This window comes from Calypte anna, chromosome 15 (genome assembly GCF_003957555.1).
Source record: "Calypte anna isolate BGI_N300 chromosome 15, bCalAnn1_v1.p, whole genome shotgun sequence".
In the NCBI taxonomy this organism is placed as follows: Eukaryota; Metazoa; Chordata; class Aves; order Apodiformes; family Trochilidae; genus Calypte; species Calypte anna.
Window position 1 is genome coordinate 1861529 of NC_044261.1, and position 104342 is coordinate 1965870.

At 51.7% G+C, this 104342-nt stretch overlaps 3 protein-coding genes across 7 annotated transcripts; 2 read left to right on the forward strand and 1 right to left on the reverse strand.

The window, feature by feature from the left end:
• Window positions 1–4600: 4600 nt before the first annotated feature.
• PHETA1 (PH domain containing endocytic trafficking adaptor 1) lies at window positions 4601–7441 on the forward strand. 3 transcript variants are annotated; one of them, XM_030460601.1, is made up of 3 exons: window positions 4601–4655; window positions 4958–5118; window positions 5580–7441. In XM_030460601.1, the coding sequence occupies exon 3, from the start codon at window positions 5611–5613 to the stop codon at window positions 6388–6390; it is 780 nt and encodes a 259-aa protein (XP_030316461.1). In that variant the 5' UTR covers window positions 4601–4655; window positions 4958–5118; window positions 5580–5610; the 3' UTR covers window positions 6391–7441. The 3 variants fall into 3 exon arrangements, with proteins under 3 accessions (XP_030316461.1, XP_030316463.1, XP_030316462.1); XM_030460603.1 differs by lacking the exon at window positions 4958–5118 and having other exon boundaries at window positions 4609–4655; XM_030460602.1 differs by lacking the exon at window positions 4601–4655 and having other exon boundaries at window positions 4843–5118; window positions 5600–7441.
• Window positions 7442–10324: 2883 nt separating this feature from the next.
• On the reverse strand, window positions 10325–75603 carry CUX2 (cut like homeobox 2). Of its 3 annotated transcripts, XM_030460599.1 has the most exons (19): window positions 75512–75603; window positions 27698–27776; window positions 22569–22691; window positions 22265–22385; window positions 21389–21465; window positions 21234–21300; window positions 20957–21005; window positions 20184–20288; window positions 19449–19640; window positions 19292–19350; window positions 18932–19188; window positions 17672–18283; window positions 16107–16208; window positions 14396–15171; window positions 13825–13984; window positions 13078–13347; window positions 12473–12661; window positions 12092–12365; window positions 10326–11144 (listed from the first exon to the last, which is right to left on the reverse strand). In XM_030460599.1, the coding sequence occupies exons 1-19, from the start codon at window positions 75572–75574 to the stop codon at window positions 10481–10483; spliced, it is 4239 nt and encodes a 1412-aa protein (XP_030316459.1). In that variant the 5' UTR covers window positions 75575–75603; the 3' UTR covers window positions 10326–10480. The 3 variants fall into 3 exon arrangements, with proteins under 3 accessions (XP_030316458.1, XP_030316459.1, XP_030316460.1); XM_030460598.1 differs by having other exon boundaries at window positions 10325–11144; window positions 22265–22691; XM_030460600.1 differs by lacking the exon at window positions 75512–75603 and adding an exon at window positions 74681–74750 and having other exon boundaries at window positions 22265–22691.
• A 7996-nt stretch (window positions 75604–83599) lies between these two features.
• Window positions 83600–87282, forward strand: MYL2 (myosin light chain 2). Its single transcript, XM_008493689.2, has 7 exons — window positions 83600–83652; window positions 84567–84656; window positions 85203–85278; window positions 85721–85825; window positions 86765–86840; window positions 86921–86969; window positions 87064–87282. The coding sequence occupies exons 1-7, from the start codon at window positions 83650–83652 to the stop codon at window positions 87160–87162; spliced, it is 498 nt and encodes a 165-aa protein (XP_008491911.1). The 5' UTR covers window positions 83600–83649; the 3' UTR covers window positions 87163–87282.
• The last annotated feature ends 17060 nt before the right edge of the window (window positions 87283–104342 follow it).

Genomic DNA, 104342 nt, shown 5'->3' on the forward strand with positions numbered 1-104342 from the left:
TCCCCTACACACACACCCCGGCCCCAGCGGGGTCCCTGCCCCTCGGGGGTCGGGGTCTTTTGGGGGCTCGGGAAGGGTGTGTGCAGGAAAACACTTTCCTGTTCTTGCCCAGCCATGTCCTCCCACGGCTTCATGGGCAGGGACCCAAGGGACCTCTGCAGTGTCAGCAGCGGGTGAGACTCTCAAACCCCAATTCTCATCATTTTCCTCTGCCTTTCAGTCAAGAAAATGAGCTCAGTGTGAAAGGCACCTTGGGTTCTGCCCACGCCCAGAAGGAGCAGGTCAGGCCACAGGGCTCACAGTTGTCCCACACCACGGGCCATCCCAAGGGAACAGGAGTGGGTGGCATGGTGGAGTTGTGGCCACTCACTCTGAGCCATGGGAAAGGGGAGGACAATAAACTTTCACTGCACCTGTTGCCAGGAAAGGGATGGTTTGTGGTCTGCACTGTCACATCTGGCCCATTGACATCACCAGCCCGTGTCACCAGCTGTTCCCAGAGCTCCTCTGGGGCCTCGTCCTTCCCAGGTGGCAGTAGTGGGGGGCAGAGGGAGTCTACCTGCTCAGGAGACCTTCAGGGAGGTGCTACTCATGCCAGGCATGCAAGGGGAATGGCAGAGCAGCCCTGCTTGGGGTCTGGCACTTGCCATGCCAGGCAAGCACAGGGAAGTGACAGCTGGGATTTACTGACACCACACGATCAGTTTGTGGGTGTTGGGAAGGTTGAAGCTGCGGGATTTTGCCCTTGGAGAGGGGGGGTTGAAGCACACGAGCTGTTTGTGACCAGGCATCTGTGCCACTACCATCATCCGGGGTGTATTTTAACACCCCAGTTGCTCACTCCATCTATTCCCAATCCATCCATTCCCCTGATGGGGAAAAGACTGAAACAGGAGCCCTCAGCTGGTGCTGTGTCCCAAGGCTGGCCACCCCCAGACCATGTCCCTGGGCTGCCACCAGTGTGGCTGCAGCCCCACAGCCTCACCAATCCCCACAGACCAAATCTGAGCTTTCCTGCAGGGTTTAACCCCACATTCTCCTGTGCCATTGCCTGCTCCAGGGATCCAGGTGGCTCTGACCCCAACCAGCCCTCCCCAAACCCCATAGGGAAGTGGCTGGGAGCCATTGATTTAATAAAATTTTACCTTAAAAGCTGCTTTTTAATTCCTCCCCCCGTTGCTTCATGCATAATTGCACCTTTGATTGTTTTGTGTTTTGTTTTTTTTTTTCTGTGGGTGGCTGTCCCAGCTCTCAGCTATTCACACTTCGCTTTAGGAGTTTCATTTACGTCAAAAGCACCTTCCCTGCACCCTCATCCCCCCCGCGGTCTGAAATTCCTCTTCTGTTTTGCTTCCTGTATGGATTTTCTACAGTCCCCAACTGCTAATTCACTACTCCCAACTTCTGCTTTTTCTGTTTGTGCAGAGCTGCGCAGATGCCCTTGTACAGACACACACAGACACACAGACACAGACACACAGACAGACACAGACACACAGAGACACACAGACAGACACGGACACACAGACAGACACAGACACACACACAGACACAGACAGACAGACACAGACACACAGACACACGGACACACAGGCACACGGACACACAGGCACACGGACACACAGACACAGACACACACACAGGCACACGGACACACAGACACACGCACACAGACACAGACACAGACACACACACACACACACACACTCCCCGCTTCCCTTCCGCTCTGCACCAGGCTCAGTTTTAACCATTGCTGCTTTCTTCCCCCTGTGAAAACCTTTGACCAGCTTCCAACCATCCTTCCCACTTCTCTCTTTGAGTCCCACCCTCTGACCAGCTTCGTTTTCAGGCTGCGTGGGGTGTTTTGGAAGCTGCACGGGGGGATTTCCCTGGGTGGGATGCGATGGGCTGCAGGGGATCCCTGCCATCCCCCAGGGAGGTGAGGGTCTCATCTCTCTGCCAAGAGGGGATCTGCTGGGGGCGAAGGGGGGTGGGAAACATCTGGAAGTGCTTGGTTGTGGGGGTCTGAGCTGGCAACGCTCCTTCCTTAAAAAAATCTCAGCCTGGATTTTGTGCACACCTCCAGTGGGCAGGGTGGTGATGGGTAAAGAGGTGATGGAGGGGTCCCTGATAGACCGGGGGGTGCTGGAGGGATGGCGGTGGACCCGGTGGTGCTGGGCAGGATGGTACCGGGCAGGCCGGTGCTGGAAGGGGTGTCCCAGGGACTGGCTGCCCCCGCAGAGCCCGCAGCTCCCGCGGCTCTCCCCGCAGCCGTGTCCGGGCTCCCGCTGCCCCCTCCCGGGCACCCCCTGCACTGCACCCGCAACCTTACGTCCCGCTGGAGCTGGGGGGGGACCCCAGGGAAAGCGGAGAGTGACCGACCCCCGGGCTGCCAGGCTGGAGACATGCGTGGGACAGTGATGCTCGCTTGGGGATGGAGCAGGAGTGGGGGGGTGTCCGTACCCCAAAATGCACTGTGGGGGTCGTGCCAGTCCCACACGGGGTCTTCTGTGACTGTCACAATTTGTTCCCCTTGGCACAGCTTTGGGATCCAGCTGGGATCCCTGGGGACCGTTTGATGCTGGTCATGATGAGACCCTCATCCTCTGGGTGCCAGCTGGGGATCCAGACAGCACCAGGCATTGAGCAGCCTCTCCTTGCTCCCCAGAACCCTCAGATTTCCAGGGTGGGCCCCAATGAGCCAGCACCCGGGGTGACTCAGAGCTCCCTGTGTCACCCCACTGAGCCCTCGAGCACCCACCGCTGCGTAACCAGGCACCCAGTCATCAGTCATGGGAGCAGCAGGAAGCAGAGGCCAAGGGCAGCCCACATCCAAAAAAGACATCCAGTAGCTCCTTGCCTCCTTCCAGAATTTTTCTTCTCCCTTTTCCCTGCTGTCAGGAAATCTCAGCGTAGGAATTCCATTTCCCCATCTTTTTCAGCAAGACCTGGCCGGGGAAACTGAGGCACATGGCTCTGTGCTCCTCACCAGCAGGGACGAGAGGGGAAAAAAATACCTTGGGGCCACCCAGAAGAGGAAGTGCTGGAGCCTGTGTAGAGACATGTGACTGTCCCAAGGGAGACCCGACGGGAAGCAAAAACCAGAGGGGAATTTTGCTGGTGTGTTTTGAGGAATTGGCTCAGTGCTCCAAAGCAGCTTCCAAAGGGCTCCCTGGGAAGTGGCCGTGGTGGAGGAAAAAACCCCTGCGAAAGCAGCTGGTGAGGCTGCAAGAAGCAACCAAAGTTTTGGAGTCCCTGGAAAGAAGGCAGAGCTGGGGCTGTGGCTGTCTATTTTTAATAATCCCAGATGGTCTGATAAAGATATTGCTTCTCCCCACAGTCCTTCCCTCTCCTAATCTTGCCTTGGGAAAGGACTCCTCTCAGCAGAGCAGGGAGATAAGCACTGCCAAGAGACCTGAGACTTCCCACCAGCGGCCTTGAGCAGAGCTGCTCTGCTCAGGAGGGAAGATAAAGCCCCAATGGTTTTAGTGCTGATTTAAATCCTTTTTTATAGTCTGAAAGTGAAAGCCTGAAGGCGAAAGGCCCCAGTGAAATGAAAACCACTGACACCAGCAGCAGGTTGTAAGGCTCCCAGTAGCCATGTAGAGTGTTGAGAGCATCTACAGAGGGGGGGAATGGTGAGGACCACGACCTGCTGGCAGTGTCAGTCACAGAGGGATCACCAGCTGCAGTATTTCTTAGTTGAGGGCCTGTAAAATGAGCATATACTGTGTGTTTGCTAGAATATATCCACTGCTGTGCAGCCAAGCAGGGGAACAAAGAAACTGGAGGAAAGGCACAGTGATAAGAACAAATCCCTGACACTGGTATTTATTGGGATGTGGTGAAGCCCTGCCAAGGTGGTCCTTGGACTTGTGACACTTTCAGGCCATCGAGGACCAGAGGTCAGACTGGAGCCTTCTCCCAGCCAGAAGGTTTATGGTTACCCTGGGACATGGATACCAGCTGTGGGAAGTCTTTCCTTCCTTCCCCCAGCCCTTGGAACCTCTGGACCTGCTCACCCCTGGCCTGGATGGGGCAAGAGAGATGGGGCCACCGAGTGAGAGCATGGCAGTGGCCCAAGTGCCACATGGCTGCTGTGGTCAGGAAGGAGCAAGGGGGCTGCCATCTCTGCCACACGGCTGCCCAACACCCAGCAGCCCCAGCTCACAGATTATCAGCCCCTGCTCCCTGTCTCACTCATCACCTTCTCCCAACACTCAACCAGCCACTCAGCTCCTTTTATCATCCACCCCATCCATCAACCTCTGCCTGATGCTCCTGGGCATCCACTCTCTGCGCCAAAAAAAACTGATTCAGTGTTGTGCTGCCACTTGCAACACTAAACTCCCAGATTTCCACCCATGGATCCATCCACTGAACATCCACATCCACGTCCCCCTGCACTCCTGGGGCCGTGCTCCCACCGCTCCCGGACACCACTGCAGCTCGGTCTCGGTTGCTGGGTCCAAGCCGGGATCTCCCAACTCCAGGGCCGAGCCCTGGAGCCGTTCCTAAACCAGTCAAAGAATCCCTTTCCATCCCGCCGGGCCGCCCAGAGCAGCGGTGAGGGGCGGAGGAGGGGGAGGAGGCGGTGGCTCCGCCCGCAGGGGCCGGGCCGAGTCCAGCCGGGGCGGCGGGAGCCGAGGACAAAGGTGGCCGTGAGGGGTCGGGTGCGGGGCTGGGGGGGTTCCAGGGGCAGTGGGGGGGCTGTGCGCGGGGAGCCAAGCCGGAGCGCTGCCGGAGAGGGCTGCCCTCTCGCTCCCAAATGTCCCCAATACTTTGGGGACCCCAAAGAAGTCCCCGAGCTGCCTGGGGGGTGGCAGTCCTCGCTGCCCCACCCCTTCTTTCCCTCTCGGTGCCCCGAGAGCCCCCGTTTCGTCTCACAGATCCCCGCGATCTGGCTTCATAGGAGAATAATAATTATCCCGGCACGTGTCCGCCCTCTGCCCCGCAGGCTGGGCTGACCTGACCAACCAGCACAGCGGGGACACTGGGGTGGTGGCCCCTTCACAGCACCCAACCCGGATTCAACTGTCCCTTGGCCACCACAGCCACCACTGCTGTCACCACCGATGCTGGTGTGTGCCGGAGACGGGAGCTAGAGGCAGAGTCCAGGTAGGTGGGAAGCCTGGCGTGGCGAGGCCACCAGTGACTGAGGGGACAAGGGGAGAGGTGGCCTTGCCCGGGTGACGGGGTTGATGGCCATGGCTTCCTGGAGCAGCAGCTGGATCTGCAGCACAAAGCCATAAACCCTCCCCAGGAGGTGCGGGGAGGAGCACTGCCACACACAGGGCCAAGAGTGGTAAGGTCACCTGTGGCAGGTGACATGGGGCACTGGGACATGGGGCTCCTCATTGGGAAAATACCAGGAGGGGTAAACCCCCTCCCTAGGGAGCCCCGAACCAGCCAGCACCCTCCAGCCACAGCACCTTAGCCAGGAGCAGGGTTATCCTGGCTGCCATCACGGGGCTGGTTATTCACCATCTCCATTTCCTGGGTGCCAGGGCCGGGAAAACAAAGCCGAGGGCTTATTACAGCGCTATTAAAGGCACACCCACTCCTCCGGGTGCTGTCAGAGCACCCTCTGTCCCTACAGGGCACCGAGCCATGAAGCTGAACGAGCGGAGCCTGGCGTTTTATGCCACCTGCGACTCCCCGGCCGACAACGCCGGGTTCCTCTACAAGCGCGGCGAGCGGCACACGGCTTACCACCGCCGCTGGTTCGTGCTGAAGGGCAACATGCTCTTCTACTTCGAGGAGAGGGAGAGCCGGGAGCCGGTGGGAGTCATCGTGCTGGAAGGTTGCACCGTGGAGCTCTGTGAGTCGGCTGAGGAATTCGCCTTCGCCATCCGTTTCGGCGGCGCCAAATCCCGCACCTACGTGCTGGCGGCCGAGAGCCAGGCGGCCATGGAGTCGTGGGTGAAGTCGCTGTCACGGGCCAGCTTCGACTACCTGCGCCTGGTGGTGAGGGAGCTGGAGAAGCAACTGGAGGAGATGCGCTTGGGGGTGGCCGGTGGATGCGGGGGTTGCCGGGGGCCACCTGGATCCTGGAAACAGGAGCCCTCGGGGACGGAGCTGTGTGTGGAGAGGCTGTCAGCTTTGCCCACTGTCCTGCCCAAGGAGAATGGCTGCGCCGTGTGGAACAACGCACCGGGAGCAGATCGGCCGCCCAACGTCTCTGGCTTTGGTGGGCACGATGGAGATGGGAACCCACGGCCACCGCCGCTGCCACCGCGCCAGCGGGCATCGAGCAGCGAGGCAGGAGGTGTCAGGGTGGCCGTGGTAGAGAGCCCGTCCTCATTTTGTCAGCTTCATGAGCAGTACGGGCAGGAGGTGGCCAAGCTGAGGCAGGACTGGCTGGAGAGGCAGCGTGGCCCCCGGCTCTGAGAGGTGACACAGCCCTGCAGACCACACGAGGACCTGAGGTGGAGAGGAGGAGATTGTCCTCGGCATCACCTCGATCCCCTTCTCACTCTGGGATGTGCTCTCCTGTCCCTGGTGGTGATGGACACCTGCTGATGGTGGCACTAAGGCTGAGGGACACTGGTGTTGCTCTGTGATGGTGAAATGCCAGCCTGACACTGATGGCCCAGTGTGCTGCTCACCAGGCATGAACCCCCAGGCTCTTGGTGCTGCCAGGCTGTTGGACACCTCATGCCAGGCAGTGGGTACTCCCTGATGGGATGAATCCCTCTGCCTATGGGTGCAGGGTGCAAGCAAGATACAAACCACCCATTGGCTGATGCCTCCTGGGAACTGACAACTTCACTGGGTCTGGTGAGGCCCCACGATGCTGTTTGCAGTGGGGTCAGGCACCAGCAATGCCTTCAGAGGAGAATTTGGATGGCGTGTTACTAGGAGATACCGCAGGGAGCCTGCTTCCCCTCCCAGCCTGGAATGAGAGACTGACTGAGGTCAGCTGAGCTCCACCGGATCCCTCTGCTCCAGCAGGATGTGGTTTGAAAATTAAAATATCACCCAGCACAGCCCTTCCTTAACGGCAGCAGCACTGCCTGCCCCGGGAAGCGGGTGACACCCGGCCCCGGGCATTTGGCACAGGGCGATGGCTTCCTGCAGCCTGGCAGGGACAGACCCTGAGGGGACACGGTGGCTGCCACAACCACCTAGCCAGGAGGATATTTCAGGGCAGGGCATCATCCCGGGACAGCTCGCTAAGGGGAAGCTCAGGGCAGCCCACAGGAACGTCTGTGTCAGCAGCACAGGGTGTTAAATGATTCATGTGCCGAACTGGAGCGATGCTGGTGTCTCGTGACACCCGTGCTGCTTTTGGGTCCCCAGTGGTTCATCCCGATGGGTGGGAGGTGGGTTGATGCACCTCAAGGCTGGGGGGAGCAGTTGGGGTGGCCCAGGTTTGGGCTGGGTGGGTCTGACGCCATTTGAGGACTGGCATGAGGTTTGGCTACAATAAAAGTTGAGGAATTCCCTTCTGGTCCTGGTTCTTGTCTGAGCCTTTAAACCCCTGGGGGAGGAGGCCCCAGATGGGAATGAATCCCCTATGTCAATCCCCTTTCTGTGCCCACATCTATGGAGCTGGAGAGGGGCTATGTCACCTGAGTGGGACACGACTGGTGGTAGGGTCTTGTAGTGCCCCACATCTGCCCACTGGGGTGGATGGGGTGGAATGGGTGGGATGATGCCATTCTGAGGACACTGGGACACACAGTGCCAGGGTGGTCCCTCAGCACAGACAGCACGGTTTTGCCCTCCATGATGGCTCAAACAACAGGGCACAAGTGACCAACATGGGAGTTTGGGCATTGGGAAACCCACCCTGAGACTGATGTGAATCACAGCCCTCCCACCCTTTCACCAGTGGAATCAGCACTGGGTGCCCCAGCACAAGTTGCTGATGTGTTACAGCTCAGTTGGGGTATTACATCCCTCCAAACACCCCCAGCCCTCTGCCAGGGGGTATTATCCAGGCACAAAGCCTCTGTCCTCTCACCAGGGCAGGCGGCAGTGCTCCAGAGGCAGCATCCAGATGGTTAACCCAGGCCCATCAGTCACCTTCAGAGGAAGACTCCAGTTTCCATGGCAGCTGGCCCAGCTTCTCCAGACGTTGAGATATTCATTAAAAAGAAATCCTTCCCATCATGTTAGCCGACAAACAAGCTTAAACAGATATGCAACATATGGATTTATTAATTCATCAAAGGCAAACACCCCAGCCTCGTGTCAGAAGCTGCAGCGATTGCTGGCTCTGCAGAAGAGCTGTGCTGGGCCATGGTGCTGAACCTCACACTGGAGGGTGCTGAGCTACCCCCAGGGACAGGAGCAAACCTGCACAGCACCTTTGTGGGATCCCACCCTGAGCTGGACTAAGTGCAGTTAACACCTTTTTACCCCAAAGCACCAGGAGATGTTGATGGCAGCGAGAGCTCCTGCCCATAAACTCCAAGCAAAGCTGTGAAAGGATCAACACAGGCACCCATCCCAGCCACCTCTGGACAAAACACACCCCAAAGCCAAAGTCATATCCAACTTCTGTATTTAGTGGCTCTTTTACAGAACTTGTTCCTTCCAAAATCGTTAAAACAAAAGTTCATTGATCTCATATAGAAACTTTTTGAAGTACAGTACATGAGCCTAACAAAAAGGTGACCGGGCTGTCCCGCTAGCTTTAATACAACAGGATTGCCATGTTCAAGACTGTCTTAAGTGCTTCCTCCAATCCCGTTCCACTAAAGCTGCTGCTTACACGTGACAGAGAAGAGCAGTCAGTCCACGGTCACACCTCGACCTTCTGCAGGGTGGTGGCAGGGAAAAGAGTGGCCGGGGGCAAGCTGGGGCTGGCTGGGGCAGGGCAGGTGGGCAAGGAGAGCCTTGCCTTTGCAGAGCATCGCTTTGAGCATCGCTCCTCGAGTATAAAAATACCTTCTATTTTGATAAAAATGTAGACAGTGGAAAATTTAAGTCAATGCATAGCCTCAGAGGCTGGCAGGGGACCTCCCGACAGCGGTGGCCTTGGTGGGTGATAGCTGATGCCAGGCAGGCAGGGGACAGGGCAAGACAGCCCAGCAGAGGCTTCCCTGGGGTGGTTTAAAGGCCTTTAGTTGGCAGAGGTGGTCGGTGGCAGTGGGGTTGTGGAGGGAGCACCCTGGGGTGGTGACACCACAGAGTTCCTGCACCTTTGCCTGAGGTCAGCCCCAGCAAGCCAAAGCCAAAGCTTTGCCCAATTCAGGCAAGAGCCCAAGGTCACACCTCAGGGCTCCTCCCAGCACCAACCACAGCACTCCAACCCTCACTGGGAAAGCCACCACCTGGGGACACAGCCACAGCCAGGGGACACCCCTCCTGCCCAAGTGCTCTCCCTAAAAAAAAAAAAGTGCTTCAGCCACAGGAGTGGGCTGGGATGCTGGGAGCAGCCCCAAGCAGGGCTCAGCCCCCTGGCGCAGGTGGTTTATCATTTTTGGGTGCTGGTCCCCAACAACAACGTGCACTTCAGGTGCAAAGCTCAGAGGCTCCTTCTTTCCCCCTCCCCCCAACCAGGCAAGGGTAGAGGGTGGGGAACCAGGATCCCACAGATGCCCATCCCCAGTGAGCCAGAGCCATCCCCGAGCATCACCCCCGGGTACCTCTTCCCAAACTGGCAGATACCGGTTGCTTCCTTTGCTTTTGCATGATATTGTTGGGTTTTTCTTCCTCTTCCATTGGGAGCCACACTGGGGCTGCCAGAAGCACGAGGGACGGCGCTGGGACCATGCTACATCTTGTTCCAGAAGGCTATTGCAGACATTTCTACAACATATACAACCGCACGGGACATTCTGTGTTACAAGGGTTCCAAAATTTAAAAAAAAAACCAAACAAACCCAAAAAAATCAAAACATAAAACCACCAGAACTAAAGACATCCTCGATGGCATCAAGGGTTTTTGCTTTAGAGTCTTCAGGGACTATGAGGCAGTCTGGGGCAGGGGCAGAAGCGATGCAGTGTCTTACAGACAGAGGTGGAAACTGTTGGGCAAAAGTTTCTTCCATTTGGTCAGTCTCATAGTGCTTCTCGATGGCTTGGCTCAGGAAGTCCTTTCCATGGGGTTTCTTCTGTTTCTTTCGTTTTTAATCTCATCCAGTGGCAAACTACAAGACTTCAGTGTACATTTAATGACACAACTGCTACATCATCTTGATTTTATAGCTATCTTTAATATCAAAGCAGCTTGAGCTGTTAATAAATTCCAAAGTATCCCTTTATTAAAATATCTAAAAGAGGTCTATAAATATTTCTCGGGTTTATTTGTTTGTTTTTCTTTTCTAAAATCGTTCCCAGTTTTTCACATTTAAAAGAAAGCTGGGGAGGGGCTTCATAGCAGGGGACCCTCCCCCCCTTTTCCACCAACATGGTGCTGGCCGCCTGTGGCCTCTCGGTGCGTGCTGCATTTAACAAAATATATATATATATATTTATATATATACGGATGTGTGGATATATACTGAGGGCAGCGGGGTGGAGGAGGTCAGAACTCCCACTCCAGGGCCTCCTCCCTGTTGGCAGCCCGCTCCAGGCGGTGGATGATGTTGTTGAGGTTGGCCATCTTCTCATGGCGCCGCTGGACGCTGGTGCTGAGCCGGGGGCCGGGAGCCGGTGGCAGAGCCGGTGAAACCGGCCCGGCAGAGGATGGGCCCGGTGAGGCCGAGCCGGCAAGGCCGGGAGAGGAGGCCGCTGAAGGTGACGTTGGGGAAACCTCCAAACTGCAATGGGATGAGCCGGCGGAGGACTGGGAGCTGTCGGGGTGTGGTGGCGGTGGGGGTCCCCCCGTGTTGGCACCGGCACGACCCCCCCGCCGCGGCAGGCTGCCGGCGTTGGGGGCGGCGGCGTGAGGGGCTGCCCCCCGCTCCTCCTGAGGGGGTCCGGTCCCCTCAGCCGCCCCGGCTGGGCTGCGCGAGTCCCGCCAGCGGCTCCAACCGCCCGCGTCCCCCTGCTCTTCCTCCTTCACCTTGACTGGCGTGGTGGTGGCACAAGGGTGTTCGGTCACCCCAAACGTGGGTTTATGGTCCTCAGCATCCGAATCGGGGCTGTGGGGTGGCCGGTGCCCAGGGATGGCCGTCCCACTGCTCTGCTCTGGGTCCGTGTCGTTGTCCTGAGTGCCCTCCACCAGCATCTCCCGGCGCATCCGTGACCTGCAGGGACACAACAGCTGAGGGTGGGAGACTGCCAACCCATCACGTCTGGAGAAGCGTTTCCAACCGGGACAATGCAACAACTTGGAGATGTAAAACCTCGCCTTGTCAGCCTTTCACATTTTTGGGGGGGAGGAAAATACCCTGACTTGAACCCAGGGACCAGATTTTGCAGCACTCTTGGCTGCTTCCAGCCAAACTGACCCAGTTTTGAAGAGGTTTCCATGATGGTTTTTTTACTGTTGTTGTTTAATACATAATATTATTCACAGGATTATTTTTCTGGTGGTTGGTTACCAAGAGTGGGAGGGACTTTCCCGGAACCACACCAGAGGAAAGGTCCTGGGTTTAAAAACCCTACTAGTCAACATTTCAACCAAATGCCTGATTTTTCAAGCTCTTCCTGCACTGCCCATGCAATGGCTTCACGAGACAAACCTCAACTGGCTTCCAGAAATATCCACCATCTACTTTACCCTGCCTGGGGGGAGCTGGAGGATCCATTGACTTATGACACAGGGAGAGGGTGGCTCTTGATGTGCCTTTCAGGAGAAGCCACATGTCCACCTGCAATACTGCTTGAGGATGAAGTCTGTGCTCCTCCCAGTGCCAGGCTGTTCTGGGGATGGATGCTGGGCTCCAAGAGCCCCTATAAGACTCTCCCCCACCCACTATGGAGCTTCTGCTTGGTGGTTGGTGGACATGAGCACAGTAACCTCTTTAGATGCTCAGCATGACTTGGTCAAGGTACCTCATGACCAGATGCCAGCCAGGGCACCTGCAGCATTTCAGCTACAATTCTGCACCTGGGGACCTCCAGCAAACCCACGTGGCTCTTCAACTCCCCATCTAGTCAAAAGAGACTTGAGAGGGCTGGAAGAGCAGCTGTGACACCACACTGGGGACATAGCACCATGAGACATCCAAACCCTGGGGAGCACCCGTACCTGTAGTTGTGAAACCAGTTGATGACGGTGTTGGTCTTGAGGTTGAGCTGGAAGGAGAGCAACTCAATGGTCTGCTGGGAGGGGTAGGGCTCCAGCTGGTAGGCTTTCTTCAGGGCTTCCTTCTCCTCTGGGGCCAGCACCACCCGTGGCTTCTTGATCTGGAGGAGGCTGAGGTCCTGTGGCTGCAGGCCGGGGCTGGCGCACTCGGAGCGGGCGCTGGGGGACTCGCTGTCCGAGCCGGTGCCCATCAGCCCGTAGCGACGTTTCAGGTAGGCTGCAGGAGAGGACACCCAGCTGTGCACTGCTCACCCCCCAGCCCGGAGAGCCCCCAGCTCGGCCAACACCCCAGCCCCAACCAGCTTCCATCACCTTGACCCTCACCTTTCTTCTCCAGCTTCTTCATGTCACGCAGCTTCTCCACGTTGTGGGGGTCGTTGAGCCAGAGCTGCATGCGGACGAAGGGCTCCCTCCCCTTCAGGCTCAGCTTGTGCCACGGCTTGGGTCTGGAGAGGAGATCGGACACCGAGCCCTGCGTCAGGCCCAGGATGCTCTCCCCAAACAGCCGCTGGCCTGGCGGAGGAGAAGCAGAGGTGGTTAGAGCTGGGGCAGAGCAATGGGACAGCTGCTACAGTCCCCCCCCAGGTGGTGCACCCCACTTCTCAGCCCACATCATAGAATCATCGAATCAGCTGGGTTGGAAGGGAGCTCTGAGGTCATCAAGTCCAACCCTTGCTCCACTACCGCTGCAGTTACTAGAACATGGCACGAAGAGCCACATCCAGTCTCTTTTTAAATATCTCCAGGGATGGAGAATCCACTACTTCTCTGGGCAGCCCATTCCAATGTCTGAATGATCCTCCCAGGATCCCCCTGAGAACCCACAGCAAACTGGGGGGTGTGTGGGTGTGTCTGCAGCTACTGGGGTGATTCATCCACATGTCCTCACTGGCAGCTCCCGAAAACCAGGGTGGGGAGAAGCTCCGCACCTAAATTGTTGTCTGTCAAGACCTCCTTGACCTTCTTGGTGATGGAGTAGGTGTCCAACTCGGGGGACATGGCCACGATCTCCTGGATGCCCACAGGTCCCTGGCTGTTGGGGTAGCTCTTCCCACCCAATGCAGGTGTGGACCGGCTCTCAGGCTGCTGGTTCTCCTTGCTGCTCTCCAAGGCCAGGGTGAGGGGCTCCTGGCAGCCCTTCTCCTGCTCAGCAGGGCTGGGGGGCGGCGAGGGGGACAGCTGGGGCTCCACGGGGCTGGCTGCAGGGGGACAGGGGTCAGTGGGGACAGCACTGGGGACTGAGAGGGAGCATGAAGGGCATTTTAGGGGTACCTGGGCCACTGGCCTCCAAAGAGGAGGGACACCAGCCATGGCTTTCCAGCACTTATGGCAAAGAAGGAGGAGCCAGCGGAATAATTGGAGAAAACACCACTAATATAAAACCCCAGTTATTTCTTTATGCCAGGCACAAAGCCAAGGAGTGGTTCCTTTTTTTTATTTAACTAGATGGCTTTCAAACCCCAAAATAACCTTTGAGGATCTATACAACAGCCCTAAATTGTCTAAGTGACAAAGTAAAGGGGTTCAAATGAGCTGTATGCAACAGAGGAGAGGGGAGCGAAGGGGACCTCCCAGGATGGGGGTGCTGGGATAAGGGGAGGATGCATGGGGCAGATGCAGAAGTGCTGGGGACATCAATGGCACATGGGGACAGCAGGGATGGTGGTGGCACTTACCCTGAGAGGGGGTTGGCTGCTGGCTGATGCCTTGGCCCAACTGGTCGGTCAACCAGAGCTGCATGCGGATGAAGGGCTCTCGTCCCTTCTGTGTCAGCTTGCTCCATGGTTTGGGACGTGACAACATGTCACTGACGCTGCCCTGGGACAGTCCCAGCACCTAGGTACCATGCAGGTGTCACTGGGCTGCTGCCTGCCCTCCCTCCCCAGGCTGAGGGAGGAGAAGCAGGCTGCTGCCACGCTCACAGCCCCACAGCATGGCCAAACCCCTTGGCCTCAGCCATGGGTGTTGGGATGGTGATTGGGTCCCCCTGAGGTTCCCTAATAGATTGGGAGAATGGTCCCCAGAGTGCTCTGCAGAGGGCACAGGGTGTTCCTAGTGGGAAGTGCCACTAACCAGTTGGTGTTGGCCGTTGGGAGACTGCTCGGGGTTGGGACAGACCCTGAGGACTTGGCATCCTCCAAGGGAGAGCAGGGACCCTGGCAGGAGCTGGCAGAGGCCACTGATGAGCCCTGAGCTCTGCGTCATGGAGCAGAGGAGACACCAGACCCCCCTTGTACAGGCTGGTACCTTCTCTCCAAAGATCCTTTGGCAGATGCCATTCTTGGCCAACTTCTCCTTGACCTGACGGGTCAGTTCCAGCGTGTCCACCTCCCTGTACATGTACATCTCGTACTGCTCTGGTGTCAGTGGTGGCACAGTGGGCTTCAGGGTCCGTGGCACATAGGCAGGGTAGTAGGAGAGGCGACCACCCGGCCCGGGCTCTGCGCCCGCTCCCTCCGCCTTCATCTCCGTCACCCGCTGGGGCTCATCGTCCACTGGTGCCAACTCATCCTCGTTAGCACCACTTTCACCAGGCTCACCCCGTGGCCAGCCCCGGCCGTTGGCCATGCTGGAGTAGCTCGAGGAGGAGGAGGAGAGGGAAGGGGAGACGGAGGTGTAGGGCCGGCTGAGCAGGCTCCGCTCCGATGCCCAGTGCTGGTCAAAGTAGGAGCCGGCGTCCCCGATCTCCGACTTCACCTTCCGGATGATGCTCTGGACAAAGGCAGCGGGAGAGAGGACAGCCAGGGGCGTCTGGGGGGGTCCAGGGCTGGACCCACTTCCCTCCTCCTGCTTGACGTAGGTGGGGACGATGTTCTGGCTGACGGTGGCCAACGTGGAGCGCTCAGCAGGGGGGGTGTCCCCGGGGCGCCCGCTGCCTCCCGACTCCATCTCCAGCAGCGCCTGCTGCTGCGCCTGCATCTCTCGCCGTGCCTGCTCCAGGATGCTTTTGATGGCCTCCTCTGAGCTGCTGCCACCTGCCCCGTTGGCCACTGCCTGTGATGCTGAAGGTGTTTTGGGTTCCCCTGCAAAAAAAAAAAAAAAAGGGGGGGGGTGGGGAGCCTGAAGGAGCAGCACACACAGTTTTACCATGTGGCCATAGCTCAAAATGACAGAGAAAATGACAGAGGGATTTTGGCCCAATATGGTTTGAAGTGCTCTTCACCAAGTGGGTGCAGATCAGAAGGACCTGCAGCACCCATGAAGCAAAAGCTGCAACACCCTCAGCTCCAAGCGAGCTTCTTTTTTTGATGATGGCTAAATAAATCCCATTACCAACGATGCCAATAGACAAACATGTTTGTTTTCCCTGTCTGTTTTTCCACTGTTCCTGTCTAATTTAATTCTCTGGGATTCTGCTTTCTCAGCAGACTACCTGCTTTAATGTATTTCATTTCTTGTAATTGACTGTGAGCGCAGCTGCTTTAATGATTCCTCCTGCCAGATGGATCATGCATCCTCATTTAATCATCTGGTTTGGGGCAGGGGGAGGAAAGGCTACATCCAAAGTTTCTAAAAGCCCAGGTACAAATACTGCTGCGTGGAGAGTCTCCCATCCCTACCAGCATTTAGCAGCACTTCCTCCAACTGTACCCCAAATCTCAACAGGAGCAATGCCAAATAAATCCCTCTTTGGCCCAGCCATGGGGTTAACATGGTGTTGGGCACCCAACGCCACCCTGTACAGAGGTGGCTCCTCACCAGTGCACAGGGAGATGTGGGCACGGGGACCACAGCCCCCATCCCTGGCACCATTCCCTCCTCAAGGCTTAATGCTGGATGAGATCCAGAGGATAAATCAGTCTAGAGGGTGGCTAATGTTTCCTAGGGGACACAGAGACCCCTGTGGGGAACACCATCAATTTTGTGGGTGTTTAAGCGTGCCCTGAGACCCAAACCCAGCCACTCAGCTCCCACGGGGGCACAGCTGAGGCTTGGTCACTCCCGTGCCAGCACCTACCTCCCTTCTGTGACTCAATCTCCTTCTTTGCCTGCTCCAGGATGCTTTTGATGGCGTCGTCAGAGCCGGTCTCCGGTGTCCTGATCCGTGGTGTGATGCTACCTGATCAAAGGGGCAGGATAAGAGCTCTGTCACCGGCGCTGGTTTTACAAGCTCCGTTTGTATGTCAGGAAGTATTTGCTGCTCTTCGTGTTCAGCTGTTTTTAGGGATGCTGGGTTTAAGACAAATGTCACTCCCCATTAGTCACTAGAACGGCGAGCCCTGGTAGCTCGTGCTGCCAGCTCTTGTCTCTGGCATGGCATCTCCTGGCCACCTTGCTCGTCCCATCCAAGGGCACCTGCTCCTCACCAGTGCACAAGGAGACGTGGGCCCGGGGACCACCATGACCCACATCCCTGGCATCATGGCCTCCTAAAGAGTTAATGCTGGATCAGATCCAGAGCCCTTTGGGCTGATGTACCAGCAGATGTATGGACCAGCATCACTACGTCCCCCCCGTGCCACTGTGGGGAACCAAGTGACCACCTGCCACCACCAAGACAGGGCCAGAAGCTACCATCCCTGTTACCATTTCAGGGCATCACCATCACTGTACTGGGGTCCTGAAGCATTAAGACTTCATTATTGTACAGAAATATTCCCCAGCACATTGATTCATACGCCATGGAACAGCCTGATGAATAATTAAATGGCACTTGTCAGAATAAATGAGCGAAGTACACCTGGGGATGAGGCTTCCATGAGGGGTTGTTGTTAATTGATACCGTTTCATAGAATCCCAATCTGGTTTGGGTTGGAAGGGACCTTCAAGATCATTTAGTTCCAAATCCCTGACATGGGCAGGGACACCTCCCACCAGCCCAGGTTGCTCCAAGCCCCATCCAACCTGGCCTGGGACACTGCCAGGGATGGGGCAGCCACAGCTTCCCTGGGCAACCTGGGCCAGGGGCTCACCACCTTCATACCAAAGAATTTCCTCCTAATATCTCACCTAAATCTCTCCTCTTCCAGAGGAGAGCCATTCCCCTTTGTCCCATCCCTCTAGGCCTTTGTCCAAAATCCCTTCCTAGCTTTCCTGGAGCCCCTTCAGGCACTGGAAGGTGCTCTAAGTTCTCCCTACAGTCTTCTCTTCTCCAGGCTTGTTCAGAACCCCAACTCAGCCTGGCTCCAAAGCAGAGGTGCTCCAGCCCTCTGACCATCTCTGTGGCCACCTTTGGACTCATTCCAACAGCTCTCTGTCCTTTTGGTGTTGGGAACCCCAGAACTGGACACAGCAGTTTGGGGTGGGGATGGGGGTGTGTGTCTCACCAGAGAGGAGTAGAGGGGCAGAATCACCTCCCTCGTCCTGCTGGTCATGTTTCTTTTGACACAGCCCAGGACACAGTTGTGTTTCTGGGCTGCAGAAAGCCAGGCTCCATCTGAGGAGGGGAACCACGAGGCTTCAATCCCCGAGTGCCCCCGGTGACTCCGCCTGGCACTGCTGCCCACCTTGCCAAGGCACCAGGGGCATCCCCGCTGGGGCTCAGGCCAGGATTTGGCAACCAAGACCACCCCGACCACTCACCTCTCTGGCGCACCTGGATAGTCCTCAGGGCCAGCACATTCTGCTCGTCAGAGAGGAACTGCTTCATCTTGATGAACGGCTCCTTCCCCTTCACCGTCAACTTGCGCCAGGGTTTGGGCCGGGCCAGGATCTCGCTGACAGAGCCCTGGGACAGCCCCAGCACGTAGTGCCCAAACACCCTCTGCCCGATGTTGTGCTTCAGCAGCTGCTCCTTCACCTGGAAGGCGATTTCGGCCGTGTCCAGCTGCTCCTCCTCAGCACTGCTGCCCTCAGAGGGCTCGCTGGGCGGGCTGGGGGCCGGCACGGTGGCCGGGGTTCCGGTGCTGCTTTTGGCCCCGAAGAAGGTGGAGGGCAAGGATGGGCCCCCCCCACCAGAGGGCTCACTCTTGTAGGCAGGTGGATGGAGGTGGGGGGGCTTGGGGTCCCCCGAAAGCCGTTCACCCCCTGGGAAGGGGGATAGTGAGAAAGGGCGGGGGGTATCAGGGGCCATCCCGGGGCCAGGCAGGGGTGCAGGGGAGGTGGGTTCATCCGCTGGGGCGTGCTGGGGGGATGGGTATGGCTGCTCCATGGCCAGTGAATCCTTCCCCGCCTCGTCTTCAGAGTGATCCTCCTCTAGAGATGAACGAGAAAGAGGGAGACGCACTGGAGTCCCCCTGGCCAGCAGCCTTCATAGAACCATAGAATCCCAGACTGGTTTGGGTGTGAAGAGACCTAAAGACCACCTCATTCCACTCCCCCGCCATGGGCAGGGACACCTCTCACCAGCCCAGGTTGCTCCAAGCCCCATCCAACCTGGCCTGAGACACTGCCAGGGATGGGGCAGCCACAACCTTTCTAGGAAACCTGGGCCAGGGGCTCAGCACCCTCACAGGGAAGAATTTCCTCCAAATGTCTGACCTAAATCTTCCCTCTTCCAGTTTAAAGCCATTCCCTTGTCCAAAGTCCCTCCCCAGCTTTCCTGGAGCCCCCTCAGGGACTGAAAGGTGCTCTAAGGTCCAGAGCTTTCTCCAAGCTTAAGAACACAAACTCCCTCATCATGTCTCCAGACTAGAGATGCTGCAGCTCTCTGACCATCTTTGTGGCCTCCTCCTTCAGTGAAGCATCTCCTTCCTCAGTTTCCCCAGCTGCTTTCCAGCATCTCCCCAACCCCCCACCAATTGCTGGCCCCTGGCTCCTTCCCACAGCCATCACACAACCCAGGGATGTTCCCAGGGATCCTCCTGGTGGGATCAAGGATGTTACACGACACGAGGACCCTACCTGCACTGGCCAGGAGGTTGGGCTTCTCCAGTAGGTACTTCTGCGAGGGGTAGAAAGCTTCCTTCCCCAGCAGCAGGGCCTCCTCTGCCTTCGATATGCTCTGCAAGGAGCCAAGCCCAGATGGGAAATGGCGGCGGAGGCGCCGGTGGCCGGACCGGCACACACAGCCCAGCCTGGCCAGCGTGTCGGTGGGTGCCATGGCACTTGCCTGGGGAAGGCTGCAGCCTGTGGAGGCCACCTTCATCGCCTTCAGGATGCTGGGGGGGAAAAAAGGGGGGTGACTCGGAGGCCATGGCTTTCCATCGAACCACCCAGTGTGACACCTGAAGTCACTGGCACAGCCGCCGGCCCAGCTCGTACCTCAGCTCGGTTTTGATCTCCTCATAGTCCGCCTGTGCCTGCAGCTTCTCCTCCAGCTTCTGTGGAGCAGAGGAGGGGAATCCATGAAACGAGCTCCTGGCATGGCCAGACCCATGTCCCCCCCTCCCTGTCACGCCTCAGGTCCCCCCTGGCACACCTCGATGGCTTCATTCTTGGCAGCGAGCTGCCCCTCCAGCTCGGCGATCTGGTGGGCAGAGGATTCCTCCAGCTCCTGCAGTGAGCTCTGGAGGTGCTGCACATCCTTCAGGAGCCTCAGGATCTCCCGGTCCTTGGCAGCCAGAGCTGCCTCTAGCCTCGACCCTGAGCACATGGAATAGTTCACTTTGTCCTGCCGGGAGAGGGGACACCATCAGCTCCCAGACACCTGGCAGGTAGACACAGACCACCCTCCTTGTCAAACACGTCCCCATGGGGAGCAGGTGAGCCCTGGGGAATGGGGACCTGGGGTGACACTGCTGTGGGCAGGGACAGACCTCTCCTCTGCCCTTGAAGGTCTCCTGAGTGTATCTGCTGGGTGCCCCTCCTCACAAGAGCTTGGGGTTGCAGGTAGGGCATGGCCAACCCTACCACCCCCATGCCTCGGTCATGAGCATTTTGTTGCCAAACATATGGGATGCTCCTAAACACAAAAAGGTGCTTCTGAATGCAACAGGGTGCTCCTAAGTGCAGTGGGACACTCCTGAAGATGGTGCTCCTGGATCCAATGGCTGGGATGGGGTGCTCCCAAAGGACAACAGGGTGCTCCTGCCTGCTACGGGTTGCTCCTAGCTATGATGTGGTGCTCGTGGATGCTATGGGGTGCTCCCAAAGGCAATGGGATGCTCCTGGCTGTGACAGATGAGGTTCTGGTGTCCCTGAGGGGTGTCCTCACCCCGGCAGTGCCTGGGGGGGAGCAGCAGGCCAGGCGGAGGGAGCTGTTGACTGCTGCCAGCTGCTCCCGCAGGCTCTCCACTTCCCTCTGCGCCGCCTCCGCTCGCTGCAAGAGAGCAGAAAGGACATTAGGCTGGGGCACCTCTGCCTCATCCCACCCCACCCTGGGCAGAGATGGACCCTGGGATCCACGCTGACCCACACTTCTCTGAGCATCCTGCTCCCACCACCATCACTCTCCACCTATTTTGGCTCCTGACACTGCTCCTGGTCCTGATCCCCAGGCACCAGCCGCAGCTCAGCTCCAGGACACTGCTTTTCTTCCACCCAAAAGGCTGTATTTACATATAAATTGCTCTTTAAGCCTCTTTTAATATCCATTTATTTGTACCTATATTTGCAGAATTAAATGTAACTAATGAACAGGAATTAGAACCAGACCTAATTACATCAGAAACCAACACCAGGCTGCTGTGGGTCGTGCCCTAAAACACCCAGGAGAGGCTGGAGGTGACAAACGCTTGCTCCAACAGCCCAAACAGAGCCTGGTAGAAGCCCAAACACACCAGAGGCCCCCAGAAATGGGGCTGGGTATCCCACAGAGTGAAGGAAACAAAAGCCCCCCCTGTGTAGGGCTTCCCTGTCCTGAAGCTGGGTCATCCTGTACTATTTTTGGGGACAGACATTCAGGCCACGGGGATGCTCATGGTGCTGTGGTGGAAGGGGAGCAGGGTCTGTGCCCTGTGCTGGCTGGAAAGTCACCTTGTGGCTCACCTGGTTGGCTTTTTCGAGGTTTGTCATGATCATGGCTACTTCATCTGCCCTGTGATGAGAAAGCAAGAGGTGTCAGCCAGTGTGGGGACAGGGACACAACCCTCCACTGCCAGCCAGGGATCCTGACTTGGGACCACCCGTGACTTGGGATGTATCTCAGCTCCTCAAGCCACTCTGCAGCCCCATGGGGATGTCCTGGTGTTGCAGTAGGTGGCTTGGCTCAGCCTCAGGCATGCCAAAAACCTCTGGCCACCACCAGGCATCCCCGGGGACTTACTTGGATGCTGCTTCCTCGTCGTATTTACACCGCAGCTCCAGCAGCTCTGTCTGGGTGGCTTTCAGTGCTGGAAGAGGCAGAGGAGGATGAGCCATGGGTGTCAAGCCCCCACCCCATCCTCCCGTGGCTGATGTCCCCTCTCCTGGCTCTCCTACCTGTGTGGAGCACTTTGATCTTCTCCTCTGCCTCTCCCAGCCGTGCAGCCAAAGTGACCTGTGCTTCCTGCAGCCCCCTGCCAGAGATGGGCATCACCCATGGGTGCTGGTGACCCTGTGGCCATGCCCACCCACTCCCAGCCTTCACTGCACTCCCTCCTGGACCCCATCACTTGGTGACATCAGAGAAAGACACAGTGGGATGTGTTCAAGCCACGTCACCCCTGATTTTAAAGGGTTTATCACCCCGGGTGTATAAAAATTCATTTTGGGTGGAAAACGGTCCCAATCCCCATAGCTGAAACCTCTCCAGGGGGCGGGGGGTGGCAGCCCACCCCTGCCTGTCATTAATTAGAGGGAGGGGAAGCAATCAGGGCAAAGTTATTCTGCATTATTTATAGCCTGCACTTGCCAGGAACTTACTCCCAGAGATCTGCAATTTAGGGTTTAAAGATTCCTCATTTGTTTCCCAGTGCAGAGTGTTAAGGAATAACAATGAAGGCACCGGGCGAGGCGGGAGCCTCCAAATTAAAAAGCAATTTAATGAGGTTCATCCCCCTCACCTGGATTTAATCCAGTTGTCCAAGCAAAGCCATGTGCCAGGGAGATGGCACGAGGGAATGGCGGGAGGGACCTCCCCAAAAACCATGGGATTTTAGGGAACATGTGGACAGATGGGTGCTGGCAGCACCCAAACCCACGTATGAGGTTTTTGGGCAGGACGTGGCTGCTCAGCAAGAAGGGAAGGAGGAGAGGGAAGGACAGACAAGACACCCAGGTGGCAAAAGCAGGGAGAGAGTCATGGGTCCCCCCGAAAACCACCCAAAACCCACCCCAGAGGTGGAGGGTGAAGCCCCCTCCCCGTCACTCACGTACTTTTGCTTTTCAGCCTCATTTCTCTGCAGCAAGGTTTCAGCACACGGTGCTTTGCCCTCGGTGCCGGGGAGCTCGGCCGCTGCCACGAGCCCGACCGCCGGCGAGGTCCCCTCTCTGCGCTCTGCGGGGGGACACGTCCCACACGGCCACGCTGGGGACAGCGGCGGTGGCAGCAGGGGACCGCAGGCCAGGGGACAGGTCCTGGCCCTGAGATCCGTAGTATTCCAGGGATGCTCAGAGGTGCCCCGGCTGGGGACGGTCACTGCCACCCTCATCCGACGGGGTGGGCAGTGCCGGGGGGTACCTTTGGGGAGGAAAAGCTCAGGGTGCTTCTTCCAAGGGCGGCCCAGGTCCTTCAGGGGGGTGGGTTCGGGCTCAAGGCGCTGGAGCTGCTGCAGACGGTCCTCCAGGCTCCGGGTAGCAGGGTCTGTGGGATATGGAGGGGGTGGTGAGGGCCAGAGACACCCATCATGGCCCCTTGTACCTCCTCCCTGGGGGATTTGCCGCCACCTTGCTCACCACCACCCCAGGGCAACCACCCAGGGCATCCTGCTTAAAAGCAGAGCTGGATGGGGTGCTGGGTGCCATTGGGTGGTGTGTGCCATGGGGTGGTGTGTGCTATGGGGTGGCGGATGCAATGGGGTGCTGGGTGCCATGGGATGGTGGGTGCCATGGAGTGGTGGATGCCATGGGGTGGTGGATGCCATGAGGTGGTGGATGCCATGAGGTGGTGGGTGCCATGGGGTGGTGGATGCCATGGAATAGTGGATGCCATGGGGTACTGGGTACCATGGGGTACTGGGTGCCATGGGGTCCAGCAACCACGGGGACACCGCTTGGTCCCACCATCCCCAAAGGTGTTGGCGTGCCGGGGGGACAGAACATCCGCTCCACGCTCAGCCCCAGCAGTTTGTCCTGTCACCTCACTGAGCAAGCTGGTGGCCCCCCCCAGCCCTGGTGTGTCCCCCAGCCCTGGTGGCCCCGTTTGGGAGCAGACAATGGCCCTGGGTTTGTGCCGAGGTAAGCAGGTGTGCTCCGAGCCGTCCGTCTTCCCTCTGTCAGCATTACACCATCATTAGCTGGTGTCTGCTCAGCAGGGTGTGCCATTATGTCTCCCAGGGCTGATGTAATTATACATTGACATAATTAACCCAGCAAGCCCATTAAGCAGGCCAGCTAAAAATTCATCTATAATTATTTGTTGTGTGCATGCTAATGAGTCCATCTGCACTGCCATTGTACAACACGAACAAATTAATTTACAAGTCTGGATTTTTTAATAAGTTCAAGGAAATGCCTCCTATTGAGGCAGGTTAATGTAGGTTTGAGGTTGATTTTTTTTTTTTTTTTTTAAAGAAAAGGAAAAAAAATAGATATGAATTCTCCAGGGTCAAAAAGTTAGACAAACAGGGAAGTGGGGTGGAGCTGGGTGTGCTACTGTACAGCTGGGCCACGTGGCAGGCATCCAGGGGGGGAAAAATAATAACAGGGATGGAAAAAATTTGAAAATAAGTGTCTGTCCCTGCTTGGAATGGGACACAGAGCAGGGCTCCTGCTCAGCAAGTCCCTGCTGAGATGGCAAAGGTGCAGGGTGAAGGCACGTGGCTGTTCTGGGGGATTCCAGGTGGTCTGCACAGCCCAACCAGAGCTCTGGGTGCCTTGGGGGTGAACCTGCCCAAAGGGCACAGGGTTTGTGCTGTGAGCCTCACTGTGTGTGCCCAGAATGGATGTTCCAGGCAAGAGCCACATCCCATGAGGTGGGGCCCGGGCATCCCCCTGACCCTCCCATCCCACAGCATCACTGCCAGGGGGTGCAGGACCCCACCACAGCACCCACAGAATGGACAAAAGCACCTGGTGTGTGGTTCTCCAGAGGGAACAACCCCTCTTCCTGATGCTGGACATCACAGAGACCCCACAAACAGGCTGGGAGAAGAGGTTTGTGCCCAGAGTTTGGCTTTTGGGACCCAGCTGGAGGTGGGTGCTGAGCCTTGGTGGCACCATTGCCACCTTTGGCACCAACTCGGTGACACAGCTCCAGCTGGGGTCCCTCAGGGCTGCTCACAGCATCCTTCAGCTCGTGACATGTCAGGGCTTGGCATCCTTCAGGCCAATTCCCCACCCAAGGGTGCAGGAAGGGTGTCACGGTCCCAAACCAAACTGGATGCTCTCACAGCCATTAATTACACCCATAACTGAGCTGAGATAACGACATGGTTAATTAAACCCCACGCTCCAGGCCTCCCAGCTCAGGGCCTAGGGGAGCCAGGCATCTCCCCACGCTCCCCCAGCCCCCAGGGGTGTTGGTGGGAGGCTCCGTGCCAGCCATCTCCTCAGGGATAAACACCAGGACAGGTCCTGTCTGATCCCTGCCAGCAGCTCCTCTCCCCTCCACCACCAGGAATAACACAGGAGGAACCGGCCCGACGGATAAAACTCCAGGAATCTTCCTGGGGTCAATGTTTTCCCTCCTAGGAGCTCCAGCCCTGTTGCTGGGGTGATCCCCCCAGCTCCCTTCTCCCTGTTCAGAGCTGACATCCCAGGATAAAGTGATCAGAGTGAAGCTCACCAAAAAAGAGCCAGGAGTGCTCCAGCTCCACATCCCAGGGTGGCACTGATGCCAAACACCCCAGCTGGATAAATCCATCATGCCAGTTACGTGCTGGGAAAGCAGCATCCTCAGCTCCACCACCATGCACCAGGGCTTTGGATGCACCACGGGGCTGGGCACCAACCTCACATCATGGTTGTCCCTTTCTCACTCCAAGCTCACCCAAAACTTGCACCGACCTCGTGCCAGCTTCTCAGCATGTGGGCACCAAGCTTGCCCAAGCTCAGCCCATGCTTGCCCCAAACTTACCCCCAGCTTGCCCAAGATCACTCCAAGCTCACCCCAAGCTCAACCAAGCTCATGCCACGCTGGCACCACCATGAACACACTCTCGTGGTGCAGGGCTGGAGAGAGGAGATGTTGGAAACCAAGCACCCACACCATTGTCACACTCAGAGCCACATGGGAGGGCTTGGGGACACTGCTCATGATGCAGGGGACAGTCCCCAGGGGCAGGGGAGAGGAGATGGTGCTGACACCACCAGGGTGGCTCATGGCTGGGTGATGGGTGACACAAGAGAGGCATGTGGCAAAACAGGACCTTGGGGCACTACATCTGCCTGTGGCACCCCTGGCATTGCCCACCCATCGATGGCACAGCAGGGTCACAGTGACACACATGCCACCAAGGCCCTACTGCAGAGAAGCCCAGGCCTGCTTATCCATCACTCCATACACTCCCCCACTATGGCTGAGCATATGTTTTATACATACACACCCAATAATTTTATATATACAAAACCAATAGAAGATATCACAGGATCATGGAATGCTTTGGGTTGGAAGGAATATCTCAGATGCTTATTAAACATCAGAAGATAATATATAAATATAAAAATAAATAGATATAACCAGTGCTGCCACTAGCTGGCGTTATTGCCTGTCCTTTAGTAGCACCAGCAATGCTGCAGCAGGGACAGGGATGTGGGCAGGGGTCCCTCCTGATCTCCCCCCCCAAGCCCCAGCAGGACCAGGGGCTTTTCTCTGTGCTGGAAGGGGTCTGTGCTGCTGGTGGACCCTTTCCCAGACATCCCCCCACAAGACTACTTGACCAGCAGAGCAGCTCGAGGCACCCATGTGCTGGTGGGATAGGGCAGGAGTGGTCCTGGGTGCTCAGCCCCTTCTCCTGAGCACACAGAGCTCCAGGGAGCACCCGTGTCCTTGGGGAGTCATCCCTCACCCTTTGCTGGAGGTCTTTGTGGTGGGGGGCTGAAGGGTTACAATTGCTCCATGCTGCTGCCCATCTCCAAGAGGAGCTCAGGGCACCCACCGGGAATCTGTGGTGCACCTCTGGTGCAGCCATGCACATCCACATAGATCCATGCACATCCACATGGATCCATGCACACCCCACGTGCAACCACGCTGCATCCACGTACATCCAACGGGCATCCATGTACATCCATGGTGCATCCAAGTACATCCATCTGCATCCAGGTACATCTATCTGCATCCATGTACATCCACCTGCATCCATGTGCACCCACAGCACCTCCAGGGCCCACCCATGGTACCATCTCCTCTCCCACCAGGGCAGGACCCCCTCTCACCCCCCATCCCAACCTGCTCAGAGGCAGCCACCGGCGCCCCACGATTCCCTCCACCAGTCAGAGTCAGCCTTAAATCAAATCATCCCCACCAACAATGACATTAATTATGCTTTTAACACATTTTACTGCTTCCCCCCTTCCCTTCCCGCCACATCTGTGTGAACAATATCCCAAAGATTTACGGTTTTCTCCCGTAATTACAGACACACACCAGCTCACTTATCAAAATACTTGCTGAGCAATCAGGCTCTGTTACAGTCTCTGCCAGAGATTTGTGTTGACAGCAGCCATTCAAAGCAAAAAAAAAAATAAAAAATTTGTTGAATCAGGACTTATGTGCTGCTTGTAAAAGTGTCACACAAAGAGTTTGCCTGTCAAGGGACACACGGACACGTAACCCATGGGGACAAACCCAGGAGGATTTGGGGACAGGGGAGTGAGGGATGGATGCTGCAGGAGGGCTGGGAGGGGAGGAGGAGGAGGAGGTGGAAGGCCCAATTTTGGGGTGTGCATCTGTGTAGATGGGTGTGAGGAGGAGCACAAGGGGGGAAGATAACTCTGGAAACAGAGCTGATGTTTGGCTCTTGTGGCACGGGAGAAAATTTAATGAGGACAAAAATATGTCTCCCCATTTCCCCTAAGAAATCATTAAAACATTTTGTTATTCCTAAATGTCTGGAAAATGAATTAGTGGCCCTGCAGGAGCCCTTCTGAGCAGCTTCAGCCCAACACAGCTCCCCGGCCTCGTTGTGCTGTGGGATGCTCCAGCCCTGGCACAGCCAAAACCCCACTCAGAGCATGGCAGAGCCCAGGGTGGGAGCTGGGGGGGCAGCAGAAGGGGGTTCCTGGCCCCTCACCCAGCCCAAGCACCCACTCTGCAAACAGGAGCTCAGGGCTGCCCCGTGCCTCAGTTTCCCCCTCCTAAGATGTTCAGTAGCAAGAGGGAGTGGGGCACATGGGGGGTCAGGAGCTGGCAGCTCTGACTTTTTGGTGAATTTCCCATCCAAAAGACACCTGGGGACAGCCAGGGTGTGGGGACAGCCAGGGTGTGGGGACAGGGCCTGAGCAAAACCCATCCCTTTCCTACTGTCAAGATGCATTTGGCTCAGGGGCTGAAACCCAGAGATAGCAAAAGCTGATTCTGCTCCTCTCCCCAGCGAGTATTTCCAGACCACCAGGGAATGCCAAGGGATGCCAGGGGATGCCAGAGGTCCTCTTGGCACTGCCATGCCACCCATTAGGCAGCCAGGTCACCACTGCTGTCTTGCTTACCTGGAGCTTCAATCAATTGCTTGTAAACGCTGAGGAACGCCGTCTCTGCCTCTTTGCTTCTCTTACTAAGTGCAATCACCTGCAGGGAAATGGAAAAAAAGGGGTGAGAGATGGTCCTGGGAGGATGGTGGGGAAGGAACCGGGTCTGCTGGGCCACCAGAACCGGTGCCACCCATGCCAGGCACTTGGGTGTCCCCACCCCACCCCAGGAAGGCTCTGCTGCCCGTGGCTAAACCTGCTGCTGTGGCACAGCACCCTAAATCATTGATGTGCTCTGAGTAAATGAAAATTATCATTTAATGTCAGCGTTTAAATAAGAAATCAAGCAACCTGCCTGTTGTTCTGCTTGCTGGGCCCAGCTCCCAGCTGTGTGGCGATGCTGGTGCTGAGATGTGGTGTCCCTGTCACCCCTGGGGGGGTTGGTGGCCCTCGGGCTGGCTGGGTGGCAGGGAGAGGACACACTGCATTGCTAATAACCCAGTCCCACATTAATCTGTCACCCAGCATTGATGAGGAGCAAGCATTTACCCCTGGAAGTTTTCCAGACTGCTGCCCACCGGGCTCCAGAGGGTTCTGTTTGCTGAGGATCCCCTTGCTAACCCCTGCAAGGGATGGGATGGGGTGTCCATGGGACACATGGATTTCTGTGTCTCTGCCACAGGAACCAGGGATGGAGGTGACCCATTCCCAGCCAGAAAATGCCCAGTTTGATCTAAACTGGGCACCTGTGCCAACTGGTGATAGAGAGAGAGATGGTCACCCAGCATTCAGGGTCGGCAGATGTGTCACAGGATGCTTTGGGTTGGAAGGGACCTTCAAGATCATTTAGTTCCAAATCCCTGCCATGGGCAGGGACACCTCCCACCAGCCCAGGGTGCTCCAAGCCCCATCCAGCCTGGAATTCAACACTGCCAGGGATGGGGCAGCCACAGCTTCTCTGGGCATCCTGGGGCAGGGGCTCAGCACCTTCAAACCAAACCATTGCTTCCAAATGTCTGACCTGAATCACTCCTCTTTCAGCTTAAAACCATTTCCCCTCATCCCATCCCCCAGACCCTTGTCCCAAGTCCCTCCCCAGCTTTCCTGCAGCCCCTTCAAGCACTGGAAGGTGCTCTGAGATCTTCCCATTGAAACCTTCTCTTCTCCAGGCTGAACACCCCCAACTCTCTCAGCCTGGCTCTTGATGCTGTTCCCAACAACAGCTTAGTTAATTAAACCACTCTTAAGACACCAACGGGCTAATTACCAAACGAAACCCAAACTTCAGCTCCCACACCAGAACATCTTCCACCCTTTTTGGTGCCAGCCAAGCCCTGGCTTGGCCCCGCCAACCTGGGTTATCAGTCAAACCCAAAGCAAACCCCCTCATTTGTAATCCAGCAGCTACCTGAGCAAAATGCCTTCCCCTTTGCAAGCTGGCAGGCACTGGAGCACAAAGATCATTTTTCTATTGTTCAGAATTGTATAAGCCAGGCTTTTTATAGCCCCTGGTACACAAACCCGCTTCCTCGGCACCGTGCTGCCAGCAGAGGAGGAATTTGGGGGCTTTTCTTCAGCCTTCTGCAAAAAAAAAAAAAAGCTTGGCTTCAGGGGGCTTTAAAAGCAGAAGAGTAAAGTGGAGGAAGGAGGGGGGAGGCAGCTGGGGAGTGGTGGCACGAGGAGCCCTGCTGAGGGGTCCCTGAGGACACAGAGACGTGGTGGTGTTGGGGTGGTCCGTGGTGTCCACCCGGAGTGACCCCCACCCTGCTTCCCACACCCTTTGGATTTTGGAGCCCTGCTGGAGCTCTGAAGAGTTTCACCTGCCCTGAGGTGGTGTCAACCAAAGGGTGCAGTGCAAAGAGCCAGCCCTGAGATGTTCTCCATCACCTCCCCATCACTCAGACCTCCATATCGAGCTGTTCCTGATGGATTTCATTCCTGAAGTCACATCATAGAGACAAAAGGCTTTTCAAGGGGAAGATTTGACACCTTTTCCTCTCTTCATCAATCCTGATGGAGATCTGAACATCCCCCCAGCAGGAACATCATGGCTCTGGGGTGGGAAGGAGCCCACAGCATTTCCACACCATGGTCCCATGGACCTCTCCTCTCCAGGGCCACCAGCCATGGTCTCACCAGGGATGGATGCAGGTTCCCTCATGGCTCATGAAGGGGTCCAGGTGTTCCCCCACCTCTAGCCCCATCCCAGGGGATGCACATGAAGCATCTTCACACTCATTAACTATCACCAGCATCTTAACTGGAGGCACAGGAGCAGCAGTTTGTTGTTGAGGAGGCATCTGGAGACCTTTTTCTCCAAGAAGGCATTTGGGGAGCATTTCATCAGCCCTGGCTCCTGCCCTGGCTCCCAGGTTCTGGCTCAGGGCTGGCATGTTTCAGCCCATTTTGGTGCCAGAGCATCACCAGCACAGCCAATGGGCAGGATGGTGAGCAAGCATCAGCTCTGCTCTTCCCCAGTGCCACTAAACTTCAAGGAAATGTCAGGAAAAAAAAAAAAAAAAAAAGAAAAAAAAAGAAAAAAGAAGATATTTAAAATTTTCAGCGACCTTTTCCAGATGGGGATAATTCACCCAAATGCCAGGGGTGATTCCTGCTGGATCAGCACAGGGTACAGCTCACCCCAGCTCCCCAAACCGCTGTTGTTCCTCACGTCAAGCTTAACTAACACTCATCAAACACCCTCACCAGCCCTGAAACTCAGACTTTTGTTGGAAAAACCCCCTGAAAACAGGGGAGATGAATGTCCCCACAAACAACCCAAGCTCAGTGGGGTGGGGATGGGAGCATCCTCACTCCCCCTGTCCCTACAGAGCCCATCGGCCACAGCCAACCCCCCAACGCCCGTGCCGAGCTCTGCCTCTGGGTTATGTGTTATTAATTATTTATTATTAATTTCTCTCCCACCCCTCCCTGGCAGCATTGTTGGGCTCAAGGTGAGGCCCAGCAGCAGCACGGGCTCTCTGCTGTTGGGTGATGAATTACATTTACACGCCGGGTCCCTTTCATGGCTGGTGACTTTCCAGCAAAGCAATTATCACCGTAGAATGCGTAATAGCCTAATTAATTACTATTGTCAGCTTGGCCTCTCTGCCATGATTATACCTTCCGAAGCCAACTTTTTAAAACATTTGGAAGCAGAAATATTATTATAATTGACTGGCAAAATGGCAAAACTCCCCCAGCACACTCAGTCCCTCCTCCCGGCACAGCGGTGAGGACCGAGAGACCCGTCTGAGCATCCCCTCTCCAAAGGCACAGGATTTGCATCCCACTGGTGGGGAGTTTATTCTTACAGCCATGAGATCAAGTGCAGGATAAGTAGTGGGTTATTTCCATCTAAATACTGGTGGCACTAAACCACAAATGAGCTCTTTTTCAGCGGAGAGGAACAGCTGTCAGGGGAGAAAGCGGCAGCAGAGACCCCAAATGTTGAAGAAAACTGATGGAAAAAAAAAAAGAAATTCATTCAAGCCTTTGCTATTTTCCTCAGGTTTTTGTTGTTGTTGTGGGGTTTGGTTTTTGCTGATGTGTAAAGAAGTCGGGGAGAGCAGGGAGGGCTGCAAGGGGGGAGAGCCTGGGAGGGAGCTGCTGCTCCCAGGGGTGGGAGCTGGTCCCCTATGTGTTGGGGAGCCCCTGTGTGACCCCAGGGTCTTTTGCTGCCTTTTTGGAGCCCCACGTTCAACCAGCTCCTTAAACCCATCAGACATGTGCAGAGATCTATCACACACCCACAGACACACTGCATGTGGATAAGCCCCTAGCACCCACCCCCAGACCCAGCACCCACCCCCAGACCCATCTCAGATGAACAAACCCATCACACACATGCACAGACCCATCCCACGTGTGCAGACTCATCAAATACATGCACAACACCATCCTACATGTGCACAAACCCATCACTCGTGTGCACAAACCCACCCAACGTGTGCCCAGACCCACTGCACACATGCACAACCCCATCACACCCATACAGAAACCCATCACATGTGCACAGACCCATCCCACATGCACCAACACATCCCACGTGTGCACAAACCCATCATTTGTGTGCCCAGACACGTGCACAACTCCATCCCATGTGCACAACCCCATCCCACGTGCACAGACCCATCTCACAACTGCACAACCCCATCATCTGCGTGCCCAGACACATGCACAACCCCATCCCACGTGCACAGACCCATCATACGTGTGCACAACCCCATCATCTGTGTGCCCAGACGTGCACAACCCCATCCCACATGCACAGACCCATCATACGTGTGCACAACTCCATCCCACGTGCACAGACCCATCTCACACCTGCACAAACCCATCATCTGTGTGCCCAGACATGCACAACCCCATCCCATGTGCACAGACCCACCATACATGTGCACAACCCCATCCCACATGCACAGACCCACAATACATGTGCACAACCCCATCCCACATGCACAGACCCACAATACATGTGCACAACGCCATCCCATGTGCACAGACCCATCTCACAACTGCAAACCCATCATCTGTGTGCCTAGACACGTGCACAACCCCATCCCACATACACAGACCCATCATACGTGTGCACAACCCCATCCCACGTGCACAGACCCATCATACATGTGCACAACCCCATCCCATGGGCACAGACCCATCTCACAACTGCACAAACCCATCATCTATGTGCCCAGACACGTGCACAACCCCATCCCACATGCACAGACCCATCATACATGTGCACAACCCCATCCCATGTCCACAGGCCCATCTCACATGTGCACAGACCCATCATACGTGTGCACAACCCCATCATCTGGGTGCCCAGACATGTGCACAACCCCATCCCATGTGCACAGACCCATCTCACACGTGCACAGACCCATCATACGTGTGCACAACCCCATCCTGTGGGCACAGACCCATCTCACAACTGCACAAACCCATCATAGGTGTGCACAGCCCCACCACACCCATGCACAACCTCCTCCCCCAGGGGCACAGCCCCATCCCACCTCCTTTCCTGCTTCCCCAAGTCCCTTCCTCCTAAGGCAGAAGCAGCTCCCACTGTTCTCCCGAGGCCAAAAAGCAATTCACGTCAAAAAGATCAATAATATAAAAATAAAGCCTGAGAATTCTAGTTAAAGGGAACGTCATAGAAATATGTTGTTCATGTTCATGATTCGGAGATTAAAAAAAAAAAAAAGAAATCAATAGAAGTTCTTCAGATGATGTTATTTCTAATGAGAAATATACCCAGACTGCTGCAAATAACTGCTTAACGGAGAAAAAAAAAATGCATTAATAATTTACTTCATAAAGCACAGGATCCCGAACACAAGAAAATTGCTGCTGGTTCTTAATTTTGTTGTAATACTTCTTGACAAGTTTAATGATGCTTTGGCAAAGTTCCTGAGAGCAGAAAACATTCAGCTCATTAGGTTGGGGTTTTTTTTCCCACCCTCTCTTTTTCCGCCTCATCCCGGCCCGGCTGGGGCTGGGAGAAGCTGCTGGAGCCCTTCCTTTGCTCCAGACCCTCTGGATTTCTTGGGATGAGCCCTCAAATCAGCACCAGTGCCTCCAGCCCCTGTGGGATCAACCTCCTGCCTCCTCCTCCCATCCCCAGGTGAGCTACAGCCTCCAGCCACCACCCAGGGCATATTTTTCAGGTTTATTTTACCAACTGAACATCCCATTTTCTTTTATTTTCCACTGGCTGCTTTAGTTGATTTTTTTTCCTTATTTTTTTCCCATTTTCTTTATTCCTTTCTCCTTTTCCTTTTTGGTTTTTTTTTCCTTTTTATTTAATTTCCTTTTTTTTTCTTTTCTTCATTTATTATTTTAGTGCATTTGCTGACACTTGGCAACTCCAAACCATCTGCTCCCCAAACCAAAGGCTTCAGCATCCAACCCAAGGCAGCTCCCATGTTTCTGGTCAGCAATTCCTAACCAGCAGCATGAGAAGGTGGGTTCATTCCCACCAGAACCCAACTCAAGACCTCAGAAAATTCTTTAGCTGCAAAATTCCTTGCCTGGAAAATTATTTCCCTGCAAAATGATGCCAACTTCCCACTGGCAGCAGTGGTCTAGGTCCTTGGAAGAGAGGAGCAGGGATGTGCAGGGTCTGCATCAGTGGTCTGGATAATCTTGGGGGGTTGGGAGGGGTCTTACTGGTTCCCAGGTTAGGGATGGAGCTGGGATGGAGCCAGGATGGATCCAGGGTGGCCCTGGCACACAAACGAACCCAGAAATTTCACCTCCCATTTAGCAGAACAAAACTTTTAATTTAGATGTTTTCATCTATCTATCAGAGGGTTTTTTTTAAAAAAAATAAGTTTAAAATAATGACTGTAATAAATGAAGGTAATTAATTGTAGTTTGTTCCTTTACTGTCTAGTCAGCTTAATTTTACCTTTTCATCTAATAATGAGAAAATAATTTTTGTGCTCTGAGGGTTAATGATATGTAACTGCAAGAGCTGCTAATTGCATGTTGCAAACTATTCATCAAAATCCCCATCTGCGCTACTTGATTATGTTTGCTAAATTATTGCTTTGAATTATCTTTCATAAAGCAACTTTTGTAATTAGCAGGGCTTTTGCTTTGCTCTTTTCTCCAGCACAAGGATATTCAAACTTTGGCCAACTCAAGCTGCTGTCATTGAGCTGCTGGCACGGGTGGGTTCTGGGGGACACACACACACACACACAGAAACTGCCCTGGGGATAATCTGGGGAGGGAAAGAAAAGTCAGGTTTATTATTTGTAGGGCCAGTTTATCCTCCTGGCTTTGCTTCTCCTTCCTTGAGGGAAAGGGAAGGAAGAGGGAAAAGTGGGTTGGGGGGGAAGAGGGGAAGGGGAATGAGGGGGAAAATGAGAGGGGGGAAAAAAGGCAAGAAATATTTAAAAAGAGGAAAAAGAAAAAGCAGGAAAAGAGTGGGAAAAATGGATAAATGAGGGAAAATGAAGAGAAAGGGGAAGAAGGGGAGGGAGAGGATAAAGGATTAAGAAAGAAGAAAAAGAGATAAATATATACTAAAAAGACAGGGAAAAGATAAGAAAGGGAATGGGGAAAAAAAAAAGAGGAGGAGGGGAAAAAGAGAAAAAAAGATAAAAGAGAGGGGGGGAAAAAAAAGAAGGTTAAAAAAAAGAAGGTAAAAAGCACACCCAGGGCCCCTGCACTCCTCGCCCCAGGAGCAGCAGCACCTCCCGGGTGTTCACTCCCCACCTCCTGGCCCTGAAGCATCCCAGAAACCTGACCTCAAGGGAGCAGAATCCTTCTGGAATAAAATCCCTCAAAACCTCCTGTGGAATAAACCCCCTGGGGATGAGAAGCAGGGGGCAGAGCCTGAGCCTGGGGAGCCGGGAATCGCATCCTGCTCTCTCTGACCCCCCTAAATCCTGAGCTCCTTGGGCTGGGGCTCCATGAAGGCCACGGCTCAGCTTCTTGTGGTGGATCTAATGAAGACTACCAGGGGGAAAAAATGCAGTATTTAAAAGAGAGAAAATGTATTCCTATTGTTATCGCTCTCTTTTATGTGTTTATGCCCAGCGCATCGGAATGAATCAATACTGGATTGCCCTATAAATAAATGAGCCTAGCAGGGAAGTCAGTAATAAAATGAAGTGATAAAAAATATGGAAATCAGTCGCATTTGTGTAAATCCACTTATTGTTTACTTTAATATTTCCTCATGCAGTTCCCCAGCTCCGAAGAGACAGATTTAAAATCAGGTAATGCTCAGCAGATGACAGATCCTAACGTGGCACTGCCGGGGGCTCTCGGGGGATTTCCAGCACTGCATGTTAGAGGAGCAGAGGCTGCAGCCCCCCAAGGGCTGCCACTAAAAAGTTGGGGAGAAGAAGAGGTATCCTGAGGTGGAATGGATCTCTTGGTGGCATAGCAGACCAAAAGTGAGGCAATGGTAGAGCTGGTGGGGATGTGGAAGGGGCATGGGGATAGGGAGCACTTGTGTCAGGCTGGAAGAGATGCCTTCTGCAGGAATGTGGTGGGCTGGGAACATGTTGTCCCATCCCAGTGCTTGGCTTCTCCTCAGATTACCCACTGCAACCTCATCTGGTGCATCCTGACCATGTCCTGATATCTCCTGGCCAGGCCATGGCACCTCCTGGCTATGCCATTGTTTCTGGCATCTCCTGACCTCCTGGCATCATGGCATCTCCTGACCACACCATGACACTTCCTGGGCACATCAGGATATCTCCTGGACACACCATGGCACCTCCTAATGGTGATGGCTCTTATCCTGCCTGGAAGCTCTTGTCAACAGCTCTTTCCCACACGTGGCACAAGAACCACCCTGTGTCATCCAGGCAAGCAAACCAGACAGATTTTATCATCTGTAGAACCCCCACAGAGGTCAGGGATGGTGACCTCAGGCCTTGACCCCACCAAACACGGTCCAGTGTGTCCCTCCTGGGGCTCTGTCCTCCCTCTTCCAACCCTGCAAGAGCCAGTAGGGTGGGAAGGGGCTGGGATGGTGCCCAACAGGGCACAAGGGCAGGTCCTTCCCACTCCCCTACAAGCATCCCCCTGTAAGGCTGCCAGCTTTTCCTCCCACCAGGCAGGCAGAAAACCCTCCCAGCAAAGCTATTTTAGAGTTGCTCTTTTTTTTTTTTCTTTTTTCTCCCCCTCTTCTAATTTTTTTTTCATTTTATATTCTTAATTTTTTCAGATTTTTTTTTTTTTTAAACCCACCACATCTCCCCCCATCTGGGCTGCGAGCCGGGTGCCAGCATCTCAGCGCCGACTGCTCAACGTTTGCTTTTTATAAACATCTCCAAATCCAAAGTTTCCTCCCCCGCTGCTGGGATGCATCCAAGTGGATGCTGTGTCTCCTCAGAAGTCCCCTCTGTGTCCCCCTGCCACCAGCTCTGCCCATCCAAAGCAACCAAGACACCAAGAGCCAAACTCAAGGTCAGGGGCTAGAATATTTTTTGTGGCTAATTAGCTTCCCTTCTTGGTAGCCCTTTTTTAGCTCCCAAAAATCTACTTGTCATGGAAGGAAATCCACCACCCTGCTGAGTTAATTCTCTGCCAGCAAATCTCCCCTTCCTCAGGTGCATTTTTCTTAAAATTCCTCTCTGAGTCCAATTAAATGTTTATGAGGCCACGCGATTTCCCCCCACTGTGCTGCCAAGCGACAGAACTAAGCTGCTTCTGGAACAAAACAAAAACAAAAGGGGGGAAAAAGAAAAAAAAAAACAACGATGAAAAGCCACAAAATAAAGGATTATTTTTTTCTAAGAGCTTTGAGATTGCAGGGATATAATCCACCCCCCAAGACTGATGCACGGAGCCACGGCGCACTGGCGATATTGACGAAGGGGTTTGTATGAATAATTGAAGAAATTCTGTATTCCCCACCAATAAAAAAAAAAAAAATAGGCAAGCCGAGAGGGTTGTTGAGATAATCAGGAGCTGGCTAATCAATATTCTCAGCCCCAGCCTCCTCCTCGCTTCTCCAAAAGGAGCAGTGCCATAAGCTCATCAGTAACTGTAAAAAAAACATCGCACTCCGAGTGTCAAAATAGTCAAGCACAGCATATTGTATTGCCAGATTTCCCTCCTGGTCCACCCTGGTGCCAGATTCCATCCATCAGCAAGGAGGGAAGCTGGCCAACAAGGACTTACTTACACTTAAATGTTCATAAATAAGGTTTTTAAGCTATAGATGGCTTTTTAATTTTGGTGGAAATGTGGGGGGAATTTGCAAAATAATAATAAAAAAATATATATATATAAAAACGATGGGGTTGAGGTGATGCAAAGCTGCCTGGGTGTACCAGGGGATGTCCTGGTCCCTGTCTGGTTTGTTTTAGGGTTAAAACAGATGGAAAAAAATGTACACTGGTACCATAAAGTGTGGCAAAGCCTTTGTCTGATGGGGAGCTACAGCGAGAGAACGTAGCCCCGCCATGAAAACCTCATTAGACAGCCTCTAATTACTGCCCTGCAGACAGTGGGAGGAGACAGAAACCATAAAACCTGAGCTGGGGGTGGGGTATTAATTGCTTTTTGATAAATTGGGGGCCAAGGAAAGAGGGGAGATTCAGGTTGGCTATTAGGAGGAAATTCTTCCCTGTGAGGGTGCTGAGCCCCTGCCCCAGGTTGCCCAGAGAAGCTGTGGCTGCCCCATCCCTGGAAGTGTTGAATTCCAGGTTGGATGGGGCTTGGAGCAACCTGGAATGGTGGGAGGTGTCCCTGCCAATGGCAGGGGGGTCAGACTGGATGATCTTGAAGGTTCCCTTCCAAGCCAAACTATTCCACAGTTCTGTGATCCCACGGGATCACATCATCATTCCATCCATCACCCCCGATGTAAATCCCTGATGCTCAAGATGTATGGAGCCAATTACCAGGGTCACTCTTGGGTGTGAAATTCCACCAATGAAGCTCCTGGTCTCAAATGAATTTGGGCAAGATTGTGAGCTGCCTGCCTTTTATTGGACAGTATAAATATTTCACTGTTATATATAAAAAATATTGGTGAGAAAGCAGATAAACCCGGGTCCTGTGTGGACACAGAGAAGCAGGGAGTGAGAAACAGCCATCAGCATCTTTTTAATGGCCTTTGGTGGGGTAAAGGAACACGGGCTGAGAGGGGAATTTGGGGCAGCAAGAGGGGGAGACCCTAAGGGGGTGGAATCCCAGACCCAATGGGGCTACGCTGGGAATGGGAGCAATGCCATCAGTACAGCCCAGACAGTGGTGTGGCCCAAGGGGTTGTGTCTTGATCCACCCACCAGGGAGATCAACATGTGGGACATGGAAAGCCTGGAGGCTCAGCATCATTCCCAAAACACAGATGCTTCCTCCCCAAGCACAAGGCTGAGCCCATGCCCACTGCAGAGGATGCCCAGGAGGGACAGGTTGGGAATCACCTCAAAAGGGGGGAATCAATCCCAAATGTGTTTTCCCCACCCTGTCATTCTCAGATCAGATCTATCCTCACCTGCAAACCCCATGCCAGCACAGGGCACCCTTACACTTCAGGCTCACCAACACATCAACCCTTCCCTGGGACAACAAAAGCAGGAGAGAAGAAAAAAAAAAAAAGCCTGTAGGAATCGATGATACTTTCTCTCTCTTTCTCTCTACCTATATTTTATTAAAAACTTTAGCATCAATATTAATGTTTAAATCTTCAACAAGCTGAGTTTAATTACCTGTAAACTGCATCCTCAGCTACATGGACTTTGATCCTCACTGCGGTAAATACAACTGAGGAGGAGTAGGGCCACTGTCCCCAAGTGTCACCCTCCTGTCCCCACATATCCAGCCTCCTCCCAGCTCTCAGCAGCAGAGCTGGAGAAGGGGACAGTGGGTGACAGGGACAGAGCCACAGCATGACCCAGCCAGGGTCACAGCCAAAGGAACAAGTGGGAGAGAGGAGAAAATCTGGATTTTGGAAGTCCATTCCCTGCTGTGCCAGAAAGGGGAAGCACAAGTTTGTCCCACACGTGTGGCTGTGTCCCTTCCCCACTAGCAAAAGTGGTACCAAGTGGGCAGGAAGGAGCTGGGGTCACCCCTGCCAGTGCCACCCAGGGCCACTTGTGCTCCACAGTCCCACAGCCCAGGTCTCAGCATCTCTGCCAGAACTGGGGTTCCCAGCACGTTCTCCAAAGAGCAGTAACGGGATGTAGAGGGCAGAGATTTGAGATGCATGTCACATTTCCATCCCTGGGAGGCAAGAAAACACTTTTTAAAAAAAAAAAAATCAAAAATATCTATCAAGGGATGCTCTCTAACACGTTGTACTGGTGGCTCCACCACTTTGCAGTTCTACCATCCTGCTCCTCACCAGAGGCTCAGGAGAGCCTGGTTGGAGGGAACCAACCTGGTCCTGCCCCCATAACCCTGCAAAAGCTCCTGGCAAACCCCCTCCTGCACCTTGTCTCCTCCTGCTGGGGGGCTCCTCCAGGCCCTGTCCCTATTCTTGAGGCCAGGGCTGGGATGGTAGTGTTGGAGGGTTCCACTTCCAGAATAATATTCATTACCATATTCATTCAGTGTTTATCTCGCAGATGTACGGATCTGTTACAATGGAGAAAAAAGAGAACTCAGAATTTGTTCTCAAAAGATATTCAAATTAGTTAATCAAGAGCCCTTTTATTACATGTCTCACGTACCAGCAGCAACTATCCACCGAGATAAATGATCAGCTGCTAATAACTGATTACACTGCAGCAAGTGTTTTCTTATCCCTATTACCACCATGTTTAAAGACATTTTATAAATTTCTAATTATTGTAAATTGTTTCTCCTTTTGAAAACATCTTCCCATAGTCATCAGCTGTCAATTTGCCCTGAAAAAATCTTTCTCTGCAATGAGCTCATAGCAAGATGCTCTGGGAAGCAGAGAATACCCTTCCTGGCTCCCAGCTGGGGGGATGCAGCTCCAGCCACATCCAGCCCTGAGCAGTGGGGGACCAGGATGCACCTCTAGCCCAATGAACCAGAAAAGAAAGATGAAAAATAAAAAAAGAAAAGCAGGCTGAATCCTGAATGGTGCTGCCTTCACCCACCACACCGTGCCAAGGTGGAATGGACCATCCCCCTGGATGGATTCACTCTCCAGCAAACCATAAAGAAATAAATGAGCCAGCAGTATATAATACAGGTCTTGACAAGCATGAGGCACCCGCTGAGACCCACACTGGCACTTGGGAGAGCCCTAAATAAGGTTCTGTGTATCTTACAGATGAAAGCTGAAATAGTCGAGAGGGTTCGAAGCCAACCAGGACTTGGAACCCTGTGGTCAGCCTTGAGCCACCACTCCAGCCCATTTCTGGGCTCCATTCATTACTGAGATCAATCAGCTTTAAAAAAAAATAAAATAAAAAAGAAACAACCACAAGAACAACAATAAACCATCCTCTAACTCTCTTAGAGGCTTTAATGGAAAAGGTGTCTCCTTCCACCTTCCCTGCAGGGCTGAAGCTGTGACCCATGGACAGGGAAGGTCTGGAGAGCAGCCAGGGGCTCCTGGAAAGGGACCCAAGGGCTGGAGCAGCTCTGCCATGGAGCCAGGATGAGAGAGTTGGAGTTGTTCAGCCTGGAGAAGAGAAGGCTGCAATGGGGAGACCTTAGAGCACCTTCCAGTGCCTGATGGGGCTCTAGAAAAGCTGGGAAGGGATTTTGGACAAGGGTCTGGGGGATGGGAAGAGGGGGAATGGCTTTAAATTGAAAGAGGGGAGATGCAGATGAGATAATAGGAAGAAATTCGGTGTGAGGGTGCTGAGCCCTTGGCCCAGGTTGCCCAGAGAAGCTGTGGCTGCCCCATCCCTGGCAGTGCTGAATTCCAGGCTGGATGGGACTTGGAGCACCCTGGGCTGGTGGGAGGTGTCCCTGCCCACAGCAGGACGTTGGGACTGGATATCTCGAAAGTCCTTTCCAACCCAAACCAGTCTGGGATTCTCTGAAGGCTGCCTGGGACCATCCCCCAGCAGAGGACCGGGGTGTCTGGCCAAGGCCTCTCCGGGCAGCGCAGACCCCGCGGCTGCCAGGAAAGGGAGGAGCAGGGGCGGGCGCGGAGCCTGGCACGGAGCAGCCGAAGCCCTTCCCGGCTCCAAGGGGGGCTCAGACCAGGGAAGGAGACGCCGCAGGCACCAGCCAGGCCATTATCCGCTTTATTGATGCTGTTCTGAAGAAAGCTAATCAATATATTAGATTTCCCAAAGAAAGAAAACACCAGCTGCCAGCAGCACATAACTCCTCCGCCTCGGCGCATTTTTCCATCAAGCCCTGGAGCCGCACGTGTCCGTGCAAGATGGGGTCACGTTCAAGAGGTGACCCCACGCTCCCCCGGCGGCCAGGTCAGGGCCAGGGCCACGGCCACTGCTTTGCTACACAGCAAAGCCCATGTCCCCCCCTGCCCGGGATTGAAATGAGAAGGAGAAACCTCCCCAGTCCTTTGCCTCACGGTGGGATGCGCAGTGACAAACCCAGCCGTGCTGTGCTCCCCGTGGAGTCACTTCCCTGCGTGGGCTCACGGTCCCCAGTATGGATTTGGGCTCCCAGGAGGGGTCCCATTGGGAGAACCATTCCAGAAAACACCCCACCAGCAAAGCCATTCCCACAAGAGCCATTCCCACAGCACCCACCCATCCCAAACTGGCTCAGCCACACGTTGGCCCCAGAGATCAACTGGGAAGCATCGGTCCCATGGATGCACTTGGCACAACAGCACAGGGAACCCCAGCAAACCAAATGGCTCCTGGATATTAATTCCTTAAACCATTCAAGCCGGTGCTGTGGCAGCTCCAAAAGCCATTAAAAAAAGGACAGGATAAATCCACACTGGACCCACTGCTCGGCAGCAGCAGGGAAGCGACTGACGTCACGGGGAATTGATTAGTGTTTTAATAGAATCAGATGATGGGGAGGGTTGCAGACCTGTTTCAGAAACCCAAATGTTAGGCAGATTCACGTTCAAAACCCTAAAGCAGGGCGCGTTTAACCAAGGCAGAGTAAATGTCCCACATTTCCCCAGGATTATCTGAACCATATCAGATATAATCCAATGATCTGTAAAGTGATTATACCCAGCTGAATATAAGAGATCTCTTCTGGTAATGCAATATTTCATCCAGCTGCAGACATTAGGAGGAGGCAAACAAAGGAGGAGATTTAATAAGTGGAAATAAAAAACCATGGGCAAGAGATAGTTGAAAAAAAAAATTTTTTTTTTTTTTTTGTATCGCATCTAATTGCAATCAACAACAGACATCTGACACAGTGACAGCATCAGCAAAATTGCTGCTGAGAGCACAGAATCTTTGTCTAAAAATAATCAGACATTCAGCGTGCCACTGTTTGTTATAATGGTAATCGATGCTGGAGGCTTTGAATTCCATCAATTTATAGATCTGCTCTGTTCTGCCTGCTGATTGTGTTCTGCACACATCCACTCCCGCTCGGCGCAGGCAGCGCCGGGGCACTGTGTGATTAAGATAAGCTCAGATTCCTTTCATACATTCCTTATCAGCTCTAATTCTCCACCAGGCAGAGATGTTCACAGCAGTTAAAGATTAGTTCAGCTTCTCAGACGCCAAATTTGAGGGTATTGATCAATAAATCAAATCAGGGGCAATCAATCGCCCGATCCGAGCAGTCTAGCCGATGCATTATTACTGGCGCCTGCGAAAGCTGAAGCTTTTTTTTTTTTTTTTTTTTTTTTGCTTTTTTTTTTTTTTTTTTTCATGAGTTTCATCAAAACGCAGCTTCCCTGGCTCCCTGCCAGCTCCCGGGCTGCCTAATAGACTCCACGGCAGAGGAGCTCCAGCCCAGCAGAAGAGCAATAAATTTCTCATCAAACAGCCGATAGAGAAACAAGATGAACATCTGTTTTGCTGCAATGAAACTCCTGTGTTCTTCAGAAGCTGCAAACCAGCTCTGACAGACCACCCCAAAGGCAGCTTTTGCCTTCAACAAAGCAGCAAAGCAGAATATTTGTCGGTTATTTCAATCAGGTAATTTAAGAAGACTTTGCATTCTCCTCTCTGCAGCTGCTGGAGCTTTACAGACAGGATTCCTGCTCAGTCAATAATAAAAGCCATCCTGGGACCCTGTACTATGAAGGCAATTTTATGATACCCATTATGTGGCAATGTAACTTCATTAAAAGCTGTTTATTCCCTCTAAGCATTTTAAGCACTTTCCCTCACCCATAAAGAGAAGCCTCCTGGTGCACTGCAAAGGTTATTTGTGCCCAGAGCTGCTTTTGGGGATTTCTTGCTGGGGATGAGGGTCATGTGGGCACCAGAACCTCCCCCCAGCCATGATTTATTTTTATTCTGCACTCATGATGAGCTCTGTTTGCTGGGGCTCTGGTAGGTGCCATTTATTACAACACCTCCTTTGGTGAATTAACACAGACAAGCAACCCCAAAATTGGCTTCTATTGCAGAAAGATGGGCTGGCTCCCTGGCACACCCAGCTGCTCTTCCATTTGGGAGAATTTCTTCGAATCCCAGACTGGTTCAGGTTGCAAGGGACCTTAAAGATCTTCTAGTTCCAAACCCCTGCCATGGCCAGGGACAATTCCCACAAACCAGGTTGCTCCAAGCCCCATCCAACCTGGCATCCTCCGTTAGACTGGGAGAAACTATCCCTACAGTAAGACAAGCTGGCTGAAGGCTGTAAATTCTCCTTAAAATAATGGGAATTCAAGAGAAGAAAAGGGAGGAAGGCTGGAGATCTACACGATGGCTTGCAGAAAGGCTGTGAATCCCTAATTTTTTTCACTTTTGGCACCTTTTCTCTGGCTGCTGAGGTATTTCCCACTGCACAGAGGCTCTGATATCTTCAGAGAATGGACCTAAAGGTCCTTTAACTGCTGGACCACGGGGCACAGTCACACATGGCTCTCACATCCTCTTAATTTAATACTCCCCCAAAAGCACCTCTGGGAACACGCCTGAAGGACACAGCTACCTCTTCAGCAATTAATAAACCAGGACAACCATTGGCATGAATATCCACGTTTCAAGGAAAAGAAAATTCTCTCCTTATTACCTTCCAAAAAACTCCCTTTGCTCCTTTCTCCAAATAAACAAACTCACAAGAGTGTGGGGAGAACGCAGGGCATGGCACCCATCACCAACCTCACAAAGGTTGGATATTATCCCATAAAGGTACCCACAAACACAGCCAAAATATTGTTAATGGCTCAATATTTCTTTAAACAGAGTCACCGAGGAAAAACAGAATTACTAGAATACATTTTAATTGATTTACAACAGCACTTAGTAACAGTGATAAAAGCAAAACTTGTTTTATTGGGCCTCCTAATTAGCTCCACTGACTCCAGGCTGGAAAAGCACAAAAACCCCAACCAGCACCCTCCACAGAACAGCTTTTAGGCATGGAAAATCCTTTCCAATGATCCAAGATAAAACCCTGCCAAGAGATGGCAGAGGAAAGGGGCTGCTCCAAGGACGGAGCCACCACCAGGCTAAACCAGCCCTTCTGGTGGATTCCAGCATCCCCTTCCCACCCATAAACAAATCTTTATTGCAACTTTGATATCTCCATCCCTTAATGACTTTTAAGGGCAGCAGATAAAGTCGAAAGAAGCACCCAAGCAACCAGCAAATGTTTAATATTCAATAAACGTGTCAATTTTACATAGAGAGGCAAATGGGGCTTTATTGAAGAATTGGTAAACTTCCTCGGAGGGAACTAAGTACGTTTTAGCCTTCAAGGGGTCCCCGATGAATAGAAATGGAATGTGATTTGTGATAAAACTCAGCTGCTCTATAAAAGACGTTAAATAAATGTTGCTGTTTCACTAGGGATATACAGAATTGATTGCATTATAGACTGATTCCAAGATGCACACTCCCCACAAGCTATCTGCTCGCTCCTGCTCGTCACCCAGCTCCACGTTGGCCTCAAAACCTGCTCAGAATTTTCTGGAAATGCTTTAAAAAAAACTCCTGTCCTGTGGTTTTGCCTGCTCCGGCTTCCCAAGCATCATCTGCACCCTCAATGGATCCATCCCAACCTCAGGGAACCACCTCTGGCACAGGGTGATGCCACCCCAGGCAGCTCCATGCCTCCCAAACCCCAATATTCCCTTACTATTTGCAGTGCAGAATCTGGAATTCTCCTTCCTTCCAGTGCATGAAGGGAAAACTACAGGAAAGCTGGGATGGGGCAGGGAAGATAGTGCCAGGACAAGGGGTTTAAACTGAAAGAAGGTTGATTTAGGTTAAATATTAGGAAAAAACCCTTCACCTTGAGGGTAGCAAGACACTGGGAGAGGTTGCCCAGGGAGGTTGTTGATGCCCCAGCCCTGGCAGTGCTGAAGGTGAGGTTGGATGAAGCCTTGTGGGAGGTGGGAGGAGTCCCTGCCCATGCAAGAGTTGGATCCTAATGATCTCTAAGGTCCCTTCCAACCCAAACCATGATTCTATGCAACACAAATAAAACAACACGGGACCAGAAGCAATTAAAAATATCCTTGCTGCCAAGCCAAGTCCCCAGCCACCCCGAGCATTCCCCAGCTGGTGCTGAGGGACCTGACCCACTGGAGCAGGGAGTGACACTCAGGGCAGGGCAAGGCAAACAAACCCCATCTCCAGCAGACAAATGAGAAGCCAATGGTACCACCACAGTGAGCACAAACTGGGATATAATTGTGCTGTTGCTACATCATCTTTAATCAATAACATCCAGGGCACAGCCCAAATCCCAGCCTCCGCCAAGAAACAGCAGGTTGTTAAAAAGCCCAATAGCTTTTTTTTGCTTTTTTTTTCCCTTTTTTTCTCTCCCTGCTAATAGGTGGCTTGTTCTCTCAACCCTGCTGATTTTTCAAATAAATCTAAATTCCAATAATTGTTTAATGTTTATTTTTCTTTAGCTCTGGTTCACCTACCCTAGCTCACCATGTCAGAAATTGATATTTTTGCTCCAGTGGCTAGGAAAAAAAAATAAAATAAAATTAGGAAGCTGTTGGTTACGTCTCCACATAGTTAGATTGTGTTGTAACCCCAGCTTGAGGTGGCCTCCAGCCAACTGAAGGAATGGCTCCACTTCCCCTAAATTCAGATTTGCTCCAATTTTCCAGGTACCAGCTTCCTCAGGACCCTTCGGAAGGGCTCCTGGCACAGAAGCACCAGCATCACAGGCTTTTCCACAAACAGGGGATTTTTTTTTCCTAACAAAACCCTGGATTTAATCCTCAAAGAGCTGCAGATTCATCCCTTTAAAACTCACAGACACCACACATCAGTGCTGTTACCTTCTTGTTCTCTCCCTGAGAAGGTTGAAGGTGGTTCTGGAAAAGTACTGAAAAGCTACAACCAATTCCTTTAGGAGATCCATCACGTCAGATTAGCAACTTAGTTTCTTATTAGCTATTTTCCATCCTATCATATTAATATTTGTTTTCACTAATACAATGCAGGAGTCTTATCATATTAGCAACTTTCACATCACATTAGGGAAAACAAATACTAATACAATACAATACTAATATGACATGATCTGATGGGAAATTGCTAATACAATAAGACTCTCCTACCATATTAGTACAGAAACAGTGTGTGTCCCACTTAGGGTTCTCTTTGAACCTGGTAAATTCCTGGTTTTTCCAAAACAAGCCCCATTTGGTGCATCCAAAGCTGGAAGCATGGGATGGGACTATGTGCAGGGTCAAGCTTAAAGGACCCCACTCTGCCACTGACCTGCAGTAAATATATTAAATTGCAATGCAAATTCCTTATTCAAGAAATTATTCATGAAATGTGGCTCCTCAAAGTGCAACCAGCTCCCTGGCCATGCCAAGGGATGGATGCTGAGGGAGTCACCATGTCCTGGGACACGGTGCAGCTCCAGGAAACATTGTGGCTTGACAACTTGGACAAGCAATAATGATTTGAGAAAGAAACCCAATGAATTTGGCAATAATTTTTGGCACTAGAAGGTGCTTCTCACCTCAGTGGTGCTGGTCAGAGCAGACACAGTGCCAGGGACCATCCTGAGGAGCAGTCACTTTGTGACCACTGCCACAAGGGCCACATCAGAGATGCCAAGGGGAAAATATCCACAGAAGTGCCACGAGGAGGAGGAAATCCAGAGCTTGTGCTGAGGAGGAAGGCTGGACCATAGGAGATGCCAACCAGTGCCATGGTCCCTGGGCCAGGGATGGTCTCCTGGTCCTCAGGGAGCTCAAGCAAACCCAGCAGTGAGATCTGATGGGTGAATTTGGAAAAACAAACACCTCAAAGTGAGACCCGATGGGTGTGCTAGGAAAACCAAACCTCTTCAACTCCTGGCTCCACCAGGCAGCTCCTGCATCCAGGGCAGACAGTCCCAGCAGGGATGCTCACCCTCTCACACTTTTATTCCTTTTATTCCACTTCTCCAGCACCCAGAGCCATTTTCCACTTTTTCTGCTCCAGTTCTCCCACAGATCCCACCCAACACCTTGGCATCAGCTGTGTCACCAGGCCCAGGAGATCCATGGGCAGCCAGCAGACCTCCTGCCAGCCATGCCCAGCTCCAGCATGCTCAGCAGTTCTCTCAGCAATTTTCTGTTCTACTGAATTAGTAGTTTGTATTGAATTAGTATTCATTTTCCCTAATATGATAGAGAAGCACAATCATGTTAGTGACTCTGATATCCCATTAGCTCCCCTGCCAGCACACAGCCCGGCCCCACCAGCACCCAGCAGGAGCCTCCAGAGGGAACACCACAAATGTGGGCACTCATCCTGCTCTCTTCAGCCTTCCCCAGCCCCACTGAGGGCAGGATTTCTCCCTTCACCCCATGGCAAGATGAGAACCAAGACCAAAACTGTGCTGCCTCCTGAAAGTGGAACTTTTTTATCTAAAATAAAAGATTCCCAACGATGAAAGGTGCAGCCACGGCACTGGGTGCTCCCCTCCTCCCAAAGCCATGGAGATTTGGGAATGAAAAGCCAAGCAGACAGCTTGGGGTTACAGCAGGGAGGTGGGGGGATGCTCCTCTGCAGGAACACCTCAGCCTGTACCAAGCCTGCCTCAGTTTCCCCACCAGGATGCTCTGCAGGGCGCCCACAGAGCCCGGTACTGATCCGAAGGCAGCTGATGGAGCTGCAGGGAGCACAAGCAGCAAGAGGGATGGGAAAGGTCCCTGTTCCACGAGGCACACAAGGATTTGGGAAGGAGGGAAGAGGCCCAGGGCTGATCCCACACAGCTCAGCAGGTTGTGCAGCAGGACAGGAACGGCCTCTCCCTCCGGATGAGCATCGAGTGACTGCAGCACTGATGAGCTCTTCTGCAGGCTCCAGTAAATTGGCTTTCAGTTAACACAGAATCTCCTTTCTTTTAATCCTCCATCCCCAAAGCTCTGATAGCACTGTGCCTGAGCCTCTGGGTGAGGTGCCAGCACCCACCATGGAGTGAGCATCAAGGGGAAGGACCAAAACCATGATGGGAAGGACCAAAGCCACACCAAGGCTGGAGCAGAGCTGCCCACAGAGCATCAGTGAAGATCAGAGCAGTCACAGTGTAAGATCAGCACATTTTATTCCTATTTTTTTATTTTTTAACCCTACATTTACACATCCCCTACCTGCTGAAGCCCGTGCCAATGCTTTGGGTGGGCCAGCAGCTCTCAGCACCAAACCCCCAACCCAGAGGATGCCCCAAGCCAGGAGCTCAGAGCCAGGCACAGCTGGCTCCCTGTGCATGAAACACACCCTCAGACCCAGATTTTCAAATCCTAAGAAAATCCTGAGTCCTCCCTGTCAGTGCTGTATATCACTTTGAGATATATACCATATTAGCAAAAAGAACTGAATTATATTGCATTCATGATGCAATTAAACACTTCACTAGGAATCAATGTAAAACTGATGAGGCCTGAAAGTAGTGCATATGGCTTAGAACATTATAAAACATTACCTTCACTCAAATCCTTTTCAGTAGCAATTTAAATCTTCTTACAGTTACTGCTGCCAATGGTAAACCATCTACTGATTCATAACAGTGCATGGGAACGAAGGAATTTTTTTTTTTAAAATTTATTCAACTACTAAATTACCCATGAAACCGGAATAGCTGACAGGAGTAATCTGAATTATTATTAGCTCTGCAAGTATTCTGCATTAGCCAATTTAAAACCACGGCTCACAGGCAGAAACCAGTTAGTACAGGCAGGGTGTTAAATGACTGCCATAGTTCTTCATTTTACTGCTGCTTACGTTTAAAGGTCAAGAGATAAAAATTACATATGACTGCAAACACAGAAAGGGTGTTTATCTTTTTTTTTTTTTTTTTTCCCCTCTTTCCTACAAATCAGGTCAACCAGAAACTTTAAAACCATTTGGAGATGTGATGGTGTAAACCACAATGAATTTTGGAGCACACCAGGATTCAGGAGGCTGCACTGAGAAGGGTGGTGCTTCCTCTCCAGCCTCATCCTTGTAAATCTTTCAGCCAGCAACATGGGAGAAGACACAGATGGTCCCATTGGGGTCCCAAAACACAGGCACAGGGTAAAAATCCAATGCTCAGCCAAGTTGTGGCTGGGAACATGGAGCCCTAAATCATGAGAGGTCCCTCCAGTGAGGACTGATGAGGGCTGGAGACCTCCAACCCTTCTTCATCATTGAATGTGAGGGGTTGGAAGGGACCTCTGGAGATCCTCTAATCCAACAGCTCTGCCAAAGCAGGATCGCAGGGCAGGCCACACAGGGACACATCCAGCAGTGTTCTGAAAGGCTCCAAAGGAGGCTCCACCACCTCCTCACAGGAGGATGAGCTCCACATGGGCTGAGGAGTGAAAAAGCAAAACTACCTGAAGATTCTCAGGCAAGAGCTGCTCCTCGTGGGGCAGGAGAGACCCCAATGCCCCCCAAAACAAGGGGATGGTCAGCACCCAGGGACAGGCACCCACCTTGCCATAAATCCCCCTATTTATAGAGCCCCCCAAGAGCACAACCAACATGGTGATGGCCAACACAATGCCAGGAGCCACCCCAGCTCCCACCCACCCCCTGAGGATCTCTCCGGTGGTTTTGCCAATTTTCCATGGTTGGAGAGGAGAGGATGGGGTGGGTTTGCAGGCAAATCCCCTGGTGCCAGGAGGGAGGTGGTGTCTCTTTAACCACCCATAACACTGCATCATCCTTTCTCTTCCTATTTTCAGTTTTATTAGCAAAGCAGCACAATGTTTATACTGGTGGGTATTACATTTGCCAGAACAATTACGTGATGACAAATGGCACATCAATGTAATCCATCAACTCAGGCCAGACAGGAATCCTTTATCCCAGGCTGCCATTAATTCCCAGCCGGGTCTCTGGGGTCCCATGTGTCAGTAACCATGGCAACCCAGGGGACGCCGGGAGAGACGGACACCCCGGAGGGGCACTGGGATTTCACCTTCACCACCACCACAGCAGCCTTGGGATTGGAGTTTGGGGGGGTGTTTGCATGGTGAGAACCCCCTGAGCAACACTGGGACTGTGCTGGAGCCCAGAGTCAGCGTGGGGACACCAGGAGGAGCCACGGGGGATGGTGGCACTGGGGGGGATGGTGGCAGTGGGGGGGCTGGTGGCAGTGGGGGGGGATGGTGGCACTGGGAGGGGGATGGTGGCACTGGGAGGGGGATGGTGGCACAGCCCTGGAAACAGCTTCCATGTGGGTTCTCCATTAGGAGCCCCAAGTCAGCGTGGGGACACCAGGAGAAGCCACAGAGGATGGTGGCACAGGGAGGGGATGGTGGCACAGCCCTGGAAACAGCTTCCATGTGGGTTCTCCAGCAGGAACCCAAAATTAGCATGGGAACACCAGGAGAAGCCACAGAGGATGGTGGCACAGGGGGGATGGTGGCACTGGGAGGGGATGGTGGCACTGGGAGGGGGATGGTGGCACTGGGAGGGGGATGGTGGCACTGGGAGGGGGATGGTGGCACAGCCCTGGAAACAGCTTCCATGTGGGTTCTCCAGCAGGAGCCCAAAGTCAGCGTGGGGACACCAGGAGAAGCCACGGGGGATGGTGGCACAGCCCAGGCTCCCACATGGATTCTCCAGTGTCTAATACAAGGTCTGTGCTTACACACCCCCCCCCTCCCCTCCACTGAGGACTGGTGACACCTGGGCTGGCACAGCCCCAAACCCCCATGCTGGGAGATGCCCTTAGATGCTCCCTTCCCACCCATGGATGCCCAGCACGGGAGTTTCTTCCCAAAAAAACGAGACATTCCACCAGGCAAGAATTCCCAGGGGCTGGCACATCCCCCAGATCCCCAAAGGAGCCAGAGGAACAGTAAAACTTCCTCCCTGGCCCTGCTCTCCAAAGCACTGAGGGGTTTTTCCTCCTCTGCCAAATCAATTTGGCCCCAACCCAACTCTGTGCACAGACAGCCTCAATGAAGCCATTCCCAGGATCATCTTATCCCCATTTCCAAGGTTCAATACATGGTCTGAAGACCTCTCTAACCCCTCATTACATGGGACACTTGGCAGGAGGACATGGCAAAGGGATTTCACACAACCACACTGCATTTTTCCAAGAGTCTGCCCCAAATTCACCCCCCCTGAGCACTCAGTTACCTGCAGCCCATGCCCAGAAAGGGTTCAGCTCACTTTTTGGAAAGAAAGATGGGTTTAGGGAAATAATGGCATTGACCCAAACCCCCTTTCACCTCTATTTGGGTCCCACCTCATCCCAACACAGCCAAGCAGAGGACAATACATGAAATATCCCCAGAGTATTCTCCCCCAGAACAAACCCCATCTCTCTTCTCCATCCATCCCCACCCAGCACTGAACCAGAAGGAAAATTAAGGTGGTTTTTTCCCCCCATTTTTCCATAGGTAACAGCACCAGCCTCTGCAGCTGCCACAATAAAAACATTTTGTCTCCAGCTTCTCCCATGTATGAAGCCAGGAGACAGCTTTTACCCACCCCCCAGATGCTGTAAATCATCTCAGAGCCATCCCCACAATTTATAGGTAGGACATTAAACATTATGGCCACTGACGGCATCAAATTACACTTGAAAAATTGAGTTCTGCTGGAAAATGAATTTAAAAACTAAATTAAATTAAAACCTAACTCAATTAAAATCAGGTTTCCAAACTAAAATGACTTTTTAATATTTTCAGAAGGGGAAAGAAAAGGAAAAAAAAAAACCCAAACCCAACCAAAACCCAACCCCTTCTGTCAACTAATAAAGTTTGCAATTGTCTTTTACAGCTGACAGCCCTGTCTGAGAGCAACCCTGGTCAGGCTGCATACTAAATAACTGGAAAAGGCTGGGGGAGGATGGGACAGTCAGCTGTGTCATCTCCTCTCCTTCAAAGGGTGCTGGGAAAGGACAGAAAGACCCTCAAAACAATTAATCATTAATTGATCTAATTTTTAAAAAGCAGATGGATGGGGCAAAGCCAGATGTGACAGCTCAGCTGGAAGGATGGGGATGCAGCCCTGGTGGGATGTTTGGGGACCAAACATTAGGTGTTGGTCTCCTAATGTCCCCAGGGAGGGCTGCTGATAAAAGAGACAAGATATGGGGGGAAAATATCTATCTAAATGCCCTTGTTCCTAGGATGCTCCTTGTTCCTTTTCCTCCAAGTCCATTCCCCACCAGATCTCAACTTTTGGTCAGTTGGGGACCAAAAGACCACAGCATCCCAACCATGAGCTGCAACATCAGAGACAAAGCACCCTAAGATGCCACCTACTTGCTTTAGCTCGTGCATGAAAAGCCTTCAAACCATCAGCTGCAGCTTCCTCAAGCCTCTCCCCAGTCATTAATGGCAGTAATTAATTCATCCTGCTTTTTAAACAGCGCTCGATGGACGAGCCTGCCCTGCTTGCATCTTGATCTGGAGTTGTCAGGGCTTTGATAGAAGAGATACATAAACAGCCTGGGTGACCATACATCTATTGATTATTAGCAAAGGCAGATTTAACACAAATGCTGTAATAGGACACATCCAAACGAGCTTTTGGAGAAGAGAGAGATCAAGCATGCAGCAAGTGGGTCTACACAGCCTGGGCTGAGAATTCCCAGTATCCAGGAGGAGTTTTGTAGAATCCCAGACTGATTGGGTTGGAAAGGACCTTAAAGACCATTTCATTCCAAGCCCTTGCCATGTGTAGGGACACATCCCACCAACCCACGTTTCTCCAAGCCCCATCCAACCTGGGCTGAGACACTGCCAGGGATGGGGCAGCCACAGCTGCTCTGGGCATCCTGGGGCAGGGGCTCAGCACCCTCATAATGAAGAATTTCTTCCTAACAACTCACCTCAATCTCCCCTCTTCCAGTTTAAAGCCATTCCCCCTCATCCCATCACACCAAGTCCTCCTCTAAAGTCCCTGCAGAATTATCCAGGGGAACAACCCAAGGCAGATGCTGCTGGATCCCAACCCCACAGAGTCCCCATAGCACCCTGTACGAGTGCTAGAGCAGGGGAACAGAGGCTCCCCCAGCCAGGGCAGCACCACCTCCCTTTTTAAATGCTCTTTTTATCTCTCAATATTATTTATTGCTCACTTAAACTGGCAGATCCCTCAGTGAGAAACTTTCCCTTCCCCAACAACCTCCCCCTCCCCATCTCATTGCTGTTTCAGAAGATGCCAGACACAGGGGCCAGCCTGCCAGACGCCAACCCAACCAGCCCCTTTCAACAGCATTAATTATCTGGAGCTTTCCATAACAACAACAACCAAAAAAAAAAAAATTAAATAATAATCTTGACCCCACTGGCTGCCAATGGTGGAGAAGCTGGTGAAGGAAAAGGCTTTTATCTTCCCATCTCAGAGAAGAGCCTCGTGTTTGATCAGTTGGGGGGGTTTTTTTTTTCTTCCCTCTTTGTACATTCTCAGCTTTCTATAGACTGATTAATTCCTTCTCTCATGGTAAACTGCTGGGTGTACTCTCAAGCGTTGACTTGATTTTCTTTCTTTTTAAAAATAAATATCTCCCTAAGAAATTAAAAGAGCTTTAGCACATCTTTGCTCCGTAAGCAAGTTGGAAAGAACCTGGAACAGTAGGATGGAGGAGGGGAGAGAGACAAGTTGAAAAGATTTCTTTATTTTAAATTAAAGTTCAGGATTAAAGGCATCAAGCTTTCAAGAGTTATTGTGGAAGCCTTTTTAAAAGTCCCAAGTGGATAGTCCATAATCTTCTTTTAAATGGCTACGTTTAGAACAAGAAACCCTTCAGCTCTCCAAACTGCCACACCTGGCACATGGCACCAGCCAGAGCTCAGGAGCTGGGTTTTATTTTTTTTTATTTTTTTTTATGATCACTTTTACAAATACCAAACAAGACTGAAACTCTTTTTTTAAGCCCTGGGTGCAGAAATCCCAGCTTTGCTGGGCTCAGTATCAATGGGATAACAAACCAGCTCCCATCCCTGCTGCCCAGCAGTGCCAAGGATGGAAGTCAGGATGAAAAAGACTGGAGCCAGGGTTCAAAAGTTAATTCCTCCAGCCAGGCAGGGAAGGCAGAGGCAGACACCATCCCCGGTATTGACAGGCCAGATCAAAGATCCCATTTATTTTAATTTATTCCCTACTTTTTCATTTCACCAGATTACCTTAACCCTTACCTCTTCCCACAGATCAATGGGCTGGCTGGCAGAAACTCCAAAATGGTCACAAAAAACCCAACCCAAAACAAAACAGTTTACATTTTTCTTTCTACCTTGCACTTTAGGCTCTTTAATTGTGTCTAACAAACACAAGATTTGCCTGAGTTTGCAGCTCTTTTGGATGATAAATGCTTCCAGCCCTATGGTAGTTATTCATGCAAGGGCTATGTTACATGTAAATCAATACCAGAAAGAACAATTTGCTAAAAATATAAATACCATCTTTAGGCTTTAACAACATTAGCAATGTAGGATTCTTTGTGGCTGTCCAGAAAACAGCTGCACCTGTTCCAGTGCCCAAACTGGGATCAGAATCGTGCTCCATGCCCTGTCCACCCTAAAAATAAGCAATAACAGCAACGTTTGCTCCTCCAAAACAGCTCCTGAAGCCCAGGGGGCCTTTTGCTCTCCATCCTATCACAGAAGTAACAATTAAATTGCAAATATATGCAACAGGAACTGCAAATAAATGCACCATCACTTGCAAATAAGTAGAAAAGCTGCTGCAAACCCACTTGCAAGGAGACTCCAGCTTCCTGGAGAGACCTCCCTGCTCCTGCCTGTCCATCTCCCATCACAAACCAGCAGCTTTTCCACCCTGAGCTGTGCACCCATGTGGCCTCTTTGTTTGGCTGATTACAGGGGAAGGCAGCAAGGCTCAGAGTTTATTTTTATGGTGGTTTTTTGGTTTTTTTTTCTCCTCTTCCAGCCAGCACTGGGCACCCCTCATCCCATGCTTGGAGGGGCTGCGGGATGTGCCACCCCCAGCCAGGCAGGGTGGGTGGAGGGAGAAATCCCCTTTTCCCATGGGATGAAGGGCTGTGTTGAAGAGAGACATCTCTCCCTGTAACTACATAACTCAGAATAAAAAGCTGAAGCTCCAACACAGCACAATTAATGCGGGAAGCATCGATTTCTGCACGGCACCAAGCTGGCTCATTAATTCCAGGTGCTCCTACAGCCAATTCCAGCACTGGCCTCCCTGCACCAGGAGACAAACAGGAGAACACTGAAGGCTGAAATTCCTTCATGCACTGACCTTTTATCACCACGGAGCTTCAAAAGAAATAATAATAATTAAAAAAAAATAAAAAATTACCCAACAAACCCAAAGCCCACACTGCAGCAAAGCCACGTGAGGCACCTGCCTGGGAAATGCTGATGTGAGATGTTCCAGGGCAGCACTGCCCCTGCCTCCTGCCTGCCTCTGCCAGGCCCAGCATCACCAAATCCCACACTGGTTTGAGTTGGAAAGGACCTTAAAGACCTTTTCATTCCAACCCCACTGTCATGGGCAGGGACATTTCCCACTTTGCTCCAAGCCCCATCCAACCTGGGCTGAGACACTGCCAGGGATGGGGCAGCCACAGCTTCTCTGGGAAACCTGGGCCAAGGGCTCAGCACCTCACACCCAAGAATTCCTTCTCATCTACATCTCCCCCTCTTTCACAGTTTAAAGCCATTCCCCCTTATCCCATCTCTCCAGGCCCTTGTCCAAAGTCCTTTCCCAGCTTTTCTGGAGCCCCTTCATGCACTGGAAGATGCTCTAAGGTCTCCCCATTGGAGCCTTCTCTTCTCTAGACCAAATCCCTCCAATTCTCTCAGCCTGGCTCCAGAGCAGAGGGGTTCCAGCCCTCTGACCATCCTTGTAGCCTCCTCTGGACTCACTCCAACAGCTCCAGGTCCTCCTGGTGTTGGGGACCCCAGAACTGGATGAAGCACTGCAGGGGGGGATCACAAGAGCAGAACAGAGGGAGAGAATCACCTCCCTTGACCTGCTGGTGATGCAACCTGGAACACCCCTTTGTCCCCCCAGATGAAACCCCCTTCCCCCCAGCACAAACACAAGCACGTGGTCCAAGCAGCCAAAAAGCAACCCCAAGAGGGGTAAAGCTGTAAGGTCCACACTGCTTTACCCCTGTAAGGAGTGTAAGGTCCACACTGCTTTACCCCTGTAAGGGGTGTAAGGTCCACACTGCTGGAGGAGCAGATGAGGCTGTCACCCAACTGGGAGCTTCAGGGATGGGGATGGGAGAGAGGGGAGCAGCCAGCATGGCCACCAACACCCAAACCATCCCGCTGTACCCTGTAGGACCTGCCCAGGGTGGGATGCAGCAGATGGGGGGTGGGGAAGGTGGCAGCATCCTCCCTGTTGTCCCCAACGCCAAGTCTGGTTTGCACTTGATAGAGCCTGACAAGAGCAACCATCACAGATTAGCAGGAAAACTTCTTGCTTTTCAGCAGAGGTTAATAAACAGTGACAGCATTAAGTCTCTTCTGATTAACTATGCTGAAAGATATTATTGCCGTTCCTAACACGGGATCATTATTGGATTAAGCACAGTGTATAAAAATGAAATGTGAGTTTTAATCTTCAACACAGGCTCTCCCAGCTGCCAAGCAGAGAGGGCAACTCACAAAACCCTGCCTCCCATTCCATGAATCCCTCTGTGGAGTGATCCCATCTGAACCACGTTGCCTTTCCAGTTTGGGGGGGATTTTTTTTTTTATTTTTCTTTTCTCACTGCACAACTTGAGAAGTGTCCAAAAATGAGCCACATGTTCTGGCTAAAATTAAGCCCCAAATCCCCTGTCATTTCCAAACACAGCCTCTCCTAGGGAGGATTTCCCTGCACTCCAGCTCCCACCATGGAGCAGACAGGGATGGGGAGAAGGGGCAGGAGTTGCTGTGCTAATTAAGGAGGCACTAAATTGAGTTCTGTGACCACCTTCATGCTTCCTCATCCCATGGCTCTAGGTAGAGACATCTCTGGGGAAACCACATCCAAGGACAGACCAGGGCATGGGAATAAACCCAATGCTGGTCATCATGGTGGGGCAGGAGATGGGGCAGGAGATGGGGCAGGAGATGGGGCAGGAGATGGGGCAGGAGATGGGGCAGGAGATGGGGCAGGAGATGGCCAGGAAATGGGGCAGTTTCAGCTTCACCTCCAATGATCACCCAGTCCAAAATGTTCAAAGTAAAAGAGTTTAAGAAAACAGCTCAAAGCAAAATGCCCAAAGCAAGAAGACTGCAGGCAGCACCAAGGCTGATGCCACTCGTCCAGGAGGGAAGAGAAAACTTCCCTGGAAACATCAGGATTTCCATCTATCACAGAAATGTTCAGGATTCCTCCTGTCCAGCCTCCTGCCAGGACTTGGCTGGGAGAAAACCAGGGAAAGGGGAGATTGAAAAGAGCTCCAACAGTGGAAGTAGTTCTTTTAAAGGGAAAATGCCACTTTTATGTAAAGCAAGATGCATTTTCTCCAGAAAATGCTATTCCCTTGCTTGGGAAAACCAAGTTAACATCTCCCAAAAGCAAATCTTCCCATTGTTTTACTTTAGGAGGATTCTCCCATGTTTATTGCTCATCCTGTTGGTGTGACACCCACCTTCTTTCACTCCACAGCACCAGGGATAGTTTACAACACAATAGTTTAACTAGTCTACTATTATTTTTTTTTCTGATTTTAAAAATAAAAATCCTTAAGAACAGGTGGTAGTTAGCACCAGTGAAACCTCTTATCTTCTTTTCCTGGATGAAAAGAGGAGGGGGGGTCTGTTTGGTGTAATGAAACCAGTTTGTACCTAGATCAAAGATTTTGCTGCTTGAGTTGTTGGATAAAAAAAACCAAAAAAAAGTGTTTGACACTTGTGTCAAACTATTTCATTACCACACAAAGCACCAAGCCTAGAGGAGATAAGATGTTTCCATCAATCAGCATCCAGAAACAGCCTCTTTATGATTAAAAAAAAATAATAAAACAATAAGGGGGTTTCAGCCACAGCATTCAAACTGCGGATGTGAAACGGAGCTGGGGAGTCATAAATAATGGTGTGAAAGCAAAGCCCAGCAGCAAGGCAAGAGCATCCCACCAGCCTCCTTCCAGGGGGCACCAGCCAAGGGGAAATCCCAGTTGAGAAATTGGAAAATGAGGAGAAAGAAGAAAAAAAAAAAAAAAAGAAAAAAAGAAGCACTGGCCAAGGGGAGGGGGCAGATCATCCTGGTGTCAGCCATGGGGCCCTGACTTTGAGGCAGGAGTTTGGGGGATATTCCTGGCCTTGCAGGTGGGAAAAAGTGACCTGAACCTGAGAAATGCCAGAAAGCTAAAAACAACCCAACTGCCTGCCCAGGGAAAATAAAAGGCATAGGTGGGGAAGCCCACAACTTCACCACCTTGCAGTGGAGGTAAGGATGCACCAGGGATGTGATGAACCAGAGGAATGCTACAATACCCTAAAAATAAATCACCAGGCCAAGGAACTGCAGCTCAAACTGACTTCTGTGGGGTACCATTAAAACCAACTCAACCAGACAGCCCTGAGAAGCAGGCAAGTCTCAAGGACTTGCACAGAGATAAGCAGCCATCGATGAAACCAGGTTCAAGTCAGCAAAGCCTGGGACCTGGGGCTCTTTGGATACAGCAAAGGAGAAGGCAGCAAGTTGCATTGTGGACTCATCAGATGTGCAGAGGGATTTTGCACTTGGAAATGACCAAGATTAGCTGCAAAACTTAGTTAGAAAGATCTCGGGTGCCATCAGCTTCATTTCCTCTGTAAAGACCACGTAGCAGCTGCTGGTGGCTGAAACAGCTTTGGTGAAACACCCTGAAGATCTGTTGCTCCCTATTTCTGCCCATTGCTCCCAAATCCATCTCTTGAAGCAACACATGGTCACCCAGCAAGAGGAGACCAAGGGACATCTGTGTGTGATGCCAGGAGGCAGCACCGTGTCCCTGCACAGCCTTGTCCCAGCAGCAAGGACACCCGAACCGCGCTACGGGACCTTCTCAGTGGTGGTCAAACAAATCTATTTGTTCAAGGGAAAACAGAGTTGGAAGCAGAAGCCAGCGGTGGTGGAGCTCAGAGAAAAGCCTGCTTAGCCCCAGCCACACTGGAGGAGCCTCCAGATACTGGAACACTTCATCCCTATGTAAATACCATCCCTGTAATGCCAGCAGAGCCGCCGGCTCCGAGACCAGCGAGAAGATACCAGCTGAGCAAATCCTCCTTGTTTAATTTTATATAGCCTTCAGGCACATTCACCTCCCTGATGTTCCCCCAAAAGCTCTCTCTGGAAGAAAAAAAAAACTTATTCCTCGTGCTCACCCATCCGTGGGATCTCCATGGATTTAGAGAAGCAGGGGAGGGGGGGCTGTGACCCACACCAGGGATGCCTCCCAGGTTAATTCAGGTCAGAGGAGAGCCACGTGGGGCACAGATGCAGAACCTCTCCGCCAACCTCCCCTTGCAAAATTGGTTTTTGAGCAAAGCCACTTATCACCTTAACCATCTATTGATCCTCTGACTCCTGGCCAGAGCTCCCAGCATCCAACAAAGCAGAAAAACACTACTGCAAACCAGGGTGCTAAAGCACACGTCCGAGATCACCCTCCATCACAAGCAAAGTGGCTGTTGGAGGCTCAGGTGGGCCTTATCTTGGGGCAAATAAAAGAATGATTTGGGTTGGAAGGGACCTTAAACATCACCCAGTTCCAACCCCCCTGCATGGGCAGGGACATCTCCCACCAGCCCAGGTTGCTCCAAGCCCCATCCAACCTGGACTTGGACACTGCCAGGGAGAAGGCACAACTTCTTGGGCAACCTGTTCCAGCATCTCACCACCCTCACAGGAAAGAATTGCCTCCTAATGTCCAACCTAATGCTGCTGGCCAGAAAAGATTCAGGTGAGCCAGCTCGATCCCAGCAGTGCCAAACCCTGCATCACCGAGCTGGGACCTGTGCACAACTCCTGTGCCAGACTCCCCAGCTCCCACCTGACAACTACAGAAGAGAATTAATAACAAACCACCTCCAGAACATCCTTCTCCAGGGATCAGACATCACCTAAACCCCAGCTCCACAGCCAGGATCATCTGGGAGCAGCTGACGCCAGGACCCACGCAGGAGCTCGGCGGTATCGATCTCCCGGTGCTAACAGCAGGAATAATTTTGCTTAGCTTCAACTACCTGGTGATCATGAATTCCTTGGCCACAAGGCTATAAAGCATTCTCTAAAACATGAGAAAAATATTAAGCCTGTTATAGTTAATAATACACTGTACACTGTCTATCACACTGGCTGTTTGCTACAGAGAGCCCACTATTAGACACTTATTTAAAAGGCCTTTCAAGCCTTCCCAAGAAAGTGCAGTTATGCAATTTTTTTTAATTTTATTTTATTTTGGTTTTATTTTTCTGGCAAGAACCACTATAGATAAACATCAATTCGCTCCTGCAGATCACAGTGGCAGTAAATAAATTTTTCAGGAAGCTAAGTTCCATACAAAGCCTCCTCAAAGCTCCCATTTCACACAACATCGATGTTTGGCCTCGGAGAAATAAAAAGCTCGAAGGTTGCTCTATCCAGAGCTCAATTATCAATTGCAGCTGCTTAAGAAAAAATAAAAATAAAAATGGAGCTTTGCAATGCCAGGGAGAGACAAAACGGGGCAAGAAGAGGATTTTGCTGGTCTGGACCCTCTGGGACAGCTCCACAGCCCTGAACACTCAGCGATGGGAAGGAGGGAGCGAGCGGCTCCGGGCACACTCTGCAGCCAGAGCTTGTGCTATTTTCTTTTATAGCTTTTTAAAGTAGCAGCCTGGGATTACCCATTATAAAGTATTTGTCACACAGCAAAAAAAAAGACCTATGCCTGTTATAATCTTAAAATACAGATTGCTCCGGAGCTGCTGGCAGAGGTGGGATGGAGGAGCCAAGAACACAGCGGAGATTTTGCCAACTCAGGTGGCAAAACTCGGACCCAACAAGGCCCAGAAGTGCTTCTGGAAGCAGCTCCCTGGGATTCAGCTCTGGGATGGGGAGGGAGGGCAGAAAAAGCCTCTGGGCTCACCTCTACCCAACAATGTCCTTGGCATTTTGAGCAGCAGAGCTGGCATCCCACGGGGCTGCTGCTGCCTTGCCCAATATCCTGGTCCTTGGGGGGCACATCCAGGACACGCTGGCACTGTTGGAGCCAAGACAATGTTAACAGTCAGGATGCTCCATCTGCTCTTTAAATAGACATACTGGGCTCTGCTCGTGTTTAATTATTAGCCTAAAAAAAGACCAAAAGACAGGAACCCTTCCAGGCTCAGGTCACACATCCTGGTAGGAAGAGGAGTTCTTCAACAGGAGAGAGAGGGATGGGTGAGGTGAGGAGAAGAGAACTGCTGCCAAAAGGCAATTTGTGTGTTCCCTATGGCTAGCCCTAACAAACCTAAACACCCTGTGGTGCCCCAAATGGTTGGAGCTTCATAACTAACTAAACAGCTTAAAAATCCAGCAGGAAAAAGGAGAGGACAATGTCCTGGTCTGGGGAACTCCAAATCTACTCAGTGTAGCCTTTGAGCAACACAAGGGCTTGTAGGATTTGGACCACCATGAGTACAAATTCACAGGCCCCAAACTGAACCCCCAGCTCCAAATGAACAACCCCCTCACATGCCCTTAAACCCCAAATGGAGCAGCAAAGCTCCATCTCCAACCTCACCCATGCACTTTGCTCCCACCAGGTGCAGGACGCAGTTCCCACCACACTGCAGAACCAAGCCCAGCATCCTTCTGACCCAATCCTGTCCAGCACAATGACACTAACACCAGGGGACCCATCAGTGGTTCATTTACTCAGCTGCTGAACACAAGGGCAATTTTGAGAGTTAATAAGTTACCAGAGGAGCACAAGAACTGAGCAGCTCCCATTGCCCAACAACGGATACTAAAGACCCACTGCCTCCATCCAAGCTTCCTAAGCTCCCATTACTAAATAAAAACCAGGTCAAATGCCCCCCTTACTTTTTGCAGAACTGTTTTTCTTTCAACTCATCTCAGAAAATAACCAGCAGGTGCTCAACAGAGGAACACCACTCTCCATCACCAAAATAAACTTAATTTCAGTGTCATGAACTTGTGACACCCATTGCTCTCCTGAAAATAGGGATGCCAGGGATGACAGAATAGGCAGATTTCACCTCCTGATGCTTGCTGATGTTTTTAGCAGAAGCTGATGCATCACCCATGCCCACTGACAGCCACCAGAGTCCAGCAGCTACTGCTGGGGCAATCAGCAAACACCTCTTACCTGCAGCCTTTCCAGGTTATAAAATGAGCCCTTAGGCTTATAGTGCTGGAACAGCAGCAGCAGGTGATGAGAAACTCCAAATGGGGCCTTGGAGAGTGGCTGGTTGTAGGAAAAGGTCAGCAAAGAGGTGACACAGGTGACAAGATACAGCTGGTGGTGTGGCTCGTGTTGGTCTGGCACCCAGCTCATCCCCACGCTCCTCCTGGTGCTTAAGTCACTATCTCATTAAAGCAACAGAAAAACTATAGATAGAAACTCATAAATCCACTTAATTTTAAATAAGAGGCAACTCTTTCTAGAAGAAAGAAAAATAAAATAAAATAAAAAAAAAGAGGAAAAAAACTTGCCAGGAGCAAGCACCCCCCCAGCCATGATCTTCAATGATCCGTAGCAAGAGGGAAAATATTTATTTAGGTTAAGGAGGCTGCCAGAAGGCACAAGTTTTTAAAGCAGAATCCCAAAACACCCAGGGCAAAACCATGCAAATTACCATCCCAACTGAGTCCTTATCTGTATCAATATCTGCCAGCAACAAACCCTCCCCAGTGCCCAGCCAGCAACCAGAGTCATCCCTGCTCCTCTGACACTCCTCCCAAAGTTCTTTATTTACAAGATTTTTCACCTTTTTTGTTATTAAAAAAAAAAATAAATTTAGGTTTTGTTTTCAGGGCATCCTGTTTCAGTGGTTAACACTTGCTTCAAGCATAGATTTGACCCAGTGGATTCAACAGAGGAAAAAAATAATGTATTTAATGCACAAAAAGGAAACACATGAGGTTATCAGGATGCAACAAGATACATTGATGGATGGGTTTTGTGGCTGAAATATTTAACATATATATACATATATATTTATTTATTTATAAAAACAAGGATCTACCTGGGTTCCTACCCTGTATTTAACTTCTAATGGGATCCAGCTCTCTTGGTATTGAGGACAAAATCAAAGTTACTGAAGCACTGCTCACAGCAAGACCTCTCCACACCCCCCTGGGGTCTGTCCCCAGGTCTCCCAGCACCCAAAAGCTCATCATGAAAGTGCTCCTTGGTGCTCCTCAGGGAAGGGGCAAACCAAGCAACACTGTGATGCTTTTGCATCCAAGATTTGGTGATGGGTAAGTAAATATTTTTCCATCAATACCACTGGAGAGCTGAATCAAAGCCCCCCCCACACCCCTGGATCTTTTAAGCAGCCTCATGGATTTCCTACCAAATCAGCAGAGGAATCAAATACCTGGTGTGAGGCTGCAGATAATCCCCACAATTTATTTTGGGGGGAGCCAGGGTGAGGGAAGGCAGGGGCCAGGCTCCAGCCTGGTGAGGATTTGCGTATTAGTAAAAACAAACAATCCTGTAAATAAGGAGCCCCTCGTCCTGTCTCCACCACGCTCCTCTTATTGAGTGAGTCAGATGTTCTGCTGATTAAAAATTGATCCATTTCAAAATCTAATCAACAGAATAGGATTCTTTCATATGTTATCAAGGCAGCTGCTGACAACAAAAACCAAACCTGTTATTAACCCATGAACCCCAATGACCTGAACCTGGCTGGGCTCTGCAACTGTAAATTATTCAGTAGTCCAAGAGCAATACCCGTAAGCCTGATGAATTTACACCCTGACCAGAGCTGGTGGGGGTTAAAGCCAATATCACAGACCCAGGGGTCCCTGGGGACATGGTTCATGACATGCTGCCACTCCGTGTCATGCCTGGGAATACATTACTGGCATCTGGCCGGCCTTGCAAATGTCTAGTCCTTTATTTTTTTCCTTTTGGTTTTTTAAATGACTTTCTGGATTCAGCACAGCACCACAGGGAGCAGCCCCACAGGCATGGCTGCTCTCTCAAGCCCTGTGTCACAAAATTCATCCAGCAAACATTTTGCTGCTTTAACCAGAGCCCAGCACTGCTGCATCAGCCAGATGACAAACAGAGAAACAGGGAGAGCAAATGGGATTTTATTTTATTTTTTTTTTAATTATTTTTAAGCCCCACTTTCATTCATCATCACATTCTACAATTCCTCTCCCACCCTGTGATGGAGACACTGCAATGGGTTGGTGCCATCACTGGATGTGATCCTCTGCCTGGTCCCTTGCTTTATGGGCTGGTGACACCTCCCCACAGTCACCCCATGCTCAGGGGACACTCAGCTGGCACAGACCACACTTGGCCCAGGCATTTGCATGCTGCCAACTCCAACCTTCCCCCTCAAAAAACCAACAACCCAGAAGCACCCAGGACACAGCCAAGCCCCATACCAGCACCCAGGTCACCATCAGCTCAGCCACAGCAGCATCACTTGGCTCCCCAAACCAAAATGTTTCTGCAAGCTCCTTCCCTCCCTCAAAAGTGGCAGTTTAAAGTGGAGGGTTTGATGCTTTTCAGGGCAAAGAACCCTTCCCTTGCCCATCAGTGTTTAATATTTTCTTTTCTACCCCAGGCTGCCCAGGTGCTGCTTCACCCACCCAGTTTAAAAGGCTTGAACCAGAACAGGATGAAATTGGCACCACATAAACCAAACTCCAAGCTCATGACAGCTCTTCTCTTCAATTGTAATATATTTCCAAGTTTAATGACTCTCTGACCTCTCCTTAAAGCCCAAGGAACTCCCCAGGGAGCCCCCCTGGACTGGCCGCAATCGATCCCAGCTGGGCTGTGCGTTCCCTGCACCTCCTGGGGATGCTCCACGTGGTAGCTGGGAGGTAAAACCCCTTCTGCATCCCCAGAAAAATCCTGCTGGATGCTTGTTGGTTATTTAATAATGAGCCCACCACTGTCCCTCTCCTCAGGGGGACCTGGGGGACCTCAGCTGGCACTGCATGGCTAGGAACACCAGATATTGACTTTTTTTTTCTTTTTTCTTTTGGCTATATGGAGGCCAAAAATGCTTTAAAACCAGCCCAGAGAGCAGCTGGCAGGGCAGCCAGGCTCCTCTCCAGTGGGGATTGAGGAGTGCAGTGTTGAGGTGGCTGGAGTCACAGACTGGCTCTGATGTCACCGTGCTGATGTCATCTCCATCGATTTTGGACCCAAACATCAGTTGAAGGTGTCAGGGCAGGACACAGCCCTCCTCTTACATGGGGGTGGGGAGAAATAAAATATCATCAGCAACCAGGCACAGGGTCCATCCCCACCAGCAGAGCATTTTTGTGCTGGTTTTCCTTTTTTTAAAAAAAAAAAAAAAAACAACCTTGCTGATTAAAGGCTCCTGGCTGGGTATGTCCAGGCTCTGAACAACCAGTCAGTAGGTTAATCATGCACATCACTCCTGGATCAGGACTTTATCAGCCATGGGATACCTGGATTACACCCCAAAACCCAGCTCCAGGGCTCTGTGGATGCCCCAACAAGACCTCTTGGGCACCCCCAGCACCTTCACAGGGATTGCTGCCCAGTGGGATACAGGAGTGATTCAGACAGGGTGCACTCAGCAGGGTTTTACCTCTTGCTAAATCAGATTTTCTGTGTAATTCCATTATATTACCAGAGTAGATCCTGGAGAAGTCTTGGAAAAGGAACTGAGCACAGGAGCAGCCCTGTTCTGGCACAGCCAGTGATCCATTCCCACCATCTGTAGGGATGATGGTTTGTCTTGTCACCATCATCACCATCACCCTGCCACGGCAGGGAAGCTCCCCCAGCTCTGGGCATCCAGCCCTCTGCTCCCTCCTCCCTATCTAATAATCACACTTGTGCAAAGCTGTTGCTGTACATAAGGCAAAGAGAAAACATCCTTGGAGAGCCTAACAATCAGACAATTTTTAAGATCATGGAGCATTAAACCATTCCCAATAGGGTTTACTAATCAAACAGCCAAATCCTTCATAACCAACCAATCCCTACAGAGCAATTAAATCCTTCCCCTTTAAAACACTTGGCACGCTGTCTGGGGAGAAAAAGAAAAATTTGCAAAATTCATTTGATAAATTAACCAGGGAAAAGAAAGAAGTGAATCAAGCTTTGTTCTTTTCATTTTTTTTAATTATGGAATTCACAATGCCTGAATAATGTTTAATAAGAACTATGAAAATTCCTAACAGTATTACAACACAACACAAAAGAATTAACCTGGTTACCGTGAAAAATTGCATATTTAATTAAGAACAGAGAGTTCAAAACTATCCAGAGATTTCAAAAGTACTGTTGCCTAAGGGGCTAAATTACACGCTCACAGTGCTGCTAACAGGGCTGGAGCGTGCAATCATTACCCAAGTGTCCCCATTAAGTGACAATGGGCAGATGACATCAAATTCATTTCAAAAGCAACAGGAATTGAAGCATCCGCTTGGGTAGCGGGAAGGAAAGCGACTATCCTGCTGGTATAAACCAGACCCCTCGTTGATAAAGGCAATAATTAAAGAATAATGTTAATTAGCTGCTTTTATTTGAAAGAAAAGTGCAGTGGCAGGAGATGCTGCTGCCTCTGCGGCGTGTGCCGGGTGGAGAAGGGAGGAGAGGGCAAAGCTGCTGGGCCTGGATGTCAGGAATGGTGCTGGAGCTGTGCCATGGGATGGGTCTTCCCCAGGGCCCAGCACCAGTGCTGGAAGAAGGGAACAGAGCAGCACGGCCAGAACGTCCCTCTTTGGTGCAAAAAACATGGCACGGGACACGTGCAAGAGCTTAAGGAAAAAGCTTAAAGAAAAAGCTTAAGAGAAAAAGGAAAAACTTAAAAGAAATTTCCCACAGACAAAAAGCCATCACTGGTGACAATCCTGGGATGCAGCTTGGGCAGACACAGCCAAAATTAATGGCATTAATATGTACTAATAAATGGAATATATTGATGAGGTTGAAGTAACCAGTCACAGAGTGATGCCCTTCCAACAAGATTCCTGCCTGGGAGACTGGGAGCACCAGTTGTTGCCTCCCTCATCCCAAATCCAAGTTGGGAGAGGGGTGGGGAAGATGCTGGAGCTATGCCATGGGCTGGGTCTTCCCAAGTGCCCAGCACCAGTGCTGGAGGATGGGAACAGAGCAGCACAGCCAGGACATCCCTCTCTGGTGCAAAAAACACGGCACAGGACATGCTCCTGGGAGGAGAGAACCTGTGCAGGAGCCCCCAGTGGCTTGGGTGCTGAATTCATAGAATCATAAATGAGTCTGGGCTGGAAGAAATCTCTAAAATCACCTAGGTCATTAGGTGCCTGGGTAGGGACACCTCCCACCAGCTCAGGTTGCTCCAAGCCCCTTCAGCACTGCCAGGGATGGGGCAGCCACAGCTTCTCTGGGCAACCTGGGCCAGGGGCTCAGCACCCTCACAGGGAACAACTTCTTCCAAATATTTCACCTAAATCTCCCCTCTTTCAGCTTAAAGCCATTCCCTCTCAGCACATCACTCCAGACCCTTGTCCAAAGTCCCTCCCCAGCTTTCCTGGAGCTCCTTCAGGCACTGGAAGGTGCTCTGAGGTCTTCCCATTGCAGCCTTCTCCTCTCCAGGCTGAACACCCCCAACTCTCTCAACCTGTGTTCAGGCCCAAAGATTCTGCTGAGGGGACCTCATGGGACCTAGCAGGATGCTCTACCAGGAAAAGTGGTGAGCCACTGGTCTGGGGGGGGGGTATGTTTGTCCCCAAGAGAGCCTTCCTCCTCCAGGGCACCATCCCCTCCATCACCACATCCCCCGGGAGCATCACCAGGAGGGATTTTTTCCTCCCAGCTCCCCCACCCCACATCAACTCCACCGCTCCCACCTCAGCCACCAAACCAGGGGCACCAGGAAGGGTAATCATTACCCAGCTCCCGGGGCTGAAGCAATGTTTGCCAACCTCTCCGAGAGCTGCAGCCGAACCCAGCAGCTCTCCCTCCCCTTCCTCCCCCCCGTCGGGGTGATTAATAACGAAGCGATGTCCTCTGCAGCCCGGCTGAGCAATAACGCGGCAGCTCCGGCGCCGAGCAGCGGCTCTGCTTACACCGCACATTACAAATCCCGCAGCCAGCGCCAGGTAATACTTCCCACTGCCTTATCCCCATGGAAGAAAACAAAGGATGCCCGAGGTCCTGGCTGGGGCGGTAAAAACCGCGGGAGCGTAACCAAAGGCAACGGCGGAGCGCTCGGAGAGGCTGGGGCAGAGCGCAGCTCCCACCCGTGTTATATTTACCTGGGGTTCAGTTTGGTTATTTACTTTTTCGTCATTTTTTTCTTTATTTTTTTCTTTTTTTGTGTGTGGCAGTAGCCCCGGTCAGCAAGCACCCGCCGAACAATTAATATTAAAATAGCCCCGAGTGGCTTAAACCGTGGCTCAAGGAATGCTCCAGGGTCCTTTGGCAGCTTTGGGGAAAATCAAGTGGTACAATAAAGTAGTAAAAAAAAAAAAAAACCCAACCAAAAAACCCACAGCAATGCTGTATTAAAATAACAACCAAAAAAAAAAAAAAGCCCAAACCATAAAAACCACAACAACCAAATCAATGAAATCATTCTGGGAGGAGGCGTCAGCTCGGACTGCCTAAAAACAGAGATTGGGAAAAGAAAAAGCAAGTGTAAAGAAAAAGCAATTGGAAAAAGAAAAAGCTTAAAGAAAAAGCTTAACAGAAAAAGGAAAAGCTTGAAAGAATTTCCCACAGACAAAAAAGCATCACTGGTGACAACACTGGAATGCAGCTTGGGCAGACACAGCCAAAATTAATGGCATTAATACCTATTAATAAATGGAATATACTGATGAGGTTGAAGCAACCAGTCAGAGTGATGCCCTTCCAGTGAAATTCCTGCCTGGGAACACCAGATGTTGCCCCACTCATCCCAAATCCAAGTTGGAAAAGGGGGGGAGGATGCTGCTGGACCCTCCTGCACTGCAGCCCTTGAGCTGGGGACAAGCCCAGAGGCCCAAGGCACAAGGACCACAGTGTTGCCAGGCCTTGCTTTGGGGCAGTTTGCCTCAAGATTCTGATTTGCAAAAAATTCTTCAGCCCCTGTGACCCAGGAGTGAGGAAACTGAGGCACAAAGCCACTGCTCAAGGCAGCAAGCAGGTGCCAGGATAGAGGTCCAGCCAGCACTGTGGCTGTTCTACTCCAGACCCATCCTGGGGCTGAACTCTTCCCAGGTTTTGCTGTCTCAACAAGACCACCAAAAGCTGAAGGGAAGTGTGTGCTGCAAAAAAAAAAAAAAAAAAGGTAATTAAAAGCAACTCTGTCATAGCTCCTAACCAACCCGTGTGAGAAAGTGTTACTAAAGGGGAAAACTTTTTAATAAAGTCTGCAAGTATATATTCCTCTTTTATCAACCTCAAGATTTATTGACCCAAGGAGCCATATTGACTGAATAAATCTTGATAATGACCCCAGCAGAAGTCAATACCTGCTTATTATCTCCCAAGTTGGGGAATTACATCTTTCGGTAATAGGAGCAAGATGGTACAAAATGTTCTGAGAAACTTCACCCAGTTTGGTTGTTGTTTTGGTTTTTTGCTTCTTTTTTTTTTTTTCTTTTCAGAGGTGGGAGGGGGATGGATGCCTCTAATGTGCCTTTTTCCAATCCAAGAGGAACTGTGCTGTGCCATGAATTCATCGAGCAAGCTGCAGGGTTGTTACTACCTTGAGGTCTGGCCAGGGGGGGAAACGCAAATCATTGATTCTGAACTCAAAATTAATTTCATTTTTGGGCAGGCTGTTGAGGAGCAGGATGCTGCAGCTCACCATCACTTTCCTTGCAAACAATGGCCCTATGTTTTGCAGTTTGCCATGTTGCATCAGCACCTCCCAGGATAATTCCCTGAAATTCAAGAGGTGGGAATTCCATCAGCTGGGGATGAACAGCACCGGGATGGCACCAGCACCCTGGGGAAGGGGGGGAGCATCATCACCACCACCCCAGGAATCCAACCCCAGGACACCCCAGGAATCCAACCCACTGCTCTTCTCCAACCAGCAAAACCAGGATAGGAAAAGGGGGGGAGCACACAGGCTCTTCCACCCCCAAATCCACAGGCAAGCAAAGCCTTCTGCATTTAAATATGATGCTTCTCTTGCCAACAGTTAACTTTCCATTGAGCAGAGAAAGCAGTAGCTATGGGACCAGAGCACACAACAATTCTGCCTGCATTTTTATTTGAAGTCTCTGCAGACAGCAAGAAAAATTAACTGAAGGGAGCAGCTCCTGTGCCAACATATGGAGGGAGATGAAGAGCGAGCTCTGCACGCTCCGCTGAGGTTATCTAGTTAAGCAAGTACCTCCTAAAGGACTCACAGGCTGGGAGTGCACTGTTTGCTTAATCTGGTCATAAATAATAATTCGGATCACCAACTGCTTTAACATTCAGCTCCACCTGCAGCACAAAAGCTCTGCCAAGCTCCCGGCCGCAAGGCAGCGGGAGGTGACAACAACACAGCCCAGGGACCCCAAAGAAATGCCTCTCCCCTCATTTCAGGGAACACAGCAGCTCCAAGTGCCCTGCTGGTTGTCCCCATGGCCACCTCCAAGCTGAGGAACCCACCAGGAGGGGACAGGGATGGTACCTCTGCTCCCATAAAAAATTAAATTATATTTCCATCTCTGTCTCTTATGCACCTCTTGGTCACAATCCCTTTTTTTTTTTCCTCCCCTCTCCCTTTCCAAGGCCACAGAGACAATCCACTAAACTGGATCAGGAGGCCAGCACGTACATCTCTAATGGGCTGCATCACGCACACAATTAATTAATGGATTTATTAATTAGGGAAGAAGTCGCTCTTTGGGCTGGAATTGGGGTCACCAGTTTCTAAAGTGAGAACTGCAGAGCTAAAGATAAACTCTCATTTTCTGCAGCTCTCTTCTTGTCTGGCAGCATCTCAATTATTCAGCCACAAGAAAAGAAAAAAAAAAAATATCCACATTTCATTTCGAGAACTTCACAGTCTGACTTTTTGCTGATGCACAACAGAGACTCAGCACAGCAGGTAGGACCAGGAACGAGGCCCATCTCCTTCTCCCCTTCACACATAAATTGGAAATATTAGAAATCTCAAGTGTTTGCTTCCAGTGAAGGATTTGGAGGGGGACAGTGGGATGCAGAGAGGATGCTGAACCTCAGCCTGTCCCAAGGAGGGAGCTGCTGTGGAGGAAGGGGACACCACAAAGGGGTCACTGATGGTGACATCCAGAGACACAAAAGTCCTTGAGTTGTTGAGGGTTTAATAGGCCATGCAGGAGCATCAGCTACGCTTTGGTGGTCAGCTCAGCTGAGCCTCCTTGGTGGAACACTGAAGGGACAAGCACTTCGAGCTGCCACAGCCCTGGATCACTAAAGGAAAAAAGGCTCCTGGGTGAAGGAAAGAAACATCACTGGTGTCCCTGCCAAGAGATGGGCTGGGGAGCACAGCCACAGTAGAAGACAGCAGAGAATCCACATGAAGAGCACCATCACTGACACCCTGGTCCATTGGGAGCCTCTCAAGAGCAGAACACAGCTATCCAGCAACAAATAACCCAATCATGAGGGGGACATCTGCAGAGACCCAGGTTTCATTAGTGCCACTGCTCCTAAGTTGACGATCCTGCAGCCCTCCCTTCCCCATGCCCCAACACACAGGGAGAAGCTGGAGCTGCTGCAAAGCACAAACCCATCCACAACATCCCTCAGCCAGCCCTGGGCATGGGCTGAAGCTGATAAACCCAGAGATTTCAGCTTGGAGAGACAAAATCCTCCTGAGATCGGGGAACCCAGAAGCTCCCTAAGCTTTCCCCTCGGGCACCATCCCACCCTCCACTTCCACAAAGCAAGGGTGGGAATGGTGTTGGACGCTGAAGGAAACTGGAAGATCCCACCAGTCTCTCCATACAAGCCCTAAAAACTACACAGGACTGGGGGAATTTGCAGAGATGAAATTCCCCCCATTCACAGCCCCAAAAACACCTTGGCCTCCCCCCTGAGGTTATCCAGCCCACGGGCTGCTCTGCAAGAGCACAGTTCCCTTATTAGTCCAAACTGCAGGAATTAAGCTTCAGCCAAGAGGACTGATAGCTTATTTACTGCTGTCATCTATATAAAGAAGAATTTTGACACATTGTTAAATGATAGCACATTTAGATAAGTCAAGCTGTCATATCATTTAATGGATGTCTAAACTCCCTCTGTAGCTGATATAAAATTTATGCACTTCAGAATATCATAAGGTTATAATATTTTAATCACATCCACCTTTTTTTTTTCTCCTCCCCTAAACTTTGAACAGCAAGAAGAAAAAAAAAAGAAACTAAAAACCCCCCCTCAACATTCCATCAAACCACCCGGTGCTCCAGGCACATCAACCACCAACCAAGTTTCTACCCAACTCTGCTCCAGCATAGGGAGAGCATTTGCATTCCAGGAAATCAAACAAAAAGCATTTTATTTGACAAAACAAAACACTGGAGCCATATAGCCAGAGCTCATCTGCATAATGAGATGAGAAGACATTTATAAAGGATGTCTATAAGTGCTCCCCCCACCACCCCACTCGTGGTTGTATTTATTATCCCAAATCAGCAGCTCGCAACTCTTCTAATTTTTTGCCATTTAACATGGAATGGGTTGGATAAAAACAGCACTGGGCATGGGGAGCATGTAATCCATACCAAGCTAACCAGAACATAATAAGCTGAGAGCAAATTAAAAGACAAAAAAAAACCCCATAAAGGTAGGAATCCCACTCGGACGATTACACACAAGAAAGCCATAAAAAAAAATAAAAAAAATACTGCATTAGTAATGTACACAATAAAACAATCTCATAACCCAGTGAAATATGCCTGGTATTATCTTTGATAGAATTTTATCTCTTCTCATATCTGAGCCTATTTGCTGTAAAAAGGCTCAACACTGCTTTGATCAAAGTGCTGCCGAGTAGCACATTATCTGCGTGTTTTACATATGCCCACCATTCATCAGGGCTGCTCAAACTCTGCCATTCCCAGCCAGCCCCAGGCCAGCCGAGCTGCTCAGACACATGCATTAAAAAGGCAGGAAAAAAAAAAATAGGAAAAAGCTCTTGGAAGACTAATAAATGGATTGTTTCTCTTCCTTTTTTTTTTTTTTTTTTTTTTTTTTAGGGTTTTTTTTTGGGGGGGGGGAGGTTTGGTTTTGTTTTGTTGTTGTTTTTTAAGAGAGGGCATTAGGCCAAGCTGGCACAAGGTCACCTTTCCCACCGTGATCCCCACCGAGGCAGCAGAGCTGCTGCCTGGACAGGACTCAATCCCCGCTGCTCCCTCGCCAGCTCCGCACCCAAGCTGCCCATCCCCTTACCCCCAACACCTCCGCTTCCCAACAAACCCCACGGAAAAGTAGCTGCCAATATTTGTCATTAAATCAAGGTCTGTCCGCACTCAGGAAAAGTCATTATCCAGAAATGCTTTTTATCGCTCGGAGCCGTAATCCCCTTCAAGCCACAATGCCCTAAAGGAGCAGTCACGGCAAACCGAGCGACCCCGCTACCTGCCGTACTTTTAGGGTCGCCTAGCACAGATGTAGCACAAAATCTGCTTCAAAACAAAACAAAAAAACCAAAAAACCCAAAAGCAAAGCTATATGAAATGTCGGAACTGTTGATACAGATACCGGAGCCCTATAAATCGCCTTGCAATTTGTTTACTCCCCTATGAAGCATGCTGCATTTTAAACTCCGTAATATCCTACAGGGATAAACCCATTTAATATCCATGTAAATGAGCGTTTCGGCTTTTGTAGTAGATCCAGGTTGGGTTTCATCCCATTATGTTGGGAAAGCTATTGTGTTAATTACCCGCCTCCCTCGCTCCAGAGGTGCTTATTCCAGGTCCCAAACAGTCAGCATCCCTTGACAAACCTTCCCCCCCGCACCACGCTAACAAAGGACTTACCGGTAATTCCCCTGACCGAGGACACCACGGCGGGATCCGACACCCGGGACCTGCCCACAGCCACAAAGGATCCGGCTGCTCCCGCCGCAGCCATCCCCAGCCCCGCACTCAGCCCGCACCCCCCCCCCTCCGCCTGGCGGGACGGGCTAGTGGCCGGGGGCTGCCCCTCGCCCCCCCCCCTCCCTCCCCTTTAGGGCTGAGCCAGCCCCGCAAACCCCCGGCTCCGACTAACAATGGGAGCGCGGCGGGGCTCCGGCCAGCCCCCCGCATCCATGCCCTGGATGGGGAGGGGAGGAACGGGGGACACACACACACAAATTCCAGAGCGCTCCCCCCACCCCCCCTTCCCGTCACCCAGGAGGGAGACAGAGGGACACGACAGCGGGGACACTTTGCAGCGAGACGGCAAGAAACTTGGCGGAGCGGGGGGCTGCGTTCCCCGCAACTTCATCCCGCCGAACTTCCCTCCCTCCCTCCCCTTCCCTCCCGCCGGGGCGGAGCGGCGGCCGCCCCCGGCCCCGCTGTCACCTCAGGGGCGGCGGGGGGGGGGCCGGGGCTCCATTGCCGTTAGCGCTGCTCCATGCTCCCGGGCGGCGCCGAACAAAGAGCGGCGGAGGCGGCGGGGATCAATTTCTGATACCTATCGATGGGGAAGGGCGGGCGGAGGGAGGGAAAGGAGGAGAAGAGAAGGGGGGGCTGGGGGGGGGGGGGGGGAGGAGAGGGAGGGATGGGGGCGGCCGCCCGGATCCCCCACACACACCACACCACCCCCCTTCCTCTCCGCGTCCCCGCTCCCCCTCCTCCGTCAGCCCCGCGGCCGCCGCCACCAACCTGGAGCCGGCGGACATCAAACCGCGTCCGGTATCGAAACATCGATCCCACCTCGGCGGCCATCTTGGGGGAGAACCGGCGGAGCGGCGCGGAGGGGCGCGCAGGGGAGCGCAGGGACCGCCCGCCCCCAGCTCTCGCCCCTCCCCGCCCCCCCCACACAACAACCCCAGGGCATCGCCCCCCTCCTCCGACCCCCGACCCCGCTTCCCAGGACACCCACCCCACCCCACCCCCCCTCGGGCCTCCACCAGGGAAGAGCCGCTTAGTCTCAAAATGTAATTTTTTTTTTTTTTTCATTTTTTTAAATTTGTTTTTTAAATCGGTATTTTCCAAACGTGCCGCGGGAAGAGGGAAAAAAATCACCATCTGGAAGCCGCCGGTTAAACTTTTCCAGGTTGTTTGGTCTTGTTTTATCCCCCTCCCAACCTGACACATCCAGCACCTTTGCCCCTGGGGGGAATTGAATTGCCATAGCAAACGCTCTCACAGCACCGCCAAAAAAAACAAACCAAAACCAACCAACCAAAAAAAAAACCCAAACAAATTCAGACTGTTTTAAGGCCAATATTTTTAAATGACTTAACACGGTTGGGCTCAGAAGAATTCAGAATGAAGCACTGAGGCACAGACAAAACCTGCCCAGAAATACTGTCCCTTTGCTTTCCTAGCAAATAAATAAATAAATACACATTTATGGTTTCTTCCCCACAGCCTGTCATACCGACCACACCAACATCTAAAGGGCTTTGAGCATTAATATCCCTTCCCAGGGGGAAACCTCCCAGCAGAACCAGTTTGCACTGGGGAGATCCCAGTGCTGCCAGCCCTGGCTCTCTCTTGAGCAAAGGGCTGAGCTGCCCCTTGGGGTACATTTTGCAGACAAGGTGTTTGCAGACCAACCAAGTGCAGCCTTTCAGTATTCCTGCTGAGGAGCTGCTAACACCCCAAAGATATTGTGCAGACATAAGAACGTTTCATCACTTTGAAAAGCCCAGATCATGCTGGTCCCATCTTACCTGCCACCATCTGCTGCTGGGGATGTCCTTGTGCCTGGAGAGAGGTGATCAGACACCCTGGACACACTGCTTGTGTGTGGGGACACCAGCAAACCCAGGACAAGTGCTCCTGCTGTTGTCACCTGTGGTTATTTCATTGTCCCAGATCCAAAGCTCTCAGCTCCTCTTGTTGGAGCTGATTTTGCAGCACTGGAGCTTCTGTCCATGAACATGAGTGGGGAGAAGCAGCCCCTCAACCATCCTGTCAGCTCAGGTATCATCCTGCTCTTCTCACCTGCATCTTGAAAGAGTCTTGAGTGCAATCTGTGTTCAGAAGACACCAAAGAACAGAACTATCCTTCAAACTTCACCCTGCTCTGCAGGCACCTCCACCAGGGACAGGTCTGCTCCTTCCTTTCTTGATGCTGGAATGTCCAAAAGAACAAGGGAAACATTCAAAGTGACCTTGGCACCACTCTGTAGCACAAACTGCTAGGAAATCATCCCATCCTTCTCATCTCTTCCACTCAGAGAAGCCCAGAGCTGCTCACAATCCCACAACTGCAAAACGCCTCAGGCAGAAGAACAAGTGAACAGAAAATCAAAGTTCAAAGAAAGAATTTGCAAGAGCCAAGGCAGTTTGTGTTAGAGCAAGCATGGATGCTCCCCCAAGCCTGGCTCCAGCCTCTCCCCCACCTCCAGAGCTGGCTAGAGAAGGGAGCTCCCACAGCAGATCCTCCTTGAGCTGCTGCAACTCCAGCATCCTCCTGGAACCAGCGAGCCCCAGATGCATTTGCAGATGCTGAGCTGAAATCTTGACCTTGTTGCCATCAACAGCAAAGTCTGTGGAGGCTTCAAGCTCTCACCCAGCAGTGCCTCTGCTTGGGTGCACCCAAGTTTGCTCTGGGACCCCAAGGACTACAAATAGATCCTCCCTTAATCCCCCAACCAGAAAAATCACAGACCAAGGGGAGGAACTGAGGTTTTTAAGGTGATTGGGTCTGCTGAATTGCCAGGCAGGTGTTTCACCTTTGGCTTAACGAGGCTTTAATTCACCAGGGCTGAGAGCACCTCCAGGAAAATTAATTTCCACCCCTCTCCCAGAGCAATGCACAGGGAGAAGTTTGGTCATATAAGGGTCAATAAACTCAGGTGGGATGGATGATTGTTGCTGGGGTGAGAGATGGTTTCTGCTGTTCATCCCTTTTCAGGGGATGGCCCGTTGTGTTCAGTGGCCAAGATGCTCCAAGCATCAGAGATGGGTCCCAGCAAGGGGATCTTCTCCTTGTGCCCACAAAGCTGATCCCACGTCCATAAATCAGTGCCCCACTCCACTGCCAAGGGAACAGAGGAGCCTGCTCATAAATCAGAAATAAAACTAACTTGGCATTTTTAGTGAGGAATTAAATTGTGGGCTTTGGAGGAATGCTTCTGTTTGGCCAAATTATTAATAAATCGACGGGCACCATGAAGAAGAGAAGAGGGGTTGTGCTCCATGCCCCACAGGGGGATGGAGAGCTGTGGGGTGGCACGCTCTGTCCCTGTGTCCCTCGGGCACTGCCCTGGGGCACCCTGAGGAGCAGCCCAATCCCCCCATCACCCAGGGCTCAGCCACCCCAAGGAGCACTGCAAGGTGCAGGTTAATAAATCAGTTTGTCTCCAGAACACTTTGCTTTGTGTGCCTGACAATAGCCTGCTGTAAATGGCAGCCCCTTGCCTCCTCTTCTGAAAAGCTTTTAATTAAAATAGGGAAGGGGCTTCTCTGTATACTAAAAAAAAAAAAAGAATTCAGCACAGTCCCATCCAGGGGTGATTTATTCTCACCTTCCTGCCATTTCTGATCCACACCATAAGTCCTTTGTGTGGTGATCTGCCCCATTTGGTGGAGGTCCATGTGTCAATGGTGTTGGTGGGCTTGCTTGGCCACCTTGCCCCAAGGACAGGGAGGGAGACACAAGAAGCCCCTCAGAGGGACAGTTTTGCCACTGAAGAGCCAGGTCTTGGAGCTGGCCAGGATCTTGGGGCCAGCTTCAGCCCTGAGCACAGGGCAGAAAGGTTCTCATGGAGACCCCCCTGGCCACTCCTGGAGCTCTGTCCCCATCCCGCTCAGGGGACTCAGCACAGCTCCTGTCAGCTTCCATCAAGCAGAGTTGGGACCTGGGGTCTGGGAGATCCAGAGACCCCAGAGACCCCACCGCCTGCCCCATGCCCCCACTGTGGGCTCTCTGCCTCCTCCAACAGGGAAAGGACAGAACCAGGCCGGTGATGCCTCTGCCTGGATCTGCCACCCTAAGCAAGCCACAACCCCCTCCTCGTAGAGGGGGCTGGAGCCGCTCCAGTCCCATTCCCATATCCTTACAAATTATTTAAAACATCTGAGAGCGTGGATGCCCACCCCACGGGGGATGCAGCTTCACGGCCACCTCCTCTCTCCCTGCAGCCTGCCCTATCCCTCCGACCCCTTTCCCTCCTTCTCCTTTCCCCTGACCCTCTCCCCCAGACCCTCTCCCCCCTCCCCTCAGTCTCCCCCGTGTCCCCCCGTGTCCCCTCGTGCCCCCTCGTGTTCCCCCGTGTCCCCCCCGCTCTCTCGCAGCCCCGCACGGCGCCCGCTCCAATGTCGCCACCTGGTGGACACTGCGGGGATTACAGCGGGTCGGGTCGTGGGGACACGGGGGACACTGGGGACATCAGGGAGTGGGGGGAGAGCGGGGATACGGCGGGATCTGTGGGACAACGAAGAGCCGGGGGGACACGGCGGGGGGGACACCCCAGGGAGGGGCATGAATGGATCCCGCAGGGGGATTCTCCAAGTGGGCCATTGAGGGACACAGGGGGTGACACAGGGAGGGCACAGGAGTGAGCGGGGGGGGCACAGCACCCCTCAATCTCCCCTCAGTGTCTGCTGGGGGTCCTGCACTGAGCTGTGCTCGGCCTCAGCCCCCAGTGCCCTTTCCGTGCCCCAGGATGCGCTGCGAAGGTGCTCGGGGTCCCTCCGCCGGCCACATTTCTGCCAAGGTGACTGATTTCCAGGCACATTCCCCCGAAAATCAGCACAGCTCTTTAATTAGTTTTCCCTCTTTTATTGCCTCGTCCAAACTATCTCTGCCATGGCGCCATCCGGCGTGTGCTGGGCGGGTAATGTTCCTCTTGATGGCTTTTCCCTGTCTGCTCCAGGGGATGGATGCCCAGGACGGGCACCTCCTCCTGGGGCCACATCCTGTGCACAGCACAGGGCCAGCAGCTCAGGGCTGGCCACATTGTCACCTGCCCTGTCCTCAGGCCATGGCAGATTTGTCCTTTCCCAGCCGCCCCCCCCGGGCTGAACAAATCCTCCTGAACATCATTGCAGTGCTGTATCCTTCTGAGGGAAAATGGGGCTGAATCAGGCAAAGCTGCTAAATTACGTGTGTCTGGAATAAGCTGTTAAACATTCAGCCCGATGGCACACCGAGGGAGAAAATCCTCCAAAAGCTCCTGGAGATGCTTCCAGCAGAAAGGAGCTGCAGGGGGGAGTGGGACTGAGCAAGGGAGAGCCCAAGGAAAGGGAAAAATGTTCCCTGGAAAGGGAACTGCACCACAGGGATGTGACCAAGGACACAGAGGAGATGGGACACCCAGGCCACCACCATGACCCCCAGCAGTGTGAGGAGCAGAGACAGGGTCAGCCTCATGCTGCAGCTCTGAGCTGCCCAGGAATCCATCTTTCTACATTTAATAAGTTTTTTCCCTTTAAAAGTAATCATTACCAATACACAGACATAGCAAGCAGTGTATATAAGCATCAAATTGAGTAGCTACATGCATTTTTTATACTGGGCATAGGCTTGTTAACTGGAAATTCCTAGGTTTGGAATCTGTATTGATTTGAGCATACATATATTATTTTACTGTAAGTACCAACAGCCATCGTGGCTAATATACAACAGTTTAATTTAAAATGCATTCGTTTAATAAAAATGCAGAAAGTAGAAGAGAATTGCATTAGCTTCAATTAAAAAAAATTCAATTTCATAAATATTACCCAGTGTTAAAATGCATTGATTTCCCAGGAAAACGTATTGGTCAGAGGTAATTTACATTGGTTTGAATGGGAATCTACCAGCACCTATACATATGTATTAGTTTAGTCAAATGTATCTGATTGTGGGGAAAAAAGAAATATCCATCAGAGCAAGAAGTGTTCACAAGGAACCTTGATCACCAAGGAACCACCGTGGAGCACTCAGCTGCATGGGCTGGCTCTGGCACCTCAATGTGGCTTTGCTTGCTCATCCCCGGGGTCTGGACACCCCAAAATTGTCTCTGTCAGTGTCCAGACTTGGGGGTCCCTGATGGGATGCTGCTGCCTGGGCTGGGGGGACCCCTTTACAGGGCAGGACTTGGGTACAGGCAGGGATAGGGCTGGCTCAGGCAGAGCACATGGCAGGAAAAGAGCAAGGGGTTAATCAAATCCTTTTGATTCTGTTTTTTATCGAGCTCAAGAGGGCCTGTCCTATTAATTAGAAAGGCTTTTTCATGTAAAACACGGGCTTTTTTTGGCAGATAAGAAAGGATGATGCTTGATTTTGCTGTGGCACAGATACTTGGGTTATTCCCTGACATCCATTCACAGGCTGCAGCCACTTCCCAACAGCTCTTTTGTTCACTCGAGAGCTCCATATGCACAGATGTACATGTATATATATATTTAAAGCACTCATTTAATTTTTTTTTCCCCTGGATGCCAGGAAGTCTCCCAATATACACAGCAGGGGAAGGAAAAGATGAGCTTGGACCTATCTCCATCCCCAAGCTGGACCAGGGTCCTCACCCCTGGGGCAGGACCTGATGTGTGCAGCACAAGGGAATGTGTCTGGCAGTGAAAAGAGAGCAGTAGAACAGATGCAACACCTTATAAACCATGGCAGAAACCATCTCCACCCCATCCTCAGCCAGGATTTCCATCTCCAGCCCTTGGAGCCCCACAGCCATCATCTCAGCATGGGCCACAGAAGGGACAGAATGAGGTCTGACCTCCTCCTGGCAGAAATGGTGTTTTCTCCTTAAAAAAAGAGAAATATATAGATATATAAATATATATTCTAGGCGATTTCTTTGGCTCCAGGCTGCCACCAGCCATGGCATGGACATGGAGCCAGGGATGGGCACCATCCAGGCAGAGCCAGCAGCTCCATGGCCGAGTGGTCCCGTTAAACCACTCCACATCACTTCCCTGATGCTTATGGATTTTTCCTTAATGCCACAAATTAAGGTAATTGGGCTCAGCTAGCTGATCAACCCAGCTGAACATAGCAGGAGAAGGGAGCATCCACACCAGGATTGATCCCCCTCATCCCCAGCTGTGTCCTCCTGCCCGGGGCTGCTCCTCACCCCACAGCTCACCCCTCAGCTCTCTCCGACCCTTTTTGCTCCGACACCAAAACTCATTCAGAAATCCCTTCCTCAGGTGCAGATAAGGTGATCATTTCACCCAGATAAGGTGATCATTCCTGGATTAGGAATTTTTTTCCTCTCCAGGCACTTTTCCCCACCCCCCCCTGAACCTTCCTGTGCAATTCCAGCCACTGGCTCAACCCAGGGGCCAAACAGGGGATTTGTGCCCTCTGGGGGATGTGTGACATTCCCAGCCCTGCATGGCCCCGTCGGCAGAGCAAGGCGAGGAGGAGGGGAGATAAAATGCCCAGGCTAAAAATAGGAGACAAAAGAGCCAAACCAGCATCACCAGCGGCTCTGCTCCTCCGGGGATTTTGTCTTAGAGCCCAGAAAAAAGGTTTAGTGGGATTTTTATCCGTGAATTCAGTGGCTTCCTTCAGCCAGGGTGGCCGTACCGAGTTGGGCTGATGGCCGTGGTGGCCGTGGTGGCAGTGCCACCGCTCCTAGGTGCTGCAGGACGGGGTTCTGCACCCAGAGCCGGTACCCGGGATGGGGAGAGTTAATTCCTGAGTCTCGCCGGGACCAGGGCGAGCAAGTGTCTGGCTTAACGAGGTGACAGCTGCCTCGGGGATGGGGTGACACATGAGAGAGGAGCCCGGGGTGCCTGCCTGGGGGCTCAGCATCCACCTCCAGCCCCATCCCAGCTCTCGGATGGGGCATTGACTCTGAGAGGGCGTGGTGGCAGGATGGTCCCTTCACCCAGGGACAAGGTGGCAGGATTGTCCCCTTCACCCAGGGACAAGGTGACCAGCAGCCTCCTCTGCTCTTCTGGGGTTGTTCAGACTGGAGAATGCTGCAGGGAGACTTCAGGGTATCTTCCAGTGCCTGAAAGGGCTCCAGGAAAGCTGGGGAGGGACTTTGGACAAGTGTCTGAGGGATAGGACAAAGGGAAATGGCTTTAAACTGAAAGAGGGGAGATTTAGGTGAGATATTTGGAAGAAATTGCTCCCTGTGAGGGTGCTGGCCCAGGTTGCCCAGAGAAGCTGTGGCTGCCCCATCCCTGGCAGTGTTGAAGGCTGGATGAGACTTGGAGCAGCCTGGGCTGGTGGGAGGTGTCCCTGCCCATGGAAGGACCTTGGAGCTGGATGAGCTTGAAGATCCCCTCCAACCCAAGCCAGGCTGTGATTCTAGGATTCAAGCATTGCAAGCAATGGGAGCCTGTTGGACAGTGGGGCTCCTCCAGCACCTGAGTAGCACCCAACCCTGCCATGCCAACCTTGGGGTGGGGCAGAAAGGCTCCCAAAAGTAACTGATGAAACACCCATGTCCCAAGGTTTGGGGGACTGTAGCCCCCCCCAAGCCAAGTCCTCCCTGTGTGTCCCAGCAGAGGGGAAAAGCCCGAGTGACACACGGGAGTGACACACAGGGGTGGGATTGCTCCTGTGCAGTCCCTGCCATGGGTCAGCATCTCCAGGGTGGGAGCTGTGGGGTTTCCTGGCACTTCAATAACCTTGAAAGCTTCTCTGTCTCACATGTCACATCAGCCGGTGACAATGACAAGCTGCTATTCCAGATTAGAAGGAGAGAGAGGGAGAGAGAAAAGTCAGAGACAAGAGGGCTGGGGGGGCAGCTAACTTAACTATTACAGCCAAAAGAGGGCATGGGGTTATTTTTAACCCGGAGTGGGATGTATTTATTGTTTCAGCCCAGGGGCAGTGAGGGCACTGCCTCAGACACCTCTCCCAGCAAAGCCGGCAGCCGTGAGAAGCCATGGTGAGTACTGAGAGCTCCAGTGGGAAGAGGAAAAGTCTCCTGGGTTTTTCTTTCAGCAGGATAGCTTCACCGGGCAGGGAGTGATGGAAGTGAGAGGGGTGTAACAGCCAGGGATCCATCCATCCATCCCTCTGGCCCCAGAAGGGAGATGAGCAAACTGGGGAGCATCGGGTGGCACTGAGAGCATCCCCGTGGGAACACAGAGGGGTTTGCCACCCCAGCAGAGCTTTCTACCTGGGGCAAACCAGTTTGGGGTCCAAACACCCTCTTGCTGCTGTCCTTTCCTCCAAAGCAGCAAGAAGAAAATCATTCCTGCTCTGCCTCCTCCTGGCAGACCCCTCTAGTCAGAGGGAAAAGCTGCCGGAGCTTGTGGGCAGAGATGAGATGATGGGCAGGGTGGGAGGGTGAGCAGCTCCATCCTCCCCTCCTGTTGGTAAGAACCATCAGGCAATTTCTGGTTGTTTCAAGCCTCAGCATTTGAGAAGGCAGATTTTTTTTTTTCCTGTGTTCTTAGAGGAAAGGTAAGGGAGCACCTCAAAACCACAGCAACCTCAGCAGTGCTCCCAAATCTGGGTTTCCACCAGGGAAAACCTCACCCCAGTGTTGATCCTTTCCCCTGGCCCAGCCTTTGGTAGGGAATTGATTTCTCAGCTCATCTTTCCTCAGATCTATTTGCCTAAATTCATCAGAGAAGCGAAGCTGGAGCTGTAATTTAAGGAGGAATCGTGATGTCCCTCAGTATCTTGGAGGGTCCCATGTGCCCAGAGCTCCTGAGCAAGGCACGGGAAAGGCACCGAGCACCCAAACACCAGCCCAAATCCACCAGGAAGGACTCATGACTAAGGACAGGGTAGTTTAAAGCTTTTGTTCCATCCCATAAAAAGCCACTGACTTAGTGATACAAACCTCTTCAGGCACCCAAGAAAGCCAAGAAGAAGATTGAAGGTGCTAATTCCAATGTCTTCTCCATGTTTGAGCAGGCCCAGATCCAGGAATTCAAAGAGGTAGGTGGGTCTGGGGGAAATGACTGAGGGTCTTGGATAGGATGGGACCTTCAGCTCCTTCCTCAGCACTTTCAGGTCAGTGACAGCTGATTTACAAGAGGCAGAAGCCTGGTTTTGAGCTGTTTTATTTTAAAAGTGTGAGTAACAACTCGGTGACATTGTTAAATACAGTGTGGCCTCAAAGTGTCCTCACAGGAGCCCACATCCTGCAGAGGAGCTGGCAGCTTCCAGGAGAGCAGAACATCTCCCAGCTGGCTCTTACCTGCCGTGCCATCCTCTGGGGATCCCAGTTAGAGGGATAATTGGTCCCAGCTGGGGGAGTTGATGGCTCAGCCTGTCCTCCCCAGTTGGTCTCATTGTCCCAGGGCTGCTGGATGAAGTTATTTCTCCCTCACTGGGTCAGGACCCCCAAAGCCCCATCCTGAGCAGGGCTCAAAGTGCCCTCATCCCACCCATGATGATGTCAAAGAGAGGAGGAGGGTAAGAAAGCCTTTGAGAAGGCCACCAGTTCTCCCTGTGCTCTCTGTCCTCTCCCTGTGCTTCCAGGCCTTCACCATCATGGATCAGAACCGGGATGGCTTCATTGACAAAGCAGATCTCAGAGACACATTTGCTGCTCTTGGTGAGGTCCTTTTTAGGTTCTTTCCCTCCCCAAGAGCTTAAACAGCATCAAGACCTCAAAAACCACCTGGGAGCCCCCACTTAACCCAACCCTGGAGTTCCCTGCATCTCCTGGTTTGCTGAAAACCTCCTGATGCAAAGCTGGTTTTACAAGCCAGTGAGATCTGGGGATTCAGACACTTTTTTTCTGGGATCCTGGAGCCCAAGAAACCAGAGCCAAAGTCCTTTGCCAGCAAATCATTTTTCCCCTCCCCACTTTTTCTGCTGCTGCTCCTTGTCAAAGTTGGACAGGGCAAGTTGTCTCTTCCCTTGGAGAAAAACCTCCAGAGCAAAGCTCCCATGGTGTGTCCTTTAGCCCCTGGCACATGGAGCAGAGCCTGGAGGTCTGTGGGGTTTGCAGCCAGGCAGGGCCAGGAGGGTTCCCCAATGCTGCTCTCCTCTAGGGCGCCTGAATGTGAAAAATGAGGAGATTGATGAGATGATAAAGGAGGCACCCGGCCCAATCAACTTCACTGTTTTCCTCACCATGTTTGGGGAGAAACTCAAAGGTAAGAGGGCACCCAGGGAGCTGGGAGGGGGTCAGTGGGCACCCATGTCACCATGATATCCTTGGGAAGCCACCCATCTTCTGGAGCCTCAGTCACCTCTCCAAGTGGCTCCATCAGAATCTCCTTGGAAGACTGGGACATTATCTCCTTCCCCTATTACTCCCACATCCTTCAGTGCCAGTTCCTCCCAGAGGCACCAGTGGGACCATCACTGGTAACACCCATTCCCAAGAGTTCCATCAAAGCCTGGACAAACCAGTCTCTGTCCAGGCTTGGGTGCTCTCCTTGCTTCCCCATCCTGAAACACCACAGAAAGGACAAACTCAGTGCCATGTACTCTGAGCAGCTGTCCCCAGGAAGGTCCCCACACCTCAAAACTGACCTGCAATACCAACAGTTCCAAAGGCAGAGGTGGGGCCTGGATTTCATTCAGTGTCTCCCCAACTTGTTGGGCAGGATGAACAGGTTCTCCATGCCTCAGTTTCCCCAGCCATAAAAAAAAAAAAAAAGAAAAAGAAAAAGCACACCTGACTGTGATGCTACTGTCCCCATAAGAGGGGACAGGAGATCTTGTGGCACCTCTGACCAGCATGGCCACCCAGAATGACTTTGACCCACCAGCCCTGTGTGACTGTACTCTGTGTCACTCAACCAGAGGCACACAGCCCCCAGGGTACACAGCCCCTGTGCCTGCAGCTCTATAAATACACCCCAAGATAAGATAAAGAGAGGGTGGGAGGGAGGTGGTGACACTGCTCTGTGGTCACACTGTCACATCTGCTCCTCTCCGTGCCACCAGCCACAGTGGAGGCCCCCACTGCAGGCTCAGCATTTCTGCAGGTCCCCTATTTCCCAGCCTTGCCCCCCACTTTCTCCCTGAAGGTTTTGGGGTGCAGGAAGCTCCCCTTCCTCCCCCACCACCTCCAATGTCACCCGCAGGTGCTGACCCAGAGGAGACGATCCTGAACGCGTTCAAGGTGTTCGACCCAGAGGGGAAGGGCCTGAAATCTGACTAGTGAGTAGGGTGGGGGGTGCCTGGGGAGGGGGTGTCCCCCACCCAGGCCACCCTGCTGCTCACCATCCTCTCCTTTGCAGCATCAAAGAAATGCTGATGACACAGGGAGAGAGGTTTTCCCAGGAGGAGGTACCACAGCCATTCCCAAAGACCCCCAGATCCCTTTCCCAACCCCCAAAACCCTTCTTGTGCTGCTCCTTCAACCCTGCCTCTCTCCCTGCAGATTGATCAGATGTTTGCAGCCTTCCCCCCAGACATGTCTGGCAACCTGGACTACAAAAACCTTGTCCATGTCATCACACACGGCGAGGAGAAGGACTAGCCCGGGGTCCACCAGGTCACCTCTGTGCAGGTGGCACTGGGGGGAGGATTTCCCTTTGCCTCTCCCCTCCCTGGGAACACCTGAACATCATCCACATTAAACTGCCTTTTGGCCAGAGGAAATCCAGATGCTGGTGAGAGGTGCTCGTGTGGTGTCTGCATGGGGTGTCTGTGCCCAGTGGGAACCCCCAGACCCCTCCCTGCCCCACTCCACATCACCCCTGAGTGCTCCCGAGTCCCTCTGCCCCACTCTTACCCAGCCTGGCCCAGTTCCCAGCCCTATACAGCCATTTTCACACTGGGTTGTGGCTAGCACCCAGCTGGTCCCACCAGCCCAAGGCCTGAGCTGCTTGCAAGCCCCAGATTCCTCTCCTCGGGTCACTCTTTGGTCTGATACCATCCTGACCCAAAATTCACAGCCAGCCAGCACACTCAGCCCCTCAGGGTCCCTTCATGTCCCCCTGGAGCAGACACGGTGCAGGACTGGCACTGAGGTCCCCATCTCATCCTTGCAGCCATGCCATGCCCAGAGGACACCCCTGCAGGATGGGGCAGGAACAAAAAAAGAGCTCAATTAAAACACAGAATAAGCAGGTGGTGGATATACAAGGTCTGGGTCAGGAGAAGGGGGAAAGATGGGCAGCCCTGACCCACCAGCAGCAGGTTCTGATCCATGATCTGCCCTTTTCCTCTATGCTCTTTCCTGAGCTTGGTATGGTCACAGCTGCCTTGCCATGGCTTTGGCCATGACTTTGCTGCTCTCATTGCATCTTTCCTCATGCAAGCTGGCTTCCTCAGCTGTTTTCCATAGTTTTTCCTATCAGCAAAGATTTTGCCAGGAGTCACACCAGCCCCTTGCTCTCCCCTCCACCAGATCCAGGCCAGATCCAGCCTGGACACTGGAGACAATCCCAGGAAAGGCTGTGGGATGCCCACCAGACGTGCCTAACAGAGGCTGGGGATCATCCCTCTACCCTGGGAGCAGGGACATCCCACTTGGATCCCCCTGGGGACCACTGTTCCCATTCCAGGAGGGCCCCACAGAGCCCAGGCAGCTCTTGCACCTCCAGACACTGCAGTATTTTTGCTGGGAACACGGTGGCAGCATTGAGACACTTTTGACTCTGAGATCTCAAGTCCTCTGTCTGCTGGAGTTACATTTTTTTGCTGCCCCTTTGCATTCCCCTCATCCCCGGGCAGGTCAGGTCCTGAGCTGGATTCTGGTGTGGGTGGTGATGCTGAACACATGGGAGAGGAAAAACCCACCCCAGCACCTAATTCTCAGCACTCAGCTCTAGAGAAGAGCAGTGAATCCCCTCTCTGAAGCTGCAGCCCCCCTCTCTTCACATCCCCTCTCATCACTGGCATCACCCATCAATGCCAAATTTGCCCCAGGAGGTTGGCAAGGGCAGGGACCGAGCTCGTGAGCTGGTGTGGACTGTTCAAGAGAGGTGCTCAACCTTCCCCTCTGCTCATCCAGCTTCTTCTGGAGCTTCAAGTATTTGCTGTCAAAAGCAGCCTTTTGGATTGGCAGGTTTTCAATCTCTTCTCAGAGGCTGTGAATTTTGGGTCAGGATGGTACCAGACCAAAGAGTGACCCAGGGAGAGGGAAGCAAATGGTTTGAAGCTGTTGCAGGACCAGGGGGGCTCAGATCTCTACTGAAAGACCTCGACCAGGGCTGGGAGAAACACAACCCAAGAGATTTTAAGTTGGCCCTGCACCATCCTCCTCTCAAAAGGCAACAGGCTGGTCAAGGCAGAGCTGGAGCTGGTGTTGTCCAAGGCAAGGTGGCTTTGAGCATCTTGGGTTTATCACAAACCAGGTGCAGACCTTCAGGCTTCTTGGCATAGCACAAGTGTTGCATTTGGGTCACCAGGCTTGAAGGAGCCTTTGAGATATTCTGGGAGCAACCAGGCCAGGGGAACAAGCCAGGGCCTTTATGCAGCTTGTGTCAACCAAATGCATTTGCACCAGCACCCTTTTTTTTTTCCTGAGCAAAAAGCATTTTGGGCCCCAGACACAGTCTCAAAAATCCTGCAAGATGTTTGCTTACATTGTTCAGATGCATCTCTAGGGTCTCAGGCTGCTTGTGCCTCTGGTTGCCACTGCTTTTGCCTTCACCACCTGGTTTTGCTTCTTTTTTTCCAAGCTCTTGTATCTGCACACACACAGAAAGGGAAAAAAAAAAAAAAAAAAAAAGACAGTTTAATCTCCACCCCTGTGTTCTGGACTCTTGTCAGGACACTGAGCCAAAGAAAATACCCTCTGCTGACCTGAGCTACAGCAACCGGGTCATTAATGAGCTCACAGTTCAAGAAGCAGCTTTAATCCCAGAGGATCCCATCCTGCACACGCAGAAACATAAACTAACCAGGAATGGTTTATTTTTGTGTCACACTGGAAAGGCAGCTGCCTCTGGAGGGAAATTCAGCCCCTGTGGAGCAAGGCCCAGCAGAGCAGCAGAGGAATGAGGGATGGGGCTTGGGTGATGGGGTGGTGCTGGTCAGGTTTGGTGCAGGGGGAATGAGTGGGGGAAAGGGGGAATTTAGAGGGAGGAAAGGTTTCGCCAGCAGTGGGAAGTTCCCAGAGGAAATAAATGCCTGAAGAGCTGAAGAACTGCTTTAAAAAAGGATGTTTCTTGCTGCCACAGAGAGGTTGGTCACCTGGGCAAACATCACCAGCAGTCATAAACTGGACACAGGGGAGGTGGTTAAGGGCATCCCCACCTCCAGCTCTTTGCTGCCACCTCAAATAATTCACTGCCACCCAAACCAAGCCCAGCAGCCACTTCAGAGCAAAGGCCACCAGGTGCTTTTCTCTTGGGTAACCACCACTCCTCAGGGCAAGGAGGTGATCCCCTTGGCAGAGCCTCCATGGTGCCTCTGGAGAAGTTCAGTGTTGGATCATGCTTTAGTTTTTACCTTTGGGCTGCTCGTTCCTTCCAGGCAACTCAGCTGCTTGTTCTGCTCCTCAGGAAGGGGATGAGGGATGCTCCAGGAGCCAAGCCTGCTATTAAGAGGGAAAAATGAACCTCAGGTAAAGGGGTGGTTGTGTCCCCCTGCTTGTTTGGCACATGAGGAAGCCATCACAGATGGCCTCACGAGGAGTAAAAGGAGAGCATTTGTAGGTAGTGATGTCATGGCAAAAAAAAGCTCCTCTTGTTGAATTTAGAGAGAGGGGAAGAACAGATGGTTTGAGCTATTCCACCCCGTTTGGTACCTGGGTTTCCATAGAAATCCTGGAAAGGCCAGGCCACCCCATGCAGAGCACTTGGGGAGCTCAGGTGGGGACATCACCTGGATTCAGCCCCATCCAACTGCAGCCAGGGAGAGAACCGGGGCCAAGCCCACAGCCCCCACCCCAAAACTGTCCCCCCAAGCTTGTTCTAGCCCTTCAGGACCCCTTTCCCACAACACTGCTCCCACTGACACAGGGCACTGTGGTTCCTCTCTAGCCAGAGGATGGGACTGTCACAGCACTTGGGTATTCCCAAGAAACAGCCCCAAATAAGCACTGGAGAAGCAAGATCTCAGCAGAGAGCTGGTCCCATGGAACTGGCACTGGTCTGGTGAGCACAACAGTGGCATCATGGGGGAGCATGGACTGGTTTTCCATGGGGACCATGACCAAGGAGATGGAGCACCATGGGAGTGCTGGGAGCTTACACTGTGTGGATCAACAGGGTTTCCATGCCCCAAAACCATCCCTGAAGCTCTGAGATCTCCCTGGATGCCTGACCAAAGCAAGCAGAAACCCTCATTTTATCAGTTCCCCCTTCTGCAGTGCTTGAACCACCCCATAACCTGGAACTTGGAAGACTTTTGCCCCATCCCCAGCAGAGTTCAGGACCAAGAAGCTGATCCATCCAAGAACCAATTCCCTCCCCTTTCCTGACAGCTCCCTGGGTTTCTGACCTGGTTTCTCTCTGTTCTGCTCATGAAGAGGCAGCAACCACCCCATCCTTGCCATCTCCAGCTGCATCCAGATGCCCTGGAGGTGCCCACCATGGAGAGAGCAGCAAAGCTTGGCACTACCAACCTGGAGAGAGTCCCTGGGGACAGAGCCTGTTTAGGTGGCCAACATAAGAGGCAAGTTAAGGATTGGTGCCTTATTTCCATGCAGGAAAGCACAGGGGAGCCCTGGGCTGAGTCACAAGAGCCCTGATAATCCCTTCTCCATAAGCTGGAGCGCGTGGCTGGCTCCTTCTTGGGGCTCAGCAAACCCCAAAATCCCAGGAGGGCAGAAGCACCAGACAGTGCCAGAGGCTGTAGCAGAGCTGGGATTTATAGCCCTGATGTTCCTTACTCAGCTTTGGGATGAAGGGGGAGAAAGAGCTGCTGAAGGTGAGCAAAGGACATCCCTGTCCCAGTTTGTGGAGCTGCGGCGAGCTCAAGGCCATGAGGAAAATCCCCAAGCAGTGCCTCACCTCCCCCTTATCCTGGAGACTTGGATGAGCTAACAAGCCAGCCATCAAATTCCAGGCTAATTCACAGCCAGAGAGGCTCTGAGGATGCATTTAATTGGAAATGATTTTCACAGCAGAGAGCAGAATGGGGCATTAGATAAGAAAAAAAATCTCAACCAAAGGCAGAGAGATGCTGGGAAGGCAGCAGAGCCTGGGGGGGGGTCCCACTGGGGCTGGGGGAACCTCAGAGCTTTTCATGCTGCTCCTTGCACAGCTGAGAGCTCAGTGGGATTATAAGAATAATGTCCCCAGGGATGAGGTTGTCTCAGTGGCCCTTGGCTTTGTCACACCACAGATCCCTTCTCCCCAGTTTGCTTCTCTTCCCCCTCAGCAGTAAGAGCACCAAACCTCCAGCTCAAAATAAAGGTAGAGCTGCAGGGCTGGACATTATTTTTCCAGAAATGATGCTGTTGGGTTGCCCTTGGCTTGAACTGCTCCAGCCTCAAAATACAGCCCAGGTTGTCTGTGCTTTTTGTGCTGCTTCTCCATGGACCAATTGTTTAGCCATGAACAAGTCAGTCAATTAATCTGTTGAGGAAGGATCTGGTTTGGTGGAGCCTGTGTCTGTCACCCTCATTGCAGAACATTTCTTTTACTAAAAGAGACTCTTTTCACCCAAACAAGGCTGGACTGTCAGACTTGTTCAGAGTGAGGATGAATTCATGGTCTGGGGGGACCTTTCAGCTGTGTGTAACAGCAGCAGGATGAGGCTGGGACATCTAAATCCAACACATCTCCATCTTCTGGGTGAGACAGAAGAAAAGGGACTTTCTCTGCAATTTTCATCTTAACTTCCCTGATTTAATAAGCACATTTAGCACTGATTGACATGGAGAAATTACTCCTTCAGCTGCAGATTTAGGGGCTAATTAGAACAATTTGTACTGTTTTAAGGGCCCAATTCTTATCAGCATAAATCCTCCCCCTTTCAGCAATTATTTCCCCATTTCTCCAGGTCCTGCAGGACGTGGTCAGGGTTGGGCTGGCTCTGCTCTGACCTCACCTTCCTGGGAGTGTCCCATCGAGTCAAAAAAAATAAATCTCAGGGGGAAACTAGAGAATCAGCCCCATATTGTCATGCAAATGTAACACATTCCTGTTACTTAATGCCTATTTATAACAAATCCCAAATTTAATTCTACTTAACCCATCTTCGGTGTTTGACACATGAAATCTGTGAGTCAGAGGACTATATATGGAACTGTCAGAACTTTCTTTTTTCCCCTCCTCTAAAAACCTGGATTAAATCCTCACCAAACTCCAGCCAGCTCCAGCAGCAGCACTGGGAGGAGCAGGAAGATGCTGACAACTGCTAAGGCAGCTGGTGATGGGGAAAGATCACCACAACCTGAAGTCCAGGGGCAAAACCTCATGGAAGAAGCCCTAAATTCTTGGCTGAAATGGACCTGGAGGGATACCTCATCCTCATGGAGTCACCTTACTAAAACTTAGCTTGGGAGTGACCTCCTCTGATGAGCATATTCTCTACCCAGGTTTTGCTTTCTGGTTGCCTCTGTATGTGCAGCCTTTGATGGGCAGAACCAGTTTTGGTCCCAAAAGAGTTACAAACCCATTTGAGAGTTGTAGACCTGCAGCCTGGTGCAACTGGCCTGGGTTTTGCTCCATGAATTTCTTACAGAAAAGGTTTATTTCAAAATATCCCAGTCTCCCAGTGCTGAGCCATCCTCCTGGAATTTACTCCTTCTTGCCTGCCCTTCCTCAGCACCCACTCTTCTGGGAAAGAAGGGTGCCCAGCATCTGAAACAACACTACAAACTTCTGATGATTTTTTTTTTTTCTTATTTAACACTTAAAACCTCCAGAAAACAAGAGCCAAAGATGCCAGGCACACCAGAAGCATGCAGCAGGGCATCCTTCTCACTTTGAAAGTTTAAAGTGGAAACATAACAAGTGTAAATCTATCCTTAGAGACAACAAAATAGCACAGAAGTAACTAGGTTTCACCTCTGGGGATGTTCTTCCTGGCAGCAGCAAAGGGTTGAAGGCAGCAGGATGAGATGAAGGTGCCTGCTCAGGCAAACAGATCCAAGTTTTAAGAGTAATTGGTATGAAGTAAGGGGAGAGAAGGTTGCTCACTGCTTCCTCAATTACAACCAAGAGGAATCACAGCTGTAATTTCCTCTTTGCTCAAAGAGGAAATTGTCACCATCATTTCCTGCAGCTGGGCTTCTTCTGGATTGCTGACACCCCCCAAAACGTGCTTTCCAGCAGCCAGCACTGACTCCTCCGTGGCATTACTTGCTGTGACTTTCTTAAAGGGTCGTTTTGGGGAGTGTGTTTCCCAGATCTTGACTTTGGGGAAGTAAAACTCTTTTCCACTGCAGGCTTAGCAACACCACTGGAGCTTAATAACATGGAGTTGCTTCACCTCTGTGCTAACTCACAGATGGTTTTGTCTGCAGCAGATACTCAGTGCTGAATTACTGCTCAAAGGCTGCCCCTGGGAGGGGGGGGGATGCAAAAGCACAATAGCTGAGGACAAGCTGCTGTCTGAAAGCAAGAAAAGTCCAAAAATGTCACTGGCCTGAGGTCAAATCTGGCAGGTAGCAAACACTCAGACACTGTAGGAAGAGCTGAGCTGAAGCAAGAGGAGAGAACAGAGGATTCAAGGACAGAAGCCAGAAGCTGCTGTCACTCGGGGTCCTCCCTGAGTTCTCCATGCAGAGATTATTTTTTTTACTGGGATTTAGGCACAGTAACACCCTTAGCAGGGCTGCTGATCCCTCAGCACTTTTTTTTTTTTTTTTTTTTTGAGCCATTTTGCAGCATAAAACCCAAGCAGGAGGCAGGGTTTTTGCTCAGGGGGGGAGGCATGCAATGCAATAACTCTGAAGGTCTGAGAAGACACTTGCTTAGGACTAATCCCAGCTGATAAATTCCCACCCTGACCTCCCAGATCCCAGTTTTCCCCCAGGGAAGTCTGTTGGCTGCTCCTGATGCCTCCCTGCCAGCTCTAGCTGGAGAACAGTGGGAAAAGGGGTAGGAGGGGGATTTGTGGCTGAGAAAGCAGCACATGGGGGGGGTCAGGAGGCAAAATCCCTTCCCTGTGTCCCCATGAGCTCCCCAGGCAGAGCTGGGCAGCACAGGAGAGTGCAGCAAGTTTGGGAAGAGTTATTTCCAGTTAATTATTCCTGATTATTACCCCGTGCAATGCTCTTGGTCGGGGCTAAGAATCCCTGATTAGTTGAGCACTGTCTGAACGTGGCTTCAGGCAAAGGAGGCTTTGCTTATACAAGATCACTCAGGGAAATTATTTTGAATTAACATTTAAAGGCAATTAATTAAACTGCTGTATGGGTGTTCTGCACCATCTGCATTCACTTCATTTCCTTTTACTTTCCCAAATCAAATGAAGACCACTTGGTCTTTGGGTTAAGCACAGGAGGAGAGGATTTGGGGTGGGAGGGCAGGAAAACTGAAATAAATCTGCCTGGAGGAACTTCACCCCAGCTTGGTGTGATGATGATGATGATGATGATGATGATGATGATGATGATGATGATGATGATGATGATGATGATGATGGTGATGATGATGGTGATGATGGTGATGATGATGGTGATGCTATAGACACTCCCAGACCTTTCTCTCTCCCCACTTTTGGAGTTATGGGAAGAGGTTTGGGCACTCTGAGGTATCTCAATGGTAAGAAATTGGGTGCATCAACTGCTCCCCTTCTGGCTCAGTGACATTAATGCCTGATTAAGCAGATGGAGAACTGCACAAATGCAGATAAATGACCCAGGGTGGATCAGCTCAGGGTTCCCTGCCTGAGCAGCAGCACGATGATGATGATGATGATGATGATGATGATGATGAGCAGACAGCCATGGGCATGGCAGTGAGCAGCTCAATGGAATAAGGCAGGGCAGGGTTCCTTCAGCACAAACCTCCCTCCCTGGACAAGAACCAGCCCAGCAAAGCCACTGGCAGCTTTTTCATTTGATTTAGGAACACGTCTCCCTGTAATTACCCTGTCTTGGCCCTGCCATTTTTCTGAAGCAGAATTTCAGACCAGCTCATGCTGAGAATAGCCACTTTCCCAGCCTGCCACCACCACTGCAGCCCTTCTCTGGAGATGGAACAGATTGTTCTGAACAGTCTGGTCCATTTGCCATTTCTAGGAGCTGGCTGGATCTGCTGTTTATTGCCACTCTCTCAGCAACTGATCTTTTGCAAGATGGGAGCTACCAATTGCCTCCTCTCCCACCAGCCCTTGCTTCATCCCCCTGGCTGCTGGACCAAAGCTTTACAAGATGTCAGCTGGTTTGTTGTAACTCTTGTTACTCAAGAGTTGCTTTAAATTAAAGCTTTAGAAAAGAAAACCCCCAGGGTTCAGAATGAATATTTCTCAGAGTGTAAATCTGCAGTGACCTGCAAGGAGTCCTCCCCTGCTTACTAGAAGGGGATTAGAGAAGATGCCCTTTAGTGGTCCCTTCCCACCCCAATTATTCCATGATTCTAAGGAAATGGAGAGGTGTCACTTATCAAAGCTGGGCTCTGATGAGCCTGTCCTGGAGTTTTGTTTGGTGCCAGCACACATTGCTGGGGCACACAAAAGGAGCACCCAGCAGGGAGATGGGGTGGCAGACCAAGCCTGTTTCTAACCCTGCTGCAGAAGGAGGTTTGGGAATGCAGGAGTGGGCATCTCCCCCCTGTCCCAGCAGCTTTTTGCAGTGAAGGGCAGGGAAAAGCAAGGTGACATGACCAGTGAGCTCTGGGCTGGCCAGGGCAGAGGGATGCAGGGATGCAGCCATCCCCTGCCTGCTCACTGCTCAGAGGGAGAAGAGGAGCAGGAGGTGGCTGAGCTTTGCCAGTTGCTTGGCAACCCCCCTGCAAATCTCCATCCTGTCAGAAAACATTTTCCCAGCCATTCCGATGAGTTTCACAGGCACAGGATCAGGCCTGGCTGATCAGGTGATTTTCAGAACCATCCCTGGAAGGGCTGCACATTCACTTTGGTCAAGTCCCAGCCCTGCAGCTGCACATCAGAGGGCTGTGAGGGGGGTGATGAGGCCCCTTGGGGCTCCTACATCCCCATTTTGGCTTCTGCTTGGGGGTGATGATGCTCTATATTACCTACATCCTAGAAAAACCCAGGGGATGCAACAGTCTCCCCCTTTCTGTCTACAGGCAACCCCTGGACAGGGCATGAGCTGCCTCCCAGGAGCAAATGAGCAGCTGAAAGGAGCCCAGGAGAGCTGCTCCCTGGTCCTGCTGGCTGGGAATCCCTCCATCAGCTGCTCCCTGCTCTCTCCAGGCTGAGAGGGAAGCTGGACCAGGCTGATCTGAGTTCAACTTTCATGTCCCTCCATCCCTGCAGGGGTAAGGCTGCAACCCAGCCCCTGCTCAGCCCAGCCAGGTTTTCCTCTGATGTCCTGCAGGCTGGACCTGGCTTCCTTGAACTGACCTGAAAATCCACCTTGCTCTTCCCTGACTGTCCAGCCTCTCCATGTGCCCATTTGTGTGGGAACTGATCCTTCTGCTTGGAGCTGATGAAGCAGGGAATTTCCTCAAGGAAAGCAAAACAGGCTTTTTGTCTTCTGGGTTTTTAGGTTAGGAAGGGTGGCTGGTGTTTTCCTCTCAGCTAGGCTGACACAACCTCTTCTCCTCCAGTGTGGGAGGGGAATTTGGCCCCTCTATTATTTGCCAAGTTTAGATGGGGATAATGATCCAGTGCTCGGGTTTCTATAGATTCTCAGGTCACTTTGCAAACATGAATTCATCCCAACAATGCAGCTGCAAGGAAACCGAGGCTTTATTGCTCCTGATTTAAAGAGAGGGAAACTGAGACCCAGGGAGCAAATGCTTTTCACAAGGCTGCAGAGCAAACAAGTGATGGATGCTGGGAGCAAACCCCGGGTCCCAAATGCCTTCCCATTTCTCACGGTGCTGTAGCACTCTCCTTCCCACACAAACCCATTCTGGAGCATCATATCCCACCAGCCCCAAATGTATCTCTTTTTTTTTTTTTTTTTTTTTCTATATATTTAGCTCCCAGGTTCTGTAAAGGGACGTTACATAAGAGACCTCAAGTGTGGCATTTTATAATTCACCAGCTCAACTCGTGCTCCTTCTAGAAAGCCGCCTGCGCAGCGCTCAGCAGCTCTGAGCCCTCTCCCATCTCCTTCTCCTCCTGAGCTGGCAGATTGTCCCACCAGACACTCATCTGTGCTTTTAAAGCCCCGTGCTGTGCCATTTCCCCAGCCCCACGCCACCTCTGAAGCCACCAGTGCTGCCACCAGCTCTGTTCCCACTGCAAATCTTCCAGGAGGGGAGGAGGCAGCTGAACGTGCTGCTCATGGAGGGCAGGTGCAGCCCTTGCTGCTGGGAAATCCTCTTTTAGGTTGCAGAATGGCCCAACAAGCCCTGAAATCCCCAAGGATTTGGGGGAGGGAGGGAGAGCAGCCAGCAAATTGGGCTCTGCAGAGAGTCCCACTCATCCCTCCCACAGAAATCGGTGTCCCCGAAGCAGAGGGGAGTGAGGTGACAGAGCCAGGGGTGGCCTCACTGCTACATGGGCCCTGTAACCCTGCTGCTCTCACTCCTGGGCACACCAGGAGGGCTGTGGACCCTCCTGCAACAGAAATGGGGGCTTTACACCCCAGGATGTAGCCCCCCAGAGAAGAAACCCAACCCTAAAGCTCCAGCAGCTGCTACAGCATCTTTGAAACTCAGTGTTCCCACAGCCTGTCTGGGATCTGCCTTCCCTGGTGCTCCTGATGCCTTCCCTGGTGCTCCTGATGCCTTCCCTGGGGCTCTCAGTGCCTTTCCTGATACTCTCAGTATCTTTCCTGGTGCTCTCAATGTCTTTCCTGGTTTCTTGATGCCTTTCCTGGTGCTCTCCATGTCTTTCCTGGTGCTCCTGATGCCTTTCCTGGTGCTCCTGATGCCTTTCCTGGTGCTCTCAGTGCCTTTCTTGGTCTCTTGATGCCTTTCCTGATACTCTCAGTATCTTTCCTGGTGCTCTCAATGCCTTTCCTGGTTTCTTGATGCCTTTCCTGGTGCTCTCAATATCTTTCCTGGTGCTCTCAGTGCCTTTCCTGGTTCTCTTGATGCCTTTCCTGGTCCCTTGATGCCTTTCCTGGTGCTCTCCATGCCTTTCCTGGTGTTCTCAATGTCTTTCCTGGTGCTCTCCATGTCTTTCCTGGTCTCTTGATGCCTTTCCTAGTGCTCTCAATGTCTGTTGACCCCCCAAGAGTTCAGAAATCTGGGTTGTAAGGGTAAGGAGGGAAACACCAAGGTACCAGCTCTTAGGATGCAGCATCCAGGGAGGGTTAAGTGCCCTTGCAGGGCTGACAGCTCCAAGGTGAGCTGAGGCTGGCAGGACAAACCTGACTGACAGCGTTTCTGGCTGAAATCCCTGCCTGCAGGCAAAGGCAAGAAGCCACTAAGGAATAAGGGAGGGCAGCCTGGCTCTCATCCCCCCCTCTGCAGCCCCGCAGCTCCTCCTGTGCCACCAACCTGCTGCTGGGACCTGGAAGCATCTGGAGGAGACCTGGTTGGATCCAGGATTTTTCTAATTACATCTGTAGAGTGGAGCTCCCTGGAAGTTTTGCACTGAGCTGGGGTGCCTGGTGCCAAGGAGCAGCAAGAGCTCATCCTGCTGCTCCCTTCCTTCTTCCCCCCAAAGCTGAGCACTTAACTCCCACATTATTGTAACCTTCAACATCTGCAGCAAACAACAGAAAGGACTTGAGGTGTGAGTCAGAGAGAGACAGGGAAATGACCAGAAACTTCAAAATCCTCAGCTGAAAAGACTCTTCTACTAAAAATACACGTCCAGCCCATTTCACTGCAGGAGTTTGTCTCCACCCTGGGAGGTGAGTTTCAGTCACATCACTGAATATCATCCTCAAAGTGGAACAGAAGAGCATTAATTAATCAAGCAGTTGAAGGAGAAACATTTAAAGGCTGGGAGGAGCGAGTGGGGGATTTTAAACATCACTTTGTGCTCCCACTTCAACCCAGGGGAGCTGAGAACAAAATCCATTTCCAGAGCAGGGGCAGGAAAAGCAGGGGGATGTGTGGTCACTCAGCATGGGCATAGATGACAATTTCTGTATTAATCAGAGCACAACAAAAAGAACACCAAAGAGAAAGGAGCTCATTGTCATGGCTGAGCTCCCAGAACATGAGGACTGAGTGTGTTCTCATCCTGGCTTCTTGCACCCCTGGGATTTCCAATCCCTCCTGGTTTTAAGCTCCAGGGAATCCAGCAGCAGTCCCAGAGTTTCACCAAGTGACTCACAGCTCTTTGTACTTTATTTCCTCCTCAGTCCCCAGTTCCTGATGCAAATGTTGCACTGAGGAGCTGTGGTTCCTGGAGCATTTCTGGCAGGATCAGAGCAGGGAGGTCACTTCACCAGCTGGGGCTGGGAGGAGGCTGCAATCTGCACCCTTCATAATAAGTAAAGGACTAATAAAAACAAGTGTAACCAATTAAAAAAATTAAGTTTTATAAATTAATTAAAATGCAGCAACCAACCACAGAGCAGGGTGGCTCATGGGGGCTGGAAAAGGTCCTTTGAGCAACCAAAATTTAAAAAGGTGCAGGAGGAAAGAAAACAGAGGCAGTGGTGGCTGCTTGTTTTGACATTTTGCCCATGCTTACACTGCTGTTAAAATAGAGAGAAAGCTGGTGTCAGCCTGGGTTGAAAGAGGAGTGAAGACAAAGCAAATAAAGGCTGGGAGAAGCAGCATGTGCTCCAGCATGACCATCCCCAGGGGTCCCCTGTGAAGGTCATGGCTGTGAAGGCATTTTATTGACCAGGACATGCATCTCCTGGGGTCCCTGAGCTGCCTCCAGCACAGCCCCCAATGGTGAACAAGTCTCAGGGATCAGCCCCTGTGCCCCCAGTTTTGTCCTGGGCAGCTGCCCCTGGCACGTGCTGCTGCTTTTTCCTTCCAGGGATGGGGAAGGGCAGGGACCCTGTGGTTGCTTTCACCTCGTGTGTGCCAAATCCCAGCTATAAAAGGGAGAAAAGTTCAGCTGAAAATTACAGCTCACCTTTTTAGAGAAGAATAGGGGATCTGTTACATTCCAGCTGAAACCCTTCCAAAAAGCCAGGTGGGACTTTTACTATATATATCTAAACAAAACCATTTCTTTTATATTTTATATATATATATATACATAAAAAGAGCTCTGGCAACCATCCCATGCTGAGAAAGACATTTAATAGAAGCCCCACAGAAGGCAGCTGGTCACACCAGCAACTGCACTTCTGTTGCTTCCAGAAAGCTTGACACATGGATGCAAATCCAAGGCTGAATGTCAGCTGCCAGGTCCCCAAGGCTCTCCAGTGACCTACATGCTGCCAAAAATAAAAAAAAAATACCCAAGACTTGTCTGAGGTGGCACTGGGAGAAGTGACAAGGGTAGGATGGCTTGGCAGAGGGGGGGACACACACCAAAGCAGGAGCTGGGGGATGCACCCCCCATGCAGGCACTGCCTGGAGTGTGTATCCCTTCTCCTGGGAGCTTGTGGTGTAAATCCATCAGTCCATGGAATTATCCAAGGGATGTGGCATGGATGGAGACCTTGTCCTCCACATTACACCTGGTCCTGAGGGATGCCAGTGGCAGGGGATGCTCCAGCAGCTCACAGGAGCTTGTCTGAGCTGTGTGGCCAATCCAGGGATCAAAGGTGACTCCATCCATGGATTCTGCTCAATTTTGCACAACATTCCCTAAGAGCAGCCTGGCTCCTGAAAATCTGCCAGGCTCCTGAGCAGCAAGCAGCAGGGAGGAGGTGAGAATAGAAACAAATAAATAAGCACACGTGGTGTCTACCTCCACAGTGGTCAAACATGTAAGAAGAAGCTCCAAGTTTCTGAGCTATCAGTAGTTTTGTTCTGGATTTTCAGGAGTTTTACTTTCAGGGAAAGTAAAAACTGTGCCAGCAAAGCCACAACTGTAGCCTGCTCCAGGCCTGGGAAGGCTTTAGAGTACCAACCTTCAGAAAGCCTGCAGGCAGCTGCAGGTGGAATTTCATCTGCATTTCAAAATGTCCAGTGGAGCCAGGGATCTCCAGGGTGCATGGAAGATCTTTTTCTTGCTCCTGCCTCTTGTGTTCAGTCTCCCACCAGAGCCCTCAAAGGCACAGCAGTCATTTGACCAAAAACATACCAACAGACCTTCATCTTATTTCCACTTTCCAACTCTCCTGGCAGCCCTCCTGGTTCTCCTTTTTCTTCAGCTTTCAGTAGGGCAGCAGCTCACCCAAGAAGCAGAGCTATGCTGGGGTAAAATCAGAGAAAGCAAAGAAATCAGCCATGTCCCAGCCCAGCTCCCTGCAGGTCCCAGGCTGCTGCTGTGCACCTCTGCTCAGTGCACTGAGGAACATCACCAAAATGCTTTCTTCAAGCCACGTGAAGCTGAAGCTACACAACATGTCCCCCTTAACCCTTCTGAGAAGCAGTTGCCTCTCCCCACCTTTCAAGGTCTGCTCCACACCCTGGGACAATTCTCCTTCCTCTGTAACCACATCCAGGCAGACCAAGGTGAGCACAGCAAAAGGAAAAGGCCAAAAAAGAAAAGTTCCCCAAAGAAAGGCTGAAAAGCCCTTTCCTGGATGCACAGCACTGACCACCCTGTATTTTTTCTTGCCTCCTCTGTGAATGGCTCAGCTGAGCCCCATGAAAACCCCCAAGAGGTTGTCTGGAGGGTTATGAAACTGAGGCTTTGGCAGGGCATGGAGATTCCTGACTGAAGAGGGGAAGATGAAGGCTCTGCTCCTTGCCAAGGCAGTGTCAAGTGATCTGCTATGGCTGTGCTCCACTTAAAGGAGGGCAAAGCCTCCTTTAGCCCCAGTTCTCCTCTTTTTTTAAGCAATGGAGCAGACCTCTGCCACACTTGCCCAGGGATGTTCAATGGGGGCAGGACACACCAATTGACTTCTTCTCTTGAGCCTGGTTTAGCTTTAGAACTCAAGATTCATGTAAGAAGCTCACTGAGAAGGTGGAATGTGCTGTGTCTCCTTAATCCAAGTAGCTAGAGCAGGAAAAATCCTATTGTGGTCACTGCTGCACTAGGAAAAAAAGGGCACCTTTATATAATAAGGAATTTAGCAGCAGCATTTTTTGCCTGTATCAAAACCTCACCAACAGAACATTTCTGCACTGGAAATGTTTCATCAGAAACCTATGAACTACTTTTACCACAAAAGAAAACTAAAAAATAAAAGAAGTAGGAGGGGAAGAACAGCAAATCACGTTTCTCCCATGTCAGAATCACTTGTCTCAAGACTATTCAAGCAGAATCTTTTATCAAAAATTTGATTTTAACAAACTTGATATGGACTTGACACTGTTGACAGCTTCCTTGGGTGGGAGATTTCTGACAGGAACCAGCTGTTTGGTCAGACTGCTACGCATGTGGCTCTGTGGAAATCAAGGCCTGGCTCTGGTGTGCAGAAAAGAAGAGAAAAAAGCCTTGGGCTGGCAGCCTGCTGCTGGGATGAGGTTTCTGGAGTCCTTGGGGAGCCCCAATGTGAAGCCAGAGGCTCCAGAGCAGCAGCCAACCCCAAGCTCTCCCCCAGGTCCTGCCCAGTGCAGCCCTGCAGCCTGCAGGGTTTTTCTTGCTGGAGGGAAATCACTGCTCTGGATGTTTTGTAAATAAAAGATGACACTAAGAAAACACCTGCCTGTGCTTCACTGTTTTCCTTCCAAAGAGGACAGGGACCCCCACATCTCCAGATCAGCCTCGAAGTGTTTTCCAGCTCCTCTTCTTTTGTCTGACAAATTGGCACCGCCAACCCCCAGAACTCTGCAGCATCTGAGATTTGAGGGTCAGCAAAATATTTCAGAGAGGAGAAGCAAGAAGCAGGGTGTAAAAGCTTCATCTGGACTGGCACACAGGGAGATCTGCAAGTGAGGAGTAGGAGTTAGGAAAACATTTAAATCTTGGCTGTGTGTCACGTTAGGAAAAAGCACATTTGACCCACAAGTCACCCATTCTTGTTGCAGTGTTTGGACAGTCCGTGTAGATCTTTGTTTGAAGTGTACACAAACACAATGAATTTCACAGCCTTAGCAAATACAAAATCTAAGGCAAGGGGAAGTGTGGGTGACTTGTGTTTCTTAGGATCCACCTACCTACCAGGATAAAACAAGGAATGTTATATTATTCCCTGCAGAGAGACCTGTACCTGTGTATATATGATATATTCACATTACACACAGCACATGTGTGTCCATATGTTACATATGTACAGACCAATAATAAAACTCCTGGATGTAGGTGGCTATTACAATATTTATATTTTTAAACCCAGCCAGATTATGAGCAACCCAACAATAAAGAGAAGTGGCATCCACAGGAGAGAGCAGGAATCAGAGGGGAAAGATATTTTACACAGAGGTCACAAGGAATGTTACCAAGAGTGATTTATCTGTGGAATTTTGAGGCAAGGAGAGAGGGAAGGAGGAATAGACACAATGGTCTCAGAGCTGCAAGTGAGATAAACTGTATTATGTATTTAGCAAACCAGAATATCAGTTGTAGACAAATAGAAAGAAAAGGTGGAGAGATGAACCAGAAGCTTCAAAATTAGGGAATGCTTCAAGTCTGTGTGCAGAGTTTAAGGACAAAGGGATTTCCCTGACCATTCCCCCTTTAGAAATAAATCATTGTTGTGAGCAACACCTGAGAACAAAAATAGTTTCAGGGTATTTATAACACCTTTGCTAA

What these genes read in the sequence shown, in the direction of transcription:
- PHETA1 (XM_030460601.1), top strand. Translation starts at nt 5,611, where the DNA reads ATGAAGCTGAACGAGCGGAGCCTGGCGTTTTATGCCACCTGCGACTCC.
- CUX2 (XM_030460598.1), bottom strand. Translation starts at nt 75,574, where the DNA reads ATGGCCGCCGAGGTGGGATCGATGTTTCGATACCGGACGCGGTTTGAT. An exon ending in AATGAGGCTGAAAAGCAAAA is followed by an intron (nt 21,466 to 22,264) that starts GTACGTGAGTGA and finishes CATCTCTGGCAG; the next exon opens with GGGGCTGCAGGAAGCACAGG. An exon ending in ACCTCGAAAAAGCCAACCAG is followed by an intron (nt 20,289 to 20,956) that starts GTGAGCCACAAG and finishes GCTCTCTTGCAG; the next exon opens with CGAGCGGAGGCGGCGCAGAG.
- MYL2 (XM_008493689.2), top strand. An exon ending in AGACACATTTGCTGCTCTTG is followed by an intron (nt 85,279 to 85,720) that starts GTGAGGTCCTTT and finishes GCTCTCCTCTAG; the next exon opens with GGCGCCTGAATGTGAAAAAT. An exon ending in GTTTGGGGAGAAACTCAAAG is followed by an intron (nt 85,826 to 86,764) that starts GTAAGAGGGCAC and finishes TGTCACCCGCAG; the next exon opens with GTGCTGACCCAGAGGAGACG.